At 36.0% G+C, this 121,896-nt stretch overlaps 5 protein-coding genes and 1 pseudogene across 10 annotated transcripts; all 6 read right to left on the bottom strand.

Moving 5' to 3' along the window:
* Positions 1-24,686: 24,686 nt before the first annotated feature.
* LOC117922025 (beta-amyrin synthase-like) lies at positions 24,687-89,247 on the bottom strand. 4 transcript variants are annotated; one of them, XM_034840000.1, is made up of 19 exons: positions 89,224-89,247; positions 29,767-30,048; positions 28,609-28,794; positions 28,423-28,512; positions 28,137-28,334; positions 27,957-28,041; positions 27,486-27,652; positions 27,209-27,397; positions 27,015-27,128; positions 26,729-26,848; positions 26,508-26,630; positions 26,318-26,416; positions 26,160-26,216; positions 26,000-26,046; positions 25,772-25,915; positions 25,499-25,676; positions 25,335-25,415; positions 25,143-25,226; positions 24,687-25,000 (listed from the first exon to the last, which is right to left on the bottom strand). In XM_034840000.1, the coding sequence occupies exons 2-19, from the start codon at positions 29,965-29,967 to the stop codon at positions 24,854-24,856; spliced, it is 2,310 nt and encodes a 769-aa protein (XP_034695891.1). In that variant the 5' UTR covers positions 29,968-30,048; positions 89,224-89,247; the 3' UTR covers positions 24,687-24,853. The 4 variants fall into 4 exon arrangements, with proteins under 4 accessions (XP_034695891.1, XP_034695890.1, XP_034695887.1 ...); XM_034839999.1 differs by having other exon boundaries at positions 29,767-30,051; positions 89,224-89,243; XM_034839996.1 differs by lacking the exon at positions 89,224-89,247 and adding an exon at positions 30,124-30,175 and having other exon boundaries at positions 29,767-30,051.
* LOC117921943 lies at positions 39,554-69,829 on the bottom strand (annotated as a pseudogene).
* LOC117921944 lies at positions 70,484-72,538 on the bottom strand. Its single transcript, XM_034839888.1, has 3 exons — positions 72,250-72,538; positions 71,562-71,726; positions 70,484-71,016 (listed from the first exon to the last, which is right to left on the bottom strand). The coding sequence occupies exons 1-3, from the start codon at positions 72,536-72,538 to the stop codon at positions 70,484-70,486; spliced, it is 987 nt and encodes a 328-aa protein (XP_034695779.1).
* Positions 83,700-89,267, bottom strand: LOC117922026 (beta-amyrin synthase 1-like). Its single transcript, XM_034840001.1, has 18 exons — positions 88,867-89,267; positions 87,639-87,824; positions 87,453-87,542; positions 87,167-87,364; positions 86,987-87,071; positions 86,517-86,683; positions 86,240-86,428; positions 86,046-86,159; positions 85,766-85,885; positions 85,545-85,667; positions 85,352-85,450; positions 85,194-85,250; positions 85,036-85,082; positions 84,812-84,955; positions 84,538-84,715; positions 84,371-84,451; positions 84,180-84,263; positions 83,700-84,037 (listed from the first exon to the last, which is right to left on the bottom strand). The coding sequence occupies exons 1-18, from the start codon at positions 89,065-89,067 to the stop codon at positions 83,891-83,893; spliced, it is 2,310 nt and encodes a 769-aa protein (XP_034695892.1). The 5' UTR covers positions 89,068-89,267; the 3' UTR covers positions 83,700-83,890.
* A 3,442-nt stretch (positions 89,268-92,709) lies between these two features.
* LOC117921945 (lupeol synthase-like) lies at positions 92,710-96,783 on the bottom strand. The gene is made up of 4 exons (XM_034839889.1): positions 96,583-96,783; positions 95,311-95,514; positions 93,810-93,887; positions 92,710-92,874 (listed from the first exon to the last, which is right to left on the bottom strand). The coding sequence occupies exons 1-4, from the start codon at positions 96,781-96,783 to the stop codon at positions 92,710-92,712; spliced, it is 648 nt and encodes a 215-aa protein (XP_034695780.1).
* A 14,785-nt stretch (positions 96,784-111,568) lies between these two features.
* Positions 111,569-121,435, bottom strand: LOC117922024 (beta-amyrin synthase 1-like). 3 transcript variants are annotated; one of them, XM_034839994.1, is made up of 19 exons: positions 121,161-121,435; positions 117,160-117,439; positions 115,482-115,667; positions 115,296-115,385; positions 115,010-115,207; positions 114,830-114,914; positions 114,359-114,525; positions 114,080-114,268; positions 113,888-114,001; positions 113,603-113,722; positions 113,402-113,524; positions 113,212-113,310; positions 113,054-113,119; positions 112,886-112,932; positions 112,657-112,800; positions 112,384-112,561; positions 112,220-112,300; positions 112,029-112,112; positions 111,569-111,885 (listed from the first exon to the last, which is right to left on the bottom strand). In XM_034839994.1, exons 2-19 carry the CDS (start codon positions 117,358-117,360, stop codon positions 111,739-111,741), a joined length of 2,319 nt encoding a protein of 772 aa, XP_034695885.1. In that variant the 5' UTR covers positions 117,361-117,439; positions 121,161-121,435; the 3' UTR covers positions 111,569-111,738. The 3 variants fall into 3 exon arrangements, 2 of the variants coding, with proteins under 2 accessions (XP_034695885.1, XP_034695886.1); XM_034839995.1 differs by lacking the exon at positions 121,161-121,435 and having other exon boundaries at positions 113,054-113,110; positions 117,160-117,612; XR_004652427.1 differs by lacking the exons at positions 111,569-111,885; positions 112,029-112,112; positions 112,220-112,300; positions 121,161-121,435 and having other exon boundaries at positions 112,490-112,561; positions 113,031-113,119; positions 117,160-117,612.
* Positions 121,436-121,896: the final 461 nt, after the last annotated feature.

Consider the following 121,896-nt stretch of genomic DNA (forward strand, 5'->3'; position numbering starts at 1 on the left):
ATTGTTCTTCTGTTTTTAAAGTTAATTCCTCAATTCTTTTCTGCTGCAAATTTCTGATGCGCCTCATTAAATCAAATATGTACATCTCCTTAACCTCTTTCTTTCTGCTTGAAACACTCTATACTTCGGAGGTGGTCACTTGTGTCTATATTTCAAGAAGTGGTTGCTGCAAGCTTGTGAAGATCTAAACTCAGGCGGTCATAGAAATGAAGGTAGCATGTGACTCTTTTCATTGTGGCAGAAATTAGGTGATTCAAGCCACCAAAACTTTCTCATAACTGATGCGTCACCAATTAACTGTAGAAGAGCATCCAGACTAAGATTTGAGAAATCAGACTCATCAGATTGAGATTCGATTCTAAACCAGTTTCAAAACCTTCTCCTGACTATACAGCCTCGCTTTTCTAGGTTGCTGATTTATGAGAAATTCAATAACCAAACTGCAAACTCTTCAAACGTAGGAGCCAAATAGACACCAGGCTCGGTGAAGGGGAACTTGATTTGAATTAGGATGAATGGGACTGATACTCAAATTAAATGGAACTTGAGTGATCCTGAGATAAATGTAAACAGGCAGGCATGAAGGGCAAGTTGCTGGGGGACCAAAGCATGGCTTCCTTGTGACGAGATTAAGCTTCTGGTTGTCCAGTTCATCAATTAGTTGAGAAGTTTGACATGACTCAGATAATGGCCAGATCACTCCTAGTTGTCAATCTTTTATGGTGCAGAGCTTGAAGTAGAAAGGTCATATGATCACATACGTAGGTGATGGCATGAGTGGTGCACAGTCAATGCTACTATTCTTGCCATCCACTGCATTGCTGAAGTTTCTTCTGATGATGTTCCTCTAACCATGGTCCAGCTATTATGGGTGAATTTGCTAATGAATATCTTGAGAGCCTTGACTTTGATAACCGAGTGATCTACTAACAATCTCTTGAAAAAGCCACCAATAAACCAAACCGAGTCATTCATAATCAATGTCATCTGGAGAGATCTTATTGCTCAATCCCTTTATCAGGTAGTTGTCTTGTTGATCCTTCTTAGAAGACTTGAACATCTCCACCTGTGACTTCTTCATTTCCTGGGCGAATAACGCTTCTGCTAGGACTGTTGAATTCATACAGCTTGCCTTAAAATAACAAAATGACCACTAGCTCCTAGGTGATATTGCAAGCGTTAGGACTATCAGAGCTATGAGGACCAATCGGTCCAAAAGGAGACTTAATAGTGGATTCAGAATATAACTCAAAAGGCTCATTATGCTCTCTCTCTAGTTTCTCAAATGTTGGTTGAAACCCATGAGTGGATTGAGCAAATGAAGAAGCTGAAGCTATAGTCCTAACACTGCCTGGCTTAGAGTATGATCCTGATGCCTTATTTGTAGCATTATTTGCATGTTTAAATGAGGGACGCCTGAAGAACATGCTGGTTCTTTATTTAAAGTAGAAGCAAGATCCCTTCCGGAGGAAACTGTGTTCTCCTTTGTTGCATGTAAACCTGTCTGCTGATTTGAACTCTGTTTCCGTTGGTAGGTCGTCCACGGATTAATAAATTTCTCTGTTCTTTGAACCGGGACCATCACATGAAAGGCACAAAGTTAGATGAACTGCTCATTATTGATGCCTTCTGGAGTTGAATCTCTCGAACTGACCAGATGGCAATAGCCACCAACAATCCTGTTGGCTTTTCCCACAACCTTTTTTTCTCATAAGCAAAACTGTTCAGTAGCTCACATCTATCCTCATCTGCCTTCATCTCGGAAGAACCTATGTTTTTAGACCCTATGTCAAGCAAAATATCACAAACAAATTTCCTATGTCCAATATCACCAGAAACTGGAATCTCAAAGAGTAGTGTATTCTGAACTTTTTGGCACTTGTTTCTATTGGCACTCTGGGTATGAGTTCTGCTACTATTACTGTAGAGATTGAATTCTGGCACTTTTTGCCTCTGAGGGTTCAACTTCAGACAAACTGGTTGAGTTAGATTTGAATTTGGGAGCAATAAAGAGTTCGTTTATTGTGGAACTGAACCTTATCTCAGTTTCTTTAGCAATCATTTCCTGAATTGTGCCGAATGCATGCTTGGGAGTGGTTTGGGAATCCATACTCCTTCTTGGAATCTGGTGTAAGAAGCTTAGGAGTAGAGAGCTTCAACCGTAGGTGCCTTTTGAACTAAAGGCCCATTTACCACACGAAGTGTCTGTCCTATGCTTCACTTGTAGGTGACTTCAAAATCAGAAGCTTGTTTGATGCTCGCACACTGCCTGAACCTACCTAGACTGTACCAATCTGTTGAGCAGATACTAAACCCCTCAAAGTAGAAGGACTCTTCTATGTTAGGTAATGAATCCCAGCATATGTAATGAAGCAGAGCCTCAAAAAACTGGAGCTTCCAAATATACAGCTTCAGAATCTTCTTGCTTGTAAGTGCCTTTATGAAGGCCTTCAGTCTCTCACATATTTTTGAATACCAAGTACCCCATAACTCAGACTTTTCACACGTTCACAATTCCAACCAGAATCCCTCATTTGAGTCTCCTTATTATTGAATGCTGTTGACACATTTCCACTTCTGTGCAGGTTGATTAAAATGAATTTCAGTAGGATATTCTATCTCCGGATCTACCTTAAGTCATGATGAAGGGGGTTCGGTGTTGGAGTGCGCATCTACAGCAGGTTCATTACCATTAGTGGAACGACTTTCCATAAAGAAATATGGCTGTTTAGATTGCAGCAACACCGCTTCCTCGTTACCCAACACGTGAACTGTAGGAAGCATTCTTAGCCAGTCTGCTTTTGGACATATAATAAGGCCACCTGAATAGTGATTGAGACCACACATGAATCCTTCAGATACATCCATCAGCAAAAGGCCTTGTTTTCATTCCGAAGCAGCCATGCCTGAAGCTACAAGCCCCGTAAGATTGTTGTAATGGCCTGGATAACAACCCTGCATTCTTCTTCTTTGATCCACCTTGAAGATTTCAAGAGTTGGATATTTGTGATCCAAATGAGTGAATCTTCCAGCAACACTTCAATATTAAAAAAAAGAAGAGAGAATGTTCTGCTTCCTCTCAATTGTAGTGATTTCATTTAGCATTCTGCTAGTAGTGAATAGTTGAGAACATTATGCTTGGAATGCTTGAATTAAGGACACTTCAGCACCTCAAATCAAGGTAAGTGGCTGCAAAATAGGACATGTTCAGTCTTGTTTGGAAGCTGAGGATTCACATCAGCTTTCACGTAAGACTACTGCACACCTATAGGCAATATAATTTTGATTTACATTCGGTGCAGGGAACAACAATTCTTCTATCGCTTCTCATGCACTGATGGCACTTCAAACGATCTCCTCCATTGCCTTTCTTAACCATTGCTGCACGTCTCCTGGAGCTACAGCTGCTATTTCCATCACTACCCAAGGCAGAATCTGATGTGGTTGAAGTCAACGAAGGTGGTGAAGGATTCATAGAGTTCACGGACTTAAATATTTTCTCTTCTCTGTCACTTGAGCCTATCTTTTCCATCGTAACAGCATCAAGATTTTCGGTTTTACGTTTCCTTGATTTGATCTTTATTAGAACCATTGCTTCGCTTTCTTCCCGTTCAGTCATTACTAACTCATCTTCAGTGTCTCCTTCCTTATTTGGGGGGTTCCATAGCAAGGTTGAAGGCCTTCTAGCTTGGGAACTCTTGACTTCTTGGGTCACCTTTGTTTTCTTAACTAAAGGTTCGCCTCTCCTTGAAGGGGAATCCACATAATCAGGATCATCATTATCACAATTTTCCTCCTTCACCCATTGCTGAATTTTTCTCTTTGAGTTTCTTGGAGCCCTTTACAGTTCACGGATGGGTAGTTCTTGCTTCACAAACATTACAGCCATTCTCGAACTCTCATCACAATTCATAGGCCTTAAATGAATCTCCAACTAATGGTGCAAGCAGCAAGCTGAATGTTGTTAAAAATCTGAGCAATGGGTGGAGTGTTATGCGTTAAGAAACAGAAAAATGGTTATATCCCTTCCCACCAAAATATTCTTTGCGCTGGAGAGGATCTTCAATCTGCCAGTTTAAGTGACAATCCAACAATGTAGACAAAGTTGCGTTGAATCACTTGCACACTGCCAAGTTGCTTCATTTCTTCAGATAATTCAGTCTTTGACTTCTGTGATTTCATTTTTCTCTCCAAATTGATTTCTGCCACAACCTCTTGCAGTATCCTGCTATCCCTACAATTTTTTTTAGTGTAAGAAACACAGCAGGCAGGGCACTGACCCTCTGTTTCATCCTTCTTAGCCATGTTCATTATATGATGCTAGCATTAAACACATGTCTCATAACCACATTTGCATGGCTTCAATTGTTGGAAATTAACCAATCCTCGAGACAATCTTCAAAAGTAGGGGCCTCAGAGACAAGCAGAATTTGACAGTAGTGACAGAACCGACCTGTCTTAAAGCATGTGATTTCCAATCATTGAGACTCCCTACACCTCTTCATGATCAAGGGATGAGCTGGTGGGCACTCTGCGAAAGGAGACAAAACAGAGAATAAAGTCTTCAGATAGCCTATGAGCTCTCCATAACAATGTAAAGGATTGAAAACTCAGGAAAGATCAATTTCTTTCGGGTTCATTCATTTTCCGGGATGAATTATCTCTCTTCAATTTATCTTCCTTTGCTGACGCCTTCAAATCCTTCACATGAACATGGACACCATTGTGCATCTGATCTTCAGCCAGACCTCCCTGTCGAGTCACATGCCTATGGAGAGGCATATGAGCCAAATTTTCTCCTTGATCAACAAAAGCAGTACTGAGATTAGTACGGTTTTCAGGATCTATTCTTGCAATTTCGAAGCAAATCCTTGTAGATTAGTCTCACTGAGATTGGCCGCTGCAGCATGATCCCCATGGAGGTAACTCCAGATTCCATTATGACTCTCTACAGCTTCGAGTATGGGAACATTCTCCCTCACTAACCTGTCAAACTTTTGGAATGGCACTCGCTGTAAAGTGTTTATTCATCAATTCCGCAAACTTTGATTCCCTGATATCTGAGTTTGACTTGAATCGTTCTCAAGGTGTCGTTGATCCAGCTTGCTTCGTTTAATTTATTGGCTATAAAGCCAACAAATTTCCTATTTTCATCCACCGTAGTTCAAATAAGAGATACTTGCTCATCGTGTACATGAATATTTCTGTTCAGTAAATGAGAAAGTATGGTAATCTTGGCTTCAGAATTTACCATATCCAATGCTCCCACATTCACAACTAAAGGGATCTTCTCCTCTATCATGGCGTTAAAACAGAACCGTCACAGGCCATGACACTTCCAACTACATAATCTGCAACCCCTGTTGTTGTGATGCCCAAAACTCCCTGTATAAATCCCCCATCTGACAAGATCCTCCACTATTTCAATTAGGTTCTTCAGAATATCACCATAAAACTGATCATCAAATTTAGAAGCTAGAACATGTGCAGATCCCCATCATAAGACACAGAAACCAATGCATCAAGGTCCTCACCAGGAAAACGGATACAAGAGTAGCAAGCTGGACGTCCAAAAAATATTCTTCTGATTTTCACTTTTCTGCCCGGTTCTCTCCTCTATGCCTCTCCTCAAGACAAACCAAGAATTTCCCCCAAACCCAATGGATTTTAAATTCTGACCCCATGGCTCCCACGAACAGAGAACAGGCATGACCCAAGAGGAGCCAAGCAGGCAAACAGACTGCTGGATGAGGTCCCTTTTCATGTTTTAATCAAAGGGCCAAAAGCAGGTGAAAGAGGCAGGGGGCAAGAACATGATTCTCACACATTACGCAATGAAGATGGATCATATTGAAGATAAATCTCAAGGAAGACCAAAGATGCAGTATGTGAACAGGGTAAAATCTAGTCTATCCATAACTTAGAAAGCAACAAGCAACAAGCAATGTCCGTATATCCAATGTTCACACCCAATCAGCAAAATAAATACTCAAAACCATCAAAGAATCATCAAGAATAGAATAAGATGAAGCATAGGAAATAGCTGAAAACGCACCTGGGCAGTCTCGGCTGCAATGGCTCGGCTTCTGGCTATCTTTCTTCTTCCCTCCGAAGACAATTCCCGGATCTGTGATGCGTGCTGGTTCACTCCTTCTTTCTCCTTTCTTCCGCCCCAAAATCCTCAGAATCCTCTTTTGCCTGCCCCTTTTTCAATTCTCCCTACCAAAACTCCCATACGTGCTGCCCCTTTTTCCTTTTTAAAATTTTTCTTTATATATGGCAGCCCCTTCTTGCAGAATATTTTGTTTCCTTATTTTTTTAGTCTTCTCCTTCAAAAGCAAATCTTCCCAATTTCGAATTCCCCTCCAAAACCTTCCAAGGGGAGTCCCACTTTCTTTAAACTCCAATGGTAAGTTTCCTTGCAAAAGCATGAAATTTTTGAAAGTAAATAATTGAATGAGTAACTAAATAAGTAAACAAACTAGAGGACAATAATAAAAAAATATAATGAATAATCAAGTTAAGAAAAAATAATATAAAGAGGAAGAAAACAAATAAAAATAAGAGTGATTAATAATCATGAAACTAAAACTAAGAAATTAAAATAAACAAATTAACAAAAACTGGGCCCCACGAGTCATGCAACCGTGTAAGTCACACAAAAAGTGAGTCTAAAAGTGCCTAATGGGTCAAGTGTGCCTAAGTAGGCCTAGAGCGGTGCCTAAAGGGCCAAGTGTATCTAAAAGCTATCCTAAAAAAAAAACAAGAAAAACCTAAGTCTAAGTTAGGGCTGCCAAGGGTCACAATAAGGGATCAAATAATCCCTCAACCAAAGTCTCCAAGGTAACTCAGAAAAAAAGGTAAGTGGTGAGTAGTATTGGGCCACCAAGGAACTACAGTGAAGCACTGAAAACGATCTTAAAGACATGTATTAAAAGGACAAAATTGAGGGTCTACACCCTTATGGAGTCAACTCTCGAATAACATAAGGCCCACTCCAACTAGGTCTAAACTTTTCTCTGAGGTCTCCAACTAAGCCTCTAAGAATCCTCAAAACTAAATCTTCTTTTTGTAATGGTCTAGGCTTAACCCATTTCCTGAAAGTACGAGCCATCTTTCTCTAATAGGCTTGAACATGATCTGTTGCTCTTAATATCTTCTCATCTAAAAGGTTAAGCTGATCAAATCTAGGCTAAGCGCACTCTATCTCAGAAATCTGCTGCTCTAGAGCTACTCTCAATGAACCCATCTCTATCTCGACTAGCAAAATAACCTCCATACCATACACTAGAGAATAAGGTGTAGCTCCTGTAGAGATGCAAAAAGAGGTAAGGTATGCCCACAACACAAAAGGGAGTTTCTTTGACCAATCTCGAGAGGTTTCAACCATCTTCTTCAAAATCTTCTTAATGTTCTTATTTGCTGCCTCTACTATCCCATTAGTTTGTGGCCTGTATGCAGATGATCTATGAGGATGTTATACCTCTATAACAAAGTATCTACCTCAGCTCGAAAGTGCAACCCTCTATCTGAATCAACTCATGAGGAACCCCATAGTGACAAATGATGTGTGACCTGATGAAACTAGAAACGTTAGCAGATGTCAACCTCGCATATGATGTGGCTTCCACCCACTTGGTGAAATAATCTATGGCAACTAGGATGAACTCATGACCATTGGAAGACTTTGGTGAAATCTTCCCAATAATATCGATACCCCATACTGAAAATGGTCATGACGAGGTCAAAGCATGTAACTCTGATGGCGGTACATGTGTGAGATCACCATGAACCTGACACTCTGGGCATTTATGAACAAACTAGCAACAATCCATCTCCATAGTCAACCAGAAATAACCTGTCCTCATAATCTTATGGGCTAGCATGTGTCCTCCCATGTGTGGGCCACAAACTCCTGCGTGAACCTCTCTCATCATACGGTTTGTAGAATCTCGATCTAAACATAATAGAAGCATACCATTAGTTGATCGTTTGTATAATGTATCTCCACAAATCACAAATCTAGTGGCCAAATACCTCAGTGATCTCCGATCCTTGGCAGTGGCTACCTCAGGGTATGTGCTAGATCTGAGAAACTGATAAATGTCCTGATACCAAGGTAGATCATCCTAGACCTCTGTCTCTCCAATCAAATAACAGTAAGCAGGTGCAGACCTCAACTCAACCAGTAATGGAGGTACAACCACATCAATCGGAATGTCCATAGAAGAAGCTAGAGTAGCTACAACGTCAACAAACCAGTTCTGCACTCTAGGCCAATGAACATATCTCAAGTCATTGAATCTCCCAACTAGTAACTTTAAATAAGCATGATACGACCTAAGCTTTACATCCCTAGTCTTCCAATCTCCCTAAATCTATCCTGAGTACCAGATTGGAGTCACTAAATACCCCCATTTGTCTAATGCCATTCTCCAATGTAGTCTCTAAACCAAGGATACAAGCCTCATACTTAACTATGTTGTTCATGACGGGATGTTGATCTGAAAATGCCAAGTAAACTGACCTCGGAATATGATCACCCTGGGGGGATATCAACAAAACGCCTATCCCAAACCTTGAGTGGTTGGCTGCACCATCAAAGTACATGTGCCAACCTGATAAGCTAGTCATAGCAATGAACTCCTCATCTGGAAAATTATCGTCAACTGGTCTATCCTCAGATATCGGTAATGAGGCTAAGTGATCGGCGACAATACTTCCCTTAATAGACTTTTGAGAAACATACTGAATCTCAAACTCTGTAAAAAATACAAGCCATCTCATCAATCTACCAGTTAATGCGGGTCTGTCAAACAAATACCTCAACGGATCTAGCCGAGAAATCAAACACACTGAATACTCAATCATGTAATGCCTCAATCTTCTAGTGGCCTAAACTAAAGCTAAGCAGAGGCGCTCAATCATAACATATCTCATCTCATACTCCAGCATCCTCTTACTCAGATAGTAAACAGCCCGCTTTTTCCCTAAGTCATCAAGCTGAGTTAGCATACATCCCAAGGCCATGTCTGAAATTGAAAATATAGAAGAAGTGGACGTCCCAGCGTGGGGGTACTAAAATAGGAGGAGAAAGCAAATACTCTTTAATCTTCTCAAATGCAAGCCGACAATCATCATTCCAAACTATTGGCTGGTTCTTCCTCAGAAGATGAAAGATGAGCTCACATATGTATGTCAACCTAGCTATGAATCGACTGATGTACTGTAATTTGCCCAGAAAACCTCTGATCTCTTTCTCAGTCCTTGGCACAGGCATGTCAAGTATGACTTTGATTTTATCTGGGTCAACCTCTATGCCTCTCTCATTGATCATATACCCTAATAATTTCCCAGAAGTCACTCCAAATGTGCACTTCTTGGGATTCAACTTCAATATGAATTTTCGAATCCTCTTAAAGAATCTCTCTAAAGCTCCTAGGTGATCTGCTTTGCCTTGGGATTTCACAATCATATAATCTACATAAACTTCAACATCCCTATGCATCATGTCATGAAACAAAGTAGTAGCAACCCTCTGATAAGTGGTTCCTGCATTCTTCAACCCAAATGGCATAACCTTGTAACAGTAGGTACCCCACTCTGTAATGAAAGTTGTCTTCTCCATATCCTATGGAGCCATCAAAATCTGATTATACCCTAAACCCTAAAAACCCATCCATGAAAGACAACATCGAATGGCTTGCAGTGCTATCGACCAATAAATCAATATGTGGGAAAGGAAAGTCATCTTTAGGGCTAGCTTTATTAAGGTCTTTGAAGTCAACACAAACTCTAACCTTGCCATCCTTCTTAGGAATAGGGACGACGTTAGCCAACCACTCTGGATACTCAACCACTAATATAAATCCAACACTGAGCTGTTTCTGAATCTCCTCTTTCACCTATAGACTCCAACGTGGGTGCAATTGCCTCAATTTCTACTTAACAGGTCTGACATGTGGCAAAATAGCTAAGTGGTGTTGAACTATAGAGGGATCGAGGCTAGGATGTCCTCATATGACCGTGTAAAGACATCCAAGTATGACTTGAGTAAATGAATAAGTCTATCCATCTCATCTGTTGATAGGGGTGAACCAATCTTCAGCTCTCTAGGCTGATCCTCTATGCCAAAATCAACAGTCTTAACATCTCCTGTAGTAGGTGAAACTCTCTCATTTATGGGATCAAAGTCATGATCAAAAGAGTCTCTATCTGAATAAGGGTGTGCAATCTCATCATCTATATCAAATATCTGTGGAGTAGGTGAATAGGATACAAATATAGAGGTACTATCACAAGAGATAGATGAATACTAAAAAATACTAAAATCCATAAATGAAGTAATAGAAACATCGTCAGAACCGGAGACAAATCCAGATAAAACATAAAAAGAAAGAGGTGGGTCCACAAGGTCGGACGTTCCCTCAACTAGGCTAACAATGCCCTCAAACAAACTACTATCATCCTTTAGAAGCTCTGGAACAGGAATAGTTTGGGTCTCCTCAACAACCTCAATGGTAAACACCCCAAACATATCAAATGGTGAAACAGTCTAAAGCTGAACAATGCTGGTAATCTGACTCATGGTCATCATGTCCATCTCATCTCAGTACTCGTCATGGGGAACAACTCTATCAATTATCTTAGTTGGATCAACAACCACTCCATCATCAGTGACCTCCTCTGGGAAGCATAAGGACAAGAAACTAGCTCGATGTGGAGACGGAGGAGTAATCATCATAGAAACAAAAGTGCCAGGAGCCCCATCATTCAACTGTAATTGGTGAAATAGATGCCAAAGCTCAATCTCTTTATCTGTATAAACCACATTATCAATATCCTCTAGACGAGGTCGAATCTCTGATCCCCTGACAAAGTAGTCGGCCAAACTCATCCTATAGGGTCGAATCGGATAATCAAATGGTGTGTGAGACAAACGGGCCCTCACTATCTCCTTGCGCAGTCATGCCATGTATCGGTAATCGATCTTAGTAGGAATGAACCCAGGTCCAAATGTCGTATCATGGTCAATGGCAGCTATAAACTCACTAGGTCTCTACTGACATCGTCCTAACCCCATGCTAGGTAGAAAAGTCATACCCCTCATCATATCAAGAATCACTATACTGTCGTGCTGGTCAAATGACATAGCCACAAAATCTCTGCAAAAATCTTCAATCTCAAGAGTCTATATCTCATCAAAAGTAAACCCAGTCATAAATAACTCATCCTCACTATGGCTAATCTGAAGTACTGCTCGAAAGAGGCAAACATATCTCTGATAGACTGTACCGTGATGACCTGCCCATCATGAATGAATTTCACCTTCTGATGAAGGGAAGAAGGAATAGCTCTAGCTCTATGTATCCAAGGTCGGCCTAGTAGTAGGTTAAATGATGTAGGAATCCTCAAAACCTAGAACAAAGTAGAAAATGTGGCTAGACCAATCTGTAAATCAATTGCCAAGGTACCTATAATGTCCTTCTTGGTGCTATCATATGCTCTAACTGTCTAAGTAGAAGGACCAAAATCTAAAGGTGTCAAACCAAGGGCTATATTAGTGGCTAAATGGCAGACGTTCAGGGCTGAGCCATCGTCCAACAGGATAAATGGAACTCTACGGCCTGAACAACCAATTGATATATATAATGGGTGTACGTGGTCTAAACCCTCAAGCGGTAAATCATCATATGGAAATACAATGCAAGTGGGCCTACCGCCCATCATCATATGAATCAACCCTTATAGAGTGGTGGTAGTCTCTATTCTCATCTGACTCAAGGCTCAAATCAAAGTATCTCTATGAGTACTGGATGATGCCAATAAGCTCCAAATAGAAATATGAGCTTGAGTACTCTATAGTTGTCTCAAAACCTCTTCCTTCTCCCTCCTAACTTTCTCATGAGAGGTTGCACCCTCAAATGGTATGACTGCTGGTGGTGGTGGCTGAGCTATCTTCCCACTACGCTTCACAATATGTATCTCTCTTCTCTCTGAATCATCATCCTCTGGCCATAAAGTGAAGGAGACAAAGGTATCCAGATATCCGATAACCAAAAGTGTAGAATGAGTCAACTAGAATGGTGCCCCATCTGGGATCAATCTAAATAGTGTAGGAACTTGAGGACCCAATGAAACCCCATCAACCTCACAACTGTCATGCAAAACAATTGGATTGAGTAATCCATCATCCCAACTCAACATATGTATATATCAAATCTTGAATAGCATGTCTCAAAGTGTTGTAGTGATCCATGTCATGTCCTAGCCCCTGATGATAAGAACAGTGTAGGTTTAATCTAAAGCAAGAAGGTACTGGTTGAGGTACTAGCTTGGGTGCCAATGGAGTAAAAAATACACTTTCCATGAGCTTCTGAAAAGCTCGACTCAAAGGCATACCCAACTGAGCAAACTGACGTGATGGCCTCTGCACATAAGTAGTGGTCTGCGGAGCTTGGGGCCGGGTGTATGGGGCAGGAGGTCTCTCTATGACATGTGCAGCAAAAAAAGGTTGTGAGATTGGATGTAGATAATTAAGAATTATGGGTCTGGAGGGATCAGGTGGCCTATACTGCACATAAGGTGATGATGGGTAGTAGAATCCAGAAGTCTACCCAACTGTCTAATAGCGTGCAGGAGGTCTCATCCTTGCTGAATTGATAGCACCAACATCTCCTGATCTTTGTCCTCTTGAAGGCTTCTTCCTCTTAGAGTCAGTAGAGGAAGACTCAGGCCACAATCCTTTAGCAATGCCATCCTCTATACCATACAAAGCCTGTATCAAAGATCCAAAATCTGTATGAGGAAATCCCATCAATTGTTTAGCAAATCTAGGCTGCAAACTCCTCATGATCATACTAATATGATCCTTTTCTGAAGGACTATCAATAATCTATGAAATCTTCTCCCTCCAACGGGAGATAAATGAAGTGACTGACTCATCTGGCCTCTGTCTCAAAGCCTTTAACTCTCTTCTCGAAACATTAATGACAATATTAAATGCAAACTGTCTCAAGAACTCTTGGGCCAAATCATCCCAAGTCCTATGGCGTGATACATCCAATGAAGCGAACCAACGTTGTGTCTCACCACTCAGGGACATAAGGAAAAGCATAACCATCTGGGCCTCATCCAGTTCATGAGCCCTCATAATCGTACTGTAAAGCCTCAAATGGATGCGAGGACAACCTATGCCCGTGTATCTCTCAATCTTAGGCATCCTAAACTTGGCCAGTAAACTAGCCACTGGTGTTCCATCAAAATCTTCCCAACTAATAGCTCCGTTTGAAGGCTTCATCTTCCTTAACCTCTACTTAAGTCTATCCATACGAGCATGTGAGTCCTCTAAGATCGGGATAGGCAATGTGATAAGAGGCGGGGCAACCTCAGTCTAACTATGCAGAGTGAAAGGTATAGTCTGTGGTGCTGATTGATTGGGTGGAGGAGGTAGTGGTATTGTAGTATCAAACTGGGCACTCTCTTGAATTGGGACATGTTGGGTCTGCTGCCCATCTATCCTCTGGCCAAGGTTAGCTATAGCTTCTTGGATCGAAGCCATGGCTACAACAAACTGGTCAAAGGTAACTATTTGTGAGTCCATATCCCTCTGATATGATCTTTGGTCTAACTGGTTTGATACTTTGGTCAATCTACCTCCAACTCTAATCCACAAAGGCGAATCCAAATTCGTCACGGTAAACCCTCCTACAAATATGGAAACACTGGATAAGGTGCAGTACGAAGGTGACTTTGTAAGAATCAACTAACAAGTGCTTAGAAGTATAACCCAAATATACTTAATCTGATACCCATATTTGATCACACCAAAAGGAGACTACGGAAGGGATAACGAACCCAATCGTGACCAAGACATCTTTGAAGGTCCACAGAGGTACCCACATGTAGGAATGAAATCTTAATTGGGTCTAGGTTAACTTACAAGGTTGAGGTGACTCTATAGGATAAAATGGGTGGGTTAAAGGATCCCTAGCAAAAGCAATCGTACCTTACAATGGTACGTAACCCTCTGCACCCTTCCAAGGAGATAGGGTGCTTCCATGCAAGGTGGTCATCACCTCCACACATGCACTTCCTCTCTTTCCCAGAGGGTTTCCTAATTGTGAAGGCTCTCTCATATCTCAACACTCAAGGATAATCTAAAGTGCATAGGGAAGGATGTGGGTGCAACTGAAAAACCTAAGATCTAAAGTGAGATAGTGAACAAAGACAAGCAATCATACAATCATGCACGAGAAAGGGTTTTCATGCAACAAGCAGTCATACCAAGCGGATAAGTATCATACAAACAAAGTTCTATCTATCATATGTGAAAGTGAATAATACTGAAGTGAGCAAGCATTCAAGTGATCATCCAAGGCAATCAAACATGTTAAGATAACAAACCAAACAAGCAAGCAAAACAAATCACCTTGCCTAAAAAGGGGTATCCTCTAATTGACCAATTAAAGGCCATATTTTCCTTAACTAGTGTTCAAGCTTGATCCTCAAAATCCCCAGTGGAGTTGCCAATTTGTGGACCTGCATTTTTCACATATGTCCCCACTCAATCGGCGAGACTCACTTTTATTTGGTGAAAAATTAGTTTCAGAAAAGTTGGAGTTGCCACCTATTTTATTTTATTTTAAAGGGAAATAAAACAAGAAATAAAACCCCAAAAGATGACTCCATAGTTTTTGGAAAAACATGTCTTTGAAAAACCAGAGTCTAGGTCTGGGGATCAGGTTACTTATTGGGAAGGTACCTCTAAGAGGTAGTACCCTTCTAAGCCCTAAAGAGGTCTCTACTGACTAAGTTGAGGAAAAGGGGCAATTAATTGATTAATTGAGGGTACCTAAGTAGACTAAGGTGACTTCAAAAATAGTGTGCCAAACAAGATCAAATCACAATAAAGGAGAGTTAGGATGCGTACCTGGACTGCCTCTCAAGGGTTATCATAAGACATCAAAGTTAGTATAGAAATATAGTACACAACATGCATTTTACCCAAGCAAGTCAAACATACATTTAAGCACCCAAGGATTACATCAAACATGGATATGATCTTCAATAGCATGTATGTTCATAGAATTTTGCGAAAGTGAGTGAGTGAGAAAGTGTACCTAGGTAGCAAGCTAAAAGCCTCTATGGAAAACATGATTAGCTCAATAAGAGACATAAATAATTCTTATGTACCACAAAAGGAAGCACAATCAATTAAATATCAAACAAGCAATATTGAAGAGGATATAGTGAATGTTGGGCCCCCTCCAAAGCCCTAATTGCTTTTGCATGAATTGGTTTAGTGAATTCCATTATTTGGAATCATGAAGTTTGTTCATACTTGTGAAAAATCAAGAAAATCAGTTGAAAATCAAAGAAAATAGTGAAAATGCATGCCAAAAAGAAAATGGTAGCAAATAGCATGTTAGAATATGGATTTTATGCATAAAAACTCCTAAGGAATTTTAAAGAAAACTAGAGTTATTTTTTACGAAGAAAGGTTTTGAAATCCGGATTTAAGATGTATAAGATCACAAAAAGAAGAAAAAACATTAGGAGGAGTATGATGCGTGGCAGGATGGCCACTCTGTGAGTGAGGTCTGGAGGTGCACTTGAGTTTGTATTGTTGAAACAGATTCATGAGGAGACCTCTGCAAAAAACTTTGTTTTCCTTTTTTATCTTTAAAGGGGATGAGTGAATCCGTACCCATGTTTACAAAGGAAGAATTGGTTCAATGATACTCTATCTTCTCATCACGGAACCAAAAGATGAAAATGAGGTAGTAGCCAATTTTGAAAGGTAACCATTTAATCTACTGGGCCCCTCTTGACCTCCACATGAAACTCACCTAACCATTCTCTTGCAATCTCCCCAAACCCAATGGATTTTAAATTTTGACCCCATGGCCTCCATAAAGAGAAAGAGAGAAACACAAACAGAAAACAAGTGTGACCCAAGAGGAGCCAAGCAAGCAAACAAACTATTGAATGAGGTCCCTTTTCATGTTTTAATCAAAGCACCAAAAGCATGTGAAAGAGACATGAGGTAGAATCATGATTCTCATACGTTACATAGTGAAACTGAATCACATTGAAGATAAATATCAAAGAAAACCAAAGATGCAGTATGTGAATAGGGTAAGATCTAGTCTATCAACAACTTAGAAAGCAACAAGCAATGTCCGTACATCCAATATTCACACCCAATCAACAAAATAAATGCCCAAAACCATCAAAGAATCATCAGGAATCAAATAAGATAAAGCATAGGAAATAGCTGAAAACGTACATGGGCAGTCTTGGTTGCAAACGCTTGGCTTCCGACCATCTTCTTCTCCCAAAATCCTTCGAAAGCCGTGAATTATCAGTTTTTCCTCTTCCCATTCGTATCCTCCTGTTCTCTTTCGTTCTGCCAGCTTTTTTACGTATCTCCTCAACCTCCAAAAAACTCCTCTGTTCAAAAAGGAAAATCCTCATTTTCTTACTTTCATTTCTTTTCTTTTTTTTTTTTTTTTTTTTTTTGATATTTGTATCAACCTCCCAAAATCTCAATTTGTTGAAGGAAATCCACTTTCCTTTCTTTTATTTCCCTTCCTTTTCGAAATCAAAATGTTTCTCCCTTTCTATGTAGGATCTCCTCTTTCCATATTTATGCAGCCACATTAATCCATTTTTTCCTCCAAAAATATTTTTCTTACCTTCTTTGAGTGCACGTGCCTTAGTGAGAGTTGATCAGCAGCCCCCAATTCTCTTGTCAAACAATAAAAATGAAAATAAAAGGAATAAAACCAAAAAAGAGTTAGCAATCTTGCAACATATAAAAGAATAAAGTAAAATAAAATAAATAAATAAAATATTCAATCCTATGCGGGCCATGCAAGTCATGCAACTATGTGAATCATGCAAGTCATATAAAAAATGCATAAGGTGGTGCCTAATGGGTCAGGGTATGCCTATACGGGCCTAAGGTGAGACTAGGTGGGCCTAACTAAGTCTAACCTAAAGTGCACCTAAGTGAAGCCTAATCTAAACTTGAAGGGCAACCAAGTTCATAATGTGGAGCCGGATAAACCTCTCAACCAAAGTCTCCAAAGTGGCTCAGAAAAGATAAGCCACATGAGCAGTATTGGGCCATCAAAGAACTATTGTGGAGTGCTGGAAGTGAACTTAAAAACTTATGCTAAAGGGACAAAATGGAGGGTCTATAAAACAGCTTTGCAACCCTATGAAGAGGTGTTGGGTAGATCTTTCTCAGCTTGTTAGAAAGGAAATGTTAGACTCAAATGTTTGGGGAGAAATCGTATTGTGAAAATAATGTAGAAGACCAAAGTAAGCTTATTGATGGTGGAACTGTAAAAATTTCACTACCAGTAATGTAGAAGACCAAGATGTTTGTTCTACATGCAACTTCAATGATGAGGGCCTTAATCAAGCCACAAACAATTTCTATGTTTATCAAAGGTTGGAGACAAGGGACTACTTATTTCATCAATAAAGTGTTTCAATGAGCCTTGTGATTTCTCTACCAGTCCACTCCTATGAGCTAACAACAAACCCAAGGTATTGTCAACATGCTCAGCTTTTGGGGCCGTGATTACTACTCAAAAAGAGCATATTTTAGATAATAATTCTCATGAATTTCACATCTTTTGAGTAGTAATTATGCCTAAAACACTCAATTGACATGTTGTTGCCCTTGCAAGAGTTACTAACAAGTTTTATGAAGTTTTGGAGTCATTTCAAGGTATGATTTTGATAAATTGGTGACAAAAGAGATGAATCAAATTGAAGAGAACAAATAAAGTTGATGACGATCCAAATGCATAATGAAAGAAGCAATGCAATCGGTTTAGACCGGGATTTGGAGTTGATTTGGAGGTAGTTGAAGTAGAATCAAGAGAAAGAAATAGGAGAAATGAAAAAAAGAAGTTGAAAAACCATGTTTTTCAATTTTGCATGAACATGCAAAAAATTCGCACAAACGTGCGAAATGGACCAGGAGGAGGATTTTAGCTACAGCTAAAGGGGAGAAGTGAAAACTGATTTTGCATGACCATGCGAAATTTTCGCACAGTCATGCGAAATGCTCCAAGAAGACAAAATTCATGCTGATGCATTATCCACTTCGCACAATCGTGCGAACTTGTTGAGGCTCGTGAGAAACTGTATTTTCTCTAGATTCCTTGGTAAAGAAGCTTCCGAAAGACCTTTTAGATGATGCCAAGTGTCCACTTGACCTTGACCTATAAATAGAAACTTGATTGACTCATTTAAAAACTTTTGATACATTTTCTAATTGTATAACTTCCTAGATTTCCTCTTTCTATAGAATTCTCTACTTTCCTTTATTTTCTCTCATTTTCTCACTAGCCAAACATGTCTTGTGAGATTAAATCTCCAAGCATGAGTGCCTAAATCTCGTTTTTCTCAGAGGAGGGAGGATCTAGAGGTAAGATCTATGGTGAATTAGAGAATTGAGCTTGAATTGAAAAGGTAATTTGATCCAATTGATTGATTAATTGAAATTTGGGGATTTTTCTCTTCAAATTGTCTTGGATGATTACTACAATGCAAGATAGGTAGATTCATCAAATTCTTAAAGCTAGATTTGATGAGATTGAATAGTTGCATTGTGTGAATCATTGGAAGATAATTTAAAATGAATTGAATATATAATTTGAATTGATCTCTTGGATTAAATGACCTAATTTGAAGAGAAATTAGATCTAGACCTAAAGCTAAATCAAAAATCGGTTTACATGAAAATTTAGGTTTTCAATCTAACTTGATGAAAATTAGATCTCAACATCTATTCACCATGGAAATTGTTTTCTAGAAAATCCTAACTCCGAGAATTTCACCTCCTATTAATTTTCTTCTATTTTACACTCCATTTTCCTCTCAATTTGAAATCATTGTTATTTTGAAATTTTATCATGCATTTTCAAATCAATTTCACTTGATCACAATCATTTCTTATCATCTCATTCAAGCCTTACTTACCGAGAATAATTCATCCTTGTCGATGATACCTAAAAACCACTATACTACAGTAGTTTGTACTAAAACCACTTTTTGATCGAGTACAAGCTATTATAGAATAGTGAATTAGGTTATAAATTTTGTTTTGATCCAATAAACGACAAAAACTTGAGCGATCAGGCCGCCACTTGAGAGTCCAAGTTTTGAACAATTTTGTAAGAGTGGTTGCGAACCAAGACACTAAGAAAGTAACCTTCTGTAACCACCCATTTGTCTTCAAAATCGAATCATAACTTTCTCTTTTATTAATTTCGGTGTCAATCCAATCTACCCTTTATCTGTCCTCGATTTTGATCTAGTCCTTTGTCAAATCACTCGGATACATAGCCTGTACAGAAAATGTGGCACACTGAAAGGTGGCTATGCAGTTTTTAGAAACCACTAACACAAGAAATAGTGAGATGACCATGCATGCAGAAATTGAGCTTCAACATTTTGAGAGTGTTATTCACTGACCCTTCGATACAATTCAACCCATAACTTTCATGATCACCAAAACAAAGGAGTCCATCTTCTTTCACAGTTTTGGACTGTCCAATTGATTCTGCATTAAGATCTTCAGTTCTTGGGCTTATTGAACGAGGTTGTCACATTACCTCTAATTGCATCCACTTCTATGAATCTCTTTCTCCTCCTTTCATTTTTTTTAAACCTTACCACCCAAATGAACTTCACTACCTTCCACAAGCACAAAAACCACAAACTCCTATAAAGCAAAACAGAGCAGTTTGAAGAATGCACGATAAATGATAAATGAACTGAGATGAGATTTAAGATACCCGATGTGGAGAAATGAAATGTGCCAAAAAACAAAGTATGATCCAAAAGAACAAACAAAAGACCCATTAAATAGAAACCCATTTCAGGTTGAAATTAATGGGCTCCAGGGTCAGTGGCAAAACTGAAACTATATCCAAACCTTTCCTTAGATGAAAATCAAAAGAAAACGTGAGAAAAACAGAGTAATAACACAACGTCACAACCAAACAAACCAACAATGTTCAGGAACCTCATGAGAGGATGAAAAACAAAGCAATAAATGTAAACAAGCAAGAAAATCACAACAAGCGTACCTAAAGATCCTCATCTCAAGCAAGAATATGCTTGGCTTCCTGCTTTTTTTCCTCTCCAGAAACCCATAATCTAGCTAGCTCCAATTTCTGCTTCTTTTCCTTACTCTCTTCCAACTCTTTCTCTGCTCTTACGTCATGCTTTCTTCCATAGTCTTCCTTCTCTGTTTCATAGCTTTTTCTTAGCTCTCTCTGTCTAAGCTCAGCTCACCATGGTTTCTTCTCTAGAATCCTTACCTAGTTCACTCTCTCTCGGTGCCTTCTTTTCTTTTTCAACTCATCATCTTTCCTATCCAAGACATCTCTCTTCTCTCTTAGAACCCACTCACAGCCTACTCAGCTCATCCTTGGTTCTTGCCCCACCCAAGAATCCTTTCTCTCTCAAACCAAACATCACCCCCTGAAAATCTACATCCTCCCTACTGAATCCCTCCATTCTCTCTAGTTCACCTTCTCAAATGGTTTTCTAAAAACAGGTACCTCACTCTCTCTTTCCCAATCTCTCTGTTTTTTCTCATCTTCTCAGTTTTTCCTTTCTTCCTCCCAAACGTATTGCACTCAGCTTACCACCCTGTGTAACTCCTTACTCTTCCTCTGTCTTGGGTCTAACTCCCTTTGTTTTCTTCCGCTCTCAGAGCTCTCTCTCTACTTTCTCTCTAAAAAATGGCTCTCTCACAAGCTCACTCTTTCTCCTCTCAGCGCCGACCACCCAAATATCCTCTACACTCCCTCCTTCCGGTGACTTACCGTTCCTTTCTTCTCTGATAAAATTTCTCAAAAGACAGTAGTGTCCTTTGCTACATGTCTCTTAGAGTTGTTTCCCCCGTAGAGATTGTCACCCCCACTCTCCTCTCTGTTCCCACAACAAAAAATGTGCTCCAAAACGTGGGAAAAAAGGCCCTACAAAAGGCTAAAAATGACCCAAAAAAGAAAAAAATGGACGCCTAGGATGAGGACATGTGTCCTCACTCCAACCAAGCTAACCAAGTTCTAAGAACACAAAATCTAAAAAAAAATCAATCCTAAGAGGCCTCCAATAATTGTGCTCAGAGCTAAAATAATCTTCTAATGGTTTTCAAAATGTAGCTCAAAAATCAATAATGAGCTAAGTAGACAAACTACTAAGGGACAATGAAAAATTGAGTAAAAATGGATCCTAAACATGTGCTAAAAAAGAGCAGAATATAAGCAAAAACTAATAAAAAAAAATGTGTGTGCTAAGGACAAAATAGAAGATTTACATATAGCCACACCTACATCTATCAAAGATTCATTAACTAAAGATGATTGACAACCTTTCAATATGAGCAGCACACCTTGGTTGGTACTCTCCAATATTTGACATTCACTAGACCAAATATCACTCATGCAATTAAGGAAGTGTGCCAAGACCTCCAACAACCAAGGCAAATTTCAAGGTTGTGAAATCAATTCTACGTTGTTGATTAATTGTTAACTAAGAAATGAATAATAATTTTTAGGAGAGGCACTATCAGAAAAAAAAAAAAAAAAAAGAATCAATGTCAAACTTATTTGGGTTTAAAGAGGATTTGGTTAATTATAATTCATGTGTAACTGCACTTCCTTTGTCACTACCACCATGTGACTCCATATAGTGTTTGGGAGAGTTAAATCTTGGAACTAGGCGTTTGAAAAAATAGCGTGAAGGTTGAAAGCAGTTCAGGGTTGTGATCATAGGTTATGGGTTAGAGAAACAAGATGGTTGCTTTTAAATTAAGTTTAAATTGAAAATGTAGCAATTCTCGAGTTTAATAAAATGTAGAAGTGTAGAAAAAACGAAGACGAAACTATGGACTCATGCTTCTACACACTACAAGAAAAAAGCCTTTCGTTGACAGTTTTTCACCATCAAGGTAGGGTATATCTGTCAAGGTATGTTACTATTTATATATGTCATCTATGCCAGTTTCAAGAAAAGTTTAAATCTACCTTGACATTTACATATGTCAAGGTTGTTTCTATTTCTACCAATGATCAAATCTTTGTTACTATGACATATGTCAATGTTTCTTTCACTTTTGTCAAGGTTCTCGGACTGAAATACCATTTTTCCAAACTCCAAATCCAATCTCCACTGATAGAATGAAGATCAATGCATCCTAAACATGCTCCTAAAATTGCAACTCAATCGGACCACGAATTGACCTCGATCAAAGCTAATGATCAAAACAGTTCGGAGAGAAAAGCCCACCAAAACAAAGGTTCTATTTTTGGCCGAAAGATGACTTTCCAAAACTCTAAATCCGATCTTCACCGTTCAAATTGAAGATTAATGAGTTGTGAACCTCTCCTCCAAATTTCAGCTCGATCAGACCATGGACAAAGTGGCATCGTACCTTTGATGAAATCTGGGCATGATGTAAAAAACCTGCGTTTTTCTCTCTTCTCCTCTTTCTCTCTAATGACTGTCCGAAACTACAAATCCAATCTCCACCGTTCATATTGAAGGTACATGAGCCACGAACCTCTCCTCAAAATTTCAACTCGATCTGACCATGGACGAAGCGGGATTGGACATTTGATGAAATCTGGGTATGATGAGAAAAACCTGCGTTTTTCTCTCTTCTCCTCTTTCTTTCTAATGTCTTTCCAAAACTCCAAATCCGATCCTCACCGTTCAGATTGAATATGAATGAGTCATGAAACTTTCCGTCAAATTGTAGCTCAATCGGACCACGGAAGAAGTGGGATCAGACCTTTGATGTAATCTGGGCAAGATGAAAAAAAACCTGCATTTTTCTCTTCTCTTCTTTCTCTCTAAGAATGGTGGCTCTCCCCCTTCTTTCTCCCTTCTTTCTTGTCTTCCAAAAGTTAGGGTTTTCAATGGAGAGTGAAAATTTAGGGTTTTCAGTAAAGAAAATGGTAAAGGCTTGTTGAAGTATAAAATATGTCTTTCCGTCCCTTCCTTTCTCTTTTTATAGGACTTTATAACAAATTCCAAAATGCCACACATGTCCTTTTTCAATAAATTAAAAATAGTATTCTTTATTTCATCTTCCAATAATAATTTTTATATATTAAACTCATAATGAAAATTGATATTAACATTACTAAAAAATTTTATTAAATATTAACTTCCTTAATCAAAATTGATTGTTGTCACTTCAATTTATAGTACTTAGTAAGTAAATTAGATATACACATATCAAACAAATTATTATCATTATTGCTTTTATTTAAGTACCTTGAATACATTGACTTATAAATTATCTGTCAAGATTCTATTATATAAGTCATGAAAGAATTCAACAAATTTTATATATGTCATTATTGGTTTAAACAAGTTGTATATGTCATAGTTGTTCACTAAAATAAGCAACATTGACACATATCACCTTAAGTCAAGATAATATATGTCAACAATGACCTTTTTTCTTGTAGTGACATGAACTAAGCTTAGACATGTTGACTAATCAAATTCTAGTATTGATTTTACACTAGAGGTGCATATTTATATACTCTAAAAGACTTTCTAGATTTGAAAATCTTATAACAAGACTCACAAATATTGGACTCAAGTAAGTTTGTAGAAAATTTCTGAACATGTCCAGTTTAACAACCTTGCTTGAGATTCCTAATAATTCAAACTAGAAATAAAATAGGAATTTTTAACAAAATTAGGAAATTCTGACTAAACCTAAATAAGAAAAAAAGTGTATGAGCTACTTTTGACTACCAAACTAAACTATCTTGACATTTAATGTCACAAAATCACTTTTGGTAGACTAAAACTTGAAAGAATGTAATAAATTGAGACACTAATGACTCACATCTACCATAGACACCTCTTGTTGAACTGAAAATGTAGGTATTTTTTTTTTTTTTAATATCAGTAAACTGTTGAAAATGTAGGTTAGTTTCTGTTGCTCCTGCTGATCTTTTTAATTGATTGAATATCTTCAATTATTTTTGTGTTTTAAACCAGCTGAAAATAGAGAAAGAAGCTCACGGAGCGATGCAACAGTCAGTAGTAATCAACCAAGCCTTCCTAAACTCATACACTACAAGTGGTGGCTTCGAGCGGCTATCTACATCCTCTTTTTTCCTACTGGCCAATCCATAGCCACTCTCTTGGGAAGATTGTACGATGACAAAGGTGGAAATAGCAAAGGGATGGCCATATTTGTTCAATCAGCAGGGGAACTTCCCAATCCTCCTTCCCATTTTCTTTTTCTTCTCACCATCCGCCAAATCCATGCTTTATTAGCCTCTCAAAGGCCCGTTTTCATATATAGTTTCAACAAGGTACTTTTCAAATATGCATTAAACCGTTCCTTTATCTAAGTAGTGATTTTGGCACTGCAGGGCTCTTCAATTTCTTTCTTAATTTTTCAATTTACACGAATGTGGAAACTTTTACACATCAATCATTTGCTTCAATAATAATCATGTAAATTTGGTCCACTTTTCCCATTCTCTATAATTGATTAGCTTAGGAGCTGTATGGAGAGGAAAATGACATGGGTCGGTGTTTGACAATAATAGGAAACCTCTGATGCAGGTTCTTGGCATTAAAATGAGCTAAAGATGGGTTTGGAAACCACTTTCAAATGAAAATTGACATGCATAATTTTTTAATTTAGTAAGGTCCTGCTATTGTTTTATTCTCTTGCACAAACTATTCTTCAAAATATGTTACCATGACAAAGATAAACTTTTCATTTGCTTGACATTGTTCAAAGGGCTTGACATTGCTCAACATTATCTGAGCTTTTTTCCTACAGATGCTTCTTTGGCATGGCAATGCAACCAGACTTAAGGCGATGGCACTCACTTACATACTCTGCAAGAGCCCACAATGGAAAAATATTCCTGTAATCTGCATAGTGTAACATGCAGTTCTTCATGAAGGCTCCAGTGATTTCCTGCCATAGATAATTGATGATCAAATGGTTAGACTACCACCCAGTATATATAGTCAGCTACAAAAGAACATCATTTTCCATTTCCCAAAACCATGTTAAAATGTTACTTCTTTCGTTTTTTATTCATGTTCAAGTGAGCTACCTGTTGGGGAAAATCACCATCTTCCATTTGGGAATTAATCAACAGCTTTGCAGCCCTGTGAAGAGGTGTTGGGTCTCTCTCTGCCTGTTAGAAAGGAAAGGTTAGACTCAGATGTTTGGGGAGAAGCCATATTGTGAAAATAACGTAGAAGACCAAGTTAAGCTTATTGATGGTGGAACTGTATAAAATAACCTGCCCAGAAGAAAGCAGCCCCATCAGAGCCCACCCGGTTTGTACCAGATTTGACTTGTTTCCTTCAAGAGGTGTATGTTTCTGTATCACCAAGCACAAGGATTACTTGTTTTTGTTCATGTTTCCACTAGAAAATAGAGCAGTGGGTGGCATGTAAGAATTACCTTGTCCTGGCAAGACATATAGCTCTCTCCCCAACCACCATCATCTCTTTGTGATTTGAGTAGAAACTCAACAGCTCTACCAATAGCAAGACAGTTGTGGTAAGTCCTGCCAGCAGCTGCTAGGCCCCCAAGTGCAAACCATGAGCCATAGGTGAAACATACTCCCCAATTGCCATACCTGGTGAAATGCTTCTTTGTTTAAATGGATTTGCACTGCATATATAAAAAAAGATTTCCCCCGTGAAATAGTAATAGTGAAGTTGAGAAACATACCATGAGCCATCAGGCATTTGTTGGTCTTCAATGTACTTGGTAGCATTTGTGATGAAATTGTCTATCTCCTTCGTCCTGTGTTGGGGGTATAACTTCTTAAACAAAACCAGAGCCTGAATTGCAGATGCAGTGCACTCAACATACCTGGATCATCGTTTTGTTAGTCTCCAAGGAAGTTAAAGCTAGTAGAGTTAGAAAAAAAAGCTGGTCTATTATCAAGAATTTTACTCATGCTCGATGACAATGTCTTCAAACATTTCAGAGGGGTTGAGCAGCTGAAAAGAGAAGGGATTGACATTGATTTAGATTCAAAGAATACAGAGAGAGAGAGAGAGAGAGAGATAAAACGGAAACATTAAAGTTACTTAAACAAGTTGAAGTAATGTACCTCCAACCATTCTGAAGCTCCTGCAGGCTCCCAGATTGCTAAACCACCATTTTTACTCTGCAGTGGTTTTGAAAACAAGGGTTATTGATGCTAAGAAGTTATAACCTGTTTTGTGATGGGGACAACCATGGAAACGGCCCAAGGAAGATGATTCTCACCTGTAGGGAAAGCAGGATGTTGACAGAATCAAATAGTCGTACGGGTTCCATCTTCATACCAACAATTTCTGGTGCCATCATTGAAAAGAGGAGACAACACTGTAACAGAGGGGACTTCAGTGAGAAACCAAGTGACTTTAGTTAATCTGCAAGCCCTGACTCAATTAAGTGTTTGAGCAAAAAAAGTTACCTTCAAACCTTCTGCAGTGCAATCAGAAACTTGCCAACCATGATCCTGATCTGAGAATGTCCATGAACCTTTGGAAATGTGGCGATACATGCTTTTAAAGTCACCAGAAGGATTGTCCTTGACCTTCAAGATTTCAAGAAGTATGAAGTAAATAGACCATGAGAAACCCAAGTAGATTCTGGTTAAAGTCAAGACACAAACAATGGAATTCAAGATCAAACCTGAGATTCCTTTATGAATTCATGTCCTTTATTGAGTGTAGGTCCAATTTCATCGGTCATATTGCAAGCTAGCAGTGCTTGAAGGGCAAAACCAGTGTCCCACTCTTGACTACCAAAGGTCTACAACAATCGACAATTTGAAAACCAATTTAGGCAGGAGAGGATAAATACATAGCTTCAAACCAGTTGCACACTTGAAATATTTTAAGAAATAGATGAATAGATATTATCTAATTTTCCTACAACTGTTTGGGAGATTAGTGATTGAATTAACTTGTCTTCTGACCTGCATCTTTATTCCATCTTCTGCAACCCATATAAAATCTGGGATCCTAGCAAGGTGCTTCTTGAAATAATCCCCATTTGGATCTTCAACCCAACATGCGAGCATACACAATGCCTGTTCAATTTAAGAGATATTAATATCCTAAAGAAGTGACATATTGTCTGAATAGACGTTATCCACTGCAAAAAAAATACCTTCTCCACACTTGCAATGGTGATGTATCTACTGTTTTCATCTTCATAATGGATGTGTTTCATTGTTACTTCAAGAGCCTTCTGTCTCAACTTGTTGAAGGGCCAACGAGTAAGAAGAGGCTCGGTACATATGTACAAACTATCCCACATCAGATCTTGTATTAGGGGATGGGGGTAGTAGAGATCCTCCTGCAATAAACAATTTTGAATATGTTTCATTCATGCGAAGCATATTCATAGGAAAAAGAAAAGTTTTCCATACAAAATCAAAACTTACCTTTGCACAAAGATGCCGTACTTTCTTCCAGTTGATTTCATTATATTGTTGAAGGAAGAGCTCTTCTCTCAGTTCTAGAACAAGAGGCGTGATTGGGCCAACGAATCGTTTGCCATATAGGTATGACATGGGCATGTAAACCAACCGACTGTAGCACCACATTTTTGCTGCATTTATGGACTCAAATTACAAGAAGCTTGACCAACGATAGGAAAATGAAAGTTAAACCAAAGTAGACATGGGAATGTCATTTCTTGAGACTAATAAACCATCCCCAGGTTGAATTTTTAAGTATTCATGCGTGATCTTATAATTGTATAAGGCTGAAGTGACACAACTTTTGGCTTAAACATTTCGAGTCCGTGTGACCAATTCCAAGTTTTATGTAAGAAGACCCTATGATGTAAAATGCATTAAGTGCAAAAGTAGATGTGAAATTCAAGTACCTGAGTAGATGACTACAGCACAAACCTGGATGCATAGGAAGACGAGAAGGGAAGAGCCAAAACTCTGGGGGCATTGGGTTGCTTCCTGACCAGTCAAACAAGCCAAAAATCTACACGGAAGAAACAATATCATATAAGATTCAGTCCATCACACAAGAATGCATTGTATAGGATGAATGTGAACTTGTGTTTCAAGTGGCCATACTGAAAGCCAAGTCTTTCCCCAAGAGGGAATGAATGTCACTCCACCACGATCGAGGATCCATTTACGCCCTCTTGCACAAGCATTGTCTCTACCACCATCGCGCCCTTCTCCAAAGATACGCATACAAATGTAGCTGAGTGTTGTACAAAACATTGTGCTGTGTCCCTCAATATGCAATCCCCACCCATCATCTTCATTCTGCAATGTACATAAGCCATTTTCATACTTCGAAGCTCCAAGCCCATTTATGAGGTTAGGATGATGACTAGGTTCAAAATATATATACCTGATGACAGTATAGGTAGCGAAGAATTTCTTTACGATATTCTCCAGGGAATACAATGTCAAGATGCCCTGTAATGTATAGACACATGACCTGCATTTTCCATGAAATTATTCCATTGAGAATGACTGTTAAAATGGTCCATATACATGATTTTAAGAAGTGTGAGAGGGTGTTGAGTAGAATCACTAGGGGAGGAAGGAAATACAATAAGCCAACATTTTCAGCAGGCCAATGGCCATCACTAGCCTGCAAAGCTGAAAAGAAATGTGCAGCCCTTCTCACTGCTGCTGTGGCTGTCTCATATGTAATTTCTTCACCATCCCCAACCTTCACTTGTGGTATTGTTTGTTTGAAATTTTTCTCTCTCAAAAACTGCAGTTTTTTTTTTTTTTTTGGCCAAATGAAAAGGGAGTTAGTGAAGAACAAGTTAAAAAGAAAAGGAAAATTAACCTCAATAGTAAGCATCTATTTATACAATTGTTCCAAGCTAAGAGAATTATTACAATTTTTAAAGCGCATAATATATATTTTGGGTTCAAATCCTACAAACTTAATCTTTTAGGAAATTAGTTGTTTAACATGGTATCAAAGGTTGGTTTTTGAATCGGTATTACCTCTCATTATCCGACAATCTGCTCGATGGTGTCTCAACCAGTTTAAAAGAAAAGAAAAGGAAAATTAACCTCAATTATAAGCATCTATTTATACAATTGTTCCAAGTTAAGAGAATCAAGATAGAATTAGCAATTGTTAAACCACATAATATATATTTTGGGTTCAAATCCTACAAACTTAACTTTTTAAGAAATTAGTTGTTCAACATGGTATCAAAGCTCAGTTTTGGAATTGGTCTCACCTCTCATTATCCGACAATCTGGTGGTATCTTAACCTAGGGCCTGGTGTATGAGGGGAATATTGTTGGGTTTTCCCATATCTCTTATAGAAGGAATTGGGTGACTCTTTATCAGTGTGCATGAAAATCTCAGCCTTTAAGCTAATTTTTGGGGTGATAAGGCCCAAAATCACCCAATAGTAGTATCCCCGATATATTTTTTCTTTTTTACTTTATGATATCATAACCTCATTTGGTGGTGAAAACATGATTCTAAAGAGGACCCCATATCTTGCGATTTTTTTGGTTCCTTTTTTCATAGAAATCATCACCCATAATCAAACAAATGGAAACAAAACAAGAAAAGCTATGTAGCTAGACTACGTAAAACAAGTAGTATGTATGCGCATGCAAGACACGTATAGTCAGTGAAAAACTGCAATCTAGGACGCAGATGACAGATCGATATCTGTTGTGATATCAAGACTTGAGATAGATGGGATCAAATCACCTGCATCCGCCAAAGGAGGTCGCTGCTGGGCTTAACCTGAAACCGGTTTTTCCAGAAATTTTCACGAGCTGCTTCGACCTCAGCTCGCTCTTCTGGGGTCCCACAGTCAGGATCAAACTCCCATATCTGCCTTCCCACGAAGTTGTTGGTGGTGTAGATGTAGGGATCATTGCCTCCATCTGCAACCTTGAGCCTCCACATTTTCTAACTCACCAAACAGACGAGATATATCTCTATATATATCTAAGTTTACAAATATGTGTGTCTCCCTTCCGAAAACACCTGCTGATCATGAAATCACCAAAAAGGTAAGACAAGCTTTTCTTTGCAGTAAAATTAAGTTAAAATGATACAGACCAAGGACAGAGAGATAGGTGCCGGGTGGGCAGAGAAGAGAGAGACTTCAGAAACTTGGAATGGCGAGTTCGAGGTGGGAATTACTCATTCATATAGAAGCACAACACCAAGTCAGTCACCAACCCCCATCACTTCTATTAATTCTTTTTTCACCCACTTCAAGTATTTAATGGAATTTTTCACCAACCCTCACCAAGTTTGTGGACTTTTTTTACTTTAAAGTATTTTTTAATTGATGTGTTAAAGCATTGAAGAATTCAATGCATGGAGAAAGTTTCAATCCGTGAATCGTTCTAACACATTAAATTTTATTTACTCTGAGGGAGGTTTATTTTCTATTAACTTCTACAATAATAAAAAAAAAATGATATCCTCTTTTTTTAAAAAAAAAAAATAAAATAAAAAAAATTCATAGATGATTTTATTCTTCAAAATACTGTCCCAACATAATTTTTACATTTATGAATGAAAATATTAATTTTTAATTTATTCTTATCCATATATATATATATATATATATATATATGTCAAAGATATTAAATTGATTTATAATTCAATTATGAATTTTGTAACATAAATTTATATATTTTTAGAAATTTATTTTGGGAGGCCAGGGACAGTCCCTGGTAGATATCAGTCATTCAATCCTAAAATTAATGTAGTTTAAAACATACATCAATTAGGTATATAGCATTTAAATTGTATCAACTAACATGTCCTCCTATCAACTAACATCAATATGAGTAGAAGTCTCAATCAACTAACATGTGAACGATTCCATTTTTATTGAAGAACAGCAAACACATCAATACCAATTCCTCCTCCTATCATTCTTGAAGAATAACAAGCACCTTTTCCTTTCCATGAAATCCATTCCAACCACCTTTACACCTGATCCTTCCTCTCCACCTTACACTCCACACTAGATTTAACAAACCAATTACTTACCTATGCCTGACAATCCCTCTCCTTCACCAGAACAACCCACACAACTTCCCACTAGCATTAACACTCATGGCTGGTCACCTCTGCAAAATTGAGGCAAAAACGTTATTTGGATCTCCATGCTAGTCCTTCTACTCATATTGAACCTAGAACTCTTAAATCAAAACTTAAACAAGAGGGTTCATATGGAGGAAGAAATAAACAACTAGAGGTTAAAAATGTCTTCTTAATTGACCATCTCAAGGAAATGATTTACAAGGAGTAACCTCCAGGGTTTGTTAACCCTAATTTTCCTTCACACGTTTGTCTTCTTAAATGTTCCCTAAATGGCCTGAAGCAAGCCTCTTAAGTTCGGTTTAAGTGTTGTTCACAAGCTCTTTTCAACTTGGTTTCTTTGATACCAAGATTGACTCATCATTATTTATTTTGCATACAAGTTCTCTAATTGTTTTAATCTTAGTTTATGCAGATGATGTTATTGCAAGAAGTAGCAACCTTTGCTATAATTCAATATATTATAACAACTTTCAACTCTAGATTTGCTTTAAAGACCTTGGCAACCTAAAATATTTCTTGGAAATTGAAGTTAAATATTTTTAAGGTGGTTTTTTATGGACTTGTATTTTTCACATACGTTCTTACTCGATAGCGAGACTCGTTTTTTAGTAAAAAATTGATTTTGAAAAAAGTTAGAGTCACCATTTATTTTTATTTAATTTTTAAAAGGAAAACAAAATAAAAAATAAATTCTAATTCTAAGAATGACCTTTTATTTGGAAAAGTATGTCTTTCAAAACTTAGTCCAAATCCAGGATTCAGGTTATCTATCGGGAAAGTACCATAAGGTAGCACTCCTCTAAGCCCTAAATAAAGGTCTCTACTAATTAAATTGAGGTAGCTATGACAATTGATTTATAAATCAATGGATGCTAAGAATCATGAGATATATATCATAGTAATAATTAATGAAAACATTATTAAAAATCACTCAAACAAGCCATGCACACTCAAAGAGTCACATCAACAAGGAAAGGAAGGAGCGTACCTTATAGCATGCTAAGCATTCTTATAAAATAACATAATGTTAACAAATAGACCGTATCAAGGAAACATTCAAAACAATACATGCATACCCAAAGAATCAAACAACAGAAAAGGAGAGGAGATATACCTTGATAGCTAGCAAAGCACTTTCATAAAATCATTTAGGGTTAGTTCATAAGTAATAATAATAACAGATATAAAATCATAGGTAAGATCTCACAATAGATACAACATATGCATATCTCAAATCATGAAATAAAGAGATGATAAGGTATGAACAAGATGAAACAAAATACAATACACATGCTTAAATTTTCAAAATTAGTTAACAAGTATTCACTCACAAAAATTAGTCTAAATAAAATATCAAAAAAAGAATTCCAAACCAAAGAAAGGGTCAACTAATGTGTATAATATGTCTACAATGTAAATCAATAATCAAAGGAGCTCAAAAGCATCCATAAAGGGGATCGAATTATAAAAACATACAGACTATCATCAATAGGGCAGAACAAGGGTATTTAAAAAATAAATCCTAAATAAATACCTAAAATTGTTATTTTATCAAAATAAAAAATGAAGAACATCTTCAATATGTTTAAATCATAATAAAAAAATTCCAAATTATTTAATTATATGCTATTCAATGCCAAATTCAATCAAGCTAAGGACACTACACAGAACATTCAACATATGATCAAAACAAAGATGTTCATGAAATAGATTCTAAAAAAAATATCTAGAAATAGAATTTCATCACAAAAAAGGACAATATCTCCTATGTCTATATTATAACCCAAAAGATCACATTATTTAATTATGTTCCATTCAATACCATATTTCATCACAATTCATATTGGTAAAAGACAAGACAAATTACAAAGCAGACAAGAATTAATTTATTTGGTGAATTTAGAAGTATGTTAAAATCACATAAAAAGTTATACAATTTCTTCAATATGATTTCATTACATGAAAAATAACAGTGAGATTAAATCATACGAGAACTTATTGAAATTCAACCAAACATGCCTTCACTATAGAACTGAGCTAGTGTAGTGGGTGTAGAAATGAAAATTTATTTCTCCTACTTGGGAGGTCATTTTTGAGTGTCACAAGGGTCTAAATTATAATTTATGAAGTTTAGATTAAGGAAAAAACATCAAAATAAATTAATGAAATCACCAAATAATTTAATTTTAAAAAACTATTTTGGGTATCCAAAATAGTGCTGAAATTAGACCTACTGAAAGACCAATTTAAATGCCTTACTTGGAAAAACATTTCAAACTCAAAAAAAAATTATTTCACATAGTTAAGAAGTTTAAAACAATTACCAAGCATTGAAAAAAATTTAAAAGGTCGCTAAGTGGTCGGATTCTAATTTACAACTTCAAAGGTGCAATGGACTAACAATAGTGGCAATAGAGAACTGATTTTTGGAAAACTTTGAATTTAGAGATTCACTAGGTCCCTTTTTAATTTTTATGAATTTATCTATGCTTCCTTAACCTCATGTGAGCATGAATAATCTCACTAAGGCTATGAATGACTCCATAGATTGGAGTTATAAATTTAATTCATGTATGAGAAAAATAAAAAATAAATGAAAACCTTTTCAAATATGCATACCAAATGAACAAGGTAGCAATTTTTTTTTAAATAGTATTCTTTTCACCTAATTGATCTAAGATAGATTTGAATATTGAACTTTCATGATTCACTTTGTTTTAGAAACAATTAAAAATACTTTCAAAATCATTAAAACGCATAAAATCATAAATCACTAAAAAGGCACCTAAAGATCATTGTGTGCTTATAAAAAATTGAGTGTTCAAAGTGAAGTGAATTGTAAGCTTGGCCCACAAGGTTTTCCAAAAATAGCTCATAAACTTGACATCGCGATCAGAAACAATAGATTGTGGTAATCCATGCAATCGAACTACTTCTTTAAAGAACAAGGCAACAACATAAGAAACATCTGAAGCCTTCTTACATGGGATAAAATGTGTCATTTTGGAAAATCTGTCAACCACAACAAATATAGAATCAAAGCCCCGTTGTGTCCTTGGTAATCCAAGTACAAAATCCATGCTCAAGTCTTCCCAAGGTTTGGATGGAATTGGTAACAGTGTATATAACCCTGTATTTTGCTTTGAACCCTTTCCTACTTGACATGCTCGACATTGTTTGATAACCTTCCAAACATCCTTCTTTAAACTAGGCCAAAAGAAGCAATCTTCTACCAAAGCAATGGTCTTATCTTGTCCAAAATGTCCACCCATTCCGCCTCCATGAAGTTCCCATATGACATGATCATGTAGGGAAGTCCTTGGTAAGCATAAACGATTTTTATAAAACAAGTACCCTTCTAAAATCTGGAAATCAATATGTGTTGCTTTTGAACCACTCAAAAGAGAGGAATAATAAACATCTCCAAAATTAGCATCATTGTCATAGCAATGCTTTAATTCTTCAAATCCAATTGTAGTGGTTAACATGTTTAGTAAGAGAAGGGTATTCCTACTAAGGGCATCAACTACTTTATTTTCAATTCCTGCATAATGCTTTAAATTAAAGGTAAATAGTTGAAGAAAACTACTCCATTTTGCATGTCGAGAGTTAAGCTTCTTTTGAGAATTAAGATATCACAAGGCTTCATGATCTGAATACAAAACAAATTCCTTGTAACTGAGATAATGTTGCCAATGCCTAATTGCTTGCACCATCGCATAGAATTCAAGATCATATGTGGAGTATTTTTTTCTTTGCCCCATTGAGCTTCTCACTAAAGAAAGCCACAGGATGTCCCTCTTGGCTAAGAACTGCTCCAATTCCCACATAGGAAGCATCACAAGCCACCTCAAATACTTTCTCAAAGTCTGGTAGACGTAGGATAGGAGGGTTCACCATCTTGGATTTGATTTCTTCAAATTCCTTGTTGGCCGCCTTGGTCCAAATAAATAAACCAGGTTTCATGCATTCAATAATTAGGGACATAATAACACTGAAATTTCGTATAAATCGTCGATAGAATGTAGCCATTCCATGGAAGCTTCGCACCTCATGGATATTTGTTGGTATTGGCCAATCAACAATAGCTTTGATATTCTCCGGATCTATTTCAACATCCTCATAAGACATAACAAAGCCAAGAAATACAACACTAGGGCTCATGAAAGTACATTTTTTCAAATTAATGTAAAATTTTCAACCCTAAAAGTGTGCAGTACTTGCTTCAAGTGTTCCTCATGATCTTCACAAGATCGACTATAGATAAGAATATCATCAAAATAGACAACAACAAACCGTCCAATAACCCGCATGAAGGTATGGAGCATTGGTTAGTCCAAACGGCATGACTAACCACTAATACAATCCATCCTTAGTTTTGAAAGATGTCTTCCATTCATCCCTTAGTCTAATACGTTTTTGATGATATCCACTTCTTAGATCAATCTTTGAGAAGATTACTGATCCAACCATCATATCTAGCATGTCATCAAGTCTTGGAATTGGAAATCGATACTTAATTGTGATTTTGTTGATTGCACGACTATCCACACACATCCGCCATGATCCATCATTCTTTGGTGTTAGTAGGGTAGGATCTCCACAAGGACTTAGGCTTTCATGAATAAAGCCTTTAGTAAGTAATTCCTCAACTTGCCTTTTCAATTCAGCATGCTCTATTGGATTCATTTTCTAGGCTGGTAAATTTGGTAATGATGCACCGGGAATCAAATCAATGGCATGTTGTACGTCACGCATAGGAGAAAGTTGATTAGGTAACTTTGCAGGCCACAAGTCAGAAAAGTCATCAAGATTTTACGTAAGTTTGCTGGATATTCCTTATCTTGTTCTTTAAATTCTTCCACTTTCCGAGCCATTAAAACAAAAATAACTTTAGTTTCCTTGCTCTCATTTTTAAATTGACACATAATAAGTACTTTTTTTGGTTGTGCATTCTCCTTTGACTTCTTAATTGGAGGGACTTCTTTCATTGGACGAAGGATCTTCTTACGTCCGTTGTGTATGAGAGCATATGTATTTTCATAGCCATCATGTTGAACTCTTCTATCAAAGAGCCAAGGTCTTCCAAGTAAAATATGACTTACTTTAATGGGTAAGACCTCACACCATACAGACTCTTCAAAGTCCTTACCAAAAAGGAATGTTACTAAGCAGCGAAAACTTACCGGGATAGAGGTGTCATTAACCCATGCTACTCTGAATGGATTTGGATGTCTCTCTATTTTAAGGTTTAGCTTCTCAACAAGTTCTTATGAAGCTATGTTCAAATTGCTACCTCCATCAATGATCATGGTGCATAATCTCCCTTGGCAAGAAATACGTGTCTGGAAAATGCTAGTACGCCGCTAATCTTTTTCTCCTTTTACTTTTGGGATAGTTAATAAAGGTCGTACTACAAGACTATGTCCTTCCGTCATACCATCATAGTAGTCACATTCTTCACTAACTTCATCTTCATTGTAGGTCTCTTATTCCTTTGGGTAACTTTCCAATTCAGATTCTGGTTCTTCAACACAAAAGTGTAAACCTTTGGTTGGGCATACAACATCATAATGACCATGCCCACCACACTTAAAGCATAAAGGAGTCACGTCTACTTTTCTATCTCCAATACTCATTGAAGTTTTACCCTTATTACCATTCTTATGAGTCATATTCGAAGTTTGTTGAGTGTTGTCCCCACCATTCACATGATTAGAAGTTTTGAAGTTTGATGTGCTTAAAGGTTTGCTTGTTGTCCTATTGGAGAAAATGCTCTCAATTTGTGGACTTGGACGCTTGGAAACTTGAAATTTGAGGCCATCTTCTATTTTGAGGGCTAGTTGATAAGCGTCATCTACGGTATAAGTGTGTGTATCTATCATCTCAAGTTGAATCTCCATTCGAAGCCCAGCTTTGTAGCGTGCTGCAAGTTGATCATCACTTTCCCGCATTTGATTTCGAATGCTCAATTCATGGAATTCTTCTGTATATTCTTCAATAGACTTGGTACCTTGTTTAAGGGAAAACAATTTTGTATACATAAGTTGTTCATAATCAGTTGGGAGAAAGTGCTCCTTCATCTTCAACTTCATCTCGTCCCATGTGTCAATAGGCAGTTGGCCAGTTCTATGAACTTGATTCTCAATATTATGCCACCATAGACGTGCTGCTCTTTTCAACTTTGCCTTCACAAAACGAACTTTTATATTTTCGGGCATTGCATACCAATCAAAGTAATCTTCCATTGACATAATCCAATCAAGAAAAGTTGTTGGATTTAGTTTTCCATAAAATTCAGCAACTTCATGACATACCTTTTTTGTCACATCATCATCTAGCTCAAAAAGTTTGGCCCTTCTTTGATTCCCCATCATAAAATTGTCTTGTTCTTCGCATGATCAACTTGACAATTGTATAAATTGATGACTTGCGATATCTTCTTGAATTGATTGTTTTTCTTGACTTTTTTCTAGTAACTTCATGATTTCATCAAGTTTTCTATTTAGTTGTATTATAGCATCTTGATGGGATTGTTGTGTGGCTGAAATTTCCTCTAAGCGTATTGTAGCGGCATCTTGGTTGCTAATAGTTTTTTTGGAACTCATGCTTGCATAAGTTGCTCTGCTCCTTAATTGCATATGCCTTCAAGCCAAGAACTTTGGCTTTGATACCAAAATTGATGTAGGACAACCCTAGGATGGTCGCTTACACTCAAGGGTAGGTGGGCTAGGGTTTTATTTTTAGGGTGTAAGGAGAGGAACAAGGAATAAATTTTATGGTAGAGAAAATTATAAGATAAGAAATAGAGAGAAAGAAGAAACAATGAAGAAAAGATGAAAAACCTTAGAGCCTCACCAAGGCCTTCTAGGAGTCTCACCTAGAAGAAAATCAATGGAATCTCACCATTGAGGGTTGCAACCTTGCAATGAAAGAAAATATAATATTATTCATATTAATTCATTCCTTTGATTTACATGGATTAGCCTATTGATAGGCTTCTCTATGAAATCCAAAGTCTACTAGGACTCTAATAACCTATTATGATTCTAATTCTAATTATAACATCCAAAGTCTATTAGGACTCTAATAACCTATCATGACTCAAATTCTAATTATATTATAACTCAACTAGCTAATCCTAATTAGATTCCAACAAATACCAATCCCAATTCAATTCTAATTAATATTAATCCCACTTAAAATTTACTTAGATCTTCACTTCTTCCTTGAATAAACTTTAAAAGGCTTTCCCCCATCAAGGCATCTATGTCTATGATGGATTTTATAGATTGAGGGAATGTTAAGTGCCTTTTCTTTTTCTGATCTTTTGCTTGGTGCCCTTTGCATTCTCCATGTCTACTCTGGTGTACCCTTGTTATGGCTTGTTTGTAGCTTCTTTTTATATATATCGACCATGGCTTACCCAAAAAAATAAAAAATAAGAAAGAAAGAAACGCTTTTTGTTTGGACTGTTTGTCCCCTCGCTTCAACTTCATTTCTTATGGCAAATAAAGAAAGTTAGGTATGAGATTCTGAATTCATTATGTTTAAAATCTAGTTTTTAGAGTGCATGATATACATTGTGAGCCTAAATCCTACAAACTTAAGCTTTTAGAAAAAAAATTTTATAAGAGGTCACGTATTCGAACCTAACCACATGTTTATTTCCCCACTTTATTATTAAGCTTAAAGGAGGTTGTTTGTAGTTTGTTTATCTATGGACCTATATGGGCATGTGTGTGCCTATGTGTTTCTCTAGGTGCAGGTTTGGAGCTGCATGTGAAGAAGGATGTTGAAGTGCATAATATACATTGTAAGCTTTTAGAATTGGTTGTCTAAAACCAGTCGACTAGGAAGCAAAAACTTTTCTTAAAAATCAATACCATTTCTATTATAACCACTTTTTGTTTGCAAACAAATGCATATATATGGGGTGAAGTCTAAAGAATTTCAAAGCTAAATGTACAAGCCAGATACATAATCAACCATGAGTTTTATTTGATTATCATTCAATGGCATCAATCATTTTTAGAGAGATGGGATAGGAGAAAACCAATGATTTCTCAGTAACTGATACCTTACCCAAAAATCCTTAAGGAAGGATTTATAACTAGTAAAGACTATCAGTTTATAAACTTTGTGCATCAGCAATTAAGTCTTCTACATGAACTATGTATGAATGTGTAACTATTTAAAATATTCAAATGAACAAGAAGGTTTATTAACTTTTTTTCCATAATTAAGGGATGCAATTCAATCAATGGAATGTTGTTTACTCCGAACTATTCATATAAATTTATTTGTCCACTGCCGTGAATATAGACCATATTCTGCACTTTCCAAAAATCCTAATCTTTAAAATGCGAGAACACTCATTGTTCTATACCATAGATATGTCAGTTCTAACACCCATACCTATACCCGCTCAATATTTCCATACCATAACATTTGCAGCATCAAACAATTGCTCCATATCTAATGGTTCCCCAAAGGTTTTCAATGGAAGTTTAGTTAGGAAAAATTTCAAATCTCCAGGACAATCTTCTAAGACCTTGAAAACAAAGTATGAATAGTTAAGTAAAATCATTATGGAAAACTACTAATATACATAGGTGATTTATGAGATCAAACTTCAATAGCAAGATGAACCTGAGAATTTTTTATGAATTCGTGTGCTTTCCTTAAAGTCAGACCATACTCTTCACCTAGGTTTGTTGAAATAATTGCTTGAACAGCAAAAGAAGTATCCCATAATTGACTTCCATTATAACCCTGCAGTAAACTTATTATGTATAACAGATGGATAATAAAATTCAATAATTTCCAAGGAATAAAATACATAATCTGCCTTTACAACACGCCACTATGAATGGATACATCCACCAGAAATAGTAATATAACAATTCTCCATAACATATAAAATGGAAATGGCACTCTGAGATAAACTAGAAAGAGATTAATACTACTTATGGACCTGTATTTTCATGCCGTCTTCAGCAATCCACAAATAATAAAAAATTCTTGGAATATGCAACTTAAAGGCCTCTGGCTTTGGATCTTCAATCCAGCAACGAAGCATATTTAACACCTATTCAAATCAGATAATAGGAAATCAAGACCTTCATGGAACAGAAAAGAACAGACAATTAGATCAAGAGCACCTGAGTAGAGTGGTAGAACTAAAGAAGCTAACTGGTTTAGTTCTTAATGAATAGTAATCAGTACATTTATTGAACTTAGTAATCACTACATTTATTGCAGTTCAAAGGACCTTTCTATACTTCACATGTACCTTGTTCATAGGCCCTATGCATATATACCGTGTATTCTCATCTTCATAGTGTACATGTTGCATTATAGAGCATAAAACCTTCTCTCTCAACTTGTTTCCGGGCCAATGCCCCAGAATAGGCTCAAGCACCTTATGAAGAGATGCCCATAGGATATCCTGAACCAGTGGATGTGGATAGTATAGATCTTCCTGCCAATAATTGTAAAGATAAATATCAAAATCAACTGGGAGCCTAAAGCATAAGAAAGATGCAATTGATCTTCTTCATAAATTTCCTTCTTAAATGCTTATTAAAATGATGTCATCATCATGAAACTGCAAATCAAATAAATTCTGAGGAAAAAAAAATGATTGAAAATCAAAATGCATATTGCTGGTTGACTTGATTTAGAATTTTAAGGAAATATAACAATTGAACCACAACAAAAACCAGAATTTAGTTGTAAATTGTATACAATAGACTCCCATTCTTCATTAGGTGAATTACTTTCAAAAGATTGGCTCATTTTTGCAAGAGAACCTATTTCTTTTCAACCTCTGTTTTTGTTTGGTTGTAAGTTCTCAGCAACACAACATCTTCCATTTTAGGAAAACCCTATCACCAAAAGCCACAAAAGGATTAGAAGCTAACTTATTTTAATAGGCCCAATGATTTAAGAAACATTATTAAGATGGCTTTCTCATCCATTACTACAAAAATTCCCTCCATTGTAGGCAACTACGAAAATTCCTAGTATGTCTCATCATGCCAAACACATTTCAAATGGGCCATACACATGTTAATCAAAGCCACCGTAAATAATATTTTTTTTGCACAAGACTTGATCAAGGAACCATAGAAGCTTCAGTCTAAAAATATTATCTCTATTGGAGTAAATAAATAAATAAATAAATAAATTTAAAAACTAAGGTTGAATATAGTGAACTTTACATGGAGTTAAAATAGACAATGACAAAAAAAAAAAAAAAAAAAAAAAAAAAAAAAAAAAAAAAAACTCCATAATTAGATCAAGATGCCAACATGACTAAGCAACTCTTGCTTATATCTATGTTATTTTTAGGAAGAAGCATATATGGCACGACCACCCTTTCATCCTTAGTGAAGGGAGAGTTATGCATGGGGTATGGACTAAAAGCAATCCACCAAAGTACAATTGGAACACTTTGGTGTTGCATTTTTGTACTTTCAGCAATAGAGCTTCAGTTAGATAGTACAACACAGGCCCATAGTACCACTTCTTTTTTTACTATCATACTTGTTGACAACACAAAATAAAATTTTCAAGGTCAGAAAAACATCTACTGGATTTCTCACATAGATCCAATCAATGTATCTCCTTGGAATCAGAGAGGTGAGATCAAGACATGGGGAAAATTACTTCACAATGAAGATACTCCTTGATCTTCTTACAAATAACAAGTATGCTTCAGAATGGAGAGAAACTTGTAGACATCCCAGTGATGGTTAACATAAAATCTATCAGCAACTAAAAGGATAAATTTTAAGGGGATAAACTTGTAGATCATCCATATACAAGGATACTGATCAAAAGCACAGTACAAGAGCTAAAATAGCATCATAAGGGGATGGTAAAAGTTAAAAGCATGAGTTTGGAAGGAGAAAATATGCTAACCAACCTTGGAACATTGATTGCGGGTTTGATTCCAATCTACTTCTTGATAAGGGACTATGTACAACTCCTTTCTCAAAGAAATAATTGTGGGTGTAATTGGACCAATAAACCTCTTCCCATATATGTATGACATGGGCAAATACACCATTCGACAATGACACCACATCCGTCCTATAGATAAAAATTCGAAAGTTTACCACCGACAAATAAAATCCTGCTTGCATCAAGATAAAATCAACCTGAAAAGCTACCTAATTTATTGGTAACTTGTTTGTCAAGGAGAATAAAATTAAAGTCTTTAATAAAGTGGAAACAGAACCCAATTCTGGTAACAGGGGAGAAAAAAACTCGAGCAAAGTAATTAAACAATTAGTTAAAGCTTTGATTGTAATGAATTAAGGAATAAAGAGGACACTCTAGGGGAAAATCCCAAAAAATATAAATAAAATTAGCAAGAACCCAAATGCGAGGAAAATATTTTTTTAAAAATAATTAAACTAGCCATTTCAAAGTCTAGGATTCAATTTAAAGAAACCTCCTTGCTCCATAGTTTGCTTCTATTCTCTAACATGAAGAATAAAATTAGATACTACAGCTTTCCTCTAACGTAAGATTCTTGTCCTAGTTGTCCAAAAGCAATTTTGATTCTCCAATCCTTCATTATGCATTACAATCATCTCCACTTATATTTTCTAGCCATTTGACTTTCCCCACTAGTTAGAATCTTTGTTATGCATCAAGTTGAGATGATTAATAACTTCTTCTGCAGCTAACCATGATCCTTTACACCTCATTGCAGGAGACTTATATTCATATCCATATTTATATTTACATTTATATTTACACACACACACACACAGTGAGAGAGAGAGACCTGGATGAACAGGAAGAATGTAAGGACATAGCCACACTTCTGGTGGGAGTGGATTATTCCCAGACCATTCATATGCTCTAAGTACCTGTGGCCAGCAGAAGCAGATCAAATGTCAACTCATAGTTGCAAAACAATTAATATTTTAGCTCAAGCCAAAAGTTTTGAGTTCATACAGAAAACCACATTTTCCCGCAAGAAGTTATTGAAGTTGCACCCCCATGGTCCAAGATCCATTTTCACCTCTTTTCCATTGCTCCTTCTGCACTAAAAGCTCCTTCACCAAGTAATCTTAGAGTAACATAGATTAGCACAGTACCAAACATGGTGCTCGGGCCCTCAATGTGTAGCCCCCAACCTCCATCTTTGTTCTGCAACAAAATGTGTTATCCCTTTAATTGCTTTTGTTTCTTCACTAGAAATGTCAAAGCTAGCCAAGTAAAGGGTAAAAGGCTTCATTTGGTTGAATTTTTTAGCTTCCCATCAAAATAATAGCACTTTACATGAGTATGTAGAAAGAATAATGTTAAGAAAGTACTTGTCTCAAAATGATATCAAAAGAAACTTATGACAACACAATAATTTATGTTAATATCTTTGTCATTAGATTCTTGAATCCTATAAAATGAAAGAGAGAAGTGACAGTTAAATTACACTTCTACAAAAGCTTCACATGGTATCAGATCATGGAACCATAACTCTAACATTATGTTAGACTACTGTTTGACCCAAAAACTAAAGTTCTTATGCAAGTGGTACTTTAACAGCAACAAAAGACTGTGATTCTTAAGAGTGCCAAAATATAGGAAAATAATATTGCCTAATGATTGAAAATGAAGATAACCTTGAACTCTCAGTGGTATCTTTGCCACAAAATAAAGGTAAAATGAGTGGAAACAAAAGAAAGAAGTAGGCAACAAGAAAGAGATACAGACCTGGCCTTGTTTTCCAGAAGATGGGAATTCCCAGCAAGGAATGAGAGATGGGTATTGACTGGGAATGGAAGAGAGAAAGTTTCAGGAAGTGGGAATGGTGAGTTCCTTATGGGAAATCAAACATTTATATAGAAGCAGAACACCAAGTCACCCACTCCATCATACTACCTTATTTTTTTTCACTCAACTTTCAGATTGTGGAAGTCAATGTAGAGTAAAAACAGAAAACACGTTTTTAGACTTTTAACTGTTAAACAAACAAATTAGTGGTCTTTCCAATAATCAATCAAGATTTTTTTTTCTTTTCTTTATGGTTGGTTGGTTGGCTATCCCTTGTGGGGAAAGTGTAATATGTTTAAATAAAATTTTGCATAGATTCTAATATTTGTAGAGAACCAAAACTAGTCAAGTAACCCTTTTTTGGAATTTTTATCCTCCCCACTGGCTTCATATAAATTCGACATTTTGTTTTCATCTCAACATGGAGTCTAGTATAGGTATCTATGGAGTTACTATCTCTTTCTCTCTCTCTCTCTCATCACCATAATACCTAGCTATCAATCTCTCTTTGTCCATGTTAAGGTATGATCACAACAGTACCTATCAAAGTCCAAACCTGGACCATTGAATCTCTCTCTCTCTCTCTCTCTCTCTCTCTCTATATATATATATATATATATATATATATACAAGAATAATACAACATTATATAAAAGAAAAATCAAAATTTTGAAGGAAAATATTAAGATACCACTATCATAATATCCATCAAAATCTAAATCCAAACTATTAAATATATATGGTGAAATCTAATTTATTGAATGAAAGTACAAACAAATAAGATTAAGATATAAGTGTATAAGCAAATAGAACACCAGTACAAATAATGAAACTTAAAAATATATATATTATGACATTATCAAATTGATGATGTTTTTTCAATATCTATAAAACAAACACCACTTTATATCGAAGATAACCCCAAATCCTAATAAAAATAAATTATATCTTATATCTTAAAAGAATGATTTTTTTTTCTTCTAAACATGGCCTATGACATTTTAAAAAGTATATATATGTCTTAAAGGTCGATTGAGGGCACAAGATAATAGCATAAAGGCAAAGGCTCACTATAATACAAGTCCCATGCAAGGAAAAGTTTACGTATGAAAATTATGCCCTACATAGGCAGAGTTTAAAAAAAAATGATAATAATGAGTAATGTTGAATCAACATGGCATGTTTATTCTTCGCCAGATGGCTTCAGTCTGAGCAAACTTGCACTCTCACTCTCAAGAAGGTAACAGTATTCAAACGCCATTCAAAATTCAAACCCAACAAAATCATGCATATAAAAAAACACAAAAATAATCTATGAAGGTAGATAAAAGCTAGGATGGTTGAAATTCAAAGGGATGAAATCTTTCCACTTTAGAAAATTAATCCCTCACATTTTTTCAACCTAAACAAATACTTATTTTTGACAAAAATGTCTTCATCTTTTTCTTGTAAAAGTAATCATTTCTTTTAAAACATACATGTAAATAATGAAAAGGTTGAAGGGTATTTATGTCAAAAATGGGTTACTTTTCAAGTTAAAAAATTAGGGAGGTTTGTTTTACAAATTTGGTGTTGTAAAATAAGGACAAATATAATACAAATCAAAGTAGTAGAGATAAAATATATCTTACTTTGGTAATAATATATAATAGAGAAGAAGGAATTAGAGAAGAGAGTTGAGAAAGTTGAGAGAATGAGAGAAAGTAAGAAATTTATTTCTTGCTTAGGGATACATATTACAGGGGATGGGAAGCCCTTTTATAGGCTTTCCAAATGGCTTTCATTAATATTCCCATTAATGAATATTAATGGAAATCATAAATAACATTAATGGTTTCCATTAATGAGTATTAATGGAAGTCATAAATAACACTTGATTAACATTTATTATAATTAATGTGGTGGCATTCATTACTTTAGTTATAACACTCCCCCTTAGATGTCCACCACATTGAAGAATATGCCACATTAAAACCTTGCTAGTAAAAAACCCTTTGGGAAAAACCTAGCGAAGGAAAAAGAGTGCAATATTCTTATAATTCTTTAAGTTGCTCTTGGTATGTTAGGACTACCTCGTTAAAAACCTTGCCAGTAAAACCCAGTAGGACAAAACCTGGAAGAAGGAAAAAAGAGTATAGTACACTAACACCCTTTTATAAGCATACTTCCCCTCATGTCGATATCCTTGAGTTAACGCATTCCAATCTTGTGTATTAACTTATTAAATATTGAGGTTGGCAACGATTTTGTGAATAAATCTGCTAGATTATCACTTGAGTGTATTTGTTACACATTAATTTCACTACTCTTCTAGTGTTCATGTGTATAAAAGAATTTTGGTGAAATGTGTTTAGTTCTATCTCCTTTAATATAACCCCTTGTTATTTGTGCAATGCATGTAGCACCTTTGATAGAGGAGAGTCCACATGATTCCGAATATGCTAGATCATAGATCATAGCCATATACATTCACGACTTGCTTCATGAATTGCCAGTATTTATGAATGATTTGATGATGTGGCCACCATTGTTTGTTGGACAGATCTCCATGAAATAGCAGTACCATTGCTATTAAACACATACCATGTTTGTGACCTACCTTTATGTGATCTGAAAGATATCCTACATCTGCATATCCAAGCAATTGTAGCTTTGATTCCCTTGAGTAAAATAAACCCATATCAGTAGTTCTGCGAAGATAACGCAATATATGTTTGATACCATTCCAATGTCTTCGAGTTGGAGCGGAACTGTATTTTGCTAATAAATTGACAGAAAAAGCAATGTCTGGATGTGTACAATTGGCAAGATACACAAGTGCACCAATAGCACTAAGATATGGTACTTCAAGACCAAGTAACTCTTCATTTTTTTCGCAAGGACGAAATGGGTCCTTTTTCACATCAAGTGATCAGACAACCATTGGAGAACTTAAAGGATGCGCTTTATCCATACAAAAATGCTTCAAAACTTTCTTAATGTATGTTGATTGATGTACTAAAACTCCATTTGGAAAATGCTCGATCTGCAGGTTGAGACAAAATTTTGTTTTTCCAAGATCTTTCATCTCAAATTCCTTTTTCAAGTAATTTGTTGTTCTTGTGAGCTCTTCAGGAGTTCCAACAAGATTTAAGTCATCAACATACACTGCAATAATTGCAAATTCCGATTTCTAATTTCTTAATGAAGATGCATGGGCATATAGGGTTATTCACATACCCATCTTTTAGCAAGCATTCACTAAGGCAATTGTACCACATGCGTCCAGATTTCTTTAATCCATACAAGGATCGTTGTAACTTGATTGAGTACATGCTACGAGGCTTTGTACTATTTGCTTCAGACAATTTAAATCCTTCAGGGATTTTCATGTATATATCATTATTCATGGATTCGTATAAATATGCTGTAATAACATCCATGAGACGTATAATCGGTTCTTCTGAGATTGCTAAACTAATTAAGAAACGAAATGTGATTGCGTCCATGATGGGAGAATATGTTTCCTCGTAGTCAATACCAGGTCTTTGTGAGAAACCTTGTGCTACTAATTGCGCTTTATATCTTATGATCTCATTATTCTCATTGCGCTTTCGTACAAATACCCATTTTTACCCAACAGGCTTTACATCTTCATGTGTTTGGACTACAAGTCCAAAAACTTCTCATTTTGTTAATGAGTTTAACTCTGCTTGTATAGCTTCTTTCCATTTTAGCCAATCATTTCTATATCGACATTCTTCCACATTTCGTAGTTTGGGATCTTGATAATTTCTTATGATATCAGAGGCCACTTGGAAAACAAAAATATTATTAATAACAATATTATTTCGATCCCATTTTTTTCCCGTGTGTACATAACTTATTGAGATCTCACAATTTTCAGGTACTTGTGCCTCTTCAGGGGCTTCTCGTTCAATATGTGGTTCTTCAGGGGCTTCTTGTTCAATATGTGCCTCTTTAGGGGCTTCTTGTTCAATATGTGCCTCTTCAGGGGCTTTCTGCATTATTTGTGCCTCTTCTAGGGCTATAGATTTATCAATTTTAAACTAATCATTCATTTTGATGGCCTTGTCTAGAGTGCCAAGTTTTTATTGGGTTCTCCTCTTCTAAGGAGTTACATCCTTTGAGCCAACAGGTCTACCACACTTCCGGCATATCTTAGATTCATTTGTTAACTGTCCTACAAGGACATCAATCCGTGCTGGAGTATTTGCAGTCGGGATATATGACTTTATCACTTTCTTTGTATCAATGAATGCATCTGGTAATTGATTTGCAAGATTTTTCAAATGAATGATCATTTGAACTTCTAGTTCACATTGATTTGTACGAGGATCAAGATGGGTCATAGTAGATGCCTTCCAACTAATTTCTCATCGTTCTTCAGGAATTGACTTTTCTCCCCTTAATGACGGGAAAACGCTCTCATTAAAATAACAATCCACAAAGCGGGCTGTAAAAACATCGTCTGTCAAAGGTTCAAGATATCTTATGATAGATGGAGAATCAAAACCTATATAAATCCTAAGTCTTTGTTGGGGACCCATTTTAATACGTTGTGTAGGTGCAATTGGTACATATACTGTACAACTAAAGATTCGTAAGTGAGATTTATTTGGTTGTTTTCCAAGCACAAGTTGTGAAGGGGAGTATTCATGGTAAGTTGTAGGTCGAATACGTACTAAAGCTGCAACATGCATAATAGCATGTCCCCAGGCGGAAATAGGTAATTTGGTTTTCATTAGTAATGGTCGAGCTATTAATTGGAGATGTTTGATGAAGGATTCTGCTAAATCATTTTAGGTATGAGTATGAGCAACAGGATGCTCAATATTTATCCCTACTAACATGCAATAGTCAATGAATGTTTGAGAAGTAAATTCGCCAACATTATCAAGACGTATTGTCTTAATTGGATAATATGGAAATTGTGTTTGTAATCTGATTATTTGTGCAAGGAGTCTAGCAAAGGCAATGTTACGTGTAGAAAGGAGACAAACATGTGACCACCTAGTAGAAGCATTTATTAAGATCATAAAATAATGGAATGGTCCACATGGTGGATGGATAAGCCCACATATGTCCCCATGCATTCTTTCTAAAAAGACTGGTGACTCATATATGACTTTAGTAAAAGATGGTCTGAGTATCAATTTACCTTGTGAGCAAGCAACACATGAATATTCATTCGGCAAAAGAATCGTCTGGTTCTTTAGTGGATGTCCATGTGAGTGTTCAATTATTAAACGCATCATTGAAGACCCTTGGTGACCTAGCCTGTCATGCCAAAGGATAAACTTTTGGGTCATTGAACTTCTGGTTCACGACAACATATGATTCAATAGGCTTTATAGTTGTATGATACAACCCAGAGGAGAAAGTCGGGAGTTTTTCCATTATAAGCTTCTGGCCCGATATAATGGAAGTAATGTAAAGATATTATACATTATCTTCATTCATAGTTTCAATATGATATCCATTTCTGCGGATATCTTTAAAACTGAGCAAATTTATTTTGGATTTACTATAATATAAAGCGTCATTTATATGGAATCTAGTTTCATTTGGCAACATTATATTTGCTTTTCTAGAGACTTTAACTAAGTTTGTAGTACCAGATATGGTACTTATATTAACTTTTATTAATGTCAATTCGAGGAAATATCTTTTATCTTGAAGAATTCTGTGTGTGGTCGCACAGTCTGTGAGACGTACATCATCCTCATTGATCTTGAGACCAAATAACACATGGATTTCAAATATAACAAAAAAACAAGGCATAATGTAAATAATAAAGAAAATCAGATGTAAATATAAGAGATAATAATATATTATTTCATATATAAAGTAACATCAATCAATCTTAATTTTCTTATCATTTATCAAATGGTCTGTTTTTTCATTGGGACCTCCAAAGAAATCAATGTCATAGTAGGTTAGGTCCAATCCATCACCATCGGTAAAGTTCATTTCTATCTCTTTTTTCTTTTGCTTTTATTGATGCTTGGTAAAGGTCGACCAAATGTTTGGGTGTTGATTCGTTCCCAATTGGTGTCTCAGCTGATTCATGTCCAGCTGGTGCTCCTCGACTGAGGGAGTAATCAACAAAATTTATAACCTATATCACCATGCATTAGGATAGCTTAGCTAATATAGCATAGTGGCTCTAGGATCGTTCATTGGGAAGGGTTTTCAATTCTCAACTGATACCAATTCAAAGTAAATTGGTGTTTTTTCATTTCAAGGTTAGCTTTAAAAGAAAACATAAAGATGTTTGAGTGAAAAGGGTTTAGTCTTAAACTAACCAAAAAGAAAGTAATGGAAATTACTTATGAAGAAAAACATTCCTTGGAGGTTTAGGTTCACAGGGGAGATTCCTTATGCAAAAACAGAGCTCCGGTCATTTGGTTCATTTCCTCGCATTAGAGAATTAACATATAGTCAATTCTCTAACCGGTTCTGTACAGATGTAACCTTTAAATAGATTTCAGCTCTAATTCCCTCTCACTGATGTAATTGCAATGGCTCGTGCCTCTCACCTAGCATTTGCCATTCAAGGTGATCTTTAACTTTGGACTTCCCTTCTCAAGCTCACAAGAGATAACTAATGGATGTCTCCTTGGAGTCCAAAAGCTTACCAAGTGTTGGTAATTCTAGAAAATCCTACCTCCAAGTCACTTCCCAAAAGCTCGTAAGAGATAAACAAGTGCATCTCCATGGACGGAGATCACGTGCCTTACCAAGTGTTGGCTCAAGTGACTTGAAGGTGTTTTAAGTTAACTAAAAACATAGAAATCATTAAAGGATCACACTTTCTCTTCATTAATGATTGAAACCACAAAGCTACTAATTCATGCACTTGGAACCTTTCCCGGTTACCTTAACTCCAAGGAACTAAAAGTCTAGCCACTCATTCTCTAAGGAAACTTCCTTAGAGCTTGTTTGGCTAGAAAGAAAACTAACGAGAAAACAAATATATGAAGGAAAAACAGAGCAAGTGCTCTCTGAAATATATTTCTTCCTTTAACTCATTACATAATAGATCATATCATAGATGATGTCTTTGTAAAGAAAATTACAAACTATATATATGAGGTTATTCACCTTTTTCCTTGCTTAAAGACTAAGGAATCCTATGATAGGTGGATTACAAGGAGACTTTGGGAATTTAGACAACAAATATCTAAAGCAAAATATCCCAAAATATCTCAACATGTCAATTTGAAATATCTCAAGAAGTCGGTCGGAAATATCAGGAAGCTTCAGGAGAAGACCTTAGCTGTGCATGTCTGACCGGGTAGGTGATACCAGTGGATCCGGATATGTTTGACCGAAGAAGTTGAAACGTCCTCCTCTCCCATCCGGCTATGAGATATCCGGATGTAAAATGTCGGCGCACGAAATTCCGGATATGAAATGTCGGCACACGGAATTCCTCTCCGGGTGGACTGAGCTATGCTGCGCAAGGGGGACCGTCTGCGTGTGCAAGGTGTAGGGACCCTTATCTCGGATGACACGAAGTGCGCATGGCTATCCGGATCAACTCCATCCGGATTCCCCAAGAGGAAAAGGCGGCGCAATGCTATCCGGTGCAGCTCCATCCGGACGATAGCATATACTATCTGGATATGTTGTTCGGATGGAAAACATTGACTAAAGTGAGTGAGCGAGCCTTGCTACAGCCCACGTTTCGCCGCTTTCCAATGGTGTGTCTGGACACCATGTCGGAACATCTTTGCTAAGGATTCCAAAGAACTGTCCTCCATCTCAACTTGCTTTGGTGATAAAAAAGCTATCAAAACACCAAAACTTAACACAATTTGATTAGAATTGATTGCAAGGGTCCTTAATATGTTCATTGGGTTAAAAGATGATAACTACTACTCAAAAGTGTTTATAAAAGTTAATTACAAGTTATAAAATAGCACTTTTTGAGTAGTAATCACTCCCCCCAACCGACATATTGCTAGTCCCTTAACAATGAAAGAGAGAAAAATAAAAATAAACAGTACTATAATTCACAATATCATGCTGATCAAAAAACAATTTTCAAGTGGCATGATGATCTAACTCTCACATGGAACATTAAAGAAATAAAACTCAAACTTCAACAAGAGTTATCAAATAACTTGTCTAATCACAATTTTTAAAGAGAAGGCATTATGCAAATTTAAGCTTTAAAAGAGTTTCCACTCCCAAATGGTCAAACCTTACTCTTCCACAAAAATCTAAGTGTTATTTATTAGCTTCCGAATATAGTATGTTGAACTAATCTCTCCCCCCAACCTAGTTCTTTTTCAAAGCTTAGCAAGTTGATCAACCTCCAATAGGCTAAGAACGCACCTCTTTTTCACAATTTTTTTTCTTTCATTTGTAGGAGTACAAGGCTAAAGGTATTATTTTCTAAATTGTCCATGTAACGGGGGTCCATCGATGACTCCCAACCAATTAAGGTTTAGGGCATCAAGCTTTAAGGATTTTTCAACTACTAACTCCTCGGATTTTGCCTCAGACTTTTGAGAATAAATTTTAATACCCAAGCACCTACAGTATGTTAAACTCCACCTATCCACCCTTGTAACGAGCATTGAGGTCGGTGACTCCCAACCAATTAAGGCTTAGGGCACCAGGTTTTAAAGATTTTCACCATATACCCCTCAGACTTTGCTCGGGTTTCAAGACAAGTAAACTTTTTTCTTTCTTTCTTTTTTTCAAAGACTCATTGGTCTTTTACAAGGTGTCCCAACACTATTTAAAATGAGGTCAACGGTACCAAGTCTAAAATTTTCTTAAGTCAAGAGGGAAATAGTTTTTCATTTTATAATCGGAATCTATTGTGCACAGTGTGTGAATAGCTTAAAGTGGAAGAACTAAGGTTGAATTAAATAGAAGTTTCAACAATTCATCAACTTTAGTAAGCATAATACAAACTCTAAGTCAAGTGAAAAAACAAAAATTCAATTTCTCCCTTTTCATTTTTGAAAATTTTTCCTTAATAACCATGGAGAGTAGAATAAAAACTTTTAAAAAAATTTAAAATGAAGCAAAAAGCAACTAAATTACCAAAATAACTTAACATTAATAACAAAAACTTCCTTTCTCAACTCTCCCCCCAACCAAGCTGAACATTGTCCGCAATGTGACAAAAGCGATTGAAAAATAGGGAGGAAGTGGTACCTCCTTAGAGACATGGAGTGATGCTGTGGAAATAATGGTTCAACTATCTCTCCTATAGGAGGCTCCAGATGAGGTGGGAATGGTATGCTCAGGAGCTGATGTACTGTCAGTGTGCTGAATCTGCCTCAAGATGGCAGTGTGCTGAGCCTGAGTGGCAAGAATCTGCTTCTGCTTTTAATCATTCAAAAAGATTATGTTAGTTACAATTTACATAATTTCAAGACCAAAATTATAATCAAATAATTTACAAAACTTAAAAATTAACATATTTAACAAAATTATGGACTTTGGTGAAACCAAGTCCATCTAGTCCTTCTCTGATCAGAATTTCTGTGGCTCAAGGAGGTTGATTTTCTCATTTTCAGGCTTGAACGACTCAATGAATGGCTTGAGGCGATGACCATTGACTCTGAAGGTGTCGATGCCATTGGAATGTAGTAATTCCACCACTCCATTGAGATCTACTTGGTGAATAATGAAAGGACCTATCCACCTTGACTTGAGCTTCCCTGGAAAGATGTGGAGCCTTGAGTCATAGAGTAGGACTCTTTGTCCTCTCCTCAATTCTTTGTTGGAGATTAGTTGATCATGCCACTTCTTCATCCTCTATTTTGCAACTTTGGAATTGATGTAAGCATCATTTCTTAATTCCTCCATCTCATTAAGGTCTAAGCATCTCTTTGCCCCAGCTCTGATCAAGTCCATATTCAACCTCTTGATTGCCCACCAAGCCTTATATTCAACTTCCACAGGGAGGTGGCACGCTTTGCCATAGACGAGACGATAGGGAGACATGCCAAGAATAGTCTTATAAGCTATTCTATATGCCCATAATGAATCATGCAGCTTAATAGACCAATCTTTTCTACTTGTACTCACCACTTTCATCAGTATGTTCTTTATTTCCCTATTTGCTAGCTCTACTTGCCCGAAAGTTTGAGGATGATAAGGTGTAGCTACCTTATGCTTCACTCCATACTTGGCTAATAAGGCTTCAAAAGGTTTGTTGCAAAAATGAGTACCTCCATCACTGATTATGGCCTTGGGCACCCCAAATCTTGAGAAGATGTTCTCCTTAAGAAATTTGAGAACCATCCTGTGATCATTATGCTTATAGGGTATTGCCTCCACCCATTTGGAAACATAGTCCACCCCTACCAATATATAGGAGTTACTAAAAGACATTGGGAAAGGTCCCATGAAGTCAATACCCCAAACATAAAAAAAAATCAACTATAAGGATGGGGTTCATGGGCATTTGGTTTCTTTTTGTAAGCTTCCCGAGTCTTTGGCATCTATCACAACTCCTACACATGATGTGGGAATCTTTGAAAAGTGATGGCCAAGTAAACCCTGATTGCAAGACCTTCATGGCTGTTTTCTGAGAGGCAAAGTGACCTCCACAGGCATTCTCATGGTAGTGGCTAAGGATCCCTTGTTGCTCTTCTTCAGGGACACACTTCCTTATGATCTGATCTGCACAATACTTGAAAAGGAAGGGCTCTTCCCAATAATAAGCATGAATCTTTGCAAAGAAGTGCTTCCTGTCTTGTGCTTTCCACTCACTTGGAACTTCACCAGTAACTAAATAGTTAGCAATATGAGCATACCAAGGAGCTTTCTCTAGCAACATAAGTGATTCCTCGGGAAATTCATCATTAATAGGTAATACATGGGAATTATGTGTTATAGCCAACCTTGAAAGGTGGTCAGCTACCACGTTCTCCACCCCTTTCTTGTCTCTGATTTGGAGATCAAACTCTTGCAACAAAAGAATCCATCTAATCAACCTTGCTTTTGTATCTTGCTTCGTCAATAAATACTTCAAGGTTGAATGGTCAGTGAAAACAATGATGAAAGACCCTACCAAATAAGCACGAAACTTGTCTAAGGCAAACACCACAACTAACAATTCTTTCTCTGTAGTTGTGTAGTTTCTTTGAGCCTCGTTCAATGTTTTGCTTGCATAGTAGATCACATAGGGCTTCCCATCTTCTCTTTGGCCAAGTACAGCTCCTATAGCAAAGTCACTGGCATCACACATTACTTCAAAGGGTAATTGCCAGTTAGGAGCCCTTACTATTGGAGCAGTTGTCAAAAATTTCTTCAGTTGATCAAAACTCTTTTGACATCCTTCATCCCAGACAAACTTAGCATCCTTGGCTAAAAGTTCACAAAAAGGCCTTGACAGCTTAGAGAAATCTTGTATAAACCTCCTGTAGAACCCTGCATGGCCAAGGAATTGCCTTACTCCTTTTACAGTGGTTGGGGATGACAATTTGGCAATAAGTTCCACCTTTGCTTTATCAACTTCAATGCTTTTCTCGGAGATGATATGACCAAGGACAATTCCTTGACGTACCATAAAATGGCATTTCTCCCAGTTGAGCACCAAGTCTTTTTCAATGCATCTTTTAAGAACCGCTTCCAAATTTACTAAGCATTCTTCAAATGTACCTCCATATACGGTGATATCATCCATGAAAACCTCCATAGTTCGCTCCACCATATCACTGAAGATACTAAGCATACATCTTTGGAATGTTGCAGGTGCATTGCATAAACCAAACGACATTCTTCTGTAGGCGTATGTTCCAAACGGACATGTGAAAGTGGTCTTCTCCTGATCTTCAACATCAATTTCAATTTGGAAATACCCTGAGTACCCGTCCAAGAAACAATAGAAAGGATGGCCAGAGATTCTCTCCAGCACCTGATCAATAAATGGGAGTGGAAAATGATTTTTCCTTGTCACAACATTCAATTTCCTGTAGTCAATACACACCCTCCAGCCTGAAGTGAGGCGTGTAGCAATTTCTTCTCCCTTTTCATTCTGAACCACAGTAATACCTGACTTCTTTAGTACCACTTGAGTAGGACTCACCCAAGGGATGTCAGATATGGGATAAATAATACCTGCTTGGAGTAGCTTCAGTACCTCAGTTCGCACCACTTCTTGTAAATGAGGATTCAATCTTCTTTGAGGTTGACGAATTGGTTTAGCTTCTTCCTCCATATATATGTGATGTGTACAAACCAAAGGATTGATTCCTTTCGAGTCAGATATTTGCCATCCTATTGCTTTCTTGCATTTCTTAAGAACTTGAAGTAGAGAAATCTCCTGATGACTGGTAAGAGATGAAGATATAACAACAGGACATTGGTTTTTTTCTTCCAGGTATGTATATTTTAACTCCATTGGCAGAGGTTTCAAATTGAGCTTCGGGAATTCTTCCGTTACATCACCTTGTCCCTCCTCCTTTTCAAATAAAGGCAGGATCTCTTCTTTCCTCCTCCAGCCTTGTAGAGTAGCAAGCACATCAGCGGGTTCAGACAACCCTTCTTCAAGATCGTCAAGACTTTCATTCAACTCGTCTTGCATATTCTGATCACAATGCTCCTCCACGAGAGTGTCAATAATGCATAACTCTTCTGGACCTTCTTCTTCTTCCGAAGTAATCAGCTTCTTTGACATATGAAAGGTATTAAGCTCAAGTGTCATGTTGCCAAAAGTGAGTTGCATCAGTCCATTCCTACAATTTATGATTGCATTTGAAGTAGCAAGGAATGGCCTTCCAAGGATTATAGGAACATAATTAGCTTCCTTAACTAAAGGATCAGTATCAAGAACAACAAAATCTACTGGATAGTAGAAATTATCAACTTGAACTAAAACTAAAACATCCTCAATTATCCCCCTTGGAATTTTCACTGACCTATCAGCTAAAGATAGGGTGATTGATGTTGGCTTTAATTCACCAAGTCCCAATTGCTTATAAACAGAGTATGGTAGCAAATTCACACTTGCTCTCAAATCTAGCAAAGCTTTTTCCACTACCTTTCCTCTAATCATGACTGAAATGGTAGGACATCCCGGATCTTTGTACTTCAAAGGAGATTTGCATTGTATGATGGCACTTACTTGTTCAGTCAAGAAGGCTTTCTTATTCACAATCAACCCTCGTTTGATAGTACACAGGTCCTTTAGGAACTTTGCATATGTTGGAACTTGTTTAATCATGTCCAGCAATGGAATGTTGACCTTCACTTGGCTCAATACTTCAAGGATTTCTGATGCATTTTTTATCCTCTTTTTCCCATGCAAAACTTGAGGAAAAGGTGGAGATGTACGTTTCTTCATCAATTCTTCCTTAATAAGCTCTTTCTCCGGATTTGCATTCACTGTTGAATCACGGTCCTTCTTCCCTTCACTGATATCTTTCTTCTTTCCTTTCATTTCCTCCCTCTTCTTTGTCTCTTCTTCTTCCTTCTCTTCCGCATATGGCTTGGGTGTTGGTGACTCAACCTTTTTACCACTCCTTAGAGTGATCAAGGCTTTAACATCTCTCACCTGTGAAGATTCTCCCTCATGAGTTTCCACTTCGTGGATACCCTTAGGGTTTTGGTGAGGTTGAGAAGGAAATCTACCCTTCTCTTGCACTGTCTTCAAATTAGTGAGCCTTGAGATTGAGTATTGGAGATTATCTATCTTCTAAGATAAGTCATTTTGTAGCCCATCAATCCTTTTATTCAAATTATTCTCTACACTGTCAATTCTTTGACTGAGCTGAGCATTGATGGATTTCTGTTCTCCAACAAAATCTCCCACAACCTTGCTGAGATTCACTATTGCTTGTTCCAGACTTGAAGCTTGTTGAAATGGTTGAGATGGTTGAGCTGGTTGTTGGTACTGAGGTGCTCTCGGCTTCCATAAAAAATTTGGATGATTCTTCCGACTTGAATTGTAAGTATTGCCATATGAAGCATTGCTATTGGGCTTGAATTGTCCAATGACATTTGCTTGTTCTCCAAACATTTCTCTAGCAACTGGATATGTAGGGCACTCCTCCACCAAGTGTTCATAAGATTGACAAATCGAACATGGCTTTGTTTGCACTGGTGTTTCAGCAACAACTTGCACTTCATTCATTTTTTTCAGTTCCAGCTCCTCCACTCTTCTTGTCATAGCTACAAATTTTGCTTTCATATCAACATCCTCATTCAAGGTGTACATCCCAGCCTTAGCATGAAGAGTATTTGGTTGAGACTTCATCTTTCCCACTTCTCCCCTGTTCAGTTCATCCCATCCCCTTGAGACTTCAGCTACATAACTCAAGAAATCCATAGCTTCCTCAGGATTCTTACTCATGAAATCCCCTCCACACATTGTTTCGAGGAGTTGCTTCATTAAGGAAGACATCCTGTCATAGAAATAACTCACCAACAGCCATGTATCAAAGCCATGGTGAGGGCAAGCATTAATGGCTTCCATGTATCTTTCCCAACACTCATAGAATTTCTCATTCTCTTTAGCTGAGAAGTTTGAAATTTGCCTTTTCAAGCTATTTGTTCTGTGAGTAGGAAAAACTTCTTGAGGAATTCAGCTTGTAAATCAGTCCAAGAACGGATACTCCTTGGCTTTAAAGAATTAAGCCAAATCTTGGCCTTATCCTTTAAAATAAAAGGAAATAGTTTAAGCCTCATCAGGTTGATAGAAGTTCCTCCCTCTCGGAATGTATTACAAACATCTTCAAATTCCTTGATATGGGCATAGGGATTCTCACTTTCCATTCCATGGAAAGTTGGCAGAAGTGGCACAATATGGGGTCTGATCACTAGCTGCTCTGTAGGGGGCACTATACATGATGGTGCACTCATACGAGGTGGATGCATACGGTCCCTCATTGATCTGAATTCATTGGGATTGTCCTGATGATCATGGTGACTATGCTGATCCTCAGGTGTAGTTTCCATGATGTTCAAGATTACTTCCAACTCCTTGTTATGAGGTGTTTCCAGTTTAACAAGCCTTCCTCCACAATCTCGTATCCACTTTGGCATACACAACTAGTATCAACTGTAACAAAGAAAGAAAAACAAAAACAGAGAAAAACAAAAACAAAACAGAAGAAAACAAAAACAAAACTACCAAAAAGAGTTCGATTAACTAAAACTAAATTAAAAACTATGCTAAAATATAAACAAGTAAAAGAAAAAAAACTAAAAGAGTTAGTAAAATGAGAGAAAATTCACCAAACTTGTGATGAAAACCACAAGTACCCTGAAATAATATCAATATGAAGTTGGCACCTTTCCCGGCAACGGCGCCATTTGATTCGTTCCTAATTGGTGTCTCAGTTGATTCATGTCCAACTGGTGCTCCTTGATTGAGGGAGTAATCAACAAAATTTATAACCTATATCACCATGCATTAGGATAGCTTAGCTAATATAGCATAGTGGCTCTAGGATCGTTCACTGGGAAGGGTTTTCAATTCTCAACTGATACCAATTCAAAGTAAATTGGTGATTTTTCATTTCAAGGTTAGCTTTAAAAGAAAACATAAAGATGTTTGAGTGAAAAGGGTTTAGTCTTAAACTAACCAAAAAGAAAGTAATGGAAATTACTTATGAAGAAAAACATTCCTTGGAGGTTTAGGTTCACAGGGGAGATTCCTTATGCAAAAACAGAGCTCCGGTCATTTGGTTCATTTCCTCGCATTAGAGAATTAACATATAGTCAATTCTCTAACCAGCTCTATATAGATGTAACCTTTAAATAGATTTCAGCTCTAATTCCCTCTCACTGATGTAACTTGCAATGGCTCGTGCCTCTCACCTAGCATTTGCCATTCAAGGTGATCTTTAACTTTGGACTTCCCTTCTCAAGCTCGCAAGAGATAACTAATGGATGTCTCCTTGGAGTCCAAAAGCTTACCAAGTGTTGGCAATTCTAGAAAATCCTACCTCCAAGTCACTTCCCAAAAGCTCGCAAGAGATAAACAAGTGCATCTCCATGGACGGAGATCACGTGCCTTACCAAGTGTTAGCTCAAGTGACTTGAAGGTGTTTTAAGTTAACTAAAAACAGAGAAATCATTAAAGGATCACACTTTCTCTTCATTAATGATTGAAACCACAAAGCTACTAATTCATGCACTTGAAACCTTTCCCGGCTACCTTAACTCCAAGGAACTAAAAGTCTAGCCACTCATTCTCTGAGGAAACTTCCTCAGAGCTTGTTTGGCTAGAAAGAAAACTAACGAGAAAACAAATATATGAAGGAAAAATAGAGCAAGTGCTCTCTGAAATATATTTCTTCCTTTAACTCATTACATAATAGATCATATCATAGATGATGTATTTGTAAAGAAAATTACAAACTATATATATGAGGTTATTCACCATTTTCCTTGCTTAAATACTAAGGAATCCTATGATAGGTGGATTACAAGGAGACTTTGGGAATTTATACAACAAATATCTAAAGCAAAATATCCCAAAATATCTTAACATGTCGGTCTGAAATATCTCAAGAAGTCAGTCGAAAATATCAAGAAGCTTCAGGAGAACACCTTAGTTGTGCATGTCTGACCGGGTAGGTGCTACCAGTGGATCCGGATATGTCTGACCGGAGAAGTTGAAACGTCCTCCTCTCCCATCCGGCTATGAGATATCCGGATGTAAAATGTTAGCGCATGGAATTCCGGATATGAAATGTCGGCGCACGGAATTCCTCTTCGGGTGGACTGAGCTATGCTGCGCAAGGGGGACCGTCTGCGTGTGCAAGGTGTAGGGACCCCTCTCTCGGATGACATGGAGTGTGCATGGCTATCCGGATCAACTCCATCTGGATTCCCCAAGAGGAAAAGGCGGCGCAATGCTATCCGGCGCAGCTCCATCCAGACGATAGCATATACTATCCGGATATGTTGTCCGGATGGAAAACATTGACTAAAGTGAGTAAGCGAGCCTTGCTACAGCCCATGTTCCGCCGCTCTCCAATGGTGTGTCCGGATGCCATGTCTGAACATCTTTGCTAAGGATTCCAAAGAGCTCTCCTCCATCTCAACTTGCTTTGGTGATAAAAAAGCTATCAAAACACCAAAACTTAACACAATTTGCTTAGAATTGATTGCAAGGGTCCTTAATATGTTAATTGGGTTAAAAGGTGATAACTACTACTCAAAAGTGTTTATAAAAGTTAATTACAAGCTATAAAATAACACTTTTTGAGTAGTAATCAGGTGTACGACATGTACGCGACCAATGCCCCTTCATACCACATCTGTAACAATTATTCTCATGGTTCTTAGGAGGTTTATCTTGTAAAAGCTTCCCATTTTCTTGTTTTGTCTTAGTATTGTTCCACTTCTGGTGGTGCAATGAGACTTTCATTTTCAAAGAATTATTACTATAAGAACCGTGGTATCGGGGATTTTTTTCACGACCACGACCACGTCCTCATCCTTGTCCATGTCCACGAGTTTGGGATGATATTGCATTCATTTCAGGGAATGATTCAAATCTAGTTGGACGAGACTGGTGATTTCTCATCGAAAGCTCATTATTTTTTTAAAAAAAAACCTTCATAGAGATGATGACAAAGGAAAATTAGTGTTTTTGTGCGATCCTACAAGGATGCTTGATTTCCTTCTTTGATCATAGCTCCAAGATTCATTGCATCAAGATGTATTTCAACATCAAGGATCCAAGATAGATAGTTCTTTCCCGAAATGTCAAGTGCCACAAATTCTAGTTTTGTGATATTCGACATTGTCAAAGAACTTCATATATATGACAAAACAATATTATTAGAATCAGTTATAATAACTTGATAGCATTGGTATAACTTTGATTATAAACAAAATCAAATAATTTGTTTATAACTTTTAACAATATGTAACAAAACAAATCAACAATAATATAAATATGTAAAATTTTATTCTATATAAATAACTTCAAGTTTAAGATATGAGAATTACCTTAAGAGAAATTCGTGCTGACAACGTGTTGCAAAACAAGGACAAATATAATGCAAATCAAAGTAGTAGAGATAAAATATATCTTACTTTGATAATAATATATAATAGAGAAGAAGGAATCAGAGAAGAGAATTGAGAAAGTTGAGATAATGAAAGACAGAGAGAATGAGAGAAAGTAAGAAATTTCTTTATTGCTTAGGGATACATATTATAGGGGATGTGAAGCCTTTTCATAGGCTTTCCAAATGGCTTCCATTAATATTCCCATTAATGAATATTAATGGAACTCATAAATAACATTAATGGTTTCCATTAATGAGTATTAATGGAAGTCATAAATAACACTTAATTAACATTTATTAATTAATGTGGTGGCATTCATTACTTTAGTTATAACATTTGGGATGTTTTCATCATTTATAATTAATTAATCATATTATTTTCCAATCATCTTAATTTTGCCTTTTTTTCTCCCCCTCCCTCCTTAGTTAAAATATATGTTTCGTTCTAAAAAAGTATTAAGAAAAGAAAAAAAAAATTTAGAGAAATAATTATTTTATGTTTGATTAGTTAGAAATTTATTTATTTTTAAATTAGTTAATGTTTACACGAAAGAGTTAAATAAGTAGAATGAATTTTAAATATCTAAGTATATAAAAATAATTTATCAATTTTAAATTCATTTTTCCTTTTCTTTTGTTTTTTTTTTCTTTTATTTTTTTTCCTATCATTTTCTCTCAATTTTTGAGAGAATCAAATATAGCTTAAGACTTGCTAATGGCCGGATTTTCTCACATTTCGCCCTATGCAATATGGCCTAACCATAATTAATAAATAGAAAAATGAAATGGGTCTTGTGGACCCCATATTTTCACTCATGCGCTTCCACTCGATAGCGAGCTCGATTTTTTATTTGAAAATGATTTTATTTATTAGAAAATGACTTGGAGTCGCCACTTATTTTTGTTTTATTTTTAAAGGGTAAACAAAATAAGAAAGAAAACCCTAAGTGTGACTCCTTATTTGGAAAAAGTGGCCTGGGAAAATCGGATCAGGATTCGGGGGTTGGGTTACTTATCGGGAAGGTACGGTAAAGACCGTAGCACCCCTCTAAGTTCCTAAAAATAGGTCTCTACTAATAAAATGAATCAATCATTGCAATTGGTAAGAAGATCAATGGATATCGAATGAAAATCAAAACAAAATACCCGAATGAATATGAGAGGCAAATAACGTACCTGAGTGATGAACTGATTTATTTCATGGAAAGCAATGGTTAGTGAACAAACACAAAATGATCGTGTGCATATCATAGAATAGAACAAATCAATCATGTATAGCAATCAAATCATAAAATCACATATGTTGGGTCCTCACCAATGCCCGATTTATTTTTGCATGAACCAAATATGTAAATTCCATCACTAGGAATTACAAAATTTGATTCTTGCTTATTTTAAAACATTTTAAAAATCAGGGAAGATGTGAAAATGGGGCTCACTGGGAAGAAAATGGCGACAAATTTTATTGGAAAATAGGTTTTTGGAACTTAAAAATTCTAAGGATGAAGAAAAACTTGGAGTTGGGACTATTTAAAGACTAAAACCCGAAAATTTATTTGAAGAAAAAGATTTAGACAATTATTTTAAAAAGTTAAAATGGTAAAATAGGAAATGGCACTTAGGTCAAAAGTGGCCATGCATAGGTGGCCATGCATCAACATTTTCTTCTGGGCCCAAATGAGAGACTGCACTATAGGGATTAGTGATATTGTTGGGTTTATCATAACTGTAACTATAGGATCCAAGCCACACATAGTTGTAACCAGGTTGCTGCATTGAAGGAGTGCTAGGAGAGGCACCCCAGCTTAATGGAGGTAAGGCTTGGTAGCCTTGCTGAGGATATCTCCAACCATTGCCAGATTTCTGATACGATTCTCACTGATGACATCATTGACCAATTGTTCAACAAACTCAATCTGTTCACTAGTGCTGCCTATGTGTGCAATTCTCTCCATTGATATGTCACCAGAAAGGAGATGCAAAGGTATCACCTGAATACGAGCTCCTGTCCTGGCTTGCATATTTTTAATGATCTCACCGCCCTTACCAACTATCACACCAACCTTGTTGTTTGGTACTTTCATCACAAATTGTCCAAACCCAGCCCAACCAATTAACCTTCGAGAAATTATGCCAGACCTCTTTGCTTCAGCCTCAAAAGAACATCCTTAATCAATTATTCCGCCTTTCTAATTCAATCCGGAATACTTACAAGCTCCACCAACCGGGTTGGGAGAATTAAGATTTGCATCCATATCTCTAATAGCCTGAATCTTGGATTTATATTGAAGCTAAAGACACTGGATAGTCTCGTTACCTTTCCCAATAATAACACCAACCCTCCTATTCAACATATCAATCATTTCCTTCGTACCAAAGTGTTCATCGAATCTTATTTTCTTCATGTTCAGATTTTTCAATCTGTCAGCAACCTCTTTACTAATGAATAATTATTCGGAAAAAAACACCTCCCATTCACGTCAACACAAGCAACCAATCTTCTTTTACTTGTCAAGATATCAATCTATAACATTCTCAGATAATTGGAACGATGCTCTGAGCCATTGATCGAAATATCCATCGTAGTCTCGCGCTCCAAGGAATTCGGTCTCACATTTTCTGACACCTAGCTTGAGAAATCGACCCTCCAAAACTATCTATATAGAACATGAATCTTAATGGGACACAGTTGCGTTCAAAGTTGCTTTGATTCTGAGTCACCAGTTGAGAGGAATAACAACCTCGAACATAATCTTCGCATCAAATTTTAAGGTTTTGAGGGGTTGCAACACCGATTTTGGGAACATTGATCTTAGGTCCATTTGGTTTCATATAGAGAAATCGAAGCTGTGGCTTCTCCGATCTCGAACACAATATCGAAAGAAGAAAACTCTCATCGAATCAAGCACTGTATTGATGTGAAAATTGAATGAGAATAGACCTGCCAACTAGAACGGACGAGAGCCAAAGGCACCAAAATCAAGAAACCCAACATTTTTGCATAACTGTCAATGTTTAGCTTTGACCCAATTTCAATCATCTTTTAAGTGAGTCGCCGAACAAGGAATGTCACTAATGACTGTGCATTCTGGTCCAGCATAGGGGCAACAATAGGGTCCATAGACTCACTGAAATTCACGCTTCAGCTTGCTATAACGGGAATATATATTCAAACACTCGAAACTTTGATATTTACATGGAGGTTCGTGAAATGCAGCCATCTGCTTTAAAATGAGACATCTGTTATTTCCAAGTTCATGCATACAAATGGAACAACAGTTGTGCACCTCAAGTTTGTATCCAGAACACCATGCATGACCATTCAAACACCAATGGATGGGGTGGTGGGTTTGAAAAGTGCGGGATATGATTAGTGGGATGGATAATGAGAGAAATTGGTTGGTGGGTATCTAAAGCATAGTGATATGGGTATGATGGATTGGCTTGGCTTGATGGGTAGTAAGAGAAGTGTCTCGGTGGGTATGAAAAAAAATGGGTATGAATATGGATAGAAGGATGTGGGCATGAAACGGGTATGAGTGAGAAATGGCCATAATGGTTAATGTGGCCATGCATGGCCATGCAAAGGTGAGAGGAAATGGGTTTATTGATGGAATCTAAAGAATGATGGAGAAATGAGGAAATGGAGGAGAAAATATGTGAGGGGTGTTGGATATGGCAGAGTATGAGGGATAGAGAGATGAGAGGAGGGTGGTGATGGGTATGTGGTGTAAGGAAAATGGGTATGAAAGATTGTTTTGGCATGCCTTGCCAAAGGTATGAAGGATTCTGATAGTCCAGTCACTGGATTGAAAAATATAGTAAAGCGGTTATTCATGGCAGTTGCATGGGCAGTTGCGGTAAGAAGGCCAATATGCATGCTATCATTTTGTTAAAACTGACGAATGTCATTCTAGTTTGTAGATGATTAGCTCACTGAATACCCAGGAATAATTGATTCCCTTCACACCATAAGAAAAAGAATCGCTGGTAAAACACGCTCTATCTTGTTGTGAAAATATGTCTCTTGGGTCGGCCATGAAATATATTCCGCATTTCCATTCATTACCATAAAGATCCCTTGAAATTAATTCATGAACAGGAGGCTGTTGAGTACAATCAAGAAAAGGAAACACTTTTTCGGTAACCTGATGAGGGACAGAGAATCCTCCATGAGTACTAGTGTCACTTGCAGACAATATTTTGCAAAAATGGTTGGTTGGTTGTTTGCTGGGGGAACCCAATTCTGCTGGTGGCAAACACACTTCCTTTTTCTCTTGCAGACTCAATAGTTGCAAGGTCGTCTAAGCATACACTTCATCTATCTCGTCATTTCCTTATTGATTGAAGCAGCAATCTATTCACTATGACCTTGAGAGAAGTACACCACACAACTTCCAACATCAGGCAAAGATATAAGAAAGCCTGCACATGCATGTCGTAGCTTCAAATTCAAGCATTTCTTTTCCCCTTCTTCTGTTCGATGAACAAGGCCCGATGAAAAAAGCCTCGTTATTCAGAATTAAAACAACCTTGCCACACAAAAGAATTTCCATAACCTTCAACACCCATAAACTGAGATTTTCTTGTAGTAGTACACATAAACTGAGATTTCCTTGTTGCAATGCCCACTGCACATTTTAAGCATTCTCACAACGGGACGGGTGTACTTCGGCTCTTCATACCCACTGTCTGAGAATATATCCCCTGTAGTTCCTTACCCCCACAGGTAGAGATGGGGAAAATGATACACTCCATGGGCGGATACTAAGATCAGTGGGAGGGCAAAACAAACCAGAGCACAAAATAACAAAACAAACAAAGCACCCAAAGCCATGTTTCACATTTTAGTCAACAGGCTTGGCCGTAGGTGAGTGAACTAGAATGCATCCCATGGAAAGGAAGGCAAAACAAGACTCGTACATGATGTATAGTAAAGTTGAAATAGAGCTGTGTTACCTTCAAATCATTCCAAAGAAAATAAACAAGATAACAACAATAAACCCATAAATCAAACGAGAACCATAAACTAAACATAAAATCAAGCAATCCACATAAACTATTAAGAAAAAGGGAATGAAACTATATACCGATAAAGAAAATCTAAGGATCTATGGTAGTCATACCTTTCCTTTCTTCTCCCTTAAGCTCTCTTCCTTCTCCGGATGCCTTGCCTCCTATAGCCAGCTTACTTCCTCTATATTTGAAGAATACGCTCCCCTTTATAACCTCTCAAGCAACCACCAGCCTAGAATATCCCTAAATAGAGTACTCTTCCTCTCCTCTTCTGCTTTGCCTCCCAAGTTACTCGAACCCCCCTCCGTCCTCAAAACACCACCCAGGAAAAAATATCTCCTCCCTCTCTTTAACGGCCTCCCCTCTCCTCCTATAGTAACAGCCAAAGATGCTCCTCCATAACGGCCAGAAGATTCTCATGCCACGCGTCAGCCGCTGATTGCCTCCAAAAAAGATTGTAAAATATTTACATAATCACATAGATTAATCATACATGATTAAAGGATACTAACAATAGGAAATCACTATAAAGAACATACCTGTTTGATCCATCATAAAAAACTGTGATTGATTGTTGCAACCAAGTCTTCCTTTCTATGATCTTGATAACAACTATGGTGGCTCAATGGGAAAACAGAAAAAACCCTTTTTATCTAGATTAGAGAGGGGACTTAGCATAACTCGAATTGGGTTCTCATTGGGCCCTCCCATAATGGGATTCAATGAGACCCATAGCCTACATTTGCCACTCAATTGAGCTTCTACTCAAAGGATGCAAAACCCAATCCAAAATGTGATCACTAGTTAATTGGGCTCATTATATATAATAGACTATCCATTAACCCGTTTTTGCAAATACAAATTATTCAATTAATGTTAGCCCATATAAAAAATTTTCCAACATTCTCCCACTTGGGCTCATTAATTGTTTTTAAGGATTCATTAAATTCATTTTGAAAATAAGACTCTCGGGTTAAGTACATAAAAGTTTATTTTGTGTGGCCACACTTTTTTTAAAAGAAATGATAGTCTATAAGTAGCATCTTGTTAAACTTATCCAGTCCAACATGGTCTTAATATTGGACTATGATGGTCTATATGTTAATCTCAACAAACATAATGCCCCTTATAGTCACGAATATTTATAACCATATCGACATGGATCGTAAACCCAATAGTGTAGTAAGAAATCAATGCCAACATGTGATCATCATCTATATGCATTGTTTCCTATCAGTCCTCATTACAATTTACCAGCAAAATGAAATTGTAATTGCAATTTCTCAACAAAATTAAATTGCTGCAATTTATAAACAATATGAAATTACTTGACTTTAACAAGTCATATGTCACCAACAGTACACCACAAGATCTCAAAATAGTGGTATTTGTGACATCCAATAGTATACAACTGTAATTTTTAACGTTCAATATCTCAAGATACCATGTTGTATGTAATTCAATTACGACATGCTATAATATAATACTTAATTATGATGATCATAATAAAAAGATTTTAATTTTGCAAGTCGCAGAACAATAATGATCAATGTTTACACAAAACAATAATTGAAATAAGGGAAATCACAAAAGCTCCCACTAAACCAAAGAATCAAAAGACTTAATGACACCCATATTCACAACATGTTCCTTGAACGTTATGGGTTTTAAACCTTTGGTTAGAGGATCAACTAGCATGGACTCAGTTCTTATGTGCTTAATCACAATATCTCCTTTCTTCACTAAGTCCTTGACTGTAAGGTACTTGATTTCCATATGCTTAGAACCCGTACTAATCTTATTGTTCTTAGAGTATAACACAATTGCATTATTGTCACAATAAATCACAATGGGTCGAAAGATGGAATCAATAACTTGCAACTCCAAAATCAAATTTCTTTGCCAAACAACTTGAGATGATGCACCATAACAAGCTACAAACTTAGCATACATGGTCGAGGATGCAATTAGGCTCTATTGACACTTTTCCATGAAATGGCTCCACCGGCTAACATAAAAATGTATCCTGAAGTAGATTTGCGATCATCAGAACAACCACCAAAATCAGAATCTAAGTACCCAACTACCTCGAGATTATCCACCCTCCTATACACAAGCATAAAATCCTTCGTTCTTTGTAGATATCTCATGAGTTTCTTTGCAGCAACCCAATGATCATGTCCAAGGTTCGATAAATATATACCAAGAACATTAACAATGAAGGCGATATCAGGTCTCGTACATACTTGTGCATACATCAGGCTACCAATGGCACTAGCATAAGGAATAGTCTTCATAGCATCCTTTTCCAAATCATTCTTTGGACACTGTTCATTACTGATTTTATCTCCCTTCACAATAGGTACATCACCAGCTTTGCATGTCTACATATTGAATCTTTTTAGCACACGATTGATATAGGGTCTCTGAGATAGCCCAAGGAGGTTTCGAGATCTATCACGATAAATCTCAATACCCAACACAAAATATGCTTCTCCAAGATCCTTCATGTTAAAATTAGCAGATAAAATACGCTTAGTATCATTCAAGAGATTCACATCGCTACTAGCAAGTAGAATGTCATCGATATAGAGAACCATGAAAATGTATATGCTCCTATTAACTTTCATCTAAACGCACTGATCAAACTTGTTCTCTATAAAACCAAAAGACGTCACAATTTTGTCAAATTTCAAGTATCACTGGCACGAAGCTTGCTTGAGACCATAAATTGACCTTTTCAATCTGCATACCATGTTCTCTTTTCCATTTTCCTTAAATCCTTTAGGTTGTGACATGTAGACCTCCTCACTCAAATCACCATTGAGAAAAGCTGTCTTGACATCCATCTGATGAAGCTCTAAGTCAAAATGAGCTACCAATGCCATAACTAGCCTAAAGGAATCTTTGGTAGAGACTGGTGAGAAATTCTCTGTGAAATCAATGCCCTCTTGTTGTGTATACCCTTTAGCAACCAACCGAGCCTTGTATATTTCAACATTTCCTTTATTGTCTCTTTTGGTCTTGAATACTCATTTGCATCCAATGGGTTTATATCATTTGGGAAGATCAACAAGTTCCCGAACATCATTGTCTGACATAGACTGCATCTCATCTCTCATGGCAATCAGCCATTCATTTGCCTTATCACTACTGATCAGAGCTTCACAATAAGTAGTAGGATCCACTTTTTCTCCAATGTCATACTCTCCCTCTCCAAGGTAAACATAATAATCGTTAGATAAGGCAGGTCTTCTAGTTCTTTGTGATCTCCTCATTTCCATAGGAGGAATCTCATCCACAATAGGGTTTATTTCGATAGTGGGAAAATTAACAATAGCAACTCCTTGTTGAATCCTAGAATCAAAAGCTCCAACATCAAGGTTAACGTTTGAGACTAGCAAAGGTAAAGAAATAACATCCATGGGTTCCACTCTTTCATCGGATTGAGAGGGTATACTATCAACAACATCCAACTCTAAAAACTTTGCCACTTGAGACTCAACAACTCTAGTGCCACGAGTCGAACAATAAAACTTGTATCATTTTGAGTGACTAGGATACCCAATAAAGTAGCACCTAGTAGTTCTCGAATCCGTCTTCTTTAAAGAAGGATCATAGATTTTCACCTCAATTGGACATCCCCATACTTTAAAATGATTCAAATTGGGTTTTCTATCTGTCCATAGTTCAAACGGTGTTTCAGGAACAGACTTACTAGGAACAGACTTACTAGGAACACGGTTTAGAATGTAGGTTGCTATTTTAATGGCTTCACCTCTTAAGTATTTTGGTAAATTTGATCTACCCATCATGTTTCTCTTCATTTCCATAAGAGTGCGGTTGCGTCTTTCTACCACGCCATTTTGTTCAGGACTACCAGGCATAGTATACTGAGCAACAATACTATTATCTTGTAAGTACCTTGCAAAAGGTCCCTTTTGTTGTCCAGCATCACCATGCTTCCCATAATACTCACCACCTCGATCAGATCTTACAATTTTGATGACTATCCCCAGTTGTTTCTCAACTTTAGTTCGGAAGACTTTGAACATTTCAAGAGCATTTGCATTTTCTTTGATAAAAAAAATACATAGCCATAACAGGAGAAATCATCAATGAATGTAATGAAGTACTTGTTGCCACACAAGGTAGTGGAATAAGGTCCACTAATGTCTGTATGAACAATCTCCAACAAATTTTGACTACGAGTTGCACCTTTTTTCTTATTCTTTGTCAATTTTCCTTTCACACTATCAACACAAATTTCTAAGTCATCAGAATCAAGGTGGGGAAGAATCCCAGAACTAATTAAGCGTTCTACTCATTCTTTAGAAATGTGCCCCAAACATTTATGCCACAACAATGAAGATCTTTCCTTAGTCAAAGGTCTTTTAGCAACATTGTTTTCAACATTGTAAGAACAAGTAGATAACAATGACAATCTATAAAGCCCGTCAGATAAAACACAATTGCCAATCACTTTAGAGTCATAAATCACATCAACTCTTTTATTTGCAAAAGTGAAACTATATCCAGCTTTATCAAGTACTGAAAGGGAAATTAAATTCCTTCTAAACGAAGGTACACAAAAAACATTGTCCAAAACAAGGTGAAAACCAGAATCTAATTCTAAAACAACAATCCCAATATGCTCAACATCAATCCCGATGTCACTGCCAACTTTAAGCTTTGACTCTTTTTCACTTGGCTTCCTCAAATTTCTTATCCCATGTAAAGAAGTTGCAACATGAATAGTAGCACCACTGTCAAGCCACCATGAATCTAAAGGAACATTAACTAAATTAGATTCAAAATAGACATAGGCAGATAACATACCCCGTTCCTTCTTTTTTTTTCTCTAGCCAATTCTTAAACTTAAAGCAATCAACCCTCTTGTGACCCTTTTTATTGCAATGATAGCACTTAAGGTTTGTGTTCTTAGCATTTCCATTTCCATTCTTCTGTTTTTCACTCCCACTCTTCTTGAAGTTCTTGTTTTTCTTATGACTATGGAAGTTGGGCTTTCTAGCCTTTTCAAATCTCTTTAGATTATTCGGTTTTCGAAGAGCAACGAGATGGGTAGATTCATTCTTTTCTCTTTTCAGCTTTTCTTCCTCAACCACACACTTAGTGATTAGGTCATTCACACCTTAATACTGATTCAGGGTGTTGTATGCACTCTTGATTTGGCTGAAAGAAGATAGGAGAGTATTGAGGGCTTGATGAACAATAAACTTATCGGGAATGGGAATGTCTAGTGCTTTCAATCTAGTTTGAAGATGCACCATTTTTAGGATATACTCACGAACCCCTTTCATATCATCATGACTCATATTCATCAATTCATCCATAAAATGCCCAGCTTCGACATTGTCAGATGTTTGGTATCTATTTGCCACAACAACGAGAAATTCCTTAGCATTGTTACTCTCAGGTATTCCTCCAAGGAGATGCTTAGCAATGGACCTCTTGATTGAAATGAGACTCAAACAGTTCGATCTTTCCCATTTCGCATAATGAGCTCTTATAGTTTCAGTGCTTTCATTAGTAGGCTTAGGAGGTTCATCTTCACGTAGAGCCATGTCCAAGTCCATCATTCCCAAAACAAATTCTATGTCTGATTTCCATCTATTATAGTTGGACCCACTTAGAATTTCAATTGTAGTATTATTATTGTTCACAGCAAAGGAAACTGATTGACAAAATTTTGCAACTAGATCAATTATGGGCAATTTGCTTAAATAAGCATAAGCAATACAATACAATAATCAATTGTACTATCATAAACTCCCCTTTGGGCAGAGTCCACAATAAACAACTATTCTCTAAGCATGAAGATCAACAAATAATTCATTAAAATTTATTTCCTTTGGGCAAATAATTTTATCATATTATTTATCTCATTCAATATCCTCATGTTGTTAAATTAATTTGCACAATAACCCCTTTAGGCAAGCGATTGTACAAATTAATCTAAAATTTTCCCCATCAACAAAATAGAAACTCATAAACTTGGAAATTTTGATGGTTAAATCACTTTGGTGAAATAATCTCAACAATTCACATGCAACGTTCCAAAATTGGGTAAATTAAAAAAAAATATTACCTAATAACAATAGTGCATATTAGTGATATATATGCATATGATCAATTATAGTTGCAAGAATTTGAACAACAATTTTTTCTTTATTACACTTTAAACTAATTATTTAACTAGTTTATGTGATTTAGACCAAGTAGGAGAGTATGCTTGAAAAAGTTTCAATCTAGAGAGAGCGAGTACTACACTCCTATTCCATATATATTAGCATAATTCCTAGTAAATTCTCAACAGAAAATTATACCAAAAAATAATTTTAAGCTAATTAAATCACATAAATAAGTAATAATTATTTAATAAATATTTTTTACCCCAAAAAAATAAAATTATATATCCAGAAAAATAGATTACAAAAAAACGAGCGCACAAGAAAAAACGGGGCTCAAAATGGACAATGGATGAGGTTACATGCGCCTCACACACTTGACTCGCGAGTGGGGAACGTGTGACACATGTGGCATGTACTAGAGGTCATCTTCAACCTCTAGCACTGGGTCAAAAATTCTGCAATACGGGTCAAATGACCCGGTTGCAACCCAAATTACAAACAATTGAAAAAAAAGGTTTTTTTGATCGGGATCTTGAGGGGTTTTAAACTTTAGGTTGTTTCTAACAATTCTAGGACATTTAATCATAAAAAAAAAAAAAAAAAAAAAAAAAAAAAAAAAAAACAACTTAAAGATCTCCATAATTGATTAACAAAATTCAGTTTTTCATATCTCCATAGCCAAGATTGAAAAACTCTATTTTAACACCTATTTCGGCCTCATTTTACATGTATTTTTACCTTAACAATATAAGAAATCTCTCTACAACAATTAATTAAAAAAAAAAAAAAAAACTTCTCAATCTTGCTCAATTTTTTTAAAAATATAAAACGAATTTTTTAGGGTTCATACCCATATTTTCGAATTTTCAATTCACCAAATTGAGCCAAAAAACCGAAATTGATGCTACATATCAACTATAATATATGTAAACAACAAAATCTAAGAGTTTAATTTGAGTAAAACACAATAATTTGAACAAATAAAATTTTTTTCTTGAATCTTTAAACAAGAAAATTCCAAAAATTTAAAAACTTAATTACTCCCAATTTAAACAACGAAATTGCACATATGATATATCAATTTGATGTTTGTGACAAGAGGAACAAAAGGCCTAAAGTTTCACTATCAAAAGAAACTAAAAAAAAACATACACATTCATGGATCACAGATTCGGCTCCGAAAATAAAATAAAATAAGAAACTAAAAATTTTATTTTCGATTTCCAATTGTAGATCCTAAATCATGTAAATCTGGCTCTGATACCACATGTAAAATATTTACATAATCACATAGATTAATCATACATGATTAAAGGATACTAACAATAGGAAATCACTATAAAGAACATACCTGTTTGAGCCATCATAAAAAACTGTGATTGATTGTTGCAACCAAGTCTTCCTCTCTATGATCTTGATAACAATTATGGTGGCTCAATGGGAAAACAGAAAAACCCTTTTTATCTAGATTAGAGAGGGGACTTAGCATAACTCAAATTGGGCTCTCATTGGGTCTTCCCATAATGGGCTTCAATGAGACCCATAGCCTACACTTGCCACTCAACTGAGTTTCTACTCAAAAGATGCAAAACCCAATCCAAAATGTGATCACTAGTTAATTGGGCTCATTATATATAATAGACTATCCATTAACCCGTTTTTGCAAATACAAATTATTCAATTAATGTTAGCCCATATAAAAAAATTTCCAACAAAGATCACTGCCCATCCACCATCTCATGCACGTGTTGCCAAAAATAAAAAAGGTGGTAAAGAATGCTCCCTAAAATGCCCTTACCTATAAACCAAAACGAGGGTCTACAAATATGCCCCTCTTCGGTAGAGATCACGTATGTAATGAATGGATCACGAATATGTGAGAGATGAATGGAATGAAGTGAACTGTGCCGAAGATTAGAAAAGACCCCGAACTTTGGTCTACAAACTATAACACAATAAGCTCGAGATCTAGGGCACATACTAGGGAGGTGAGACTTTAGACAAAGATACAACCAAAGCAAGGGGTGTAGCATCAGACTATGACACGATGAATGGCTCAATGATAAGCAAGATAAGGAATGATCAAATGTCTAGAATGAATGAATCCAAAGAAAGAGGTGTGACTCAAGATCAAACAAGACTCAACTATGCAGGCGCGGCTCGAAAGTGAACAAGACGCAACTCAATCTGACAAAACAATGACCGATCGATATAGGTGCGGTCCCAAAAACTAAAACTGAACTCACACTGACATGAAGAATGACCGATCGATATAGATGCAGTCCCAAAAACTCAAGCTCAAAACTCAAACTAACAGGATGAATGATCGATCGATATAGGTCCATTCCTGACTCAAACTCAAACAGACAAGATGATGACTGATCGATATAGGTGCGGTCCTAACTCAAACTCAAACAGACAAGATGATGACCGATCAATATAGGTGCGGTCCCAAAAACACAAATTGACAAGACGAAAGAATGACCAATCGATATAAGTACGGTCCCAACTCAAACTAAACACAAACTGATAGGAAAATGGCTGATCGATATGGGTGCGACCCCGAAACTCTAACTAAACTCAAACTGACAAGACGAATGAATGATCGATCGATATAGGTGTGGTCCCGACTCAGACTGAACACAAATTGATAGGAAGATGACTGATTGATATAGGTGCGACCCTAAAACGCAAATTGACAAGACGATGAACGATCGATATAGGTGCAGTCCCGACTCAAACTGAACACAAACTGATAGGAAGATGGTCGATCGATATGGGTGCAGCCCCTAAACTCTAACTGAACTCAAACTGACAAGATGATGATTGATCGATATAAGTGCGGTCCTAACTCAAACTGAACACAAATTGATAAGAAGATGGCCGATCGATATGGGTGCGCCCCCGAAACTCTAACTGAACTCAAACTGACAAGATGATGATCGATCGATATAGGTGCGGTTTAGACTCAAACTGAACACAAACTAATAGGAAGATGGCTGATCGATATGGGTGCGGCCCCAAAACTCTAACTGAACTCAAATTGACAAAATGATGACCGATCAATATAGGTGCGGTCCCCAAAACTCAAACTCAAAACTCAAATTGACAAGGATGAATGACCGATCGATATAGGTGCGGTCTCGACTCAAACTCAAATTAACAAGATGATGACCGATCGATATAGGTGCGGTCCCGACTCAAACTCAAATAGACAAGACGAAAGAATGACCGATCGATATAGATGCGGTCCCGACTCAAACCGAACACAAACTGATAGGAAAATGGACGATCGATATGGGTGCTGCCCTAAAACTCAAACTGACAAGATGATGATCGATCAATATAGGTGCAGTCCCGACTCAAACTGAATACAAACTGATAGGAAGATGGTCGATCGATATGGGTGCAGCCCCGACTCAAACTGAACTCAAACATACATGAAAATGACTAATCGATATAGGTGCAGTCCCGAAAAAATCAAATTGACATGGAAATAATAGGAAGATGGCCGATCGATATGGGTGCGACCTCGACTCAAACTAAACTCAAACAAACATGAAAATGACCGATCGATATAGGTGCGGTCCCGACTCAAACTGAACTGACAAGATGAATGACCAATCGAGTGGCCCAAAGCCAGAGAATAGCTAAGATAATGATGCAAACAAACTTGGTTAGAGGGGACATGCCCCAGCATGGCAACTGATGAGGATCGACAACTAGGTCCAAAGATAATGAAGCCTATGAAAGGTCCAATGATCATAGAGAAGGAGGGTATTCCCTAGTGTGCAACTCTCGGGGGTCAACAACTAGATTGAAAAGTGAATGAAGTTTATGGAAGGTCCGATGCTCTCGGAGAAGGGGGTATGCCCCAGTATGACAACTCAGAGGGGTCAAAAACTAGATCAAGGGGTGAATGAAGCCTGTGGAAGGTCCAATGATCCCAAGTAAGGAAGATATGCCCCAATATGTAACGGTGAACAAATTGGGATACACACTGCTTCAAAACTACTATGCTTTGAAATATGTTCATCCATCATGTAATGAAAATGTCCAACCTCAAATAGGTAATGCCAAATAAGACCATATATCGTGATACCATGATGACAAAACAAAACTAACTGATGGATAAAAACAATGATGATCAGTGCTCAAAATGCAAAGAGCAAACAAATCAACACTCAACATGCCAATTGTCAAAGTGAAAACATCGTCACTAATAAATCAGTAATCTGTCAGGCCCTGCCATCATGGAAGATGTTGAATCTAATGTCCAAAAGATGTAGGAAAACACAACCAAGGTGATCGAGGACTGATCTACATCTCGTCCTAATCGAGAGAGAGGTGAGTTCATGTGTCACGGTGGGATGTGTACGATAAAATAAGGTGATGATTAGGCTCTGGTAAGATAGAAGGCATGAAAGTATCAAGTGTGAAATGTTTGAATACGAAATGAAAGGTATGTAGGTATCCGAGATCATCCGAGTATGCCGAGAAGACTAAACCCAAGGTATCCATAGCTCCATAATTCGTCGAAAGCAATAATCACAAACAGAAAGTCAAATCTCGATGTCAAAACATCCGACTAGGTGGCTATGCCCCAATATAAATCATCTGGAGTGACTATGCTCCAAGATAAATCAAAGTTCATCACCAATGAGAGGGCTATGTCTCAACATGTGCAATCTCTTAAGCAACTGTGTCTCAAAATAAACCATCATCTCAAAAATCAATCATCAATGAGTGGAGTATGTCTCAATGCAAAATAACTCCTTTAATTCTTTACCATAATTTAACAACTATTTTATAGGCTCCAACAAGGAAAATTTTCTTGAATTTTTAATAATGCATAAAGTAATAGTCCACTTTTAAATAATATATTGATTTGATTTGATTAATTTGATTATAATATGGTAGTTTGGCTTTCATATTATATTTAATAATTTTGTTTTTGGCATGGCCCCTCTTGTATCTTCAAGGTACAAATCCAACAAACCAAAAAATGTTATGACACAAATAACTGATTATTATATAAGTATTGAAGAATGTTTAGTGGTGATTTTATAAAGTATTTTTAACTCTTTTAACACTTAAAATATAAAAAATTTTAAAAGCTAGAAAAATAAAAAACACTTTTGGGAAAAGACATGGAGCCACATTCATGTATTGTTTGGGAAAATACAGTTTTAATGGCATATTTTTTTAGCAGTATATGATACTACAAACTAACTAGGGCATGTACCATGTCTGGAATTCCTCAATAGAATCATATTTGTTTAACTGATTCGTATCTACATAACCATCTTAGGGAAAATAAAATAGGCCATGGAAAGTATACATACATATAACAAAAAAGATTGCACATGGAACCACGAGATATTGTTGGATCCACTACATATGTTGTTAATGGAAGAAAGCAATTGTTTTGGTCAACCATGCCTGCTTCCACCAATATCAACTTACAAGATCATAATGGGAACTCAGCTTTATTTTTCGTTATCTTCGAGTGACACCCTATCGAAATTGAGTGCAACTTGCTTGCTAGCGAATCATTTGTTGAGATAGCAATTGGTGTTTGTGGGCGCACTGGGTGGTGTTCACATCGTGCCAAAACCTAGTAAACTCAAACCATATATAAATAAAAATCGTGTTAAAAATGTAAATAAAAATACTATCTGGTCATTAAATAAGTGACATGTATGTTATGCAATTCATTTAACCTATTTAATAATCAAATTAAGGTAGGTTTTATATAATTTGAATCAAACATATTTATGACTTATTTGGCTTATTTATTTAAAACTAACTTTAAAATGAGTTAAAGATGAGTTAAATAGTTTAAAGTTATCATTAGTTAATTAATAGGATTATTAAATGTGTCAATTAGGTCAAATTTATGTCATATAGTTTGAACCAAAACTACCTATTCATTAAACGAGTTATATAGGTTAACATGAATTTAATCAAAATCTGATTATAATCAATTCAAACCTTGAACAATGTGTTGTGCTTAAGTCATGTTAATGGATCCCATCAAAGTTTGTCACCTTTAATAATATATATGGAGGTGAGAATTTACTTAATAAACTATATACATTAATTAGTATAGTTATGATTAAGCCATGTATCAAATTCTCAAAAGCTATCTCAGTTTGATCATTAGCATTATTACTTATTTTTTTATTAGATTAAAGTTTATTTGACAGTGCTTTTTAAAAAATACCTTTAATATAAAAACGTTTTTGAAAAGCAAAAAATTAGATGTTTTATAAAATTTAAAAAAACAATTTAAAAAATCACTCATTATGCTTCTTGAAGAAGCATTTGATTGGTAATTCTCTCATAACAATTATAAAAAAAATACTTCCACTAAAATCTCTTTTAATACAAACACCATAGAGGCAATTTTCATGATAGAAGATTTGAAGCTGATGGTGAGACTGTATATATTCATTTGTAGAATCAGTCTTTCCCCAAACCTAGTCAGGGTCGGTCTGGGTTAGTCCCAACAGACTTTTTCCATTGCATCCTTATATACAAATCCCTGTGAATCCATACACCATTCCTTTCTATCATGAATTCCATCGGTTCCAAACAACGAAATCCAGAATTTTTAAGAAAATCATTTCCTTTCCTCCAAATACCTCCATTCAAAGCATAGTCCGAATTGGGCCTGAGTCGTCCTTCAATCCAAACCAGTCTACTCGGGTTGCAAACTAGACGTCTAGTTGTATTACAGCAAGCTACATACGTGAAGCAGTTTTGCTCCTTATGTTTGCAGGATATGCTACTCATAATGTGAGCGTCCTTTGTATTAGTATGAAATGGGACTGGGGTGATTGTGAAGCTCTTTCTCATCTTTCCCAAATGAGGGCGACTTTGATGTCTAGCTAAACCCCAAGGAGCTCTTTCTCATCATTTCTACACATGGTAGTATCTTTATCATCTTAAATGAAAACTGCTGTTTTTTTTAACCTTTTACCGAAAGTAATTTATTTTTAAAATTTATTATTAAACAAAAAAATCAAAATATGTAGTGTTTTTTAAATAGAAAAAATAAAATATTTACTTTTTAATTGAAATAAATTTTATAAAAATGAACAACCAAATATTTAACACTATTAAGCATTAATGTTCATCAAACACCACCTCTCATAAAAATCTATTTTACGTTATAAACATATGAAATTGGGTTGTGTTTGGTTTTTGTATGGTTTTTGTATTAGAATCTTTAACATGAGATATTTATTAGTGGTTATCCTATCTAAAATCAGCCCCCAACATGGGGGTCATTAATTAAGAACTATATGGACCCATTACGGATCCGTCCCTAGTGTTGCTAGGAGGAGGACCTAGCCCCCACCAACAACTACCTCAATTTATGTTTATAAATTTTAAGACTTAAATGATTATATTAGTTTATATCTAATTTTAAAATTAGAAAATTTAAAAAAAATTAATGATGCGTTTGAAAGTAGTTTTTTACAAAGTGTTTTTAGTTGAAATATTTTCCTTAAAAGTGTTTTTAGGAGAATTACTTATGAAGTATTTCTTCAAAAAACACTATAAATGATTTTTTAGATTTTTGAAAATATTTATTAAATTTTGTTAATTATTATTATTATTTTAAAAAAAAATACTTTGTAAACTAAAAGCACTTCTTAAAATCACTATCAAAGCAACTTTAAGAAGGGGCTAATAACTAGTCTACCTAATAGGCATCCCAACTTGATTAGTTTAAGATGGAGAATGTAATGAAAATGAAAAAAAAAAAAAAAAATTGTTGTGTTTACAAAGGCTTAGTAGTCTCCTTAACAAGTCCCCTCAATTAAAATCTCAGTAGTAGTTGAGATGCGAAAGGCTCAACTTTTGCAAACCTCGGAAAGAGAAGACAAAAGACTTGTTGTGTTGGCACCTGACTTTTGGGACTTCTTCTTTGAGCCTCAATTGGACTTGGACTAGGAATATAATTCTACAAGGATGACTGGTGGGGTGTGTTACTGAATTTTTTTTCTTTTTGGATCGAGCTGTGTTGGTGGGCTTCTCCTTACACCACCCGGCCTGAATGCTTTCATGGACCTATGTTGGTTATCTTTTCTTTTTGGGTTTCTATTGGAGCCCAAATGACTTAATTTCTGTTTTGGAAGTATTTTGAAAATCCGTTTTAAAAAACAACTAAAAACAATTTAAAATGTTCTTGGAAAACACTATATTTTTGTTTTCAAAAATGGAAAATTGTTTTCTATTTTATGTTTCTTCTTATTTGATATATTTAATAAAAGATGTTTGAAAACTAATAATTTGAAGAAAAAAAATGAAGTTTTGACATGTTTTCAAATATCTCAAAATATAATAGTTTATTTGTACTTATTTTATATAATTAAGATAAAACATTTAACAACTATTAAAATGCAAAGAAAATATTAAAAAATTCATCTAAGTTAAATTTTCTAAGATGTGCTTTTTTTTGTGGTGCATCGTTAAATTTACAAAAAGTTATGACTTAAGAATTATGATTATGATTGAAATGTGAAATAAAATGGGAATTTTTAACAAAATTAGGAAATTTTGACTAAACCCAAATAAGAAAAAACGTGTATGAGCTACTTTTGACTACCAAACTAAATTATCTTGACATTTAACGTCACAAAATCACTTTTGGTAGACTAAAACTTGAAAGAATGTAATAAATTGGGACACTAATGACTCACATCTACCATAGACACCTCTTGTTGAACTGAAAATGTAGGTCCCTTTTTTTTTTTTTTTTTCAATATCAGTAAACTGTTGAAAATGTAGGTTAGTTTCTGTTGCTCCTGCTGATCTGTTTAATTGATTGAATATCTTCAATCATTTTTGTGTTTTAAACCAGCTGAAAATAGAGAAAGAAGCTCACAGAGCGATGCAACAGTCAGTAGTAATCAACCAAGCCTTCCTAAACTCATACACTACAAGTGGTGTCTTCGAGCGGCTATCTACATCCTCTTTTTTCCTGCTGGCCAATCCATAGCCACTCTCTTGGGAAGATTGTACGATGACAAAGGTGGAAATAGCAAAGGGATGGCCATATTTGTTCAATCAGCAGGGGAACTTCCCAATCCTCCTTCCCCTCTTCTTTTTCTTCTCACCATCCGCCAAATCCATGCTTTGTTAGCCTATCAAAGGCCCGTTTTCATATATAGTTTCAACAAGGTACTTTTCGAAGATGCATTAAACCGTTCCTTTATCTAATGCATTACTTCACCCACACTGACACTCACTGGAGTCTGTTGGTATTTAGTTTTGTGGCATATTATTTGATATCTACTTGAGGATTGGATACAATTAGACTAAAATGTTGCCTTCTCTTCCAGGCTTACTGCAGAGAACTCTGTAAAATTTGGAGCTCCTCGAGATATGGCTTTGTGATCCATATCTCATGAAGCACAGCAGGGCTCTTTTGTTATTAAGTAGTGATTTTGGCACTGCAGGGCTCTTCAATTTCTTTCTTAATTTTTCAATTTGCACGAATGTGGAAACTTTTACACATCAATCATTTGCTACAATAATAATCATGTAAATTTGGTCCACTTTTCCCATTCTCTATAATTGATTAGCTTAGGAGCTGTATGGAGAGGAAAATGACATGGGTCGGTGTTTGACAATAATAGGAAACCTCTGACTCTTGGCATTAAAATGAGCTAAAGATAGCTTTGGAAACCACTTTCAAATGAAAATTGACATGCATAATTTTTGGTGTGTTTGACACAATAAAATTACTTAACCAGAAATGAAATAGCGAGACCAAAGGGAAAGGGCTTGAGCGTCCTTGATTCAAAGTCTCTATATCCCAAAGGGGAAGCAACTGAGCTTGATAGCTGCCATCAAGACAGAATGACTCTTTGCACGATTCCGCAGCTATTCTATTGAAGAAGCTGATTTTCCTACACGTTCAGCATCGGTTCATTCCGTACTGCTCACTATAAGAACAAGCTTGGAGCCTTCTGTACTGTTATCTTATGCTAAGTACTGAATATAAATGTTGTTAAGGGTACCACCAGTGACATGCAGATGCAATGTTGATCATGGATCTGTATAATTGGTCCACTTTTCCCATTCTCTATAATTGATTGACTTAGGAGCTGTATGGAGAGGAAAATGACATGCATAATTTTTAGTGGATTCATGCTTCAATCTTAACCATACAGGTTGACCACAACCTAGCCTAAGCTTGATCCAGGCACTACTTAGAGACAAGTATTTATTGTGACACTCAGTTGCATCTTGTTTAGCTGATCCAGGAAGCTTGCTTTATCAAAGAAGCAAGACCTTTCGATGTTTATGGATGAATTCCTCTTGGCAGCATTGGTTCTTTAATATTCACCAAAAAGTGAACAGGCTTGGAGCCATAGGTAGATATTTTAGAAAGCCTTCTGTACTGTTGTCTTATGCTGAGTACCACCAGTGACATGCAGATGCAATGTTGATTATGAGAACACCAATGGCATAGTACATCAACGGATATTTGAGTTGGCTTATAAAACAGGAAAGAATTTATTCCTTCCATTTGTATCAGCACGACTCAATTGATTAGCTAAAACTTAAAGCTAAATTTGTTGACTTATCTTCCATTTTCTACCCATCTTTCTATATATATTTTGCACATCAACGTTAATTTAATAAGGTCCTGCTATTGTTTTATTCTCTTGCACAAACTATTCTTCAAAATACTTTACAATGGCATAGATAAACTTGTCATTGGCTTAACATTGTTCAAAGGGCTTGACATTGCTCAACATTATTTGAGCTTTTCTCCTACAGATGCTTCAATGGCATGGCAATGCAACCAGCCTTCAGGCAATGGCACCCACTTACATACTCTGCAAGAGCCCACAATGGAAAAATATTCCTATAATCTGCACAGTGTAACATGCAGTTATTCATGAAGGCTCCAGTGATTTCCTGCCATAGATAATTGATGATCAAATGGTTAGACTACCACCCAGTATATAGAGTCAGCTACGAAAGAACATCATTTTCCATTTCACAAAACCATGTTAAAATGTTATTCCTTTTGTTTTTAATTCATGTTCAAGTGTGCTACCTGTTGGGGAAAATCACCATCTTCCATTTGGGAATTAATCAACAACTTTGCAGCCCTGTGAAGAGGTGTTGGGTCTCTCTCAGCCTGTTAGAAAGGAAAGGTTAGACTCAGATGTTTGGGGAGAAGCCATATTGTGAAAATAATGTAGAAGACCAAGTTAAGCTTAGTGATGATGAAACTGTATAAATAACCTGCCCAGAAGAAAGCAGCCCCATCAGAGCCCACCCAGTTTGTACCAGATTTGACTTGTTTCCTTCAAGAGGTGTATATTTCTGTATCACCAAGCACAAGGATTACTTTTTTTTTGTCCATGTTTCTATCAGAAAACAGAGAGCAGTGGGTGGCATGTAAAAATTACCTTGTCCCGGCAAGAAATATAGCTCTCTCCCCAACCACCATCATCTCTTTGTGATTTGAGTAGAAACTCAACAGCTCTACCAATAGCAAGACAATTGTGGTAAGTCTTGCCAGCAGCTGCTAGGCCCCCAAGTGCCCACCATGAGCTATAGATGAAACATACTCCCCACTTGCCATACCTGGTGAAATGCTTCTTTGTTTAAATGGATCTGCACTGCATATATAAAAAAAATATTTCCCCAGTGAAATAGTAATAGTGGATTTGAGAAACAAACCATGAGCCATCAGGCATTTGTTGGTCTTCAATGTACTTGGTAGCATTTGTGATGAAATTGTCTATCTCCTCCGTCCTGTGTTCGGGGTATAACTTCTTAAACAAAACTAGAGCCTGAATTGCTGATGCAGTGCACTCAACATACCTGGATCATCGTTTTGTTAGTCTCCAAGGAAGTTAAATCTAGTAGAGTTAGAAAAGAAGGTCTATTATCAAGAATCTTACTCATGCTCGATGACAAGGTCTTCAAACATTTCACTGGGGTTGAGCAGCTGAAAAGAGAAGGGATTGGCATTGATTTAGATTCAAAGAATACAGAGAGAGAGAGAGAGAGAGAGAAAACGGAAATATTGAAGTTATTTAAACATGTTGAAGTAATTTACCTCCAACCATTCTGAAGCTCCTGCAGGCTCCCAGCCTACTATACCACCATTTTCACTCTACAGTGGTTTCGAAAAGAGGGGTTATTGCTACTAAGAAGTTATGACTTGTTTTGTGATGGGGGAAACCATGCAAATGGCCCAAGGAAGATGGTTCTCACCTGTAGGGAAAGCAGGATGTTGACAGAATCAAATAGCCGTCCAGGTTCGATCTTCATACCAACAATTTCTGGTGCCATCATTGAAAAGAGGAGACAACACTGTAACAGAGAGGGGACTTTAGTGAGAAACCAAGTGACTTTAGTTAATTTGTAAGCCCTGACTCAATTGAAGTGTTTGAGCAGAAAGAGTTACCTTCAAACCTTCTGCAGTGCAATCAGAAACTTGCCAACCATGATCCTTATCTGAGAATGTCCACGATCCTTTGGAAATGTGGCGGTACATGCTTTTAAAGTCACCAGAAGGATTGTCCTTGACCTTCAAGATTTCAAGCAATACGAAGTAAATGGACCATGAGAAACCAAAGTAGATTCTGGTTAAAGTAAAGCCATAAACAATGGAATTCAAGATCAAACCTGAGATTCCTTTAGGAATTCATGGCCTTTCTTTAGCGTAGGTCCAATTTCATTGGTCATATTGCAAGCTAGCAGTGCTTGAAGGGCAAGACTAGTGTCCCACTCTTGACTACCAAAGGTCTGCAACAATCAACAATTTCAAAACCAATTAGGCAGGAAAGGGACAAAAGCATAGCTTCAAACCAATTGCGTACTTGAAAATTTTAAGAAAAAATGACTGGATATAATCTATTTTTTCTACAACTGTTTGGGAGATTAGTGATTGAACTTGTTTTCTGACCTGCATCTTTATTCCATCTTCTCCAGCCCATATATAATCTGGAATCCTAGCAAGGTGCTTCTTGAAATAATCCCCGTTTGGATCTTCAACCCAACATGAAAGCATACACAGCACCTGTTCAATTTAAGCCATATTAGCACCCCAAAGAAAAGATATACTGTCTGAATAGACATTATCCATTGCAGAAAAATTACCTTCTCCACACATCCAATGGTAATGTATCGACTGTTTTCATCTTCATAATGGATGTGTTTCATTGTTACTTCAAGAGCCTTCTTTCTCAACTTGTTGAAGGGCCAACGAGTAAGAAGAGGCTCGGTACATATGTACAAACTATCCCACATCATATCTTGTATTAGGGGATGGGGGTAGTAGAGATCCTCCTGCAATAAACAATTTTGAATGTGTTTCATGCATGCGTAGCATATTCATCGGAAAAGGAAAAGTGTTCTATACAAAATCAAAACTTACTTTTGCACAAAGATGCCGTACTTTCTTCCAGTTGATTTCATTATATGGTTGAAGGAAGAGCTCTTCTCTCAGTTCTAGAACAAGAGGCGTGATTGGGCCAACGAATCGTTTACCATATAGGTATGACATGGGCATGAAAATCAACCGACTGTAGCACCAAATTTTTGCTGCATTTATCGTCTCAAATTATAAGAAGCTAGACCAAAGATAGGAAAGTGTAAGCTAAACCAAAGTAGACATGGGAATGGCATTTCTTAAGACTAATAAACCATCCCCAGGTTGAATTTGTAAGTATTCATGCGTGATTTTATATTTGTATAAGGCTGAAGTTACACAACTTTGGGCTTAGCATTTTGAGTCAGTGTGACCAATTCCAAGTTTTATGCAAGATGGCCTTAGGATGTAAAATACATTAAGTGCAGAAGTAGATGTTAAATTCAAGCACTTGAGTAGATTGCTACACCACAAACCTGGATTCATAGGAAGATGAGAGGGGAAGAGCGAAAACTCTGGGGGCATTGGGTTGCTTCCTGACCAGTCAAACAAGCCAAAAATCTACACGGAAGAAACAATATCATATAAGATTCAGTCCATCACACAAGAATGCATTGTATAGGATGAATGTGAACTTGTGTTTGAAATGGCCATACTGAAAGCCAAATCTTTCCCCAAGTGGGAATGGAAGTCACTCCACCACGATCTAGGATCCATTTACGCCCTCTTGCACAAGCATTGTCTCTACCACCATCACGCCCTTCTCCAAGGATACGCATACAAATGTAGCTGAGTGTTGTACAAAACATGATGCTGTGTTCCTCAATATGCAATCCCCACCCACCATCTTCATTCTGCAATGTACATAAGCCATTTTCATACTTCAAAGCTCCAAGCTCATTTATGATGTTAGGATGATGACTAGGTTCAAAATATATATACCTGATGACAGTATAGGTAGCGAAGAATTTCTTTACGATATTCTCCAGGGAATACAGTGTCAAGATGCCCTGTAATGTATAGACACATGACCTGCATTTTCCATGAAATTATTCCATTGAGAATGGCTATTAAAATGGTCTATATACATGATTTTAAGGAGGGTGAGAAGATGTTAAGTAGACTCACCAAAGGAGGGAGGAAAAACAATGGGCCGGAATGTTCAGCAGGCCAATGGCCATCACTTGCCTGCAAGGCTGAAAAGAAATGTGCACCCCTTCTCACTGCTGTTGTGATTGTCTCTTTTGCAATTTCTTCACCATCCCCAACCTTCACTTGTGGTATTGTTTGTTTGAAATTTTTCTCTCTCAAAAACTGTAGTTTTTTTTTTTGCCCAAATGAAATGCGAGTTAGTGAAGACAAGTTTAAAAGAAAAGGTAAATTAACCTCAAAAGTAAGCATCTATTTATACAATTGTTCCAAGCTAAGAGAACCAAGATAGAGTTACAATTGTTAAAACACATAATATATATTTTGGGTCCAAATACTACAAACTTAACCTTTTAGGAAATTAGTTGTTCAACATGGTATCAAAACTCGATTTTGGAATGGGTCTTACCCTCTCATTGTCCAACAATCTGGTTGATGGTGTCTCAACAAGCTCAAAAGAAAAGAAAAGAGAAGGCAAATTAACCGCAATAGCAAGCATCTATTTATATAATTGTCCCAAGCTAAGAGAATCAAGATAGAGTTAACAATTGTTAAAGCACATAATATATATTTTGGGTTCAAATCCTACAAACTCAACCTTTTAGGAAATTACTTGTTCAATATGGTATCAAAACTCAGTTTTGGAATTGGTCTCACTTCTCATTATCCGACAATTTGGTCGATGGTCTCTTAACCTAGGGCTTGGTGTATGAGGGGAATATTGTTGGGTTTTCCATATCTTTTATAGAAGGAATTGGGTGACTCCTTATCAGTACTGTGAGGGGAAAATCTCACCCTTTAAGTTAATTTTTGGGGTGGGAAGGCCCAAAATCACCCAATGGTAGTATCTCCAATATATTTTTTCTTTTCCCAATTTATCAAGTTCGCATGCAAGCCTGAAAATAGAAGCTGCACATGTAAGAGGGAGAGAGAGTGAGAGATTATGGTTGTTTGGTGGTGAAAACCTGATTCTAAAGAGGACCCCATATCTTGCGATTTTTTGGGTTCCTTTTTTCATAGAAATCATCACCCATAATCAAATAAATGGAAACAAAACAAGAAAAGCTATGTAGCTAGACTACGTAAAACAAGAAGTATGTATGCATGCAAGACACGTATAGTCAGTGAAAAACTGCAATCTAGGACGCAGATGACAGATCAATATCTGTTGTGATATCAAGACTTGAGATAGATGGGATCAAATCACCTGCATCCGCCAAAGGAGGTCGCTGCTGGGCTTAACCTGAAACCGGTTTTTCCAGAAATTTTCACGAGCTGCTTCGACCTCAGCTCGCTCTTCTGGGGTTCCATAATCAGGATCAAACTCCCATATCTGTCTTCCCACGAAGTTGTTGGTGCTGTAGATGTAGGGATCATTGCCTCCATCTGCAACCTTGAGCCTCCACATTTTCTAACTCACCAAACAGACGAGATATATTTCTATATGTATCTAAGTTTACAGATATGTGTGTCTCCCTTTCGAAAACACCTGCTGATCATGAAATCACCAGGAAGGTAAGACAAGCTTTTCTTTGCAGTAAAATTAAGTTAAAATGATACAGACCAAGGACAGAGAGATAGGTGCTGGGTGGGCAGAGAGGAGAGAAACTTCAGAAACTTGGAATGGCGAGTTCCAGGTGGGAATCGCTCATTAATATAGAAGCACAACAGCAAGTCAATCACCAACCCCCATGACTTGTATTTATGAATGAGACTATTAACACTTAATTTATGCTTATCGATATGTAGTGATGTCAGCGATAGTAACTTGATTTCTAAATTCTCCCAACTGCCAGAAGGGTGAATATAAATCCACATTATTAAGTGCAAACCCATCGCTCTTTATGCTTATTTAAATCACTCCCCAGTCTGCTCCACCACCAACGTACAGAAACCTCAATCTCTTAGAGGAAGGAATCTTCTTTGTCAGGTAACAAAGCCTCTCCAGAACAATGACCTGTTACTTGTGATGTGGGCAGTACAATAGAAGCACAATTACTTTGTATGAGATAACAAACTTTGATGAGATTTTGTTTTTGTCCACCTAGAAATTAATTCTCTGATAATCATTTTCCATTCATTATTTTGCAACTATGGTTCCCTCACTGATAATCATTTTTAAGTATTTGGTTACCAAGCAACCATAGGGAAGGTATCGGATCTTGCAGGGAGGTATCCCTAAAGCAACCATAGGGCAGAATTTCGAAAAGCGTTTTTCTTATCTAAATAACACAAGCGGATACATGTCGGTTTCCCCCCCAAAAAACTTGTTAGGCAGATGGGAGTGGCCATGCATCTATTGAAAGAGAAACTAAAGAGATAAGGCCATAAGAGAGCAAAGAATGTCTAATGAAAGAATAACTGCTACTTTCAAAAAATGACACCATGGTGACCTAAGCAACCATATGGTTCTCTCACACGCCCATTCATTCGTATCCACACAAATTCCAGTTTTGCAAAGAAAGAAAAACAAAAAAAAAAAAAAAAGAAAGAAAGAAAGAAAAGGAAATAATTGACCTTCTGTGTTGTTGCCACCACTTGTTCATATAATTGACAAATGATAGATATCAGTCTCTGATAGGTATCAGTCTATTCGATCATAAAATTAATATTTTTTGACACATACATAAAGAAATGATACATCAATTAGTTATATAGCATTTAAATTGTATTAACTAACGCATGGTGAGTAGTTATGTTTAAGTGACTTTTCACCAATTTTTACATAATAAGTCAACACATCCTTTCAAATCATATAATTGATAGGAAGGATATAAACTTTACAGAAACCAATGTACCTTTCAAAGTTGTTATGTCTCTTAACACCAATATTTTCACCCATCGTTGAATTATAAAAGTTATAAATTCATGGTTTATTCATCAGACTGACAATCAAACTATAGTCGAATTGATGATGTCATAATTATATAACTAATATATTATTAAAATTAAAAATTGTTACAAAAATTAAAATAATAATTTATATATTATTTTAAAATCAAAATTTTATTTTAAAATCATAAAATTATTTTAAAAAATAGAAAATTAGTTTCAAATCATAAATTTTAATTAAAATCATAATCTTAATTTAAAATTAGAAATTTTAAATTTTATTTTAAAACCATAAATTTATTTAAAATCTAAGGGACACAAAGTTTTTAGATATTTATTTAAAATCATAATGTTTTCATTAATTTAAATTAAAATAAAAAATTTTAAAATATGAAAATGGGGAGAAGAGCTGCTAAAGAAAGGGGGAAGAGGGGCGGCAGGAGTTGGGAAGAGCAGTGGTGCTCAGATCGGCTAGTCCGATTGGGTTTTTAAAACAAAACTTAACACATAAAATGGAGAATGGTTCTAAGGAGAATTTTGTGGTCCCGGTGTACCAAAGTTAGATTTTTGACTCTTGGATTTATATATTTAATTGTGACCTTTAATTTGCAGTGTACAAACGAAGAAGAAAAAAACTTGTTGTCAATCTCTTGTTGGAGGCTTTTTTTTCCATCAATAACTAAGTAAAATTGTATTTGTATTGAATTTTGGAGGTTAATAATTTTGTAATGGAAGTTAAGTAATAATATTTTATATTATTAAAATATATAATTTATAACAAAAAAATGTATTATTTAATATCATCTTCATTTTTATTTTATATCAATGTTATTTAAAAATATAGAATAATGATTTTTATTTTTTTTATCAATCATTTAATAAAAAAAAATTAATTCTCATAAACTAAGGAAGTTGAGTTCATTTTGAATTCTAATTTTATTATATTAGATAACTAAAAAAATTAATTTCAATATAAGTTAATTAAAACTGCATTTTGCTTTAGTGTAATTCTCATAAATAAATTAAAATACATATTTTATTTAAAATATTTATTTATTACATGAAAGAACTAAGGATAAAAAATTAATTTAAAAAAGATAAATTTCATAATAAAATTGTTTAATAACAAAAATCTTTATTTTATAAAATGGATTGATATGAAATAAAAAAAGTTATAAAATTATTAAAATAAATTTAATAAATGTGAATTTTATAAATCAATTAAAATAGATATTTTATAATTTTGATTTTATTGTACGAAGGATTCACTCAAACTCTATTTGGAAATTAAAATATATTTAACTAGGCTTGTAAGCCCTTTTCTAAGGGCAGTCAATGTAACAAAAATTTCAGCAACTTGTAGACCTTAAAAATTTTGTAATGTAACAAAAATTTCAGCAACATGTTTGAGGTTTGTGTATCTTTTCAGCTATATCTTCAGACTTGATGCTCACCCGAGCGAGTAATTAGAGTATGTATTGGAGCAATTCCTGGAACCTTACAACTAGTGTGATGCTAGTAGTTTTCCTTCTTTTTATTTCTTTTCTTTTCTTTTTTTCCTTCTCAATTCTTCATATTTATTAAGTATTGGTTTTTCATTTACAGCCCCTTTTTAGACTTCACTGCTCGTAATCTCAGCCATCAATGGATAAGCTCCATGGTTACAAACCACATCTCCATCTCTCAGAAAGAAACAAACACCAGTTTTCCAGAAACTTCCTCCTAAAGATAATCCTCTATTGAAAGCACGCAACCATTCATTATTTTGACAATTATGGTTCCCTCACTGATAATCATTTTTAAGTATTTGGTTACCAAGCAAAGGACAATCCTTTTCAATACGACTTTTCAAAAAATGACACCATGGTGACCTAAGCAAACCATAGGGAAGGTATCGGACCTTGCAGGGAGGTATTCCTAAAGCATAGCCCAAGAGCTAAATCAAATAATTTAAATATTTTAGGCCCTCTCCCACTGAAATTACCATAGATTGATTCTTTTCTTTTCACCAACAAAGAACAAACATACCAGATATGGAGAAACAAAGGAAAATGATAGATGACGAACAGAGATAATAAAATGAATGTGAATTCGATTAGGTTATTCCTAAAATTGGCTGCAATGCAGCCAAACACATCTTAATGGAGGTTCTTGGTGTTATTAACCGCAAGTAAGGTCTATGGGAAAAAACTCTCCTTAAGTCCAAAGAAAAGGTGCACTACGGTGCTCTACAATAAATTCTATGATGAGCTACCACGAAGAAGATAGCTCCTTCTGCACCAAAATCTGCTTCACCAAGCAATCTTAGAGTAACATAGTTTAGCACAGTACCAAACATGGTGCTCGGGCCCTCAATGTGTAGCCCCCAACCTCCATCTTCGTTCTACAACAAAATGTGTTATACCTTTAATTGCTTTTGTTTCTTCACTAGCAATGTCAAAGCTAGCCAAGTAAATGGTAAAAGGCTTCATTTGGTTGAATTTTTTAACTTCCCATCAAAATAATAGCACTTTACATGAGTATGTAGGAAGAATGATGTTGAGAAAGTACTCGTCAAAAAATGATATCAAAAGAAAATTATGACGACACAATTATTTAAGTTAATATCTCTGTCATCAGATTCCTGAATCCTATAAAATGAAAGAGAAAAATGACAGTTAAACTACACTTCTAAAAAAGCTAACATGGTAATAGATCATGGAACCAGCACTCTAATATTATGTTAGACTACCGTTTGACCCAAAAGCTAAAGTTCTTGTGCAAGTGGTAGTTTAACAGCAACAAAAGACCGTAGTACTTAAGTGCCAAAATATAGGAAAATAATCTTGCCTGATGATTGCAAAGGTATCTGCACATCTCACGTTGTTGCTCTATTGATAAGACAACATGCAGAGCTCCTGTAACATATAAAGTAATGACCTGTTGCAATTTCGTCACCCAATTGTCACTTACTTAAAGAGAGAACAATGAGGAAATAAGGATTAGATAAAATGGAAATCAAGACACATGAATAAATTATGTATAGAAAAAAAAATTATCTTTGGTCTTCTCCATTGGGCTCTGAAAAGACTTGCATAAAGTTCAATAGAGATGAAATGAGATTATCAGATGAAAAAATAAAAAGGGTTCTCACCAGATTCAACCCTAACAAATAGCATTGGTTAATTGACAAATGGAGGAACATGTGCCATTCAAAAAGTCAGCTCTTACCAATCCAGGTAGTAGAAACATAGGACCCCCACAATCCCCTGGCCAATGACCATCATGTGCCTGAATAGTTTAATAGAAATTTAAGCCCCTTCGTAAGGTAGTCGTTACCACCTCCTCCGTCACTTCTTCCAAATCTTGAACTTTGATTTGTGGCAAGTTTGTGACACATGGGTTCTCCCTTGCAAACTATATTTCAGAAAGATTTAGAAATATAATAACATTAGCATAACTTACTTCTATCTCCAAAAATGGCCCATGTTTTTTACAATACATAAATGAATAACAAAATAATATAATTTAAAGTAAAGGATAAGCGTATCAGGAAACTCCTCATGTCTGCACCGTCCAACATGTGTCATCTGTGTGTCCAAATTATTTTCAAAACAAAATATTTAAAAATATTGAAACACATGTACAGTATGTTCAAAGCATGTCCAAGGTCTGTCAGAGAAGTGTCAATATCCAACATGTTTTTGACTTGAACATGGTAACTTCTAAAAGCAACCATACAACTTATTTTTCATTTCTCTTCCTATATTTTCTCACAGTCTCAGCAATGACATGCAGTATAAAGTTTCCCTGCTTTGAAAAATAAAAGAAGTCTATATCTCTGAAGTTTGTGAGCTATTTTTTACAGAGTATTCAATCTAGAATTTCTCGCGCAGGAATATTTTGGCATGTCAAGTTAATTTGGAGATCAGCATCATAAATAAACCCGATTTCTAAAACATCTCTGTTTTGGCATCATATATACTCAAAAACCCATTTGAAAGCTTTGCAAAAGACATCTTCATTAATTAGCATCAATGCAAAAGCAGTCCAAACCCCAAAACAAATGAAGGTTCTGTAAGCAACTAAAAACCTAACATACTGATGACCATGATCATGACATAATAGTAGGTAATAACAATAAAAACAGTAAAAAAACAACAATAGGTTCGGTTCTTGTTTCTTCCTGAAGTTCTAAGAATCATTGAAGAGAATGCTTCTGGCATTAAATATGAAAAGATTGTAGTCTCTCTACCAATTAAAGACATACACGCACAATAAATATAGGATGGACTAAGATCAAAACAGCTCTAATTCAAGTACTAAATTTTCTATATGTAAGGGTTGTCACAGAAGTCCTCTCTGCCCATGGGCTTTAGATCTGTCCAATTCAGTTGGGTTGGGCTGGATTTGGGTTTAGGGTACAGCATGAAGTTAACCCAAACCCTCTGTACAAAGCATAACTCACAAATTCATGCTTTCCTTGTCTCTTTCCATCTATTAAAAGACTTTAATATCTATCTTTTCAATTTCCTTTCTCAACATTTCACATGTTGTTTATATATATGCACTCATCTAGTACATATAAGAAGTTGAAGACGTAAACTAGAACGAGTAATTAATTAATCTAAGCTCAAGGTGTTCACCCTATGCCCACTTGGCACTTTCTCATTATATTATTCTTCAGTATATTAAATTAACTAATTAAAGTAGAATAAGGAGACAATCTTTGAAGCTAAACCATTTCTTTGGTTCCAGTCACATAAGCATGCATACCCTACATATACTATATATTCATGTTCCTATGTGTTCTTGCAGATTTTGACATAGATGGGATCACCTGCATTCGCCAGAGAAGATCACTGCTGAGCTTAACCTGAAACCGATTTTTCCAGAAATTTTCTTGAGCTGCTTCGACCTCAGCTCGCTCTTCTGGGGTTCCATAGTCAGGATCAAACTCCCATATCTGTCTTCCCACGAAGTTGTTGGTGCTGTCGATGTAGGGATCGTTGCCTCCATCTGCAACCTTGAGCCTCCACATTTTCTAACTCACCAAACTGACGAGATATATCTCTATATCCAAGTTTACAAATGTTTGTCTCCCTTCCAAAAACACCTGCTGATCATGCAATCACCATAAAGGTAAGACAAGCTTTTCTTTGCAATAAAATTACGTTAAAATGATACAGACCAAGGACAGAGAGACAGGTCCTGGGTGGGCAGAGAAGAGGGAAACTTCAGAAACTTGGAATGGCGAGTTCCGGGTGGGAATCACTCATTCATATAGAAGCACAACAGCAAGTCAATCACCAACCCCCATCACTTCTATTAATGAATGAAAATATTAATTTTTAATTTATTCTTATCTATATATATTTATGTCGAATATATTAAATTGGTTTCTAATATATTCCGTGGTCCAGTCAGTCCCTAGTCCATGATATATGTCATACAATCAATCCTAAAATTAATATATTTTAAGACATACATAAAGAAATTAGGTATATAGCATTTATCTCGAATATATTAAATTGGTTTCTAATATATTCACCAATTCTTCCCTGACACATGCAGCCAAAGTCTCACTGAAAGTCAAAAAACCAAAAAGGGAATTAAATGACCTTTTGTGTTCTTGCCATCAGTTAGAATTAGGGTGAACATGGAGTAGATGTGATTGCTTGGATCTTTTTTTCAAAGCTGGGGGACCTCCTTATTCCTACTATAACTAGGCTTTTGATCAAAGAATTCATTTTAAGAATGTATATGATAATATTTCTATTCAAAGTAGAAATATTATAATTAATTTAAACGTTTTAAAAGTATTTTATAAATTTCATCAAACAGCCAAATTTTATCATATAAGTCAAAAATCATATCATTTCACATGTTGTTTATATATATGCACTCATCTAGTACATATAAGAAGTTGAAGACGTAAGCTAGAACAAGACTAATTAATTAATCTAAGCCCACTTGTCACTTTCTCATTATATTATTCTTCAGTATATTAAATTAACTAATTAAAGTAGAATAAGGAGACAATCTTTGAAGCTAAACCATTTCTTTGGTTCCAGTCACATAAGCATGCAGATTTTGACATAGATGGGATCACCTGCATTCGCCAGAGAAGATCACTGCTGAGCTTAACCTGAAACCGATTTTTCCAGAAATTTTCTCTAGCTGCTTCGACCTCAGCTCGCTCGTCTGGGGTTCCATAGTCAGGATCAAACTCCCATATCTGTCTTCCCACGAAGTTGTTGGTGCTGTCGATGTAGGGATCATTGCCTCCATCTGCAACCTTGAGCCTCCACATTTTCTAACTCACCAAACTGACGAGATATATCTCTATATCCAAGTTTACAAATGTGTGTCTCCCTTCCAAAAACACCTACTGATCATGCAATCACCATAAAGGTAAGACAAGCTTTTCTTTGCGATAAAATTACGTTAAAATGATACAGACCAAGGACAGAGAGACAGGTGCTGGGTGGGCAGAGAAGGGGGAAACTTCAGAAACTTGGAATGGCGAGTTCCGGGTGGGAATCACTCATTCATATAGAAGCATTAACACCAAGTCAGTCACCAACCCCCATCACTTCTATTAATGAATGAAAATATTAAACTTTAATTTATTCTTATCTATATATATTTATGTCGAATATATTAAATTGGTTTCTAATATATTCCGTAGTCCAGTCAGTCCCTGGTCCATGATAATTATTAGTGTACGTAGTTATGATTAAGGCACGTTTCACCAATTCTTCCCTGACACATGCAGCCAAAGTCTCACTGAAAGTCAAAAAACCAAAAAGGGAATTAAATGACCTTTTGTGGGCAGAGAAGGTTTATAAAGTTTTTTCCACAATTAAAGGATGCAATTCAATCAATGGATTGTTGCTTACTCATTGTTCAAGTTAGTTCTAACACCCACTCAGTATGTCCACACCATAACATTTACAGCATCAAACAATTGCTCAGTTGTTTAGATAATAATAGATCACCCTGCACAAGAGAAACAAACAATAAAAATGTCCGTATAACAAGTATTTTGAGTTAGTTCAGTTGTTACCTTCAATCCTTCTGCTGTACAACCAGAGATCGGCCATCCATGATCAACACCATACTCTTCACCTAGGTTTGTTGAAATAATTGCTTGAACAACAAAAGAAGTATCCCATAATTGACTTCCATTATAACCCCGCTGTAAACTTATTATGTATAACAGATGGATGATAAAGTTCAATAATCTGCCTTTACAACACGCCACTATGAATGGATATAGACGCTATAAATGGCTACATCCACCAGAAAAAGTAATATCACAATTCTCCATAACATATAAAATGGAAATGACACTAAGATAAACTAGAAAGAGACCAATACTACTTATGGACTTGCATTCTCCTGCCGTCTTCAGCAATCCACAAATAATAAAAAATTCTTGGAATATGCAACTTAAAGGCCTCTGAGTTTGGATCTTCAATCCAGCAGCAAATCATATTTAACACCTGTACAAATCAGATAACAGGAAATCAAGACCTTCATGGAATAGAAAAGAACAGACAATTAGATCAAGAGCACCTGAGTACAGTGGTAGAACTAAAGAAGCTAACTGGTTTAGTTCTTAATTAATAGTAATCGGTACATTTATTGAACTTAGTAATCACTACATTTATTGCAGTTCAAAGGACCTTTCTATACTTCACATGTACCTTGTTCACAGGTCCTATGCCTATATACCGTGTATTCTCATCTTCATAGTGTACATGCTGCATTACAGTGCATAAAGCCTTCTCTCTCAACTTGTTTCCGAGCCAATGCCCCAGAATAGGCTCAAGCACCTTATGAAGAGATGCCCATAGAATATCCCGAACCAGTGGATGTGGATAGTATAGATCTTCCTGCCAATAATTGTAAAGACAAATATCAAAATCAAATGGGAGCCTAAAGCATAAGAAAGATGCAATTGATCTTCTTCATAAATTTCCTTCTTAAATGCTTATTAAAATGATGTCATTGATTCGTCCCTCATGCAGTCGTGCCATTTGATTTTGGCCCAGACAGGTGTTATCAACAAAATTTATAAAACCTAAATCACCTTACACTAGGATAGCATAGCTAACATAGTATAGTGGCTCTAGGATCGTCCACAGGGATGGGTTTTTGTCGTACAGTTGACTTTAGTGAAGGAAATAAAATGGTGCTTTTCCTTATGAAAATTAGCTTTTAAAGAAAATGGAATTGTGGTTGCAAAGATTGATTTTAAGTTAAGCAAAAATAATAAGTGAAGTTAACTACAAAGAAAAGGTCTCTTGGAGCTTTAGGTCACTAAGATCGGGTTCCTTAGGCAAAGGGGGAGATTCCGGATCTTCTCCTCGCGTTAGGGACAATAACATAAAGGATGGCTATCTCTCGAACCGGTTTTTTATTTAGCAATTAAGATTTGATCCAAAGGGTTCATGAAAAGTGGTAATTGCTTCCCATTAATGACTTCAAACACTAAAGACCCTCACCTTGAACCACCTTCCAATGGCTCGTAAATGATAACTAATAGACATCCATGGATCTAGCAATAAGCATCCATAGAATCCAAAAAGCTTACCAAGTATTGGGCATCCAAGGTGATTTTAAGGGATTTAAAGCTAAACCTTGAAATAAAAACCATTAATGGTTAACAACTATTTTCATTTAAAGCAAGGACAACTCCCATATTTTCATTCGGGTCTTTCACCTAGCTTCCCTCACTCCAAGAAACGTAAAACCTAGCCACTCATCCCCTGAGAAATCATCCTTAGAGGTTGTTTGGCTAGAAAGAAAAGTGAAAACAAAATGAGAAGGAAAGGTAGAGTAAAAGCTCTGTATATCTCTTTCTACAGGAATTTACAAGTGTTCAATTATTTTTTCATCCCCCCGCGTCTCTCTCCCTCTCTCCCAAAAAATGTTACCAAAAAAAATATAAAAGAAAATATCTAGGTTGATTACAAGGAGAAAATAGGAAATTACACAAAATATCTTGAGATAAAAATCTAATGGAGTCGGTGCACAGGAAGATTTCGCATAGTGTGCAAAATTGTCTTTCACTCAGTCCTGCTCTCAGTCTTGCAGCTCCTCCTCCTCTTGATTTCTCATGCTATGCGAAATTTTCGCATAGCCATGCGAAAAGTGCTAGTTGTTGGATTTCTTCCTCTGGTTTTCTTCCTTGCATCTCTAATTGGCTTGGCGACCTATTGCCAAGCTTGGCAAAGGGCTATGAAGTGCTCCAAAGCTCAGATTCTTCATGTATTTGAGCTTTAACTTGTATTGCCATGGATTTCAAAAAATTCTCCCTCATTCTTAGCTTGTTTCAATAATCAAATAGCTACCAAAAACACCAAAACTTGCCAAAAACTGATTAGTAACCCTTGCTAGGTTCCTTAATGTGCCAATTGAGTTAAAAGGTATTAACTACTACTCAACAGTGTTTAAAACAATTAGTTTCCAGCTATAAAAGAGTACTTTTTTAGTAGTAATCAGTGATCATCATGAAACTGCAAATCAAATAAATTTTGAGGGAAAAAATGATTGAAAATCGAAATGCATATTGCTGGTTGACTTGATTTAGAATTTTAAGGAAATATAACAGTTGAACCACAACACAAACCAGAATTTAGTTGTAAATTGTATACAATAGACTCCCATTCTTCATTAGGTGAATTACTTTCAAAAGATTGGCTCATTTTTGCAAGAGAACCTATTTCTTTTCACAACAGCTAAAAAAATTCTCTTAGACCCTTGGCTACTCAACAATAAGCTTAGAGAAAAGGATGAACAACCCCTATAGTTATTATTCATAAAGTATCAGTGCAATTTACAACTCAACAGGAAATGCATGAAATTTATATATAAAAAGATTCATATGTGCTGCATTTTAAATTTCCATTAAATTCCCAAATGTAGGAACACAACCTTACTTTGGAGATATTTTTCAATGACAAATGAAAGGCCAAATTAATCAATTATATACCAATTAATAACAAATTCATTCACAAATGGGTTACTTCACAGAAAAAAGTCATCAAATGATCAAAGTACAAGACTGTACAAAATAAATCTAAAATAAATATCTAGAATCTAGGTTTTATCTTGAAAATTTTTAGAGAACATTTCTTATATGTCTAGTTTATCATCTAAGTGACCAAATTAATTGACCATCCCTCATTTAGTACCAGATTTCATAATGATGATAATAGGTCCAGAACAGGGCATCTTTTTAAGGCATTCAACAATTGATTTTTCCAATTAACTTATAGATGTCCTAAACTCATAAATAAAAAATAAAAAATAAAAAATTCACACAACTATCTTAATTTTCTATTTTATATGAAAAATAATCATAGGACAATAACACATTCATATTTTAAAGTAAATAAACATCTCTCTAATTTAGAAGAGCCCTTATGCAGTGGGTGCAAGAAGAAAAAATTATATCTCTTATTTTAGAAATCATTTATTAATAGTTTATGCATCAAAAATTAAATTCAAAAGGTATAGATTAACAGAAAAATGTTCAAAGAAATTAAAGAGATTGTTTAGTAATTTAATTTTGTAAAACAAAACTGAGTGTCAAAAACAGAGTGAAAACTAAACCTTCTGAAAAATTGATTTATATCTCCTAATTGGAAAACCATATTTGACCCAAGAAAGATTCTAAAATCAAGTTCAAGGAGTCTAGAATATCATAAAATAGTTAGAAAAATTTTAAAGGGTTTCTAAGTTGTCAGATTCCAATTTACAGATGTAGAGTACAGTGTACTATAATGAAAAATTCTAACTAGCTAAAACAAATTAAGATAAATCAAGACAAATTTCAAAATAAAAACTGCATCACCTAGAAGCCAATATACCAAAAATATAAGAAATACTCAAACTAAAATAATGGGATCAAACCAAATCAAAGCATGAACTGTAATACCAAGGATCGAATAAATTAATGATGAAAAATCATAAATGGACCTAAACTAATAGAACAAATTAAACTAAACTAAAACAAGAATTTAAAAAGAGAACTTACCTTCAACCGTGTAAGAGGGGCTGCTGTTAGAACACTCTTAATCCTTCCAATCTGATGCTTTATACGCTACATGTTCTAAAAGAAAATCCCGAGACGTCCTCAAAGTGGCAGCTTGTTGTCATCTTCTTTGCATGGTATGGTTGCCGTCCAAATTTCATCAAAACGTGTGGATGCCTTTCACAAAATCCGGTGGTGCCATATTCTTAAAGTGGCAGCCTTCTTCTTTTTTTTTTTTTTTTTTACAAAAAATAAACTGATGTGTAGTGGAGGTTCAAAGTGGCGACCTTATTCTCATCCTAGTAGTGCGTGGTGGATACCTCTCACAAAATCTGGTGGTGCAAAAATCTGTGCGTGGAGGGGCTTTTTGAGTGGCAGCCTGCTGTGTAAAATCCACAGATGCAGCCTTGATGGAGATCTCTAGGTGCGTCAGTTAAAGCTCCAATGCATAATCAGTCCGGTGCGTCTTAAGGAAGATTTGGACATTCAATGCATGCATCTCCCTATTCTCTCCGAGTAACAAGGACTGTTTAAGCTTTAACTCAGCAAAAGTATAGCCTGAAAATCAGATATCAATGATTATGGTGCATTCTGTTGCTTCAATTGATGCATTGCTGCCCGACCATATGTCGTGCTACTGTTTCAGTTCTGACAATCTCCATCTTCTCATTCCATTTTCCAGTAGATTTTATGTGGAGATATATAGTCTTTGTGGGGTTGTCGAAATCCAACCACATGAATTAAGAGTAAGAAGCTCAGCTATTACAGGTATGACGGGCTTAGATCCATTCACATCTTCAGATTTTAGAAACATAGGCCAAAAAAATACTTCTCCACCCCGCAATTGTAAATATGCAGTAAGTATAACCTGTCCAGTCTTGAAGGCCACTTCTTGTGCCACTGTATTAGCTTTCATTTTGGGAGCAAATCATCACCAGTAGGTCTCGAAATGGAAAAGTTAGTGGCTCCCTCATCTTCTGTAGCTTTGTACATATCTGTCCAGTTAACTCTAGGCTTCATTATAGATATTACAGTGTTGCGAGCCACGAAAATGATATATAGCTCCCTTGTCAAACAATGTCGCATCTTCATCCTCAGAGGTTGTACCATTTAGAGCTACTGTGTGCCCATAAGGGCGTGAACCAAAAGTAGAGGAAAGCAACAAAAACAGGGCACAAATGGGTAAAACAAAATGGACTAACAAAAGCCACATTTCATGCCTAAACAACAAATCAAGAACAAGTAATAAAAACTGAGAGTAGCAATATGATTATCAAATGCCAAACCTAAAGATAAATCCAACTATTTACAAGGGGAAATCAAAGAATCCAAAATGTGACCAGAACAGAGCATGTATGCAGACAATTAGATTAAGTCAAAGCAACCAAATAACTCCTGATGTCCACACCAAATCAACAAGATCTGGTGTGTTCATAAATCTAAAGAAAATGAAATAAAACAGTATTGAAAACAAAGAAGAAATGAAACTCATAGTGATCTTACTTGAAAGGCTCCACCCCGAGTAAGGTGTGTTCGCCTTCCACTCATCAGGAAATGACCGCTCTTTAATACTGGTGATGTTGCTGATCTCTCAACATGCCACCATTTTTCTAAATTTCCAATTCCCCAAATTACGTGTCTTCTATTCTCCAACTCACGTGCCTTCTCAAAAGAACCTGGAGATCCTCCTCCAAAGCAGTGTTAGCTTGACTTCAAGTGAGACCTACCTCCAAAAATTGGCAAAGCCAGTCAAGCTTCCTCTCTTCTGCTCCTCTACCTCTTGTTTTTCTCTCCATTTTGAGCCCTTTTCCACTTTCCCACCAAAATTCTTTAATTGTCCCAAAAATTCAACCTATGTCTCCTTCCCCCATGGTCTATTTTTCACTTTCCCACCAAAAATTCTTTTTTTTTTTTAGCCTAAATAAATGAGTAAATAAAATAAAAATAAATAAAAAGGAATTTTGGAAATAGAAATAAAAAAATATATAGTATAATAATAATAATAATAATAATAATAATATCAATAAAATAATAATAATCTTAATAGTAATAATGATAATAGAAACAATGGTAACAAAAACAATTCTAATGATGATAATTAAAAAAATAAAATAAAATGACAATAATAATAATAAAAATATACAATGGCTATATCTATATATATATATATATGTATATATGAAAATGAACAAATAAATAAATAAATAACTAGATATGAGTACACAACATGTATTTATAAAGAAAACATGCAAGCTATGTAAGTCATGCAAGCCACGTAGGCCATGCAAGCCATGTTAACCATGCAAATGAGTTACGGGTGTTGGGGTAAGCCTAAGCGGGCTAGGTGCCTAATGGGCCTAAATATGTCTCAGCAAACTGTCATAAAAGTGTACCTAATATCCAGAATGGCTCAAAGAAGCAAGTTATATGAGTAGCAATGGGCCACTAAAAACTACCGTGGAGTAATGAAAGGGCACTTAATTAGGGCATTCCAAGGAGACAAAATGGAGGGTCTACACACTCAAAAGACAAGATAAGAAGTCACATACATTCAATCAATGAAAAATTAATCATGTACTAAAATATTAAAATTCAATCATGCAATCAAAAATAAAAAAATCAATTATAAACTCAAAATTAAAGTCACATATAATCACAATTAATAATCAAATAGGAACTCAAAATTAAAATCAAATATTCAAGATTCAAATGTGAACTCAAAATTAAAATCACTCATGCACTAAAAATTAATCATGCAATAAAATCAATCACATGCACTCAAAATATCAAAAATCATTCATGTACTTAAAATATCAAAAATCAATCACACACTAAAAATCAAATAACAAACCAAAGCTCATCTAACCTAAAAACATGCAATCAAAATCAGACCTAATGCACTAAAAAAAATAGAAACTAACAACAGAAGGACTTACTAGAAAATAGACTCCTAAACTAGAACCAGAGCCACTAAAAAAAACCACACCAAGGATCCATATAATCCTCCAAGATATATATCCAAAAACGGTCCAAAAACAATGATAAGGTGAATAGTAGTAGACCACCAATGGAGACACAATAAAAACTAAATAATAGATTCTGAGTGTGCAATGAAGGATCATGATATGAAGAAAGACAACTACTAGATAAAATGTGCCAAGATGACAAAATTGAGGGTCTACAGATATGCCCATCTTCGATAGAGATCAAGAGTGTAATGAATAGATCACTAATACACGAGAGATGAGTGAAACGAAGTGTCCTAAATTCCTAATTAGTATAGATTCTTTTTTTTTTTTTTTTTTTTTGTAAAGAATATTTATAGGTTGATATATTATTGTAATATTAGACTTTCTTATATAATAAGGAAGGTTGTTGGAAATATCCTTATAAATATTCTAGGTCATGAGGAGAAAAAGTTATGAGATGAAGATGGGCTTGTAAAGACTATGCAACAGATGTAAGATGGTTAAGTGACTAATTGGTTTAATGGTTAAGAATCTTAGGCATAAACTCGAAAATTCATCAAATGACCAAATGAATACAAGATCGAGACTTTTGGAAGACTTGTGATCATAGAAAACAAATGTAAGATGAATGCATGGGTGCACTTAAGTTTTTCATACCATTTCATGCATCTTTGAAAACTCGGTTTATCCTTTAAACTTTCAATTTCATTAAAACCCGAGTTTTATCAAATATACCTTAGGCAAAATATTTTAAAATTGGCATAACAATTCACCTAAAGACCTTGCCTAAGTGTTAGAAAAGAAAGGAATTGAAAAAGATAGGTTTTTGGGGCCAAATGGCTCAACCGGTCGAGGCTATGGCCAACCGGCTCAACCAGTTGGGGAACTGGTCGACCGGTTTCCCTTGTCCGGTCGAGGTCCGGTCGAGGATGCCCAAAATCTTCTCTCTCTCACACTAGCCTTCTCTTCCCGGTCGAGGCAACGGTAACCTGTCAAAGCATTAAATGCTCCAATGGCTAGTGATCCGATCCCTAGCTCAACCGGTCGAGGTTACCTTTTGCTGTTTTTGGCTCCCAAGCTTAGAAACCTAAAAATTGAGAGCTCCACTTCATTTATGAACAAGATAACACTTGCAATCAATTGTGTACCTACCTGTTCTTGACCAAAAAGCTCTCATTTCTTTATAATAAAATATAATATAATATAATATAATAATAATATAAAAATATCAATAAAATAATAATAATCTTAATAATAATAATAATGATAATAGAAACAATGGTAACAAAAACAATTCTAATGATGATAATTAAAAAAATAAAATAAAATGACAATAATAATAATAAAAATATACAATGATTTTATATATATAAGTAGATATGAAAATGAACAAATAAATAAATAAATAACTAGATATAAGTACGCAACATGTATTTATAAAGAAGACATGCAAGCTACGTAGGCCATGCAAGCCATGTTAACCATGCAAATGACTTACGGGTGCTGGGGTAAGCCTAAGTAGGCTAGGTGCCTAATGGGCCTCAATATGTCTCAGCAAACTGTCATAAAAGTGTACCTAATATCCAAAATGGCTCAAAGAAGCAAGTTATATGAGTAGCAATGGGCCACTAAAAACTACTATGGAGTAATGAAAGGACACTTAATCAGGGCATGCCAAGGGGACAAAATGGAAACACTCAAAAGATAAGATAAAAAGTCACATACATTCAATCAATAAAAAATTAATCATGTACTAAAATATGAAAAATTCAATCAATAAAAAATTAATCATGTACTAAAATATTAAAAATCAATCATGCAATCACAAATAAAAAATCAATTATAAACTCAAAATTAAAGTCACATATAATCAGAATTAATAATCAAACAAGAACTCAAAATTAAAATCAAATATTCAAGATTCAAATGTGAACTCAAAATTAAAATCACTCATGCACTAAAAATTAATCATGCAATAAAATCAATCACATGCACTCGAAATATCAAAAATCATTCATGTACTTAAAATATCAAAAATCAATCACACCCTAAAAATCAAATAACAAACCAAAGCTCATCTAACCTAAAAACATGCAATCAAAATCAAAATCAGACCTAATGCACTAAAAAAATAGAAACTAAACAACAGAAGGACTCACTAGAAAATAGACTCCTAAACTAGAACCAGAGCCACTAAAAAAAAACCACAATAAGGATCCATATAATCCTTCAAGATATATATCCAAAAAAGGTCCAAAAACTATGATAAGGTGAGTAGCAGTAGACCACCAATGGAGACACAATAAAAACTAAAAAATAAATTCTAAGTGCGCAATGAAGGATCATGATATGAAGGAAGACAACTACTAGATAAAATGTGCCAAGATGACAAAATGGAGGGTCTACAAATATGCCCATCTTCGATAGAGATCAAGAGTGTAATGAATAGATCACTGATACACGAGAGATGAGTGAAATGAAGTGTTCCAAATTCCTAATTAGTATAGATTCTTTTTTTTTTTTTTTTTTTGTAAAGAATATTATATAGAATATTTCTAGGTTGATATATTGTTGTAATATTAGACTTTCTTATAGAATAAGGAAGGGTGTTGGAAATATCCCTATAAATATTCTAGGTCATGAGGAGAAAAAGTTATGAGATAAAGATGGGCATGTAAAGACTATACAAGGTGGATAAAGATGTAAAGAAGAACGGGAGGTACCCGATGGAGTTAAAAGGTTCATGGTAGGGTAGGGATACGAAGAGTGGGGAAACATAAGATGTTTCGAGAACCCAATAATTGTATTTAGTTATGTCCTTTGTAATGTTCTGGTTCTGTCCTCTATAATGTTCTCTATTATAGAGTGAAATAATTCTTTCTCATCTGTGGATGTTGGCATGGTTGGCCGAACCACGTTAAAACCTCGTGTACCATTTGTGTTGATTATTTTATCTTTGTGTTCTTGATTAATGATGATTGCATCAAAACTTCCGTCGTCGCAACATGAAGTGAACTATACCAAAGAATAAAAAATAACCTGAAATTTTGTCCTGACACATGACATGATAAACTCAAGGATTGACCACACAAGGGGAAAAATGTACTCTGGATAAGGGACATTAAAGAAAGCTTATGCGATGAAATGATGGAAATAATGAATATGATAAAATAATGAGAACAAGGACTGTAAAATTGCCATCTTTGAACACTAAGAAACTACGACCTTGATCACCAAAGAGAGAAAAAAAAAATTGCCTTTAAACGTCAAATAAAAAATAAAGGCTCTGAACACTAAAACTAAGAAGAATGGATCTAAACGCCAACACTAGGAAAATAAATGGCTTTGAATGCCAATACTAAAAACAATGGCTCTGAATGCCAAACTAAAAATGATGACTCTAAATGCTAAATAAAAAAATAATAGCTCTAAAAGCTAAACCAAAGAAGTGGTTTGTACATTTCCTAAGAAAAGTTTATTAGAGACCTTTTTTAGAAAGCACATATGCTAGATTGTTCTGGCATAACCACACTTACATCTATTAAAGATTCACTAATTATATATTATTTACAAATTTCAATCTGAGTATGACACCTTGGTTGGAACCCTCGAAACCAAATATCACTCACGCAGTTAACAAAGTGTGCCAAGACCTCCATCAACCAAGGCAAATCTGAAGGATGTGAAACAAATCCTATGTTGTTTAAAAGGTACCCTAGATTACAACATTTGCTTATTGGCTTAAAGTCAATATCATTATATGATTTTGTTGATTCTAATTGTCTTAGTTATCCGATTACAATGAGTAGCACCATTGATTTTGTGTTTATCTTGGCAGCAATTGTATTTTCTGGTCTTCTAAGAAACAAGAGTCAATAACATGCCCTTGAATAGGGGCAAAGCACCACTCAAGGATTGCAACTATTGCAAAATTAACTTGGCTTATATTTCTCTTATGTTACATTAGCTTAGTACTTCCCCAATTTCCATTTCTCTTTTGTGATAACATAAATGCATTACACATGGCCAAAAATATGGTGTTTCATGCACAAACAAAGCACATTGAATTAGATTACCATTTTGCCTGTAAAAAGTTGTTATGGGACACCTTTATGCTAAATATGTTCCTAGTTATCTTCAAATAGCTAACATTCTTGCCAAGACTCTAGCTAGAAAGGCTTTTAGTATGTTTAGCTTCAAGTTGGGAGCTCAATGCATGACCGCACTAGTTGGAGGGGGTTAAACGTCCTTTACATTTATCTCCACAACCAAACAAATCAATAGGTCACCTTTTCAGACAAATAAGACAATATGCAAGTGTAGACCCTCCATCTTATCCTAGTAGCATATGTTATTCAATATATTTTCCTTCACTTCTCATTGCCTTATAGTCGTCCCATGGTGGTTTATTTGTCGCTCATTTGGTACTATTTTTTAAGCCACCTTCAAAGATTCGTTGTTGATGGATTTATTTATTTATTTATTTTTATTTTTTATGGATCCCAATTGTGACCTTAGTTGCATGCTTAGTCTAACTCACTTAGTTTACTTAGTTGCATTTTAGGTTTAGTTCACTTAGTCACATGCTTAGTCTAGCTCACTTAGTTCACTTAGTTGCATTTTAGGTTTAGTTCACTTAGTCGCATGCTTAGTCTAGCTTAGTTAGTTTACTTAGTTGCATTCTAGGTTCAGCTTACTTAGATGCATTCTAGGTTTAGCTCACTTAGATGCACTTTGGTTTAGTTCCCTTAGATGCACTTTAGTCTAGCTCCCTGGGTTCACACATGAGGGGATTTTTTGGAAGGAAGAGATATATATTTTTTTTAGGAAGACACGATTGCATATTGCATGAGGAGAAGAGATTCATGCATAGGAAAACTTTTATTTGGAATATATGGGCTACCATCGAGAGGTACACTACTATTAGAGACTAATTTTGAAAAAAGGAGTTAGAGCCGACACTAACTGATCTTGAAGAAAAAATGAAGCATCTTGAGAAGAAAAGTTGAAGTTTTGAAGATCAAGAAGGCGAGACTCAGTGCAAGGAAACAAGAAAGAAGTAAGCTTGCAATCTTTTGGAGGAAATGTATGATTTTTTTTCTTGCATATCTCAATTATGTATATCCTTTTTTTTTTTTTTCCCATCATGTTTAAGTGTAGGAATTCTATTGGTTTGGGGTAGATAATGAAGGCCACTTTGATTGTTGTTAATCAGATTGTTGATGACATATTAATGAGAAGTTGATGACTGGTTATTTTCTTTGGAATTATTTTCATTTGATTGAGGCCTTTTGATAACATACGATAGGTGCCTAAGAGATCCTTTATTTGATTTTTTATGCCTTTGGTTTTATTTTTGGTTATTCATTTTTTATTGTGATGTTTGGAGTGTTCACCTTGCTGTCATTTTGTTAGAATTATTGAACCTCTATAATTAAAGAATTGAATCAGGTTATTTAACGTCTCTCTAAAATTTTTCTTATGATTGCATGATGTTGTAGACTTTGCAAATATATTGATAGAAGTTTGTTTGAGTCTAAAATCATTTTTCAATCAAGAGATATAAACCAATTTTTCAATATGTTCATTTTTTCACTCTATTTTGCACACCCAAAATTGTTTTTTAAAATTAAATTATTTTATGATCTCTTTAATTTGTTTTGATATTTTTCCATTAATATAAATTCTTAAGTTTAATTTTAGGACCCTGATTTGTTGAAAATCGATTCACTAAGTAGAAGAAAAAAAAACTCTTTTTCCTACACCTGTTGCACTAACCCCTTTTTGCAATCAAGGGAAGTTTGGCTTAATTTAAAAATTCACATTGTATGATTAAGTCATGTTATTTTTTCTGTAAGTTAGATATATTGAAGGTATTGTACAATTTTATTTTATTTTCATAATTTTATCATGCTTATAGATAGATTAATTAAATTAGTATTTTCATGCTATAGGATTTTGCTCTATTTCTAATCAATATATTTGTGATTAAATCAAGAATTAAACGAAATATGATTTGATGATTTAGCCTTTTGGGTTGTAATCTAGACACATAGGGGATGTTGTCAAAGTATTTTCATGGTGAAATTTCATCTCTAGATATTTGTTTAGGATATATTTTGCAAGTGTCTTTGTTCTAGATGCATGTCGATTGTTCTGTAAAGTGTCCTTAAAGTGAATTAATTTGGTATTGATTGACACGTAATTAAATATTTTGGGATTTTGTATTGTAATATAGACACATTGAAGATGTTATCAATAAAGTAGTGATTTTGGCACTGCAGGGCTCTTCAATTTCTTTCTTCATTTTTCAATTTGCACAAATGTGGAAACTTTTACACATGAATCATTTGCTACAATAATGATCATGCATGTAAATTTGGTCCACTTTTCCTATTCTCTATAATTGATTAGCTTAGGAGCTGTTTGACAATAATATATAGGAAACCTCTGATGCAGGCTCTTGGCATTAAAATGAGCTAAAGATGGGTTTGGAAACCACTTTCAAATGAAAATTAACAAGCATAATTTTTGGTGTATTTGACACATGCAATAAAAATTACTTAAATAGGACATGGCTTCAGATGGAATTACAGCACAATATTGGAATTAGTATTCAAATGGCTGCCCTATGGAGAGTTTTTTAGGCCTCAATCTTAACAGTATAGGTTGACCACTCGGAAATTGGGACCACAAACTAGCCTAGGCTTGATCCAGGCACTGCTTATAGACACATTTCACTTAACTTCTTTGATCTGTTACTTGTATTTATTGTGACATTTGTTGCTTCTTGTTTATCTGATCCAGGAAGCTTGTTTTATCAGAGAAGCAAGACCTTTCGATGTTTATGGATGAATTCCTCTTGTCAGCATTGGTTCTTTAATATTCACCAAAAAGTGAACAAGCTTGGAGCCTTAGGTAGATATTTTACAAAGCCTTCTGTACTGTTATCTTATGCTAAGTACTGAATATAAATGTTGTTGAGGGTACCACCAGTGACATGCAGATGCAATGTTTATTATGAAAACGCCAACGGCATAGTGCATCAACGGATATTTGAGTTTTGCGAGAAGGAGGCCTTTACATCATCGACCAGATCTGGATTATTTGAATTTAGTAAGGTCATGCTATTGTTTTATTCTCTTGCACAAACTATTCTTCAAAATATGTTACCATGACATAGATAAACTTTTCATTTGCTTAACATTGTTCAAAGGGTTTGACATTGCTCAACATTATCTGAGCTTTTCTCCTACAGATGCTTCTTTGGCATGGCAATACAACCAGACTTAAGGCGATGGCACTCACTTACATACTCTGCAAGAGCCCACAATGGAAAAATATTCCTGTAATTTGCATAGTGTAACATGCAGTTCTTCATGAAGGCTCCAGTGATTTCCTGCCATAGATAATTGATGATCAAATGGTTAGACTACCACCCAGTATATATAGTCAGCTACAAAAGAACATCATTTTCCATTTCCCAAAACCATGTTAAAATGTCACTCCTTTGGTTTTTTCATTCATGTTCAAGTGAGCTACCTGTTGGGGAAAATCACCATCTTCCATTTGGGAATTAATCAACAGCTTTGCAGCCCTGTGAAGGGGTGTTGGGTCTCTCTCCGCCTATTATAAAGGAAGGTTAGACTCAGATGTTTGGGGATAAGCCATATTGTGAAAATAATGTAGAAGACCAAGTTAAGCTTATTGATGGTGGTACTGTATAATCTGACCTGCCCAGAAGAAAGCAGCCCCATCAGAGCCCACCCGGTTTGTACCAGATTTGACTTGTTTCCTTCAAGAGGTGTAAGTTTCTGTATCACCAAGCACAAGGATTACTTGTTTTTGTGCATGTATCTACCAGAGAACAGAGCAGTGGGTGGCAAGTAAGAATTACCTTGTCTTGGCAAGAAATATAGCTCTCTCCCCAACCACCATCATCTCTTTGTGATTTGAGTAGAAACTCAACAGCTCTACCAATAGCAAGACAATTGTGGTAAGTCCTGCCAGCAGCTGATAAGCCCCCAAGTGCAAACCATGAGCCATAGGTGAAACATACTCCCCAATTGCCATACCTGGTGAAAAGCTTCCTTGTTTAAATGGATCTGCACTGCATATATAAAAAAATATTTCCCCAGTGAAATAGTAATAGTGGAGTTGAGAAACATACCATGAGCCATCAGGCATTTGTTGGTCTTCAATGTACTTGGTAGCATTTGTGATGAAATTGTCTATCTCCTTCGTCCTGTGTTGGGGGTATAACTTTTTAAACAAAACCAGAGCCTGAATTGCTGATGCAGTGCACTCGACATACCTGGATCATCGTTTTGTTAGTCTCCAAGGAAGTTAAAAGCTAGTAGAGTTAGAAAAAAAAGCTGGTCTATTATCAAGTATTTTACTCATGCTCGATGACAATGTCTTCAAAAATTTCAGAGGGGTTGAGCAGCTGAAAAGAGAAGGGATTGACATTGATTTAGATTCAAAGAATACAGAGAGAGAGAGAGAGAGAGAGAGAGAGAGAGAAAACGGAAACATTGAACTTACTTAAACAAGTTGAAGTAATTTACCTCCAACCATTCTGAAGCTCCTGCAGGCTCCCAGGCTGATAAACCACCATTTTTACTCTGCAGTGGCTTTGAAAACAAGGGTTATTGATACTAAGAAGTTATAACCTGCTTTATGATGGGGACAACCATGGAAATGGCCCAAGGAAGATGATTCTCACCTGTAGGGAAAGCAGGATGTTGACAGAATCAAATAGTCGTTCGGGTTCCATCGTCATACCAACAATTTCTGGAGCCATCATTGAAAAGAGGAGACAACACTGTAATAGAGGGTACTTCAGTGAGAAACCAAGTGACTTTAGTTAATCTGCAAGCCCTGACTCAATTAAGTGTTTCAACAGAAAAAGTTACCTTCAAACCTTCTGCAGTGCAATCAGAAACTTGCCAACCATGATCCTGATCTGAGAATGTCCACGATCCTTGTGAAATTTTGCGATACATGCTTTTAAAGTCACCAGAAGGATTGTCTTTGACCTTCAAGATTTCAAGCAGTATGAAGCAAATAAACCATGAGAAACCCAAGTTGATTCTGGTTAAAGTCAAGACACAAACCTGAGATTCCTTTATGAATTCATGTCCTTTCTTGAGTGTAGGTCCAATTTCATTTGTCATATTGCAAGCTAGCAGTGCTTGAAGGGCAAAACCAGTGTCCCACTCTTGACTACCAAAGGTCTACAACAATCGACAATTTCAAAACCAATTAGGCAGGAAAGGATAAAAGCATAGCTTCAAACCAGTTGCACACTTGAAATATTTTAAGAAAAAGATGAATAGTTATTATCTAATTTTCCTACAACTGTTTGGGAGATTAGTGATTGAATTAACTTGTTTTCTGACCTGCATCTTTATTCCATCTTCTGCAACCCATATAAAATCTGGGATCCTAGCAAGGTGCTTCTTGAAATAATCCCCATTTGGATCTTCAACCCAACATGCGAGCATACACAATGCCTGTTCAACTTAAGCGATATTAGATCCTAAAGAAGTGACATATTGTCTAAATAGACGTTATCCACTGCAGAAAAATACCTTCTCCACACTTGCAATAGTGATGTATCTACTGTTTTCATCTTCATAATGGATGTGTTTCATTGTTACTTCAAGAGCCTTCTGTCTCAACTTGTTGAAGGGCCAACGAGTAAGAAGAGGCTCGGTACATATGTACAAACTATCCCACATCAGATCTTGTATTAGGGGATGGGGGTAGTAGAGATCCTCCTGCAATAAACATATTTGAATGTGTGTTTCATGCATGCGTAGCATATTCATCGGAAAAGGAAAAGTGTTCCATACAAAATCAAAACTTACCTTTGCACAAAGATGTCGTACTTTTTCCCAGTTGATTTCATTATATGCTTGAAGGAAGAGCTCTCCTCTCAGTTCTAGAACAAGAGGCGTGATTGGGCCAACGAATCGTTTACCATATAGGTATGACATGGGCATGTAAACCAACCGACTGTAGCACCACATTTTTGCTGCATTTATGGACTCAAATTACAAGAAGCTCGACCAACGATAGGAAAATGAAAGTTAGACCAAAGTAGACATGGGAATGTCATTTCTTGAGACTAATAAACCATCCCCAGGTTGAATTTTTAAGTATTCATGTGTGATCTTATAATTGTATAAGGTTGAAGTTACATAGCTTTTGGCTTAAACATTTCGAGTCCGTGTGACCAATTCCAAGTTTTATGTAAGAAGACCCTAGGATGTAAAATGCATTAAGTGCAGAAGTAGATGTGAAATTCAAGCACTTGAGTAGATGACTACAGCACAAACCTGGATGCATAGGAAGACGAGAAGGGAAAAGCCAAAACTCTGGGGGCATTGGGTTGCTTCCTGACCAGTCAAACAAGCCAAAAATCTACACAGAAGAAGCAATATCATATAAGATTCAGTCCATCACACAAGAATGCATTGTATAGGATGAATGTGAACTTGTGTTTCAAGTGGCCATACTGAAAGCCAAGTCTTTCCCCAAGAGGGAATGGATGTCACTCCACCACGATCAAGGATCCATTTACGCCCTCTTGCACAAGCATTGTCTCTACCACCATCGCGCCCTTCTCCAAGGATACGCATACAAATGTAGCTGAGTGTTGTACAAAACATTGTGCTGTGTCCCTCAATATGCAATCCCCACCCACCATCTTCATTCTGCCATGTACATAAGCCATTTTCATACTTCAAAGCTCCAAGCCCATTTATGAGGTTAGGATGATGACTAGGTTCAAAATATATATACCTGATGACAGTATAGGTAGCGAAGAATTTCTTTACGATATTCTCCAGGGAATACAGTGTCAAGATGCCCTGTAATGTATAGACACATGACCTGCATTTTCCATGAAATTATTCCATTGAGAATGGCTGTTAAAATGGTCCATATACATGATTTTAAGAAGGGTGAGAGGGTGTTGAGTAGACTCACCAGGGGAGGAAGGAAATACAATGGGCCAGCATTTTCAGCGGGCCAATGGCCATCACTAGCCTGCAAAGCTAAAAAGAAATGTGCACCCCTTCTCACTGCTGTTGTGGCTGTCTCATATGTAATTTCTTCACCATCCCCAACCTTCGCTTGTGGTATTGTTTGTTTGAAATTTTTCTCTCTCAAAAACTGCAGTTTATTTATTTATTTTTTTTGGCCAAATGAAATGGGAGTTGTGAAGAACAAGTTTAAAAGAAAAGGTAAATTAAGCTCAATAGTAAGCATCTATTTATACAATTGTTCGAAGCTAAGAGAATCAAGATAGAGTTGCAATTGTTAAAGCGCATAATATGTATTTTGGGTCCAAATGCTACAAACTTAACCTTTTAGGAAATTAGTTGTTCATCATGGTATCAAAGCTCGATTTTGGAATGGGTCTTACCTTTCATTGTCCGACAATCTGATTGATGGTGTCTCAACCAGCTCAAAAGAAAAGAAAAGAAAAGGTAAATTAAGCTCAATAGTAAGCATCTATTTATACAGTTGTTCCAAGCTAAGAGAATCAAGATAGAGCTCACAATTGTTAAAGCACATAATATATATTTTGGGTTCAAATCCTACAAACTCAACCTTTTAGGAAATTAGTTGTTCAATATGATATCAAAACTTGGTTTTGGAATTGGTCTCACCTCTCATTATCCAGCAATTTGGTCTATGGTCTCTTAACCTAGGGCCTGGTGTATGAGGGGAATATTGTTAGGTTTTCCCATATCTCTTATAGAAGGAATTGGGTGACTCCTTATCAGTGTGAGGGAAAATATCTCCCTTTAAGTTAATTTTTGGGGTGATAAGGCCCAAAATCACCCAATAGTAGTATCCCTAATATATCCTCTTTTTTGTTTTTTTTTTTTTGGTTTTACTTTATGATATCTTAACCTCATTAGGTGGGAGGTGAGCCTCATATGGTGGCACACTATGGGCACCTTGTTTGATGAAGTCAAGTGGTATCAATACATGTTTTTTTTTTTTCCCAATTCATTAAGTTCACGTGTAAGCCCGAAAATAGAAGCTAGGCATGTATGACGGAGAGGAAGGGTGTTATAGAGAGAGAGAGAAAGAGGTGGGAGGTGAGCCTCATATGGTGGCCCACTATGGTCACCTTGATCTATGAAGTCAAGTGGTAGAGAGAGAGAGAGAGAGGTGGGAGGGGAGCCTCATATGGTGGCCCACTATAGTCACCTTGATCGATGAAGTCAAGTGGTAGAGAGAGAGAGAGAGGTGGGAGGTGAGCCTCATATAGTGGCCCACTATAGTCACCTTAGAGAGGTGGGAGGTGAGCCTCATATGGTGGCCCACTATGGTCACCTTGATCGATGAAGTCAAGTGGTATCAATACATGTTTCTTTTCCCAATTTATTAAGTTCGCATGTAAGCCCGAAAATAGAAGCTACACATGTACGAGGGAGTGGGAGGGTGTTAGAGAGAGAGAGAGAGAGAGAGTAATCAAACATATGGAAACGAATTAAATAAGAAAGCTAGCTATGTAGCTAGACTACGTAAAAGAAGAAGTATGTATGCATGGAAGACATGTACGTTCATTTAAAAACGGGAATCTAGGATGCAGATGACATATAAATATCTATTGTGATATCAAGACTAGAGATAGATGGGATCAAACCACCTGCATCCGCCAAAGGAGGTCGCTGCTGGGCTTAACCTGAAACCGGTTTTTCCAGAAATTCTCACGAGCTGATTCGACCTCAGCTCGCTCTTCTGTGGTTCCATAGTCAGGATCAAACTCCCATATCTGTCTTCCCACGAAGTTGTTGGTGCTGTAGATGTAGGGATCATTGCCTCCATCTGCAACCTTGAGCCTCCACATTTTCTAACGCACCAAACAGACGAGATATATCTCTATGTATATCTAAGTTTACAAATATGCGTCTCCCTTCCGAAAACACCTGCTGATCATGAAATCACCAGAAAGGTAAGACAAGCTTTTCTTTGCAGTAAAATTAAGTTAAAATGATACAGACCAAGGACAGAGAGATAGGTGCTGGGTGGGCAGAGAAGAGAGAGACTTCAGAAACTTGGAATAGCGAGTTTTTTCAGGTGGGAATCACTCATTCATATAGAAGCACAACACCAAGTCAGTCACCAACCCCCATCACTTCTATTAATTCTTTTTTCACCCACTTCAAGTATTTTATGGAATTTTTCACCAACCCCCACCAAGTTTGTGGAATTGTTTTGACTTTCAAGTATTTTTTATTGATATATTTTATTTCAAAGAAAAGCTTGTCTTACCTTTATGGAGCCTCTGATATAAGGATGGTGTCTTTGCAATAAAATTTTATGGAATTGATATATTTTTTAATTAAAGAATCCCATGCATTAATTTTGTTTAAATAAAGTTTATTTACTTAATAAAAATATATAATTATGTGCTAATCATAATTATATATTTTCTAATTAATTTCATTTTCTACAAATCAATGCTAATCTAATGAGGGGCTACTATAATTTCATTTTCTTGTATAAAGTATTACCATTAGAGGACAATCCTCTAATTGTTGAAAAAAGACAAACATTTCAATACCAATTCCTCCTCCTATCATTCTTGACACATAGTCTACAGTTACTATCACTACACTTTCCATCATGGAAGCACCTTTTCCTTTTCACAAAGTCCGTTTCACACTCTCCACTAGATTTAATAAACCAATTATTTATTAATCTTCCAATTGCCCCAACTTCTCTATCAACACAACCTATGCCTAACGATATATCCCTCTCCTTCACCAAAACAACCCACACAACTTCCCACTTGCATTAACACTCATGGCTAGTCACCTATCCAAAATTGAGACAAAAACGTTATTTGGCTCTCCATGTTAGCCATTCTACTCATATTGAAGCTAGAACTCTTAAATAAAAACTTAAACAACCTCATTAGGTGGTTGGTATGGAGGACGAAATAAACAACTAGAGGTTAAAAATGTCTTCTTGATTGACCATCTCAAGGAAATGACCCTAATTTTCCTTCACACGTTTGTCTTCTTAAATGTTCCCTAAATGGACTAAAGCAAGCCTCTTAAGTTTGGTTTAAGCATTTATCACAAGCTCTGATTCAACTTGGTCTTGGTTTCTTTAATGCCAACACTGACTCATCATTATTTATTTTGCATACAAGTTCTCTATTTGTTTTAATCTTAGTTTATGCGGATGATGTTATTGTAACAAGTAGCAACCCTTGCTATATGATCCAATAGATTATCACTAGTTTCAACTCTAGATTTGCTTTAAAGACCTTGGCTACCTAAAATATTTCTTGGAAATTGAAGTCAAATATTTTCAAGTTGGTTTCTTATAGACCTGCATTTTTCACAAGCGTTCCTACTCGATGGCGTGACTCATTTTTTAGTGAAAAAATAATTTTAAAAAAGTTGGAGTCACCATTTATTTTTGTTTATTTTTTCAAGGGAAAATAAAATATAAAATAAAACTCTAAAAATGATTCTTTATTTGGAAAAATATGTATTTGAAAATCAAATCCAAATCCGTGGGTCAAGTTACATATCGAGAAGATATCATAAGATAGCACTACTCTAAGCCCTAAATAAAGGTCTCTACTAATTAAATTGAGGTAACTATAATTGATTTGTAAATCAATGGATGCTAAGAATCACGAAATATATAACAAAGTAATAATGAAAGCATAATTAAAGATCACTCAAACAAGCCATGCACACTCAAAGAAGCACATAAACAAGGAAAGAACGGAACGTACCTTATATCATGCTAAGTGTTCTATTAAAATAACTTAATGTTAACAAATAAAGCATATCAAGGAAGCATTCAAAACAATACATGCATACCCAAAGAATCAAACAAAGGAAAAAGAGAGGAAGTGTACCTTGATAGCTAGCGAAGCACTTTCATAAAATCACTGAGGTTTAGTTCATAAGTAATAATAATAACATATATAAAATCATAGGTAAGACTTCACAATAGATACAACATATGCATATCTCAAATCATGAAATAAAGAGAAGATAAGGTATGAACAAGATGAAACAAAATACAATAAACATGCTTAAAAATTCAAAATTGGCTAACAAGTATTCACTCACAAAAATTAATCTATATAAAATGTCAAATAAGGAATTCCAATCCAAAGAAAGGTTCAGATAATGTGTATAATATGTTAACAATGTAAATCAATAATCGAAGGAGCTCAAAAGCATGCATAAAGGGGATCGAATTATAAACAACATATTGACTATCATCAACAAGGCAGAACAAGGGTATTTACAAAATAAATCTTAAATAAAAACCTAAAATTGTTATTTCATCAAAATAAAAAATGGAGAACATCTTCAATATGTCTAGATCATAATAAAAAATTCCAAATTGTTTGTTTGAAATTTTTCTCTCTCAAAAACTACAGTTTTTTTTTTTTTTTTGGGCCAAATGAAATGGGAGTTAGTAAAGAACAAGTTTAAAAGAAAAGGTAAATTAACCTCAATAGTAAGCATCTATTTATACAATTGTTCCATGCTAAGAGAATCAAGATAGAGCTCACAATTGTTAAAGCACATAATATATATTTTGGGTTCAAATCCTACAAACTCAACCTTTTAGGAAATTAGTTGTTCAATATGATATCAAAACTTGGTTTTGGAATTGGTCTCACCTCTCATTATCCGACAATTTGGTCAATGGTCTCTTAACCTAGGGCTTGGTGTATGAGGGGAATATTATTGGGTTTTCCCATATCTCTTATAGAAGGAATGGGGTGACTCCTTATCAGTGTGAGGGAAAATGTCACCCTTTAAGTTAATTTTTGGGGTGAAAAGGCCCAAAATCACCCAATAGTAGTATTCCCAATATATATATATATTTTTTTTTTAACTTTATGATATCTTAACCTCATTTGGTGGGAGGTGAGCCTCATATGGTGGCCACTATGGTCACCTTGTTTGATGAAGTCAAGTGGTATCAATACATGTTTTTTTTTCCCAATTCATTAAGTTCACGTGTAAGCCCGAAAATAGAAGCTAGGCATGTATGAGGGAGAGGGAGGGTGTTAGAGAGAGAGAGAGAGGTGGGAGGTGAGCCTCATATGGTGGCCCACCATGGTCACCTTGATCTATGAAGTCAAGTGGTAGAGAGAGAGAGAGAGGTGGGAGGCTCACATATGGTGGCCCACTATGGTCACCTTGATCGATGAAGTCAAGTGGTAGAGAGAGAGAGAGGTGGGAGGCTCACATATGGTGGCCCGCTATGGTCACCTTGATCGATGAAGTCAAGTGGTAGAGAGAGAGAGAGAGGGGGGAGGTGAGCCTCATATGGTGGCCCGTCACCTTGATTGATGAAGCCAAGTGGTATCAATACATGTTTTTTTTCCCAATTTATTAAGTTCACATGTAAGCCCGAAAATAGAAGCTACACATGTACGAGGGAGCGGGAGGGTGTTAGAGAGAGAGAGAGAGAGAGAGTAATCAAACATATGGAAACGAATTAAATAAGAAAGCTAGCTATGTAGCTAGACTACGTAAAAAAAGAAGTATGTATGAATGGAAGACATGTACGTTCATTTAAAAACGGGAATCTAGGATGCAGATGACAGATATATATCTGTTGTGATATCAAGACTAGAGATAGATGGGATCAAACCACCTGCATCCGCCAAAGGAGGTCGCTCCTGGGCTTAACCTGAAACCGGTTTTTCCAGAAATTCTCACGAGCTGCTTCGACCTCAGCTCGCTCTTCTGTGGTTCCATAGTCAGGATCAAACTCCCATATCTGTCTTCCCACGAAGTTGTTGGTGCTGTAGATGTAGGGATCATGGCCTCCATCTGCAACCTTGAGCCTCCACATTTTCTAACGCACCAAACAGACGAGATATATCTCTATGTATATCTAAGTTTACAAATATGTGCGTCTCCCTTCCGAAAACACCTGCTGATCATGAAATCACCAGAAAGGTAAGACAAGATTTTCTTTGCAGTAAAATTAAGTTAAAATGATACAGACCAAGGACAGAGAGATAGGTGCTGGGTGGGCAGAGAAGAGAGAGACTTCAGAAACTTGGAATGGCGAGTTCCAGGTGGGAATCACTCATTCATATAGAAGCACAACACCAAGTAAGTCACCAACCCCCATCACTTCTATTAATTCTTTTTTCACCCACTTCAAGTATTTTTTGGAATTTTTCACCAACCCCCACCAAGTTTGTGGAATTTTTTGACTTTCAAGTATTTTTTATTGATATATTTTATTTCAAAGAAAAGCTTGCCTTACCTTTATGGAGCCTCTGATATAAAGATGGTGTCTTTAAAATAATATTTTATGGAATTGATATATTTTTTAATTAAAGAATCCCATGCATTAATTTTATTTAAATAAAGTTTAT

This window comes from Vitis riparia, chromosome 9 (assembly GCF_004353265.1).
Source record: "Vitis riparia cultivar Riparia Gloire de Montpellier isolate 1030 chromosome 9, EGFV_Vit.rip_1.0, whole genome shotgun sequence".
Lineage (NCBI taxonomy): Eukaryota > Viridiplantae > Streptophyta > Magnoliopsida > Vitales > Vitaceae > Vitis > Vitis riparia.

Coding starts and splice junctions, on each gene's coding strand:
- LOC117922024 (XM_034839994.1), bottom strand. CDS start 117,360: ATGTGGAGGCTCAAGGTTGCAGATGGAGGCAATGATCCCTACATCTAC. Junction 113,311..113,401: donor GCACTGCAGAAGGTTTGAAG/GTAACTTTTTCT, acceptor CCTCTATTACAG/TGTTGTCTCCTCTTTTCAAT. Junction 112,562..112,656: donor CAAATGCCTGATGGCTCATG/GTATGTTTCTCA, acceptor GCTTTTCACCAG/GTATGGCAATTGGGGAGTAT.
- LOC117922025 (XM_034840000.1), bottom strand. CDS start 29,967: ATGTGGAGGCTCAAGGTTGCAGATGGAGGCAATGATCCCTACATCTAC. Junction 28,042..28,136: donor GGGGAAAGACTTGGCTTTCA/GTATGGCCACTT, acceptor TCTTCCGTGTAG/ATTTTTGGCTTGTTTGACTG. Junction 26,849..27,014: donor AAGATGGAATAAAGATGCAG/GTCAGAAGACAA, acceptor CGATTGTTGTAG/ACCTTTGGTAGTCAAGAGTG.
- LOC117921944 (XM_034839888.1), bottom strand. CDS start 72,538: ATGGACTTGGACATGGCTCTACGTGAAGATGAACCTCCTAAGCCTACT. Junction 71,727..72,249: donor TGATGATATGAAAGGGGTTC/GTGAGTATATCC, acceptor ATGTTCCTTTAG/ATTCATGGTGGCTTGACAGT. Junction 71,017..71,561: donor TGTTTTAGAATTAGATTCTG/GTTTTCACCTTG, acceptor TTTTTATCAAAG/AAAATGCAAATGCTCTTGAA.
- LOC117921945 (XM_034839889.1), bottom strand. CDS start 96,783: ATGTGGAGGCTCAAGGTTGCAGATGGAGGCAATGATCCCTACATCGAC. Junction 95,515..96,582: donor ATCTTCTCTGGCGAATGCAG/GTGATCCCATCT, acceptor TTGGTGAGTTAG/AAAATGTGGAGGCTCAAGGT. Junction 92,875..93,809: donor AAGAAGTGACGGAGGAGGTG/GTAACGACTACC, acceptor ATTTTGTTGTAG/AACGAAGATGGAGGTTGGGG.
- LOC117922026 (XM_034840001.1), bottom strand. CDS start 89,067: ATGTGGAGGCTCAAGGTTGCAGATGGAGGCAATGATCCCTACATCTAC. Junction 87,543..87,638: donor TGTTTTTCCTCCCTCCTTTG/GTGAGTCTACTT, acceptor TGGAAAATGCAG/GTCATGTGTCTATACATTAC. Junction 84,956..85,035: donor GACCTTGTCATCGAGCATGA/GTAAGATTCTTG, acceptor ACGATGATCCAG/GTATGTTGAGTGCACTGCAT.